Source organism: Megalopta genalis, unplaced genomic scaffold (assembly GCF_051020955.1).
Source record: "Megalopta genalis isolate 19385.01 unplaced genomic scaffold, iyMegGena1_principal scaffold0023, whole genome shotgun sequence".
Taxonomy (NCBI): domain Eukaryota; kingdom Metazoa; phylum Arthropoda; class Insecta; order Hymenoptera; family Halictidae; genus Megalopta; species Megalopta genalis.
Genome location: NW_027476093.1, coordinates 1,822,799 through 1,944,694, shown reverse-complemented (window position 1 = coordinate 1,944,694; position 121,896 = coordinate 1,822,799). Strand labels below are relative to the sequence as shown.

The window sequence follows — 121,896 nt, the reverse complement described above, 5'->3', positions numbered from 1 at the left end:
AGTCCAAACCATTTTGAAGGATGTTTTGTGTCTCAAACGCGTCAAGTCTCGATTGGTGCCATGTCATACTGCATTGGTTCTTCGCGACTTTTTTGCCAAAAACTCGACTCATATCGTTCCGCAACCACCGTATTCGCCTGATTTGGCTCCGTGCGACTTCTGGTTATTCAGCAAACTCAAAAAGACGATGCGGGGACGCCGTTTTGACACGATTGAGGAGATAAAAACCGAATCGAAGAAGGTCTTGAAGGCTATACCGGAAAAAGACTATTCCGACTGTTTCGAGGACTGGAAAAAGCGTCGGAAACAGTGCGTTTTATCGGACGGGGATTACTTTGAAGGGGATGAAATTGATTTGGAAGAATAAATAAAGAATTTACATTTTATAAACAAATTCACCTTACTTTTTGATCACAGTAGTATAATCTGGTATTACCAATTTTTCTTTAGGTGGAGGCGTCAAGGAAATATGAAGGTCAGTTCTGTTTTTTTAAATGGAACAGTAAGTTTTTTTACTTACATTCTGATAGAGTGTTTCGTGGCGAATACAATGAACTATTACGAAGGTCATTCAAGGTCACCCAAAGTGACACAGAAAAGCAAAGCTAAAATACAGTAAAATGGCAAATAATCACACAAATTTGTTTATAAATCTAATGAAAAAATAATGTCATCTATTTACTTGCGTGCAATTTTTATCGTCATAATGTAAAAGCTAAGATCAAGTCCAATGCAACGACCACAACACTATGACCATATGACATTTAGTACGAAAAGTCCAGAAATATTTACGACATTTCTAATCCTCCGCTGAAATGTATAAATCTCTGAATTTTTCTTTAAATTATTTTCTAAAACAGATAATTTAAAATTACCAATAATGTTTGAGGATACAGACAAGCGTACAATGTGATTGAATGTTTGTTTATCTTTTGTGACCCGTGTCACGTAATACACACACGTGATACACAAGTTAGTTTGGGTGACCTTGAATGACCTTCATAATAGTTCATTGTATTCGCCTCGAAACGCTCTATCAGAATGTAAATAAAGAAACTTACTGTTCCATTTTAAAAAACAGAATTGACCTTCATATCTCCTTGACGCCTCCAGGTACAGAAAAATTGGTAATACCAGATTATATATATATGAGCCCCTCGATACCAAGTAAGTTTGTTCTAATGCATTTTCTCCTATCTTCAAAAACAAGCGAGCTATTCAGGTGACCTGTTTAAAATGCCCCACCCTGTATATACTTTCTCGCCAACCCCCGAATAAAAAGGCTCGCGCAACATTGCGCGTCTTCGACGACTTCGAACCAGCCAGCTTTGATTTTCCCCGCTGAAGAAGGACGTCGTCGTTTCGAAAAGCGGAAGCAATCGACCTCGATGAATACGATCTGGAAGTGGACTGGTTAGGACGATCGGGAGACCGCGAGCGATCACGTCGATCACAATGACTGACGGCCGCCTATTAATTTATTTCCATAATCTTTGACCGTTCCAGATCGCTTGGCGGTTCGGTTAATCTGTATCGATCAGCTCGGAGTGGTTCCGGTGTTTAGAATCGGCCTAATGGGTTTCCTGAGACGTGCCATCTGCGGAGCTCATTACTATGGGATGCGACCGCAAACCAATCAACCCCCGATGCCTGTCCGACACGACGCGATGCCCACCCCTCGCCGGGTCTCGTGGCGGCCGTAAGACGTTGTCGCGTGCTCGGGTCATAGATTAGACGCTGGCAATCGGTCCGCAACGAGCGTCCACTATGTCATAGCGCGATAATAAGAACGAATTGTCGTGCGCTTTGTCGCGCGGCGCGTGCATCGGTAGCCGGCATCCGGAATAGGCAGCCGATGGAAGTTTGCACTTCGACCGGAACCGTCGAAATTTGCATACGACCGGAGCCTGTAATTTCGGTTTGCAGCAATCGACAGCGTTTCGTTCGCATTGTCATGCAATTTGCATTCTTTTGTTAAGGTTCTGATTTTGTTTTTCTTCGGCTTCGGGTCTGTAAAGGTGTTGTTTGTTTATCGGGAGTTTTACTGTTTGAAAGCTTGACGTAACCTTGACGTGAGAAAGTAAAAATGCGATCTTGAAATAGTTCCACTTCGTTTTGCTTCGCGTAAAAGTCGCGATATTTCGCGAAGGTTTAGAGCACGTTCTTTACGAGTCCCACACACAAAAAACAGCTGTTTTATATATTGGTTTATAAAAGTAACGATAAGACGTTTATTCTGATTTTTAACGGGCGTTATTGTAACATTTGTCGTAATTGAATAAATCAATAATAAATTGAATAAATAACTCATAAATTAAATAAATAAATAATAAATTGAATAAATAAATAATAAATTGAGTAAATAACTCATAAATTGAATAAATAAATAATAAATTGAATAAATAACTCATAAATTGAGTAAATAAATAATAAATTGAATAAATAACTCATAAATTGAATAAATAAATAATAAATTGAATAAATAACTCATAAATTGAATAAATAAATAATAAATTGAATAAATAACTCATAAATTGAATAAATAACTCATAAATTGAATAACTAAATAATAAATTCGATAAATAACTCATAAATTGAATAACTAAATAATAAATTGAATAAATAACTCATAAATCCATCTTTATGGTACGAATAATCGTAAACGAAAAGGTTAGAGACCCGCCATTTTGACGGTTTCCGGAAATCTATTGTTAACGAAGATTGCACAAATCCTTTTAATACTGATACTAATAGCCTTTTAATACTGATTGCATTGATTTAATTTACAAGGTAGAATATTGCACGATTCCAAATTAACTGCACAAGACTTACCTTTGCATTTTATGCGCGGTGATGTGCGATCCGTTTCCTGAATTCCGTCTTATCCGTCGGAGATTCGTTCTTAATCGTGTATACATATTTCATTTTAGCGTTCAATACGTTACGTTTCATTTAATTTTAACCGTTGTTACTCACCTCTGCATTTTTATCGAATGCGTTATGATGCACTCGCCCATCGGCTATCAAAGGTAAATGATCTATTCGATTTTTATTTCTTATCTCGCGAAGCAAGTTTCTTCGCACCGATATTGTTTTAGATGAGTATACCGATAACAATTCAATGCTATCTTTATCCAATTAGTAGACTTATCGCGGCGTAATAGATTGACTTGATTTACTGAATGTCTTCTTTTAAATATCGCAGTCTCGGTGTCCTTTCTTTTGCATTAAATTCACTGTAATTTATGTCTAAATCGTCGTCATGCGATTAATTAAATATTGTAAAGTAATAAGTAAATAATAATAATAATTCAATATTAACTTTTCTAAGACTGCTTTTGGGAAACTTGTGCAAACTGCGACTGCTGCGATCCATTTAAAAGATAATTAATTTTAATTTTAATTAATTTAAAGCTGCGATTCATTTAAAAAATACTACGGCGAGATGTAAACTTTAAGCGATAATGGGTCCAATGTGTTCAAACAGGTTTCATGGATTCCTCGTCTATAAATATGAGCCATTCGTTTGTTGGTTCACGAAATAAAAAATAGAGGAAAATTCCCTTTAAAATATGAAGTCAAATAAATATTATAGTAAGTAAATATATATACTATTTCACGAGCGCGATGACAGTCTAATGAAACGTGCTACGATATAGGCACGTGTATAATAATCAATTCTCTAATGTTCATGTATAATAATAATAAATTGTCTAATATATATATATATATTTATTATTATATTATTATGATATTACAATTTATTATTATACATGTATAATACGCAATTTATTATATATATATTATATTATATATATTATACACGTATATAATAATAAATTGCGTATTATACACGTATAATAATAAATTGTCCAATATACATGTATAATAATAATAAAACGTCTACTATACATGTACAACAACAAATTGTCTGCTATACACGTACACTAATAAATCGTCCATTATTACTTAAAAAGGTCTCCGTTACTCAATGTTTATTCAAACACAAAAGTCCAATCATAAATCGAATGCTCCGACATTAATATCTAAAGAAAACTCGGATTAAACGAATCATCGACGCGCGTTACGTTATATTACGTACGTAATCACGTACGTACTTAGGACGAATAGGGATCGTTGGAAAGGCGTGCAGGGGAAACAGAAGAATCGAAACTGCGCTCGAAGAATCACCCGAACGTTCATTATACTTTCGGCGTGTTCCACATTTATTCAATAAAAAAAATCAAGTACAATTATGGTACGGCGACACATAATGACACCGCCGCAATCGACGTTGCATAACGTTACGATATATCCGATAACTATATAAAAGTGAAAAAATCTGTACAATGAAAGACATGTGGGTAGCGAGAGATGCCCCCGTCCCTTTTACGAATTCCCGATGGTCGACGCGACGCCTCGCGCCAGAGCGTCGTCTTTGATCGCGAGCCCCAACGAAAGAACACAGAGAGAGAAATAGAGACACATATATATAGATACATACAGGTTGTCCCGAAAATGTCTCGCAATCCGGAAACGGGAGGTTGCTGAGTTGATTTGAAGCAACTTTTTCCTTCGCGAAAATTTTCTCCGAGGCTTCGTTTATGAGTTATCAACGAAAAACACTGGACCAATAAGAGGCGAGCTCGGCTGGCGCGCGGCGGCCGTCTCGCGCCGAACAATCTCGCCTCTGATTGGTCACTGTTTTTCGTCGATAACTCGTAAACGAAGCCGCGGATTGCATTTTCGCTACGGACAAAGTTGTTACAAATCACCTCAGGAATCTCCTACTTTCAGATCGCGAGACATTTTTGGGGCGCCCTGTGTATTCGTATACGAACAGTCTGCGAACGGAGGAGAGAGAAGAAAAAGGGGCGAGCGAGAGAAAAGAATAAAATGGCGATTGGGAAATGACGCGACGACGATCTCGAGGCGTCGCGTCGACCGGCGTTCGGGCAGCGGACGCGAGAACAATTCGTAAAAGTAGTCGACCATGGGGGAGTGATAATAATTACAGAACGTTAAGATTACATAATAATAATTAATAATAATAATAATAATAATCATTAATAACTAATAATAATGATAATATTAATAATTATAATCAGATAATAATTCAATTGTATAATAGATAATAGATAATAATACACGATCTCGTAGCACTTAGAATGATGCTCAAATAAAATTAATAACATAAAAAAAATGTCATAAACTAAAATCAAAAGGTAATCAATAACGTATGTTTTCTCGTAGTGACTTAAAGTAACACAGCATCGTATGATCGGTCACCACGCGTTTCGCGCGTCGCTCGTCGACCCCCGTTTTCGCCGATCTTCTGTCGCTGTGACGCGACGATCGTGTGGAAATCGATCGCGGGAAAAATCGATCGAGGGAGGAACAGATTCCCGTCGAACGGTGGAACAAGCGACACGCGGACCCGCAGCCGTGCGTTTCGTTCGGAAGTAAAGAACCTCGGCGGAAACTCGAAGGAAGGAAAGCGAAGGTGTCGGGGAGAGAAGCACGAAAGAAGAGGCGCGAATTGGCCGGAGAACGATATCGAAAGGATTTCCGTGTTTCCTGTTCGAGAGAGAGAGAGAGAGAGAGAGAAAGGTCTTCCTATTCTTTCTCCTCGAAACTGTTCGGATATCGGCGTCAAGATTGATCGAAACGGCGCCGAGAATTCGCGAATGAGAGCCGAAAGAAGAGGAAGATGCGGTTTCCTTGCGCTTCGAAGTGCGAAGAAACGGAGAAGCGGAACGAGAATGAGAACGAAATCGAAATGCAGGTGAACAGGGAAGAGAGAGAGATGAACGAAGTATAATACGAGAAAACAGAAAAAGAGAGAAAAACGAAAGGACTTCCTATTCTTTCTCCTCGAAACTGCTCGGATATCGGCGCCGAGATTAATCGAAACGGCGCCGAGAATTCGCGAATGAGAGCCGAAAGAAGAGGAAGATGCGGCTTCCTTGCACTTCGAAGTGCGAGGAAACAGAGAAGCGAATCGAGAATGAGAGCGAAATCGAAATGCAGGTGTACAGGGAAGAGAGAGATGAACGAAGTGTAATACGAAAAAAAAGGAAAAACATATACGTTGTACACGGGAAGAAGAGGAAACGAAAAGAGAGAGAAGAAAAACTGAAAGAAAAGAAGAAGAAGAAAAATAAATTAACGGTACCGCGTAATTCTCGCTTAAAATCTGATCCTAAGGAGGGGCTCTGTTACATAAAAAATACAGATATACGCTTGTGTAAATAACATATCACGTGACCGCCGTAAAATCTTCCGTCCAATCACACTCTCTCTCTCTCTCTCTCTCGCATCATCGGAACTGTCGTCGAAATAGCGAACAACGCGGCGAAATGAAAACAAAAAAAGAAAAACAAAAAAGGAAAGAGAGAAAGAAGACCTCGCTCGCGCGCGCGCGCACGCGCGTTACAAGTAGAAAAATCGTTTAAGCACCTCAAGCGTTGTGCAACGGCTCGCATATCTATCCCGTTCCCTCCACGTTTATTTGGTCGCTTCTTTGGATTGGTCGGCTGGACGAAATTCTCGTTTCAAAAAAAAATATATATATATGTATATATATAGATCCTATACACGCATTTGTTGCTCGTTCGATCCGCGCTGCTGGGCAACGCCTCTCCTCCAGGTTTTCTTTTCCTCTTTTTCTCTTTTTCATCTTTTTAAGCATAACACCGCGACAGGCTGTGCAACGTACATGTACATATTTCTCTCTGTGTCTTCTTTTCGTTCGCTGTTTTCTCCCTCTCTCTCTCTCTATTTTTCATCCGTGTTTCTTTCTGCGTCGCGTCGCCGATTCCGCGTTTTCGCTTTCGCTCGCCTCCCCTCTCTCTCTTTCTCTCTCTCTCTCTCTCTCTCTCTCCGAGCAGAAAAAAAAGCGGAAGGAAAAATAAGCGCGAACAAAGTTTACATTTCGTCTTTTCTCTTTTTCGTTTTCAACTTCTTCTTCGTCCTTCTTCTTCTTCTTCGTTTCTTCGTATTTCGCCACGAAAGTCCAGACTCTATCACAAGGTGGCTTTTGCGAGCTTTACAAACGGCTTGAGAGACATCGCATCTTCCCCCCCTCTTCCCCCTTTACTATGCTCTTTGTTCTGTTTTTCGTTCGTTTATCGTTCGGTTTGTTCTTCACTTTTCGCTATAATCGAATCGAACTGTTCTTTCCTCCCTTTGTTTCGTTTCGCGAGATTTCCACACTGTCTGCACACGCACACAATCTTTCTCTCTCTCTCTCTCTCTTTCTCTCGCTTTCTATCTATCCTAGCTATCTCTATTTCTCTCTTTCTCTCTCTCATTCTCTTTCTCTCTCTCTCTCTCTCGCATCAATTAATCGTTACGAACAGATCGCGGCGGTCTATATGGTCCACGGGACATTTGGCTACAGGTAACGTTACTTTTTTTTTTACTTTATATACGTTTTTTTCTTGCTTTTCCTCGTTTTCTTTTTTTTTGTTTCTTCAGCGGCTTAATATGCAAGTTTTTACGGACTACGAACATCGTGTCTTACTTTTGTTTAAGTGGAGCACATCAAAGACGGTTACACACAGTCAAATATTAACAGATTGATGCGGTCTCTCGTCGGTGACTCTCTCTCTCTCTCTCTCTCTCTCTCTCTCTCTCTCTCTCTCTCTCTCTCTTTCTCTCGTCGCGATCGCGTCGCGTATTCGTGAAAGAACTAGCAGGAAATACTGTTGAAAGAAATATGCGCGAGAAGCGCTGCGAGACGAACGCATTGAACGCCGATTTCCGAGAAAGGAAACGCGGTCCGAGAATTTCTATTTTTTTTGGTGTCTTTGAAAAATGTCGAATTCTGTATTCGTGTTAGTTTATTAACGTGAAAAATAGTGAAATTTAACCCTTCGCCCTCGAGAGTATTTTAACCGGGAAGATGAAGACATTCGTCTCAGATTACGGTATTTCCATTTGGTGTAATTGTTTTTTATTTGATACACAGAAAATTGAAAATTGAATTGTTTATATAGAAGACCTTTATTATTTGACAATTTATCGAATACAGATAAATTTAACTCTTTGCACTCGAAACGATTTTAATTGAAAAATTAAAATAATATTTCTGACTTATAGCATTTTCATTTTATAGGACAAAGTGCACTGTACGCACGTGAAATTGAATCCTGTGACTCGTGCAACGGTTACACTATTGACAATTTTTCAAATTTAAGCTTTCATGATATTAAAATTATTTTGGAACGTGATATAAGATTTTTTTAGCGGTGTCTCGGGGTCGCCACTCGAGTAGCAAAGGGTTAATAATGCGACAAATTCTTTTGAAAATAGTGCAGCAATTTCTAGCGTCGCCTCAGAGTCGCCACTCGAGTAGCAAAGAGTTAATTCGCGCGCGAGCTCTCGGCGTTCAACGAGTAGATGAAAATGCGTCGACGGTTTTATCATTCGTTTTCTCCGTTTTATTCTCGTTACATTTCGAACACAAGGTACACAATAAATAGTAAAATCGAAGGACGGCCGAAACAATATATAATATATAATATATAATATATATGTATATATAATATCGGAGCGACGACGGAGTCACGACGAGAGATCGAAAACGGAATGTCGAAGCGGAACGCGACGCGGTCCGCGAACGTCGGCTCGCGGCGCGACGCGGTCCGCTCGAACGAACGAGATTCTCGTGGCTTTTTGCAACCGGTTGGCACCTAGAATACAGTGGCTGGGGCGACGGACAAAAAACGTCGCTCTGTCTCTTATAAAAAAAATCGTTACTCTAGACGCACGACCAGCAGTACACATTCAGATTAAAAAAACGCGCGAAACACATTCGACAGAATTTTTCCTCCTTCGCATTCATTTCCTTCTCCCCCCCCCCCCTCTCTCTCTCTCTCTCTCTCGTTTCTTTTATTTCTCTATGGCAAAACTTAAGACAGTCTGAGCAAATAAAACCTCTCCCTATAATTTTTATTATTTTATATTTAGTCATTTATTCATTCATTTATTTAGTCATTTATTTATTTATTTATTCGTTTAATCCTTAATTTCCTTAGTTATTCCTCTGCCGGTAGATCATACGCATTGTTTATACGTCAATTATACGTCGACGTTAACATTCATGTGTCGTGTGATGCGTGTACAATGCGTGTACAATGTGTGTGTGTGTGTGTGTGTGTGTGTGTGTGTGTGTGTGTGTGTGTACGATGTGTCGAATAGGCCTGTGAATGTACGTGTATGTATGTGTATGTATGTGTCTGTGTGTGATGTGTTTCGCTTTCTATGCGATTACGTTTCGCTCCGTCCTTTCCATTTTCGTTCGTTAAATACACATACGTTTCTCTTCATATATATATACAGGGTGTCCCAAAAATATCTCGCAATCCGAAAGTGGCGGGTTCCTCGAGTCATTCGAAGCAACTTTTTCCTTTACAAAAATGTTCTCCGAGGCACCGTTGACGAGTTCTTAACGAAAAACAGTGACCAATGAGAGGCGAGCTCGGCTGGCGCGAGGCGACCGAGCCTATGAGCGGAACTGGGCTTCGCGCGCTGGTTGGCTGGGCCGCCTCGCGTCAGCCGTACTCGATTCTAATTGGTCACTGGAACCGAGGAACTCGCCATTTCCGGATTGCGAGACATATTTTGGGGCACCATGTATACTGTTATTTGAACCGGGGCCACAGTCGAGGTCAGACCCCCCGAAATCGGGGCCAGCCGCCCGGTTTAAATACTGTCGGAAAGATCGCGAAGATTCATCGTCTACGGTGTCTGGCTACATTTAAATTGATTCGGTAGAAAAAGTCTTACTGGGTGGGTAAAAAAACGTATAAAAAATAATGCAGTCGAGCCCGACGTCGCATCGCTCGTAGCCGCGGCACGTGTGTCATCTATGTACGATACTTCGCGGCCGGGAAAATCATCTTAACTACGCACTTTGCTTTTTTCTTCGTTTTTATTTTTTCTTTATTTCTTTCGTTCCTTCAAGAAGAACGCCGCGCGATTCCGGATTCTGGCACGCGGATGCCGGACGCGGAACGGTTCCGTCCGTTCGTCGCGAACGTGGAAAATGGAAATGAACGAATGGCATGGACGTATGCGACCTTGAAGAGCGTCGAATCAGTTCGATACAGCTGTATGGGGAAACGGAAGAGAAGAAGAATCCTCGAGAGAGATGAAACAACAGATGAAAGCGACGCGGTCGATGCCGGAAGAAAGCACGACAGCGAAACAAATGCGAGGGGGAGGGGGGCAAAAATGCATTTGCAAACAAATGCAATATAAAAAAAAATCTCAGTGGTTGCTCCGATAAAGACTAGTCGATCAACTCTTCAGGGTGGTGGGAGGGATGGGCTCGCGATTAACGACAACGAAATAATGATAATAATAAAAATAAAAATAAAAATAATCAAAATAATAATAGAATAATAATAATATTATTATTATTATTATTAATAATAAAACCTCTGACGCCGTGCTCAAGCGGATCGTTCCGTCGGGAACGCGGCTTCTTTACATCCGCTTCGAGCACCGAGCTTCGCTTTCCCTTTTCTTCGACGTTCGAATCACACTTTCCTCCTCGAGAAAGGGGACACAAAAATACCCAGAGAAAAAATAAAATAAAATAAAATAAAAAAGAAAACTAGAACGAAGAAAAATAAGATCGGGGGTGCGATCGCGCGCGAGCGAGCGAGCGCGCGCCAATGTCGTCTGTTTCTCGGGCTGAACGAGTTCAAGGGCGGCGGGAGCGAAAAAACGAGAAGGAGCAAGAGAAAGAAGAAGAAGAAGAGACGCTGGAGGAAGGCAGGAAGGTGGAATAGAAAAGAAAAAAGTGAGGAAGGAACGAGGAGAAGAGAGAAACAGAGGTCATTGATCGAGCAACTCTTGCCGAACGCGCGCACCTCTCCGGGAGATCATTCGAAAGTTTCGTTACAATGTACTTAAATGTATGATTACGAGCTAAATGGTTCGTTTTCTTGGGTCGGGGGGAGGGGTGGTGGGGCTGGAAAACAATGAGAAGTCCGGGAGGAAGGATTGGGCCTCGAAACGAGACGAGACGATACGAAAAACAATAATATCGAGAGATTCAGTACGCTCGATTCCGCGGTATTTCTCTCTCTCTCTCTCTCTCTCTCTCTCTCTCTCTCTCTCTCTCTCTCTCTCTTACTCTCTGGGTGGAAGGGTCGTCGGGGAAAGGGACAGTTTTTTTGGAAGGGATACTGGGGATACGTTACAATATCCAATACGATTATTCGTTACGATAATCAGATATTTCATTAATAATTACGAGATCACAGTGACGCTTTGACGCGCGGGGATCTCGGACGGGCGGGCTGCTTTCTGTTCGTTATCCGCGATCCTACGTTGGATCCCGCGATCCTTGGACATCTTATTAGGCCGTTGCAGAATCTCCGTCGAATCTGAGCACCCGGTACCCAGAAGTAATTAACGGGAGACGAGTGGCTGGGTGAAATTTACCACGGAATATAACCGAGAAAATTTGAGGAATCTGTGTTCGAGCTTTTAAAAGAGGCCTAATCAAAATGTTAAGGTATATTGTTAATATTGTTTCCATCTTAAAACACCGTACTTTAATATAGAAATAATATCGTTTGAGTAGAAAGTATTTGAAAGTCGTGGTTTTCAATATCTCGAACTTCGAATTTTCGTTGCAATGTCAATTCTATATTTAACTTTTCTATTTAATTTTTATTTAATTTTTCTTACTTCTGTCGCAAATACAGTGATGTCTCTCTAATTGACGCTCGGATTATTTATAAAAATGGACAATTTAGAAAGAGAAGATACGAATTGTAGTTACAAATTGTCAACAACTATAAAAACGAGCTGCAAGGCTCGACTAATCGTGTATCTCCTCTTCCGAAATTCTCCATTTCTGCGAGCGTCAGTTAGGGAGGCAATCCGAGCGTCAGTTAGGGAGACAACGTCAAATTTCGGAACAACGTCAAATTGCAAACACTGTCGACGAATAAATCGATCGATTTAAGTTCTGCTTAACTTGATTAAAAAATCAATCGGGTAAATCGATTTACTGTAAATCGAGATGACGACGACAAGAAATCGTGCAACGTCCTAATATTTTCCCGGCTCTCTCAACGAAGCAGCAGAATCGTTGCCGACACTTTCGACAGCTTCTGCCCCGAATCCTACGGTAGTTCGATACAAAATACGTTCTATCTTTTGCGTTTCGCGAATGTTCGTCTCGTTTGACTGTCTTTTTTAGTAGCCCTCGGTCTAACGGCGACGCGAGCCACTGGGCGCCTCGAACGGAATGAGAAATTACAAAAACAACAAAAAAGAAAAAAAACACGCGCACAGCCTGCCCCCCACGATCCGCATTGTCACAGTTACAGCTTTTTCTTTCACGTGTCAGCCTGTCACAGAGCTGCCGTACTCCGATCTTCGTCAAATCTCATCGATGGAAATAGTCAATCGTCTCCAAGAGAAACCTCCTCGAGAAACATTTATACGTCTGTTATACTAAAAAAACAAAAAAAACTCACTTTATATCCACAGGCTCGCCCTTTCGAGATAATCACGACTACCATCGTTAATAATTTCATATCTCGCGGTACACCTCGAAATAGCATTTCGATATATATATATATATATATCATATATAATATATCCAAATATACCACTTTAAAATATATATATATATATATATTTTTATATATATAAGTGTTTTCCATTATATATATATTTTTTATTCATGTTTATCTCATATAATTAATACGTTTTCAAATATGGCTGACTACTACGCTAAAAAATGCTCCTACCGATGCTTTTAACGTTCTCTAAAGCGTGGTAGAGAAGAAAAAATGAGAAAAAAATGGATAAACGGAGGGGACTGCGGACGTTAAAAATAATAAAAAAAAAGAAAATAATAAGAACACGAAAACAAAAAAGGGTCCGGCAGGGCGGAGGGCGGGGCGGGGGGGAATATAGAAACCGTAAAGATTATGGTACGGCTCCGCGAACAACAAGCGATTATGTACAATGCGTTTTTTCTCAAATGATCACGGTATTATTTTGTTGACCGTAAATTTATCGTCCGCGTTTTCCTTTCATTATTATTCCGCGGTGTCTTTGTCATATTTTTCATCGTAGCTTCCACCTTCGTTCGTTCCGCTTGTTTCGCATTTCCGTTCGAACTCGCTACACAGGACAATGTACACGGTTGGGGTGGGTGGGGGGGGGGGGCGAAAAAATTTGTTCGTGCTTTGTGTCGGTGCTCTATTTTTGTTCCGCGTGTGTATAGTATCTTCGTCCTTTTGTTGACTCGTTTGTATACTTTGTCTCGCGCGCACACACTGAGAGAGACGAGAACGAGAGAAAGAGAGAGAGATCGAGAATGTCGAGATCGAGAGATCAAGAATGATCTAGCCGCGTTTCGCGCGCCGCGGGGAAACAGGAAATATTTTTTCTCTCTCTCTATTTCTCTCTATCATTCTCTCTCTTCCTCACTCTTTCTCAACGGGAGAAAGAGAGAGATCGAGAATGTCAAGATCGAGAGATCGAGAATATCAAGATCGAGAGATCAAGAATGATCTAGCCGCGTTTCGCGCGCTGCGGGGAAACAGGATATATCTTTTCTCTCGCTCTATTTCTCTCTATCTTTCTTTCTCTCTCTCTCTCTCTCTCTCTCTCTCTCTCTCTCTATCTATCTATCTTTCTCTCGCTCACTCTCTCTCTCTCTCTCTCTCTCTCTCTCTCTCTCTCTCTCTCTCATCTAACAAACTTATCTCTCCTCGTTCCTTTGGTCGGAATGCTATTTTTAATAATATTTAACTTCCGCGCGGGTCAGCCCTAAGTCCGGCCGGCTCCGTGCCGCGCCGTTTAATGGCAATTACTATCTTATTACATCACAATTGTACGACGATCCTGCTCGCTCTCGTGCGTTACCCCCTCCAACGGGTAACCAGAGAGAAGAGAAGAAAACATGATCGAAACCATAGTAGAGATTCTACGAATGCGACGAATGTCGGAGACAAGTTGCTGCTGAACGAAGCCGCGCTGTAAGAAAATCTTCTGTCGAACGAGGAGCTGCCGGAGAACTCGACAGAACTCGGGGGGGGGGGGGGGACGCGCGAAACGACCGACAATTTCGACTTGAAAAGGAATTCTTTCGAATTTGGAAAATATCGGAAACAATTTTTCGCCGGGCTGAAATTGTCCGAAGTTTCCTCGGAACCTTGCGAAATATGTCTCCCTTACTGACGCTCAGATTGTCCACGAAAATGGACAATCTTGAAAGAGGAGCCTTGTTTTTATAATTATCGATCGTCGACGATTATGAAAACATGCTGCAAAGCCGGAATAATCGTATCTCCTGTTCCTAAATTGTCTATTTTTCTGCGCAATCTAAGCGTCAGTTAGGGAGACAATCTGAGCGTCAATTAGAGAGACATCGCTGTACGACCGAAATACGATCGAAATACGATCGAGATACGATTAAAATTTGCGATTCACGCTCTCTCCTTTTAGACTACCCTAATCTCGACTCCTTGAATTTCTTTTCTTTTTCTTCGGGGGCGGATCGTTGAATGGCTCGCGGAAATTTCGATCGCCGGAACGAATTTCATAGGAATAAATGGCTCGGCCGCAGAACTTGTGCTCCCCAGAAATACCGTATCTGATTTCTGAAAGGTATCTAGAAGAAAAGAACAAATAGCCTAACCGGTTACTATGATCGTTACGAGAGAACATCGAAGAATCTAGTCGGCATCGCACGGAATCGTGTTCGCGTGTCGTTCGAATCGACGAAACGATTCGTAATCTTTCCCCCCCTTTTTTCTGCATTCGCTTCGTTACGGCTGTCACCTGTGCAACAATGTCATCGAGAAACAATGTTCCTACACCCCGTTCGTCTTTTCTTTTTTTATTATTCTCCCTCGTGTTCGTCGGAGACTAAAAAAAACGGTACCCTAAGCACATCCTACGGGATTATCGTTCCTCGCGGACGAGGACGCGCACACAGCTACAGTGTTATTGACTTTCCGAAAACGAATCGGTGTTGCCTCTCTCTTCCGAGAGCTTTCTTCCTTTGCTTTCTTCCGAAAGCGATTCGAACAGAGCCTCGAGCGAGTTGCTCTCGCGCGGGGCGAATAGCTCTCGTGCGATTCGCGGCTCTATATAAAGAGACGAAATGGCAGGTAATGTATTCGCGTCGGAAGAAGACGCGTTTGTGTCTCGCTAGACGATAGACAAATATATATATCTATATATATATATGCGTTCCTCTCTCTCTTTACCTATAAATAAATACTATACTTTCTACATACTGGAATACTTCGTCAGAGTAGGTCGCGGGAAATCTTATCTTTAATGGTGGAAAGAGAATCGGACGAACAAACAAAAAGGTAGTAAAAAAGAAATAATAATAATAATAATAATAATAATAATAGTAGTAGTAGTAATAATAATAATAGCGATCGTAGTAAAAAAAAAGAAGAAGAAGAAGAGAGAAGTTACGAATAGATTAAAAAAGTAATAATAATGATGATAATAATAATAGTTGTAATAATAATAATAATAATAATAAAACACAAAGAAGTCTTTACTCGGGAGTACAGAGACAGATTAGAGTGACAAATAGACACGGTCCGCGGGAATAACACACTATCGCATCGACAGCCTTGTGATGATTTTGGTTTGATCCCGTCGAGCCCGCCGGTCGTGCCCCGACAGGGATGATATCGTTAACTATCCTTTATTTAATAAAAAAAAGAAAAAAAGAAAAAGAAATTCCTCTTCTTCGAGCACGCTCGCGGAACGAAGGAACGTCGCGCGCGTTCGGCGCGTCGAAAAGATTCGTCGGCGTCGAGAAAACAACGAGAGACCTAGAATACGCTAATTAACGCGCGCGCGTCCGGTTTATCGGACACGTTTATTAATTAGAGACCCGCAAGGATCGACGAATAACAAAAAAAAGAAAAAAGGAAGAAAAAACACAAAGAAACCGGGAAGAAAAGTAGATATGACGGTGGTGGTGGCGAACGTTGCTGACGGCGACGACCGATAATAATAATAATATCGGCGAACGATGGAGGAAAAGAAAGAAAAGAGAAGAAAGAAAGAAAGAAAGAAAAACACAACGAAAAGCGATTTTGTCAAACGGATCGAACGAAACAGACGGCGACGATCGAAGAAAAAATGAAGACCGATGGAAATGAAGATCGACGAAAGAAGCAGCGCCGGAGAAGAAACCGTGCGAAAAATTCGAGAAGAACAAACGTCGAGGTTAAATTGGTGGTCTCGGAGGAAGAAACGAAGGATAGAGAGCTCTCTTTAAATAGAGAGAGAGAGAGAGATTGGCACGCTGGAGAGAAAAGGGCTCTGGCGTAGGGCCCCGGGGTTCCGGCGTGCCGTAAAAAAAAAAAAGAAAAAAGGAAAAGAAAAAAGAAAAAGAAAAAAGGCGTCCGTCGTGGACGAGGGCGCCACTAAGAGCTAAGCTACCGGAGATCATTCGAAAACTGTCCACGGGAGTCGCAGCTAGCCAATTAAGATGCTGCGATCCTCGGTCTATCGATTATCTACTTTAATTATAAACGTCGACTTATCGCTGAATTTTATTATTTTAGTGTAAATCCTCTATACAAATTACAAATATGCTGCTCCCATCTCGCGTGATCGCGTCCCTCGCGTCCCAAAACCTGCTCGAAATATGTCTCGGAACAATCATCGGCGTCGTTTCAGCTTTTTGGAATACACCGAGGGAGGAGAGAGAGAGAGAGAGAGAGCGAGAGAGAGAGAGAGAATGATGATCGTCTCTCCTCCCTCCAGAGATACTTTCTATATATACAGACGACGTTCGACCGTCGCCACAAACGTCCAACACGATCCCGGATCGTCGAGCCGACGGACGTCGATCAAACGCTTGACGGACGGACGGATGGACGGACGGAATTGAAGCCGTCCCTCCGATCCGGAAAACGTCCGCGCGGAAAAAAGAAAAACGAATATACAAATACACACATACACACACGAATAATACATGTACCGGTTCTAAACCGGATTGAGAGAACAGAATGATTATCGAAAATCTTTTCGCGGTCCCGCGAAAGCTTTCTCGATCCTAAACAAAATTCGCCCGCCGCGTTTTGTCACGGCGACTGTTCCGTCGCCTAAAGAAAAGAGGCCCTCGCTCGACGACCGTCGAGTCCGTTCCAACGGACGACGTGGCGACGATTGTCAAATATCATATCCCAGATAGAGTTCTGTCCTGCCCGGCGTCGGCTGGGCAACCGCGTTTATCTACAAGCAACGTCGATATACTTCCTACCGACGGGAACGGGACGCGCGTGCTTCCGAAGGGGTGTTTTCCTCCTTTTTTTTCGTTCGCGAACAAGAAGAAAAAGAAAGTGATCGATCCAGCGGAAAGAGAGAGAGACGGAAACAAAGGAGAAGCGACGACACACACACACACACACAAAATAAACACCCCCGCGTCGAGTCCCGTTCCCGTAATCACACTACTACTTTATTTAATTCTCTTTATTTTATATCCGTAATGAGATCATCATTTGATTATTGGGTTAAGTCCTCTTTGGATCTCGTCCTTAGCTCCCCCCCGTCACCCCCTCCTCTAGAACCGCGTCGCGAATCGCTCGCCAACAGTCGCGAGTCTCTCGCGCGTTCTGTTCTTCGCGCCTGGCTCGGGCCCAAAAAGGCCTCGCCTCACCCCCCCCCCCTCTCTTACCTTGAACCGCGAGACTGGAAGGCGAACGATCGAGGCACGGTCGAACAAAACACACACACAGTCTTGCTCGATCCGCCGCGCGGCGATCGAGACTGCACCTGGAACGCTCGAAGCCGTTTGCGGATCCGTCCGCGACAACCTTGACGTAATCTTGACGACCGTGCGGGATCGTCGAATCGACGGATCTGGATGGAACTGTGGTAGATATATATATACCTGTCGGAGCGCGTCGGCGAGGATCGCGCGGCTCCTCGATCGCCGATCGAGCCAGAGCTGCGCGGACCGGCGCGATCGCTTTCGATCGTCGCACTGCTAAATATAGGAAACATCAAATGGTAATTCTGGCAACCCTGGCTCCGCGATCGAACGATGAAGTTCCCGTTCTCGCCGGCTTCGCTCGAATTCTGCGCGTTCTTCGGATCCTTCGTCTCTTTCTATCGAACGAAGAACGATCGAAGAGCCGGGAGAACGGTTTTCAAGTGCAATCTCGATCGCGACAAATTAATACACACATACATAGAAAATACGTAATCGTAATGCAGATCGTGTTGATCGTGTCGCGGGTAGGACGTCGTCCTACGGGGACCGTCCGGGCGGGGCCCACCGTTCCGGCCCCCGACTCGCTGGCAGACGTTCGCCGCAGCGCCGCTGGACGCTGCACGGACGCCCCCACGTTCCCTCTGCAATTCTTCTAGCCGTGGCATCTTGGATCTCGGAAGAACTTCCAGTAGCGTCGCAACCCTGAAGAGGGATCACCGACGGGCTGGAAGGACCAGATGCCGGTTCGCCGGCCGGCAGAGCGTACACGAGGCTCTCCCTGGTGCCGTTCCAAGCGTCGACGATCATCCTTCGAGTTCTGGCATCGCCCTCGTCGCCGGCGGCGACGACACGACGGGATCGTAACATCTATCGGAGACGGGAGACCAGCCTCCATCCGAGGTACAGGGCCACCGTCGTCCACAGGGTTTCCCGCAACGGCGCCGGGATCAGCAACGACAGAAGGCTGTCCGTCGAGCCGGCGTTGCTCGCCGCCGGGTTGCTGCCCACGAAACCGGGGCTCAGCGTCGGCAGTCTTGACTTCTCGATCTCGGCGGCCTGCAACATGGAACAGGGCAGATCGTTTGTTAGTATATGCTGGTTATTGTTATACTATACTATTATATATTGTACTATACTATATACTATGCTATACTATATTATATATTGTACTATATGTTATATTGGGTTGGCAACTAAGTAATTGCCGATTTCAGTTATAGATGTCTCTCACTCCCATTTTTATGATATCCGTGAATGTTATATTATAAAATTATTATTATTATTATTATTATTATCATTATGTTATTTTTTATTATACGCGAATGTTAGCAACTGGACAAATTGAATGCAGCGGTCGAGGAAAAGCGAGCAGAATTGGTCAATCGTAAAAGTGTCATTTTCCAGCAGGACAATGCTAGGCCGCACACGTCTTTGTCCACTCGGCAAAAATTGATGGGCATTGGTTGGGAATTGATGTTACACCCACCATATAGCTCTGATCTCGCGCCATCGGATTACCACTTGTTTCGATCCCTGGACAACTCCCTTCGTGGTAAAACTTTTAATGATGATGACGCTGTAAAATCTCACTTAACTCAGTTTTTGGCCGAAAAGGATCAGACTTTCTACGAGCGTGGAATTTTCAAGTTGTCAGAGAGATGGCAAAAGGTCATCGAACAAAATGGAAAATACATTCATTCCAAGTAAAAAAGAATTTTTTATTTCATTAAACAAATCGGCAGTTGTCAACCCAATACTATACAGTATGTCACAAAAATGCCTCGCAATCCGAAAGTGGCGGGTTCCTCGGGTCATTCGAAGCAACTTTTTCCTTTACAAAAATTTTCTCCGAGGCACCGTTAATGAGTTATTAACGAAAAACAGTGACCAATGAGAGGCGAGCTCGGCCGCCGCGCTAGGCAGTCTTGCGCCAGCCAAGCTCGCCTCCCATTGGTCGCTGTTGTTTCGTTAATAACTCGTAAACGAAGTCTTGTAGAACATTTTCGCAAAGGAAAAAGTTGCTTCGTATCAGCTCAGGAACCCGGAAGTACCTTAATTTCGGGACATCCTGTATAGCTTCGGGATCGATCTCGATTCAAGATCTCGGGCCGATTAATGTTTCAACGTGGCTTCGTTCAATCCTCCTCGAGGAATTAATAATTCCTCGGCGAAGCTGCTCGGACCGTCGAACAATCGTGCTCGTTGGCGGTATATCGATGGTCTTCGTCGAGCCGGTTTCGATCCTTAATGACTAATTGGATAATGAATCGCTCGGTGAAGCTGTAACGGAGACCTTTTGCAGGGGGGGGGGTGACCGGGGGAGACGGGGTCGATTTTACTCGAGAGCTCGCGAACCATGAGGATCCGTGGAATTCTTCAAAGTAGAAATTAATTGACAATTAACCGGTATTAATGCGTCGCCGTCGGATTTGTGTTTCGCGCTGGCGGAACGAGTCCCCGGAGACTAAAGGCGGCGTACTTTAATCGCGTCGTGTTCCAACCCTCGAGAGAGAGAGAGAGAGAGAGAGAGAGAGAAAAAGAGAGAGAGAGAGAGAGAGAGAGAGAGGGCGTATCGTCTGCTCGTGTAAACTCGAAGGGATAAGGGAACTCGATAAAAAAAGATCGTGATGCTTTCTCCGCGCCGGGCCCCGGAGGCTTAGCCGCAAGGAGTGTCGAATCGACGGTAATTCCGTCCAATTAGAACACTCCCAATTAGGAGCGAAGGCTTCTTCTTTCTACGTTCTCGGATCCCTCCCCGGGATCCTGAGGCTCTTCCCTCGCTGGCAGCACGACGATTTTGCCTTCGAGATATCGCGAACGAGATACGAAACACTTTAATTCACTCCGCTGAGAAGGCTCGCCTCTCATTGGTCAGTGTTTTTGGTTAATAACTCGTAAACGAAGCCTCGGAGAACATTTTTGTAAAGGAAAAAGTTGCTTCAAATCGCCTCAGGAATCCCTCATTTCTCGGAAATAGTGAATAAATAATTTTGGGACGCCCCGCTCTCGGTTAATATTTCTCGGCAGCGATCGTTCCGGTTTCCCTGGATTCGGGCAGCGAATGTTCTCTCTCTCTCTCTCTCTCTCTCTCTCTTTCTCGTTCGCCCGCTAGCAATCAGTGTCCGGAGAACCCCTCTCCGCTTTGTTTCCTCGATCACACCCCCGGGGTCACGGGGACCGCGCGACTTCCGATCCTCGTTTCGTCTTAATCCACTCGTGGTGGCCGGACGTGCAATAATAAACGGCCCCGAGAAACGGGGAAAGCTCAATCTCCGAGCGAGAAGCTTTTATGGGGCGGTCATAATATCTGGTCATCGCCGGGTTCGATCTGCTCCCCACACGCCGCTCGTATTTCCTCCTCCGGTCGTTCTCTCTGTGTACAGAGACGAGAAAAACACTCGGTGTCCGCCGGTGCCAACACGCGGGGGGGGGGGGGAGAGAAGAGATTACGCGGATATGCCCGAGGGTGAAAGCAAGAGGATCGCAAGAGGAAAGCGTCACATTAAGAAAGAATTATGGACTATGGACTCTCCTCGTGCCGGTACTCCTCGTCAATTAATAGCGCGCCCCTTCTTCTCTGTTCCCGGTCGTTTCTTGTTCGTTTCGCTCGTCGAATCGTTCTTTTGTTCTTACTTTCGCTGCTAACCACGATCGGTACGTTCGCCGATGCATCGTTCATTTGGATGTACGAATGTCTCTCTAATTGACGCTTAGGTTGCGCAGAAAAATTTGGGGAGAGGAGATACGATTGTTCCAAGCATTGAGCGTTGTTTTTATAGTTAGCGATTGTCAATAAGTATAAAAGCGAGCCTCGAGGCTCGCATGATCGCATCTCCTCTTCCCGAAACGTCCATTTTTGTGCAGAATGACAGCGTCAATTAGGGAGAGTTTACTGTACAGTAATGTCTCTCTTATTGACGCTTAGATCGCGCACAAATATGGACAATTTGGAGAGAGGCACAGATACGATTATTCCAGCCCGCGGTTTTGTTTTTATAGTTACGAATCGTCAACAACTATAAAAACGAGCCAAGAGGCTCGAATAATCGTGTCCCTTCTTCCCAAATTGTCCATTTTCGCATACAATCCGAGCGTCAATTAGGGAGACATTGTACAGTGCGTCGAATAAGTTTCGAGACTCGGACCATATCTCGGTAACTAATAGCGCTATCTATGTTTTTAGACCGGCGTTTGGAAGCTGCGATATTCCTCTTTCCGGCAGTATCAATTTTGGGTCCGATCGGTCGATAAATAGCAAAGTTATAACAATTCTCCCTAACATGGAACAAAGAGCGGTTATTAAATTTCGCGGAAAACTCGGTAAAAATGCATCGGAAACATTCCGGTTGATGCAGCAAGTGTACGGCACCGATTGTTCGAGTAGAACAAATGTTTTTCCGTGGCACAAACGTTTTCTGGAAGGCAGATAGAGAGGGTAGAAGATGATAATCGCGAAGGAAGGCCTACTACAATCTGAGCGTCGATTAGAGAGAGATTCACTGTACTCGTTTCAGTCAACTGTTGATCTAACTCTTAACTTGGCATTACTTCAATGCCTCGACCATAACGAAATATTGGAGTGGGAAAGGAGATACGATTATTCGAGCTTTGCAGCTCGTTCTTATAATTATTGAAAATCGGTAACTATAAAAACGAGTCGCGAGGCTCGAATAATCGTCTCTCTTCTCCCTAAATTGTCCATTTTCGTGCGCGATCCAAGCGTCAGTTAGGGAGACAATCTGGACGCCAATTAGGGAGACATTACTGTACATTATTGTGTACGAGCTGAGGGACAATTTGAGAGAATTTACTGTATCCTATACTTCTCCATTGTAATTCCGGCCGTCTATAGCTGTTCGCAATGCGTTTTTCGGCTTGGCCGTTCTCTCGACAAGATCTGGGCGTGATGCCTGTGAAGTCTGTTAAGGTGTCACGCGTGTCTGGAGCGTTTATCGAGCCACCTGCGACCGCGGCGTACTCGTTGCTCGTTCGCATACTTTCTCTCTGCCGACGCTAGGCGTATGAAAAGCTGGCGGTCGGGTTTTATTGCTCGGGGCCCGGAAGAGAACGCCCGCTTGGGCAACGGAGAAGGTTTCGCTCGCTCTTCGTCGACGGTAAATGTGAAATTTATTCGCGACCAGGTCGCCGGGATTACGTTGCCAGGCCGCGGCGCGGCGCGGCGCGAACGTTAATTATTCGCACCCGCCGCCGCGTCGGTTGCTCAAGAACAAGATTACGCGTTTTCTTGGTCCTCTTCTCGCTGGTCCTGCAACGCACGCGTCCTAGTTCGGTAACGCGTTATACGCCGCTGACTAATGGGAGGATTAGAGCCGCGCTGCGGCGGTTCATCGTTGCGCGTCGCCGGCAATCTTAATTCGCGCGGTTTAACCCGGATTTAACACGATGCGCGCGGAAGCTCGTAGGCGATTCATCGGAAAATATGACGCGGATTTCATTAAAAACACTCCCGCGGCTCTGTTAAACGTTCGTCTAGGCGCTTCGATGAAAGAAAGCTTGATCGTCGCGAGACTCGGCCAGAGGATGACGCCCGAGGATTCCTACTCGAAGCTGGTTTTCTGACAGCGAACTCTCGGAACGCTTGATTGCCGCTAAAATTGTTATATCACGTTTCAAGATAATTTTGATATCGACAAAGGTTAGATTTAAAAAATTGTTGAAAGTGTAACTGTTGTACGAGTCGCCGTAAAACTGAATTTCATGCGCGTAAAATGCACTTCGTCATATAAAATGGCAATACTGTAAGTCAGAAAAATTATTTTCGATTTACAGTTAAATGGCTTCGAGCGCAAAGGGTTTTAATTGCATTACTTCTTGCCCGAGATACAACAAACCAAAATTTCAGTCTCGAATCAGACATTTCGTATTTAACGTCCTAATATATAAATACAGTAATGTCTCCCTAACTGACGCTCAGATTGTCTCCCTAATTGACGCTCCGATCGCCCGCGAAAATTGACAATTTCGGAAAAGTAGACACGATTACTCGAGCCTTGCAACTCGATCTTATAGTTGTTGACAATCGGTAACTATAAAAACGAATCGACATTACCGTATAACGACGACTGCTGTATTTAAACACAACCGCAGCATTGTCGATTAAACAACTTGCAGCAGCTAAAATACTCTTGAAAACTACTTTCACGGATAAGAGGAAAACCGCGGCGAGGACAGCGCGGTTAAGAGGCAACGGACCAATCCGACGACCTATTCTTATCAGGAGTTACGGATCTCCGAGGGAAAAATCGCGGCAATTACGCGCACTCCTCGCGCGATAACCATTACACGGCCACAGCAGAGCAGCCCAGGTGTGCCGTACGGCTCCGGTGCAGCCACGCGGAGGATAAATAAATGGCTCTCTCGGTGTTCGCGTGGAAGCGAAGGCAGCAGCAGCAGCAGCAGCCTGGCCGGCGACTACCGGAGAACCCAGGAGGGATTATTGTGCAATGTAATTGCGCGCTACTCGCCGTGGAAATGGCCGATCGGCTCGGCGTTTCGTCCGAGCAACGTAAGAAAAAGCCATTGGAAAACGCGGGTCTGCGGTCGGGACGCGGAGCCCGGCCAGGTAGCAAGTGCGCAACGCACCGTGGAACCGCAGCCGACGATAAAATCCGCGGGGGTATGGATTCAGGGTGCGAGGAAATAAGACGTGAAACGGTGGAAAGAGGAAATCTGGATCGCGTGCTGTCGAACCGACGATCGGCTTTCTTACGGGGCAAGAACGAATGGAGAGCTTCTTCTCGCCGGCGGAGAGAGAGACATATCGGTTAGGCTACCGAGAGAGCCGAGAGGCCGAGAGAGGAGCTCTAATGTATCAATTTGCTCGTCGGCCCGATCGTTTAAATAACTGATAAATGTCGGCGGAACGTTTCATTACGCAGCGCGGCCGCGTAAATTGCTCCCGGTTCTCGGAAATCTGTTGCACCAGCTCGAACGAATATTTTATCCTGTCCGTGGCGTGAGCAATTTTCTTCTAACCTCCGCTCGCGAGTCTATCTGCGCAACGATTCTCGGAAAGAGCGTCGCCTATCGATGTGTAAAAGTACTTCTGCGAGTGTTCAATTTCATTGGAGATGCTTTAAACGAGAGATAGAGAGAGACGAGAGAAACTGATTCGGACAATCTCGTTCGGTATTTTACACTGTTTTCTCATTGTTCATTCTGCCTTTCAACAATTCCTACAATATTATTGGATTGTCCGGGAAGTTCGTGCTGATTTTGAAACGCGAAAGATTGAAATTTTAGTAGACATTTCATTCTATCGACTTGAAAATTCCGTCTTTTCGGGATCTCTCAGTTTCTTCAGCGAGAAACTGTCCTGCGTTAAACATCGAATGGACTTGAAAGCCAGTTCAATCCATTTCGTTATAGTCGAGGCATCGAAGTAATGCCAAGTTAAGAGTCAGGTCAACAGTTGACTAAAACGAGTACAGTAAATCTCTCTATAATCGACGCTCAGATTGTAGTAGGCCTTCCTTCGCGATTATCATCTTCTACTCTCTCTCTGCCTTCCAAAAAACGTTTGTGCCACGGAAAAACATTTGTTCTACTCGAACAATCGGTGCCGTACACTTGCTGCATCAACCGGAATGTTTCCGATGCATTTTTACCGAGTATTCCGTGAAATTTAATAACCGCTCTTTGTTCCGTGTTAGGGAGAACTGTTATAACTTTGCTATTTAACGACCGATCGGACCCAAAATTAATACTGCCGGAAAGAGGAATGTCGCAGCTTTCAAACGCCGGTCTAAAAACATAGATGGCGCTATTAGTTACCGAGATATGGTCCGAGTCTCGAAACTTATTCGTCGCACTGTGTAATGTCTCCCTAATTGACGCTCGGATTGTACGCGAAAATGGACAATTTGGGAAGAAGGGACACGATTATTATTCGAGCCTTTTGGCTCGTTTTTATAGTTGTTGACGATTCGTAGCTATAAAAACAAAGTCGCGAGGCTCGAATAATCGTATCTGTGCCTCTCCCCAAATTATCCATATTTGTGCGCGATCTAGGCGTCAATTAGAGAGACATTACTGCGATCCGAGCGTCAATTAGGGAGACATTACTGTATTTCGGATTCGGGCAGAGACTGCCGAGCCGATCGGAGGAACAACAGGCCGTCGCGCGAAAGTTACGACCGCGATCCCCGTCTTTCGCCATTCGTCATGGGAAGCCACCGCTTTACATATGCATGGAGAGTAAGCGAGCATGTAACGGCTAAGTGGTCACATCCCCTTACGTGAAAGTTAAATGGGCATGGCAGCACGAGCCGTGGCCACGGGCCGAGCGAATTATCTTCAATTATCTCGTGCAATCGCAGCCCTCTCCCCCTCTCCCCCTTTCGCCAGGCCTTTTTACTTCTCGCGGGCCGTTCCTCGTTGATCCTACACGCGCTGCGCACTGCCTTCCGCAATTCTTCGGACACCAAGTGCTTCATTGTCTACAGGAGAACCTCCGTTATCCGGTTCTCCGACGTTAAAGTTCTGTGCAATTGTTTTAAGTACGAAAAATCGGTTCGGCGTGATTTGATGGTTTTGTGATTTAGTCCGCGTCGAATTTTCTATGTTGTTCGAGATTTTTTACTGAATTCGGAGCAACTTCTGTTCGCAATTAATAAGGCAGTTTGCTTGTAGGCTCTCATTATTAGCCAGCTTTATCGTCTTCTCTATCTTCTCATTTATATTTTATTAATTATCGGGTCCTCCGGAAAATTCGTGCCGATTTTTGGCGCGCGAAGCTGCGGATTTATTGAAACAATAGCAAAATGATAAGATTAATTAACGTACTCTATATTTTATCAAAAGTTCGAACTGTTGAAATTTACCAACTACACGCAATGCATACAGAGAACTTTTTCTGGGACGCGTACCTTATTGCACCCACACTGGTTACGAGGACTCACTAGTAATTCCAGGTACGTTACTATTGTAATGTTACAAAGTTTGTTTCGTTTACTTATATTTTTCACGTTATATGGAATAATTAAAAATTGTAAATATCCGTCGATTTACAGATGAAGAAGCGTTTTGTAATACCGACTGGAACACAGAGACATTATCTTCGATATCTTTAACCTCGAAGTAACGTAACGTTGATATATTTAAAACGTGATAATTTGCAATCTGGTTCGTCTTGGTTTGTAACTTTTACAGAATTATGTAGAGGAAAGTATCCTGAAAATATACCGTTTGTCCGAAACCGTGATTCCTCGAGCGTCAAAATATATTCCTTGTCGAATGTAGAGAATTTCTACACTTCTTGTATTTTATTAAACATTATATTTTTCATATATAGGATACGATAATCTTAATTTAAACTACTGTTTCCTAACGAGAAATATTGCCTCCTAATGCTAAAAAAGAAAGCAAAGGGAAAAGTTAATTAGGTTCGTCGGGACATTGCGAGAAACAGGAGCATATTTTTGGCGTCAAATGTAGCCTTCAAAATGTTCAACTCTAAATTGTCGTATCTATTACAACTTATGATCATTTTTATTAATGTTTCCACTTTCGAAGGTAATGGACATTTAACAAGCAATCAAAATTGACTGGACATCGATATGAGAAAATTAGGTTTTTGTCAAAAAGTCACTAAAATCTTGGATCCGGCCGCGGCGGCGGTAACATCGAAGCGTGTACACGCGGAAAAAGCGCGCGCCAGTACGACTGTCAGTAAAACTGGCAGTAAAGGAGTGGCCGGTGATACCGTGTTCAGTTTCTATTCCGTATAAAGTGACTCTAAGACGAAGTTCCGGCTTTACGATCCTCCTCCCCGTGTTACGATCGGCTGCCGCGCGGCGCGCTCGCGCGCGCGATGCTCCCGAAGGCGCGCGTATCAAGCTCCGCAAATATAAAAGCGAATGGGGAAAAGGAGCCGGGCGATAAGGGACAAATCCGCGTCTACATCCGGAAAATCGCGGGGGGCGAAACAAGAATCCGTTCGACGATGCGCCGGCGGAACGCAGCTTCGTCGCCGGATTAATCCGACGCGTTCCCTGCCCCGCGACACGAAGGGTGGCTCGCAAACAGAGGGGGGAGATCCACCCGGGGAGAAACAATGCCGCGGAGAATTCGCCGCGATTCGTATCGTCGACGAGCCGATCCCCGGATTAACCGAATCGCGGAGCCGATCGGCGTCGGATATCTCCGAAGGCCGGCCGAGCGGCCGAGGCGGAGGCGCCGGGATTTCTTCAATTTCACGGGTCCGTTCGCACCCTTCAATTACCACCACTTAACCGGCAATAATTAGACGTTCCAGGATTGGGTATCAACGCCGAGGCGAGGATCTTTAAAGCGAATAAAGTCGAGAACGGGATGAAAGAGAGGAACACGCCCTGCCCGTCGTCGCTCGCAGAACGTTCCTCTCTCCCTTCTCTCGTTTCAGCCCCGCTTTCTCTCCCCCGTACGCTGCGAGACTCGTTCTCGTCATTCTTGCCCCGCGGCGCGGCTCGTTCGGCTTCTTTCTTTCAATCGGCCATCACGGCAAATCACGGGGAATCTCGTAAAACCGTGGAAGGGCTCTCCTCCGCGCTTTTGTCGTCGTCGACGCGCGGTGAAAAGAACGACCGACCGTAATAATCGTCTCCTCGGAGAAACTACGGTCCTTACCGCTGCGACCCGACCAGAGATACCGTTGCGACCGATCGAGGCGGGGATTAGTTCGGTTTCTCTGCTGGTTAAGTGTCTATTACCGGTGCGTTGAATCTTATGGCGAAGAGATCGTTAGCGCAACGCGTTTGTACTTGGACGCGTATCCGGCGATGTTATTGTTTCTTTTTTCTCGGGCTGTGCAATTGTTTCTTAAAAGGAATGGCTTGGAGAGAGAATATAATATTGGCTTTGGACAGGCATTTTTTTCGTGGTGATCATAGGTAATCGTTAATTAAGGGCAACCCGTCGCTAATTAAGAGAAACGCGCGAAGGGAGGCCGCGGCTTCGGCGCGAAAGTCAGCTATTCCACGTGGGATTGCGACTAGCTCGCCGAGTACAGTTTTGTCTCCCTAATTGACGCTTAGATTGTTTTTGAATCAAGTTAAGCGGAACTTCTTACGTCGGTCGATTTATTCGTCGATAGTGTTCGCAATTTGACGTTGTTCCGAAACTTTTTGCCACTCGTTATAGTATTACAGTAATGTCTCCCTAACTGACGCTCGGATTGTCTCCCTAACTGACGCTCGCAAAAATGGACAATTTGGAAAGTGGAGATACGATTATTCGAGCCTTGAAGTTCGTTTTTTATGGTGAAGAATTGGCAACGACTATAAGAAACGAGCTACAAGCCTCGGAATAATCGTATCTGCTCTTCCAATATTGTCCATTTTCGTGGACAATCTGAGCGTCAATTAGAGAGACATTACTGTATTTCCTCGGGCAGGATAAAACAGTTGGATGTTCGCGAATTTCTGGCAATTTTCGTGGACAATCTGAGCGTCAATTAGGGAGACATTACTGTATGTCTTTTGAAGAAAAAAATGTAATTTCCATGCATGACCGAGATCCTAAGCACACTGTTAAAAGTGTAAAAATATTGGCTCGTTACTGAACAAATTCTCTGTTCTGGATTGGCCCGGCGACGAGCCCGGACCTCGATCCCATAGAGAATGTATGGGGTTTACTAGAAAGACGACTTTTTTGGAATTTATATGATTCCCAAGCAACTTCAATCACAGATTTGCATAATACAATTCAAGAACAGTGGGAACAAATATCTGTGGGTTATTGCAGAAAATTAGTAGAAACTATGCCAGAACGAATTACTGTAATGTCTCTCTAATTGACGCTCAGAATGTCCATGAAAATGGACAATTTTGGGAGAGGAGACACGATTAATTTGAGTCTTGCGGTTCGTTTTTTATGGTTATCGATCGCCAACAACTATAAAAACGCGCTAAAAGGCGCGAATAATCGTATCTCCTCTTCCCAAATTGTCTCCATAATTGTCCTCAATTGTTTTGTGCACAATCTGAGCGCCAGTTAGGGAGACATTATTGTATTTTCCTTGTACAGTAATGTCTCCCTAATAGCGTCAATTAGGTAGACATTACTGTACAAAGAAAATACGGTAGTGTCTCCCTAACTGGCGCTCAGATTGTGCAGAAAGTGTACAGTTTGGGAAGAGGAGATACGATTGTTCGATCCTTACAATTCGTTACGATCCGATTCCTTACAATTCGTTTTTATAGTTACCGACTGTCAACAATTATAAGAACGAGCTGCAGGGCTCGAATAATCGTATCTCCTCTTCCTAAATTGTCCATTTTTGTGGACAATCTGAGCGTCAGTTAGGGAGACAATCTGAGAAAATTTACCGTACCGCTTTCGACGTGACTTATTTCGAAGTCAACGAAATCAGTTCTGATGCATAAACAGGTACAGTAATATCTCTCTAATTGACGCTTAGATTGTCCACGAAAGTGGACAATTTGGAAAAAGGAGATACCATTATTCGAACTTTGCACCTTATTTCTATAATCATTGTCAATCGATAACCATAAAAACAAAGCCCCAAGGCTCGAACAATCGTATCTCGTCTTCCCAAATCGTCAATTTTTCTACAGAATGTCAGCGTCAATTAGGGAGACAATCTGAGTGTTAGTTAGGGCTGAGGAACAATTTGAGAGAATTTACTGTACCGCTTTCGACGTGACTTATTTCGAAGGCAACGAAATCAGCTCTGATGCAGAAACATATCTCTCTAATTGACGCTTAGATTGTCCACAAAAGTGGACAATTTGGAAAAAGGAGATACCATTATTCCAACTTTGTAACCTTGTTTCTATAATCGTCGACAATCGATAACTATAAAAACAAAGCCCCAAGGCTCGAACAATCGCATCTCCTCTTCCCAAATTCTCCATTTTCGTGCACAATCTAAGCGTCAATTGGAGCGAATTTACCATATCCCGGGCGTTCCTTCCACGATAAATTAATCACACATACTTTCCGATCGCACCTGACATCGCCAACCTCCATTAAACGACCCTCTATCCTTCCATCTCTCCTCTGTCATCAACATTTTCGTAATCCATTTATGTATACCGACGCAACGGATCGCAGTCTCGTCGGCACGTAGATAGAATCCGCCCATAAAATCAAGCATTCCCTCTCCGTCGACGTTCCTATTCCTCGTCCCCCCTGCTCCAAACCCCGTCTCCAATCCACGGTTCCCGATGCATTCCGGCAACAACAACGGAGAACGCGCGCTCGCGTCGTAAAATCAGTAGCGCATCGTTTCGCCAGGCCGATCCATATTTGATCGCGAGCGCGTTCCTCGTGATCGCGAGCGGGTGGGGGGAAAGGGGGGCCAGCCAGCGTGATGAAGTGGCCGGCCAAGGGGCACGAAGGGGGCCGTGCACACAGTGGGAGCGATACTAGACGTCTTAACGGTGGCGAGCGGATATTTATTGCGCCCGTGGGACAACGACGCTGCCGCCGATATAACTAAATTCGCGTTTATGGCGCCGGCTGCTGACCCACTCCAGCCGCCAATTTCTCTCTTTCCGCGCCGATAGAGAGAGAGAGAGAGAGAGAGAGAGAGAGAGAGAGAGAGAGAGAAACATGGCTCCGCACACGGTGCCACGAAACGAGAGATACTGAATCATTCGTGAGACCATTAAATCGTCGGTATCGCAGCTCTAGGGGGCGGGGGGTGAACGGGGGTGGGCAGAGTCTTCCGGCGAGATCGATTTTCCGGAATTGGCTGCGAACAGATACGACGGAATTTTCGATCGGTCCGACGACTCCGCGTGAAATACGAGCCTCTCTCTCTCTCTGCCAAAGCAAATATCCCCGGAATGTTCCCCGAAAAAGCTGGCAAACTCCGGAATTCCGCGTTCGCCCGGTGCGAAATTAATTTAGAAATTAAAGGCGCGAAACGACGACTTCGCGCCGCGCGGGGCGAGCGGTTCGAGCATCTGCGTGTTTCGGCCGGGTTTTATAACAACCGCGGCGGCGCAAGGGCGGCTTTACGACGAATAAAAGGGGGGACGAGGCGGGGGGTGGACCGCCGGAATTGCGAAGCGAGCATGCTCCGCGCAATTATTTTTACGCCGCGCGCCTTACACCTGTGCACCTCCTCGCGTCGTAAACACTTTGCGAGACAAGCGAAGGCTCGAAAAAAACGCGGCCTGAAAAATGTAACGCCGCGCGATCCTCGTTCGCGGGGCGGTTTTACGGTGGAACTCGACGAAGGGTACGCGGAAACGAAGTCATTCTCTATTTACTGGATTTTACGCGGCCCCCACCGAAATGCGCGCGCGGTTCACCGGATTTTTAATACTGCTTTTCATGTCGCTGTAAATTGACGACACTTGTGTGCCCCGCGCGGTTATGGTAGTGAGCTCTGTTCGGTATTATAGTTGGTATGAGACTGTACATTGTGAAAAGTAGAATCGTTGTTCTAATTAAAAATATATTGGGTTGGCAACTAAGTAATTGCCGATTTGTTCAATGAAATAAAAAATTTTTTTTTACTTGGAATGAAGTATAATCAGTAATGTGTTTTCCATTTTGTTCGACGACCTTTTGCCATCTCTCTGACAACTTGAAAATTCCACGTTCGTAGAAAGTCTGATCCTTTTCGGCCAAAAACTGAGTTAAGTGAGATTTTACAGCGTCGTCATCATTAAAAGTTTTACCACGAAGGGAGTTGTCCAGGGATCGAAACAAGTGGTAATCCGATGGCGCGAGATCAGGGCTATATGGTGGGTGTAACATCAATTCCCAACCAATATCCATGAATTTTTGCCGAGTGGACAAAGACGTGTGCGGCCTAGCATTGTCCTGCTGGAAAATGACACCTTTACGATTGACTAATTCTGCTCGCTTTTCTTTGACCGCTGCATTCAATTTGTCCAGTTGCTAACATTCACGGATAATAAAAAATAACATAATAATAATAATAATAATAATTTTATAATATAACATTTACGGATATCATAAAAATGGGAGTGAGAGAGATCTATAACTGAAATCGGCAATTACTTAGTTGCCAACCCAATAGTTGTGTAAGTGTAGATTGCGAGCACGTTAAATGCGAACAGATTTCGGATTTCACTCGATTTTGTGGAACGAGGCGTTTTAATCTGGTTTCTTAATTACTGATTTTCTTACTTAATAATTAGTAATTTATTAGCTTGATGTCGAAAAGTTTGATCGAAGAAAATCGTTGAAATCCTCAGCTGTGTCACGCTGGTTCAAAATATTGCACATTTCTTTTTCGAAAAGGTGACATTGTCGCGACAAGAATGAAATTAATAATTAATTCGATATACTTGGAAGCGAGATATCGAGTTATAACAGGGGGAACGATGTTATAGAATGTTTAAATTGTGTAGTCGAATTTTTTGGTATCGATAGCATTGCTAATTTGTTGAATGTCAGTTGTTAGAAAATTGAAGTGACTCTGACATACGATGTACAGTGATTCTCGTTAATGTTCGGGCAACTTTTATAGCAGAATAACTTTTCTAAAAGTAGACGAAATGATATGTATTTTTTTAGATATTGTAGACACTAATTTGGTACAGTTACGAATTTTTATTTTATATTAAAATTTTTGGGATGAAAGAAAGAATAAAAAATTCCTGTTTTTTTTAATGAATTTCTAGTATGTATATAAGTTATCGAGATTTACGAAACGTATTGTTTAAATTTACGTTATAGACTGATGAAAATATTGAATAATGTGAGCTTTTTGTCGTTCTAATAGCAAAATTTTAAAAAAAGGTATTGTAAAAATAAAGATATTCTGTCATTATTCAATATTCAATATTCAATTTGAAAAATTCAATATTCGATATTCAATACGAGAAATCCAATATTCGATATTCAATTTGAATAATTCAATATTCAATTTGAAAAGTTCAATATTCAATTTGAAAAGTTCAATATTCAATTTGAAAAGTTCAATATTCAATATTCGATTTTAAACATTCAATATTCAATATTCAATTTGAAGCATTCAATATCCAATATTCAATTTGATAAATTCAATATTCAATGTTCAATTTGAAACATTCAATATTCAATATTCAATTTGAAATGTTCAATATTCAATATTCAACTTGAAAAAAGATATTATGTCTTTACAAAGCCTAAAAAACAGCTGTTTTACATCAGTTTATACAAATATCAATAAGCCCTTTATTCTGATTGCCATAAATAAAATATAAATCGAACAAACAACTCATAAATGTATCTTTACGACACGAATAATCGTAAATTAAAAACTGAGTGACCCGACAATTCATATATAAAAATAATACACATAAACAAAAATGTTAATATCTCAAAAACACCCTTCTCACCATTCGACCTACGTTTCCTAACTCTTTTTTACTCAGTACAATGCACCCTCTGTACCACACAAATATTGACCAATTATTTTCGAACACTCTCTACATCTAAATAACACGCCAACAAATCACTGCGCGCGTTACCTATTAGTACAGTTCCTACAAGTATACCAACAAACAAAGAGTAAAAATCCGTGTCGTCATTTTCAAAGAGCGCCGTTACGATAAATTCCACATTCGTTAAAAAATCGTGCACTGACCTTGGTCTTGGATGCGTGGAAGTCGTCGGCGATGTTCCTGAGGTTGGCACCCACGCTCGCCCACTGGCTCTCGTTGAAGGCCTGGCCGAAGTGGCCGCAGCAACTGTTGCAGATCGGCTCGCCGACGGGCCCCTTCTTCACGGCTCCGCTGCCCTCCGAGACGAGCCTGCGTCTTCGCGGCCGTGGCCTCGGGCTAGGCACCGGTGCCTCGTCGTTGCTGCACTCCGGAAACTGGAAGGCAGCGTCCCTCGTCGGGCTGCTCGGCGCGGACACAGTCACCTGGGGCGTCGCGGCCGGAAGCTGCTCGACCTGCTCGACCGCAGACAACACCAGGTCCGGCAGCGGGAGACGGGATAGGTCCGAGTCGACCAGGACCACCGGATGTTCTCGGGATCCGAAACCGTCGCCGGCTCGCCGCGGCAATCGATCTGTTCGACGGAACAAAGAATTTGTCGAGGTTATTGCGAACTCTCGGGATCGAAGAGATACTTTGTTAACGCGATCGAGGATCATGGGTCTTTGATGACATAAGATTGAAAAATGCCAGGGAGTGTAATTGCTATTAATTCGTTGTTTGGTGCTTTGATGAGCTTCTGTGCTTATGACTGAACTGATTAAAATTGTTCAAGTTGATTGTAAGAAGCATAAGAGCTTCTGTGCTTATGACTGAACTGGTTAAAATTGTTCAAGTTTATTGTAAGAAACATAAGAGCTTCTGTGCTTATGACTGAACTGATTAAAATTGTTCAAATTGATTGTGAGAAGCATAAGAGCTTCTGTGCTTATGACTGAACTGATTAAAATTGTCCAAGTTAATTGTAAGAAACATAGGTTTTCTGAGAATAGATTGTATCTTTCGATAATTGTAATAAGTTGAAGATAATGTAATGTAATTAATTTCAATGTAATGTATTACTTAATATAGTGATTTTAATGTAATGTATTAATATCCTTGTAACATCCTAACGTATTTTATTTAGTAACGTAATGTATTAATATCCTTACATTTTTCTGTTCCTTTCTGCAGTTTCATTTTTATCATTTTCGTCATTTTTTCGACCTATTCATTTTTGTCATGAACGCATCAAATCCGCAGTTTACTTGTCACAGCACAAAGCTTAGTTTAGCACAGCTTTGTTTATAGATGATTAGCGTAGCTTTACAGCAGCAGTTTTACTTTCGCCTTGTTTCGTTTCGTATACAAAGTTTCTCATATATTCCTGCGTCGAGTGAATCCAGAATAAAAATATCAAAGGATTACTCGAAATAATTAGCTATCTTTTACGAAAATCGTAAAATCGCATTTATCGATAAATTCGCAATTTCTTCACAAAATATTGGCTCGTTCGAGACCTTATTTCCTTCTTACACGAGAAAACGAGCGACGATTTTTTAACGATTAGAGTAAAAAGAAACTGTTCGACATTTTCCCAGCATTTTTCAAATCTTACGCTCGCAAAGGTTCCATTTATTATTAACAAAATACTAGAATCGTTAAATACTATTTAACGATTAATATTATTAATCATAATAATTAATAATTATATTAAACTTAAGACTTAATAATTATATTAAATTATATTAAATAATTATATTAAATTAATATTATTTAACGATAAGTTAAATACTATTTAACGATTCGAGTAAAAAGAAGCCGTTCAACATTTTCCTATCATTTTTCAAATCTTACGCCCGCAAAGGTTCCGTTTATTATTAACAAAATACTAGCTCAAGAGCTTTCTTGAAAAGCGATACAACTTTCCGAACGACCCAATACACAATTATCGTTAGCATTAAAATTTAATCGCATCTGATTTAATACAATCTGCAGGGGGACAAGGGGGGATTCAGCTATAAAAAATAGCGCAAAAGCGACCGTCGCGGCCACTCAAACCAATTTCTGCCCAGTTTTCGGTCTAAATTTCGCAGTTGTTGTTCCACGTGGTCGCAATAAAACGCGTTGCATTCGCAAGACGCGGCACCTCTCGCTTCTTATCGAATAAAAAAACGCCGCGACAGATAAAAGCGTCCGCTCCGTCGTTCCGCGGCGAGACAGACAGTCTGTCTCGGCTCGTCGACGCGTCAAAACGTTCGCCTTGTCCGCCTAGATACCGGACGCGGTTCAATCAGACCGTTGACACTCGTTATCATCGCGGAGGAACGCGCTCGATACGCCGCGTGATTCGCGAACAACTCGAACTGTCGCAAAAAATCGCCTCGAGTCGGGAAAGAAACGCGTGACTCGCCGCGTGCCGGGAGCACTCGCGTGTCGTTTCGCGTTCGATACGTGTCGCAACCGCGGGACGAAGTCTGTCCGGGGCCGGCCCGCGAATTTTCCCGACGATCATTAGCCAACAATGTCGCTCGTTGCCATTAACAGGGCGGCCGAGAGAGGCCGTTGTCTAATCCGGTGGCATTAAGCCTTATACGCGAGGCGGCGTGTGCGTAGATCATTGCGTTTCTATTGTGTGCGTTCGTGTGACGCAACGCGTCGAGCCGCGGCCTCTCCGCGGCGATTAATTATCGATGGCGAATCCAGATACGCTCGATGCGAATCGCGCGGACGCGGACACGTATTTCGTCGATCCGCGCGGCCCTCGAACGCGCCGTGCATTCGCGGCTGATTTTTTTACCCTCTTCTCTTGCCACGAAAGAGAGAGAGAGAGAGAGAGAGAGAGAGAGAGAGAGAGAGAGAGAGAGAAACGATCGCTCGGAGCGATCGCAAACGACGATGAATCGCGGCGAACTTGCTCTTTAGAGACGCTCGCGGTAATCTTTCGGGCGCGCACGTTCATCGCGCGGGGTATCGCGTGTCGCGGGATTTCGTCAGAGCACGCGTAAGAAATTACCAGGCGAAGAAAATCGGTAACATTTGTATTACACGTTAATAACATTTTCTCTGCGGGCCAAGGCGCTCGCAGAGTTTTCTGTACGGGTGAAAGTTTGCAATCATTCTTCGCGCACCGCACACTCGCGCGCGCGCCTACAGCGTTGCAGTTTTTCAAAGATATACTGCTCGCAGGAGAAAGACTTTGATTAGTGGAGATAAATCGAATATCGCGCGATCGGTGAAGGTGAACCTCTATTTTGCCGCGGTCGAACTCCTGTTGCTTCCATTTCGATCGAGCAGGTTGTTGCTTGCTTGCTAGCTTGCTTGCTCGCATTGCCGCCGCGCGTTTCTCTCCTCGAGCTATTGTTAAATCGAAGGAAAATCAGAAATTACGAGGAACTGCCAATTTCGTGAAATTGCTGTTCCACGGTGTTCTTGCTCGGTTTTTAACGATCGTTGAACTAAGAGTACGAGAGAATAGACGAATTTGTTGAGTGAACGGAAATGTTGCGCCTGAAACGCGGCATTGTGGAATAAAAATGTACGAATTCGCTGGCGCGGTACGGTATTGTATCCCTAATTGACGACCAGATTGATTTTTGAATCAAGTTAAGCAGAACTTCTTACGTCGATCGATTTATTCGTCGATGATGATAGTGTTCGCAATTTGACGTTGTTCTGAAACTTTTGGCCACTCGTTATGGTATTACAGTAATGTCTCCCTAACGGACGCTCACAAAACTGGACAATTTGGGAAGAGGAGATACGATTATTCGAGCCTTGCGGTTCGTTTTTATAGTTATAAATTGTCAATGATTATAAAAACAAGCTGCAAGACTCGAATAATCGTATCTCCTCTTCTCACTCCAATATTTTGTTATGGTCGAGGCATTGAAGTAATGCCAAGTTAAGAGTTAGATCAACAGATGACTGAAACGAGTACAGTGAATCTCTCTTTAATCGATGCTCAGATTGTAGTAGGCCTTCCTTCGCGATTATCATCTTCTACCCTCTCTATCTGCCTTCCAAAAAACGTTTGTGCCACGGAAAAACATTTGCTCTACTTGAACAATCGGTGCCGTACACTTGCTGCATCAACCGGAATGTTTCCGATGCATTTTTACCGAGTTTTCCGTGAAATTTAATAACCGCTCTTTGTTCCATGTTAGGGAGAACTGTTATAACTTTGCTATTTATCGACCGATCGGACCCAAAATTGATACTGCCGGAAAGAGAAATGTCGCAGCTTTCAAACGTCGGTCTAAAAACATAGATGACGCTATTAGTTACCGAGATATGGTCCGAGTTTCGAAACTTATTCGACGCACTGTGTAATGTCTCCCTAATTGACGCTCAGATTGTACGCGAAAATGGACAATTTGGGAAGAAGTGACACGATTGTTCGAGCTTTTTGGCTCGCTTTTATAGTTGTTGACGATTCGTAATTATAAAAACAAAGCCACGAGGCTGGAATAATCGTATCTGTGCCTCTCCCCAAATTGTCCATATTTGTGCGCGATCTAAGCGTCAATAAGAGAGACATTACTGTACAGTGAACTCTCCCTAATTGACGCATCAGACTCGTTTATATTTTAAAAAAGCTATTAAAATTGCATTGTACTTGCCAACAGGCTCAATTTCATACGCATAAATCGCAATAAATTGTACAAAATAGAAATACTGTAGATCAGAAATCATGTTTTCGATTTCGAATTCGAACAGCTCCGATTACAAAGAGTTTAATAACACCTTCAATCTCGCCTTCAGACATTTCCTTCGATTTCGATCGAGTCCGAGCGCAGCGCGTGCTCTTAAAAATCAATCGAAAACCATTCTCACCGAACGCGTTGTTTTCCTCAAAATTGACACATGGACGATTAAAATAGATTTCTATAAATAGTCAATACATAGTAGCATAACTCACGATGAACAGCGATAAGCGCGCGAAGAACTCATCCGCGAAGATAAGAAACCAACAAAAGCACTCCGGCGATAACGAAACGGCAGAGATTGATAAAATCGCGAGCGCTGCAAGTGTTGCATCCGCGATGCCAATTTAACTTTCGCGAAACTAATTTAACAGAAAAAGAAAATATTATTATCCCTTGGCGATCGCGGGACACAAAGGATGAACGCGGAGAGAAGAAGAAGAAGATATCCGCGCGAGCGTTTGCTCTCTCGTGGGCTGTCCGCGTCCGCGGCGATCGAAGCCGATCCGTGACAAAATAACAATTCCCGGTGCCTGGGGCCGTCATTGTCTCCGGTGGCTCGGCTCGCCGAGTGCACGCGGTTGCATCCTTGACATTTCGAGTAAACACGTCCCCGCGGAGGCGCACAAGCGGCGCTCCGAGGCCTCTTTCACTTGTGCAACTCGAGCGAGCGCGTGCGCATCGAGCCGCGCGCTTCGATCGGCGATGCACATGCATCGCGAAATCCGCGCGAGTAGAAGCGAGACGCCGCGCGCGGATCGTCGCCTACTCGCTTCGATCGGCGATGCGCGTGCATCGCGAAATCGCCGCGAGTAGAAGCGAGACGCCGCGCGGATAGCAGCAAGCAGCGGTCGCCGCTTTTCACCGCGCTTGCAAAACAGCCTGCCTCTGCTTATCCGAAGATATCGCGACGCCCCTCGACGCAACTCGCGCTTTCTACCGCCGCTTTTCCTCGCGAAATGTCACTTACCCGCGCGGAGCCGCGCGGAGCCGAGCCGAGTCGCGCCACGCCGCCCGCGTGAGAACAGACCTTCACCGAAAGAAATTTATACAATCATCGGCCAGACTAATTACCACCCTAATCAAGCTGCACACATGTGCGCGGCTCGCCTGCGCTGCGCGAGCCTAACTGCCGCGATAAACGGCGAGACTCTGGCGAGACTCTGTTTTATGCTGTGGACCGCCGGCATTTCAGCGTTTCGCAGATAACTCTTTAACCCTTTGCACTCGAAGGCGTTTCAACTGGAAATCTAGAATGATTTTTTAAGACACACGCTGTCTCTATTTTTATTTTTGTGACTTGTACAACAGTTTATGGTTTTAAAGATTTTTCAAATTTTAATTTTGTTTTGGTGTTGGAATTACGTTCGAGCCTTGTGGCTCGTTTTTTTACGGTTATCGATTGTCGACAACTATAAAAACGCGCTGCAAGGTTAAATTACTCGAATAAAACAAAAGCAAAGTAATTTTTAACATATTGTTTAAACAAGTAATTCTTTACAAGCCTTTGTCGCGTGTCCCGAATTCCCCATTCAAAAACACGCGATTTAAAAAGAGATTCAACTTCTTTTCGATACCTCGGTTTTCGAGTGTTCCTCAAAAATTGTGATTTTAACCCTTGACTTGTAATTAAAATCAAATATTATTAATATTATATAATATATTATATAATAATAATAATAATAATAATAATAATAATATATAATATATATATAATATTATTAATAATTGTGATTTTAACCCCTGACTTTCACCCCTCCAAAGTGGATTGTTGCCGACAAGAATAAAAATCACTATAATATAATTGATTATATATTTAGTTATAATTGAAATATAATAATAATTGAATTATATTTAGTTATAATTGAAATCAAATACATTTCGAAGGACTGTATATCGCACGAATCTCATCAAAATTAGCTTATGTAACTTCGATACGTTTCCTTGTCAGTATAACTTCAAGACAAATAGCTAGTATAACTATTAAAAATTAGTTTCAATGAAAAATCATGCTCTGCTCGTGCATAAATAAATTTCCTTGCATAGAATCTGAAACTATTATATTACTATTACTATTATTATAATACTATTACTATTATCATAATACTATTACTATTACTAATAACCACGATTTCAGCCGAATTCGCTATTGTGCAAATAATTGCCCCCCCCCTTTCCCCCCGTTTCACGCCATCATGCTCTATCCCCATGGAGCACTATTTCTTCCCTCCCTCCCCCGCCTGTTCCTTTCTTCGTCGTGCGTCTTCGCAGACTTTTTATCTCCTTTAAACGTTTCTCTTCTCCTTTTGTCTCTGGCCCTCTCCCTCTTCAACTCTTTCCACCGAGCTTCTCGTTCTTTGTATACTCGCCCCTCCCCCCTCCGCCACCCTAGAGCCGTACACTTGTTTTCGCCCTCGCACTCTTCCCGGTTCCTAAACCCGTAACTCTCCCCCCCTCTCTCTCTCTCTCCTCTCTACTCTGATACAGCTCGTTCCCGGTCTCGTCTTTCGACGGTGCCGAGCATAACTTCGCTCGGGTGCACGCAGCCGAAGTGCACCCACGGCACCGCGAACAGAACATGCGGGTGTTGGCCACGTGCGCGGCGCACTTTTTGCTCGGGAACGATGGCTTTTATAGGAACAGAGCGCGCGCGCCGCTCCGCGCGGCCTTTACCCTCCATTCGAAGCGGACCAAGTGGCTGCTGCTGCTGCTTCTGCTCTCCTTCCACATAGAGAACGATCGAGAGACGACAACAGGTGCCGCGAAACTGGCCCCTTTTCATTTTGACACTTCGTGTTAGTGATTTAACGAATAATAACATAAGAAGCATCCGGTTGGTTCATCGATATGTTTTCAGCTAAACTTCTCTTTCAGTAAGGATGTTGCGAGAAATTTTCTGCCGTCGTTCAAAATGCTACAGTAATGTCTCCCTTACTGACGCGCAGATTGTCCACTAAGATGGACACTTTGGGAAGAGGAGATGCAATTATTAGAGCTTTGAACCTTGCTTATTATAGTTAGGAAGTGTCAAGAATACTATCAAAACGAGCCGCAAGGCTCGAATAATCGGTCTCCTATTCTCTAACTGTCCATTTTCGTGCACAACCTCAGCGCCAATTAGAGAGAATTTACCCAAGAATTTAGAGAAAATTCTCCCTAACTGACGCTCACAGATTGTCCACTAAAATGGACACTTTGGGAAGAGGAGATGCAATTATTAGAGCCTTGAACCTTGCTTATTATAGTTACGAATTGTTAACAATGCTATCAAAACGAGCCGCAAGACTCGAATAATCGTATCTCCTCTTCCCTAACTGTTCAATTTTGCGTAGAATCTCAGCGCCAATTGGAGAGAGAGTTTATTGTAGATATGGATACACAGAAAATTCTCCCTAACTGACGCTCAGATTGCCCACTAAAATGGACACTTTGGGAAGAGGTGATGCAATTATTAGAGCTTTGTACCTCGCTTATTATAGTTACGAATTGTTAACAATACTATCAAAACGAGCCGCAAGGCTCGAATAATCGGATCTTCTCTTCTCTAACTGTCCATTTTTGCGCAAAATCTCAGCGCCAATTACAGAGAATTTACTGTAGATGCGGATACACAGAAAATTCTCCCTAACTGACGCTCAGATTGCCCACTAAAATGGACACTTTGGGTAGAGGAGATGCAATTATTAGAGCTTTGCACCTCGTTTATTATATTTACCGATTGTCGACTGCTATAAAAACGAGCCGCCGCAAGGCTCGAATAATCGGATCTCCTCTTCCCTAACTGTCTATTTTTGCGCAGAAGCTTTAGGGAGAAGTTACTGTACTCCCGAAGATTGCAATGGCACGTGTAAATTTACAATTGTACCGAAGTCAACGTGCTAATTATCTTCAATAATCGCATCTGACAAGTTTTGCTTTTTTAGTACGATATAATCTTTTATCTTGATCAATACGCAAACGATGCAAGATTATACTTAGAAAATTAGGTTATGTCAAGGTTATGACATAACCTCCCGCGAACCAAATGAACAAATGTGTCGCCATGAATTATATGGGGTTAATTAAACCCTGAACATTATCCATACGCAGGTGTTTCATCGTTTCTTTTTTTTGTGATAGGGACAGACCTCGATAAAACAAACATTTAATATTTTAAAATGTACACGATTTATTATGGCAACTTATATATTATTTATCAATACTTTCTTTCGTTTCTTACGAATCATTTGTGACTCGTCGAGAAATTCGATCCGTCAAATTTGCGACTTCCACGAATGCTCGAATAACATTGTATAAAATATCTCGACACTAAACACACACCGACACCGTGAAACGAACTTTATAAATTCGTTAGACGAAGCTCGCAGAAAAGCTCGCGAAAGCTTACTTTGGCTTCGTTCCCACACCTGAGAGCTTCCTAATCACGGTAAACATGATTCGCGCGTTCAGTCGTCGATCGCTCGATCGGAGAGAACGAATCTGGGACAGCCGATCTATCTTTCATCGGAACGACGGCGTAGTTCGGTTTAGCGCTGTCGCTTCTATTGTTCCAGAAAAAAATGGCAAAAGCGCGATAAAAACCGCGCTGCACTCGACTGCATCGGGGAGCGTAGCGTATTCGCGCTCGCGCTCGCGCTTTGCCCGTATCCGTGCAACACGCCGCGAGTATTTACGCGCGCACGTGCAGCGAGTTTCATGCACGTTTTGCGCTTGTGTGTTTGCGGCTTCGGCGGCCTTGAGAGGGGTTCTTTGTGCAGTTCAGCGTTCACTGCATCTCGCGAGACTGTCCCGGTGCACACGCACGAACACACACATATCGTTCTCGTCACACCGACGAACACATTCGAAAGACGGCATAGGAGAGCGCGCGGGAACAGGGTTGACGGTTACATATACTGTAACAAGTTGCGTTGCACTTACGTACAAAGGGCGCTCCACGTGACTCACATGCTTGCTACCAGCGCTCAATCTGCCTGCAACCCCCCCCCCTCCCCCGCCCTCCGCGATCACCAAGGTTTTCCGTCTTCGTTCCTTTCGCGTAGCACGCGCACTCGATGCTCATTGTCTTTCTCTGTTGCCAATCGGGCGAGCACCCTCGAATTTTCGATCTCGTTGCGTTTGGGCCGCGCGTTTCTCTCTCTCTCTCTCTCTCTCTCTCTCTCTCTCTCTCTGTCTCTCCGTCGCTATTACATCGACTCTCTTGTTCTTGCTTTTGCCTATACAGCGGCGAATTTGCCCGAAATCGCGAACAATGCGATTACGTTGGCGGGTATGAAATGTTGGATCTTTAACTGAATATATAAAATTGCGTATCTTTTTTCAAAAGCGAATTATTTAATCGAAATATGCTCTGTTTGTTTCGATGCATCTTTCCCAACGAGATTTTAATGCGTAGATGTCTGTTTTTCTAACGACACATTCTGGTCTTTAGAATCGATTCACTCTGATAGGGAATTTGTCCGACTGTTTTCTTCGTTTTCGTAGTGTTTAGAACGTAGAAATTGTTCTAAATGTTTAACAACGTGAACGTCGGTTGGCGAAAGATTTAGCGAATAAGCTGGGTGCGGAAGATTTCATGTTTTAAGTTATTTCATTTCGCAATTGTTTTGTACAGTAATGTCTCTCTAATTGACGCTTGGATTGTGCACGAAAGTGGACAGTTTGGGAAGAGGAGATACGATTATTCGAGCCTTGCGGCTCGTTTTTATAGCCGTCGAAAATCGGTAACTGTAATAAACGAGGTGCAAAGCTCTAAGAAATGCATCTTCTCTTTCAAAATTGTCCACGATCGAATCAATAATCGGATCTCCTATTCCCTAACTGCCTATTTTTGCGCAGATTGTTAGCGCCAATTAGGAAGAATTTACCGGAGATGTGGATACACAGAAAATTCTCCCTAACTGGCGCTAACAATCTGCGCAAAAATGGACAGTTAGGGAAGAGGAGATCCGATTATTCGTTCACTTTTGTGGACAATCTGAGCGTCAATTAGGGAGACATTACTGTAGCTGATGCAACGTTACCGAAAAAACAATTTTAGTATTATCATAAATATTTATATTTCGTTTTATCTGGCTATTGAAAAAATGCGCAATATTCACACATTATCGCTCGCACGAATAATTTATTTAGCATCGATGCTTACTAACACCTGCACTAATTCATCCCGAATTAATTAGTCGCCATCGCGTACGCAAATCGTACGAAAATGGACAATTTAGGAAGCGGAGACACGATTATTCGATAGCCTCGCGGTTCGTTTTTATAATTACGACGAATCGTCGACAACTATAAAAAAAGAAACGACCTACAAGGCTCTAATAATTATCATCTCCTCTTTCCAAATTGTCCATTCTTCTGCCCAATCTGAGCGTCACTTAGAGAGACATTACCGTACCACGAAGTCCGGCAACTCGGCATTTTATTCCGGAAGAAACGTTTCGCTTACGAATAGAAGCCGGTGAAACGTGTTCGTTTTTACGTGGCCGTGCCATCGACGATTGAAATATACAGACGATAAACAAGTCTCCTGAAGTAGAAAAAGAAATATAACCTCTGCAACATGCGCGTGTAACACTGCGCCGAGCACACTGTATACTTATAGGAAATATCGGCGGTGCCTATTCGATGGTGCCGCGGTCGTAAATACGCGTCGTGCTTTCACGAGAGTGCGAAGGATCGTTCGGAGGTAACATTGGACGAAAGCCGTGGATTTCCCGTCTCACTTTGCACGCTCGAAATCGGTCAGTTTTCTTCGCGGGCTTCGCAGAAATCTCGTAAAACGCGCGACGCCGCGCCGCCACGAAATCGTATGTCGCCACGAATAATCGGATCTCCTCTTCCCTAACTGTCCATTGCGCAGATTGTTAGCGCCAGTTAGAGAGAATTTTCCGTGTATCCACATCTACAGTAAATTTTTCCTAATTGACGCTAACAATTTGCGCAAGAATGGACAGTTAGGGAATAGGAGATCCGATTATTGATTCGATCGTGGACAATTTTGAAAGAGAAGATGCAATTCTTAGAGCTTTGCACCTCGTTTATTACAGTTACCGATTTTCGACCGCTATAAAAACGAGCCGCGAGGCTTGAATAATCGTGTCTCCTCTTCCCTAACTGTCGATTTTTGCGTGGAAACAGGGGACAGGATCGAGGCTCGCGCGCCATTTTGTTCTTTCCTCACCTGCGGGGCAACTCCGCTCGCAATTCCGACTCTCTCGGCTCCGCCGTCTCGCTGAAATCTCCTGGCGATTGTTCCGCGCGGGGTAATTGGTCCGCGTGGAAACGGATCTTGAGCGGATACGTTATCGCGATACCAGAGCGCAACGGGGGGGAAAATGGTAAAAATCGCGCGGAACAAGGTTGCGCCACGGCGCGCAGCCGGCCATCGATTCCTGCGACTATCTGATTACCCAATAAATTCTGTCCACCGAGTTTCCAGTCCGCGGCCACCGTTAAATCGGATTCTGCGGTGCAGATGTTTGTCTCGGGGAAACGTTGCGAGCCTCGCTCGCTCGACCGATTGATTACGCTACGCGACCACGTGTATCTACGTGATCCGCGATTCTCGCTCTGTTCGACGGAGATTTCGTCGTCGCCGGAACCGATCGACCGTGTTGCCGATCGTGACCCGAAACTGCAGAATCGAGAATCGAATGCCGGAACTTCTCTGTCCCGTGCTTTTATCGCGGCGGAACACGCGACGGACGCGACTCAATTCGACTGCGAATTGCGTGCGCTTACGGCAGAGATGCAGTTCGACGAAACAATATTTACAATATTTATTTGTTGATGTACGCGTTAACGAATAATTTCATGTATTATTTGTTATGTGTTATGTATCATTCATGTGTGCATTATTGTTAATGCATTGGCAGATGCGGTTCGACGAAACAGTATTTATAATATTTGTTTGTTAATGTACGTGTTAACGAATAATTTCATGTCTTATTGTTAATGTATCGAAGCTATTGAAAGGAGAAACACATTTTTATGCAAGCCCTGTTTCTTGCAATGTTCATTGCTAACGCGAAGCACTTTTCATTTTGCCAGAAGATTTCGCAGTCTAGTAATTAATAATATATATAATAACAAATATATAATATAAATAATTATAATAATATATATAATAACAAATTATATTATATATATTACATATATAATAATAATAATATATATTATAACAAATTATTCAATTTCGTTAATATCGGCTAAAAATTATACATTTTTATGACGTCAATTTTATGAATTTTATTCGTACGCATCGGAACTAATGCCTCGTTCTAGACTTAATGAAGCTGAACGATGGCAAGGATTGTTTTTTTATGGATCTCGTTATCAGTAATTCGATTACGTGCAACGAACACCAACGATCGTCAACAGCACTTTCACACGCATCAAGTGTGTGCAAGACACGTCGCTGTTATACCGTGGACGCGTATGCAATACGCGCCTAAGTTTATAACATGTGAAAAGAAATGAAATGAAAACTACGATCTTATCGAAATCACTTTCATCGTGAAAACACAAAACGCGTGGCTTTAACCAGTTACAGTAATGTCTTCTTACTCGACGCCGAGTTTCTGCGCAAAAATGAACAGTTAGGGAAGAGGAGATTGTTGAAAATCGGTAACTATAAAAGCGAGTCCACTTTTCTGCGCAATCTAAGCGTCTGTTAGGGAGACATTACTGTACATTGCTTTCTCGATTTTTAACTTAAATATGATCACGAGATTGCTCGATCTTTGAAGCAGAAGCATAACCGATACGAATGATCGTAGATTAAAAAAGTAGTTAAAAAATCAATAGACTCGTAGATCAAAATGGCGTGTTCCGTGAATCTAGCGTCAAGGACTCGTGACTTTAATTCGCGATTCCCAGAAATATTGCTGTAAAAAATGCAGCGTCGAAGACCGTGAAAGCAACCGAATAAGCGTCGGCTTCGTTACCATTCCGTGCAAAATGAATTCGCCATTATTTAATAAGCAAAAACTACGTGTAAATTGCCGACAGATATGTCGGCAAAACGAAAAAGTCAACGAGCAGCAACGCCTATGCGTCGAATATCGAGGGAACCCAGCGTCGAACCATCGATCCGCGGCAGCGCGATCCTGTCGAGGGCAGGCTCATCCGACGGCTCTATTTACATCGAGCGACAGGCCGATGCACGGCTTCCGTTGCCGGCATAATCGCGCAGAAACTACACTACATCGTTGATTACATCGTTAGCCGGCGGGCCGCTCGTTACACGTTTTACAAGGCACGGCGCAGCTCCGCGCAAGTCGGTCACGTCTCGCCACCGTTATTCGACGATTATAATTACGAGCACGTTGCGTGCCTCTCTCTCTCTCTCTCTCTCTCTCTCTCTTCTTCTCTCGCCGCGGGATCACGGTTTAATAATCGTGGAGAACGTCGGCCGGAAATCGATTCCTCGAAGCTGACCGAGGCTCTCGAGCTCGATTCGAATCCGACGATAGAGAGACACGCCGGCGCGTATCACTGGAAAACCGCGTATCCGCGGCCGACACCAAAACGAGAACATGACCGATAAAAAGATGCGCCCGATGCGCCACGCCGTTTTTACCGCGACCAGTTTTTACAATCGGGCGAACCGACTGATTTGTCGGGCCGCTATCTTTCTATCCGGTCCTTCTGCCGCGTCCGCGAGACGTTATCGAACGCGTTCCGTGCGATCGGCCGTCCAGAACTCGCGGAATCGGAGAACTGGTTTTCGCGGAGTCTCTCTAATGTTTGCGTCGGCCACGGCCGCATATTGTGTCGACGAAACAGCGTCGTAAACAGCATTCTCATTATCGTTCGATCGAGTCGACGCGGGGCCAGAGATCGACGATCGAGTCGCGGAAAATCGAACGATCGAGGAACGCACGGAGCGTTCCGAGGTAAGATTGAAGTACGTTCATTATGGAACGCTTTTCGGAGGGTATTAAGACTGCTATCGGTGCTATTACAGTTTAAAAGTATTATGAGAATGTACAGGGTGTCCCGAAGTTATGGTACTTGAGAAATGAGGGGGAAATGAGGGGTGTTTTATAGATATTGAGTAAATTTTCCAAAGTTCATTGCGTTATTCAGAAACATTAATCTATCAAATAGTAATATATATGCAAAGTGTCCCGAAATTATGATTTCTCCGGGAAATTAGGGGTTCCTGAGGTCATTTGAAGCAACTTTTTCCTCAGCGAAAATGTTCTACGAGGTTTCGTTTACGAGATATTGACGAAAAACGATGGCCAATGAGAGGCGAACTCGAGACGGCGCGAGAGGGCCGAGCCAATCAACGGAACCGGGCACTATGCGCTCGTTGGCTCGGCCGCCGCGCTAGGCAGTCTTGTGCCAGCCGAGCTCGCCTCTCATTGGTCAAGCGTCTTTCGTTAATAACTCGTGAACGAAGCGACGAATAGCATTTTCGCTGAGGAAAAAGTTGCTTCAAATAATCTCAGAAACCTCTCGCTTCCTGAAAATACCATAATTTTAGTACACCCCTAGTTTGCTAGATCGATGTATTTAAATAGCGTAACGAACTTCCAAAAATAATTATTTAATATCCATAAAGCATAATACGAGTAAAATAATGAAGCACGAGAGCATGAACCTATTAAGGAACATGCCGTATTCAACGCTCCCATTTTGGAACAGGCTTTTCAAACGCCTTCGAACTACTACAATTACTGTTCCATAAAACGGGACAATGAACGAATTGAAGTACACAATATGGAACAGTACGTTCTCGCTTCGAAATTGTGCTCGCATTCGAACGAGAGCATGTACCTATTACGAAACATTCTGTATTCAACGTTCCCATTTTGGAACAGGCGTTTCAAACTCTTTCGAACTGCTACAATTACTGTTCCATAAAACGGGACAATGAACGAATTGAAGTACACAATATGAAACAGTACGTTCTCGCTTCGAAATTGCACTCGCATTCGAGCATTCAATTAGTTTTACAGCAATTAATTGTTACACGACGGTGTCCGGCGCGAACGAATTTATAAAGAACAATGTTCGAAAATACGGTTCGAATTTTTACACACGCTCTCGTAAACTCTATCCATATTTTTACTCTCTTGTATTATTTGTGTTATTGTTTCAAGCAAGGGGTCACGATTCAGCGGCGTTTCATAACAGGTAGTTTCGCGTTATCCGCGTGCACCGGGAATAGAATAAACGGAACAGTCGAACGTGTCACGCTCGATAAAATCGCGACGGCGAGGTTCGATAAAACAGCCGCGATGGGACCACCCCGTGGAAGGAAAGGGTGACGACGCGGATAAGATCTCGCCGAATTTCGTTGCGTAGTCGCGTGTCCGGGAGCCCGGCCACTGGAGACGCGAGAGCATGGGACCGTAAAAACGCGTGAAACAGGACGAACGCGCTCGTTCTGATGGATATTAATGACCTTATGCAAATGCGCGTTTCTCTCAGCTAATTAAAAGGGTGCGAAATTAATCCTACGGCGCGCAGACTGACGGATGACAAGTTTTATCTGTGTTTTTATTAACGACGGGGCTTCCTTCGTTTCAGCGCCGAAGAAGTTTCTCGTGGAACAGAAACAAGACAGACAAAAAGAGCGATAATTGTATTAACAAATTAATGCTTTTAGCGAATCGAAAATGCAGTTATATTTATATTATATGCAGAATATGTTCGTTGAAAAGCCTGCAAATGAAGAAGCGACTTAGAAATAGATACTTAAATGTATATTAATGCTTTCCTGCCGTCGAAGAATATATGAATAAATAGATACACAATAAAATAAGCAGAGTTTGCGCTAAATTTTGAGAGCTATTATTCGGAGCTATTATTATTCGGAGCTTCGAGAAGAGATTGCGCGAGCAACATTGACATCGAAATGCAAATCGCTGCATTTAATTGAACAATTCTTATACATAATTATCAGAATATCAACTCGCCTAGTTTCATAATCTTCAAAAGCAAAGATCATAAAATATACAGAATATGTTCGTCGAAAAGCCTGCAAGGTATAACGAAGAAGCGACTTAGAATACGTAAATGTATACTAATGCTTTCCTGCCGTCGAAGAATATATGAATAAATAGATAAACAATAAAATAAGCAGAGTTTGTGCTAAATTTTGAGAGCTATTATTCAGAGCTACGAGAAGAGATTGCGCGAGCAACATTGACATCGAAACGCAAATCGCTGCATTTAATTGAACAATTCTTATATTACATAATTATCAGAACATCATCAGAAAATATTGCTAAATATTCAACAATTCTTCAATAAACTGCCTAATTTCACGATCTTGCGACCCGAATTCGTCTTTGACGACCAGTTCCGGATAACCGCGTCGCGCCGTCGCGGTTCTAATTTAAAAGAATAAAAATCGTCTCGCCGGGAAAACGCTAATTGGCCGGAACCCGTCGACAACGAGAGCTCGTCGCGAACAACTCCCGCCATGGCTGTTATGGTGGTCGTAGGATCGCGCTGCTCGCGCGAGAAATCATGGATGCGTCGTTCTCGATTGCCATATTATCAATTATTATTGTTACTGTCGCGCGAATCGCGAAGTTTCGCGACATAAAAATTCCGTGAAAAACGGAGAAGAAGCTGACGATGATACGCTATCTCTGCTGGGACAGTTTGATCGTTCTACATCTTTGTATCATGAAAACGACAGTGACTAACGGCGGCCGAACGTATAGAGCGGCGACCAGGAACGCCGGGCGAAGACGGAAACACAATTTCCGATGAATATTTCAAGAATCCTTCTATTGTCACTCGTCCGCAGACAGAGCGGGTCCGTCCGGCTCGGCCATCGGGAACTGGACAATCAGCAATGACGAATTTCTTTCAATATTTCATCAGTTCTATGGACGGCGCGCCGCGTTGCCTCTAGTTCCGAATCGACCCGGATCGATCGCCTTCCTGTATTCCGGCAGGAGGAGCAGCTCGGAATTCGGAATCGAAAGATCCCGTCGATCATTAACGAGCGGAATTTCAGGAATTTCAAACGGAATTTCAAACAGTCGGAAGAGACTTTCGGCTATGGAGCTGCGGCGATTTTATGCCGCGTGCGAGATACGTTTACACCGAGAAATAGTTTTCCACGCATTATTGCTGTAAATTAATTGTGCTATAAATTAATTTTTGACATCGTGAATTTATAAATATGTATTATGCTGCGGATTTTATGCTTTAACGAGGATAATAGGCGAGTAAAACGGAGAACAGCGAAGACATCGGGAGGAGATTAGAATCCCGTTGCATTATATTCAAGCCTTATTTAACCCTTATTTTATATATATTCTATATACAGGATTTCCCAAAATTATGGTATTTCTGGGAACTGACGGGTTCCTGAGATCATTTGAAGCAACTTTCTCTTTTACGAAAATGTTCTCCGAGGCATCGTTAACGAGTTATTAACGAAAAACACTGACCAATGAGAAGCGAGCCCGACTAGCGCAAGGCGGAGCGAGCCAACGAGCGCACGGAGTCCAGTTCCGTTCATTGGCTCGGCTGGCCACGCGCCAGCTGATCCCGCCTCTCATTGGTCAGCGTTTTTCGTTAATAACTCGTGAACGAAGCCTCGTACAACATTTTCGCAAAGGAAAAAGTTGTTTCAAATGATCTCATGAACATCTCAGTTCCCCTAAATACAATAATTCTGGGACACACTGTATATTTATACCATGCAGATAAGCCAAAACGAATGTACCAAGAATTAGAAAGAAACCGCGACACGAGTTTCACTCGGAAATCCGGCGCGTCGCGAAGTCGGATAGCGCGCGACAGAGTAACCTAAAGTGGCCTAAGTTCAGCGACGAGGGATTATCGTTTCGCGAACGACACGCGATCTTTCTCTTACCGAGAAACTAAACAGATTCGATGAGAGTACCGATCGGGACCGCGTCGAACGCGCTAATCGACCCGTAGCCGCGAGGAAAAATTGCGGCGTACAGTAATGTCTCTCTAATTGACATTGAGATTGTGCAGAATTTGGGGACCATTTGGGGAGAGGAGATATGATTATTCGATTCTTGCAGCTTTGTTTTTATATTTACGAGTCGTCAACATCTATAAAAACGAGCCAAGAGGCTCGAATAATCGTGTCTCTTCTTCCCAAATTGTCCATTTTCGCGTACAATCTGAGCGTCAATTAGGGAGACATTGCACAGTGCGTCGAATAAGTTTCGAGACTCGGACCATATCTCGGTAACTAATAGCGCTATCCATGTTTTTAGACCGGCGTTTGGAAGCTGCGATATTCCTCTTTCCGGCAGTATCAATTTTGGGTCCGATCGGTCGATAAATAGCAAAGTTATAACAATTCTCCCTAACATGGAACAAAGAGCGGTTATTAAATTTCACGGAAAACTCGGTGAAAATGCATCGGAAACATTCCGGTTGATGCAGCAAGTGTACGGCACCGATTGTTCGAGTAGAGCAAATGTTTTTCCGTGGCACAAACGTTTTTTGGAAGGCATAGAGAGAGGGTAGAAGATGATAATCGCGAAGGAAGGCCTACTACAATCTGAGCGTCGATTAGAGAGAGATTCACTGTACTCGTTTCAGTCAACTGTTGATCTAACTCTTAACTTGGCATTACTTCAATGCCTCGACCATAACGAAATATTGGAGTGGGAAAGGAGATACGATTATTCGAGCTTTGCAGCTCGTTCTTATAATTATTAAAAATCGGTAACTATAAAAACGAGTCGCGAAGCTCGAATAATCGTCTCTCTTCTCCCTAAATTGTCCATTTTCGTGCGCGATCCAAGCGTCAGTTAGGGAAACAATCTGGACGTCAATTAGGGAGACATTATCGCACATCGCGCAGCGAAAAGAAGAAGCTCCGAGAAATTAAAATCTCTTCGTCGTCGAACGACCTGCTCCCAGCGCGGGCACAAAGCGATAGATAGATAGAGAGAGAGAGAGAAAAAAAAGGAAGCCGCGCGTGTTATCGGATAGCGTAACTGTTATTACCGTGGCCGGGTTTACGCGAGCGCGATGACGAGGGGGAGGTTTTCTGCAAATGTCACGGGAGAGGTCTCGAAACGTGGGCTGGCCACAGCTGTTTCTATAAATAACCACCCCCGATTCGATGCAACACCGCCTGCCAGATTCTGCATCTTCTCTCGAAACCGCGCGCGGCGAGGCGAGGCGCGGCTCGCCCGCTCGCTGCAACCGCGACTATGGTTATTGACCCTCAGCCACGCGCGCCAACTATTTCCGTTCGGGAAATAATGAACCGCGGATCTCGGAGCATAATTTAACCACGTAATGAGGATCCACCCGAATCTCCCCGTCCGTCCTGCTCGTTTGATTTACGACCGTTGGAACTCGAAACGTTTTATTGCGTCGTCGTCGTCGTCGTCGTCGACGACGATCCCCTCGCTGCCTTCGAACGGGACATCTCGTCATTTTGACAGGACTTTCGACGTACAGATCGCTCTCAGATAGAGCCGGATAAAGAGCCGAGTGCTCGGCGAGAAGGTTGCGTCACCGAGAAACGACGGTATCACGACGGTGCGCGACGACGACGACGACGACGACGACGACCGGATGCAATTTGTGGTTTCGTTCGGGACACTTCCACGCGGCACGCCGTGCCGCGGCGAGATCAGAGAGGCTGGTTTAGCTGGCTTCCGTCGTAAAACTGCGATGAAATGGATTCGCAACGATATCTAAGACCGTTTGCTTTCAATTGAGAATGGCGCGGGAATGCTCGCGGCGAGCCGCGTTTTCGCCGATTCGGCTGCAACGCCGAACATTTTATTAATCTCTGATTGACACTCAGATTGTCCAGAAAAATAGACAATTTTTGGAAGAGGAGATACGATTATTCGTGTGTTGCGGTTCGTTTTTATATAGTCAAGGTTATGTCAAAGTTGTGTCGAGGTTAAGCAAGGCTCGAATAATCGTATCTTCTCTTCCCAAATTGTCCATTTTCGTGGACAATCTGTGCATCAATTAGGGAGATATTAATTACTGGCTACGATTTGCCGTAAAAATAATCGAGACGAATTAACCCGTTGACATAGCATCTTCTTCGCGGTTATTGCGACTCGACATTTTTCGATCGCCGATTCGATACCTTTGCTTAACCCCAAAAGGGTTAAATACCCGTGGCTCGACGTAAAAGTAATACAGATGAAAATAATATAGTTGAAAATATATATAGTGATAGTTATAATAGTTATAATAATAACTATTACAATATAATAACTATTAACTATGATATAATAACTATTATAACTATATAACTAACTAAAATATATATATATATATATATATATATAGTAGTAATTATAATAGTTATAGTAATAACTATTATAATTATATAACCAACTAAAATATATGTATATAGTAATAGTTATACTAGTTATAGTAGTAACTATTATAACTATTACTATGTATATATATTTTAGTTAGTTATAATAGTTATAGTAATATATAACTAATATAATAACGATAATAGTAATAATATTACTATAATAGTTATATTATTATATAGTAATAGTTATAGTAGTTATAGTAATAATACTAGTATAATAGTTATTATATTAGTTATATATTACTATAACTACCATAACTATTACTATATAATAATATAACTATTATAGTAATATTATTACTATAATAGTTATCACTATAGCTATTATAACTATATAACTTACTAAAATATATACAGTAATAGTTATAATAATTATAATAATAACTATTAACTAACTAGTATAATAGTAACTATTATAACTATACAACTAACTAAAATATACATAGTAATATTTATAATAGTTATAGTAATAACTATTATAACTGTACAACTAACTGAAATACACATAGTAATAGTTATAATATACAGTAATAGTTGAAAACATATATTCCAAATCCACGACCTTTAATATTTCGAGTATTTTTGACGCGGTAGCAACCCTATTCGCCCCTGAGTTACAATGCGGCGAGTCGCGGCCTTCTCGCCTAAATAAAAATGTCTACGAGTTTCCGCCTTGGAATCGTTCGGACGAGGGTTCTCGTCGAACGTGAAACGAGTCGTACCGTCTTTACTGACTTTCGCGGTTGATACCGGCGATCTCTAGTGGACGGGAACCGGACAGGATCGACATCCGAGATTCGGGGAACGCGAGCCGTTGCATCGCATTTTATGGCGCGTTTTACTCCGTTGTGTGTGTGCCTGACCATCGGTCTTCTCTCCTCTCTTTTCCTCGCCGATTCCTCTCTCCATCCCGGGCTCTCCTCCTCTCTCCTTCTCCGATTCTCGGCGTTGATCCGCCGTCTCTTTCGCCGTAAAGCAGCCTCGGAACAGCGGTGCAGGGTCATGGCCGGACAACGTCTGCCATACTCTCTGCTCGACGCCCACGCTACATATGTTATACTCTCGCCCCCCTTTGCGCTCGCTGCACCCTCGTAAAGCCGCGCTTCATTATGCGCCGAATATAAGTTACCACAATTTACACCTTTTCGCCCTTCCCGCTTTATCCACCCCTTCTCCCCCCTCTACCGCCGCGATATCATTTACGTTTTACACCCTTCGATGGAGCGTCATCCAACGGAGCAGCAGGTGGCGAGTTTTATTATTACATCGCGAGTCGATCTGCTAATTGAATCTGACGGTAATATCGCGAATTCGTGAGATGCGTTTCGTATTTGTACAGGGTGTCCCAAAAATGTCTCGCAATCCGAAAGTGGCGGGTTCCTCGGGTCTTTCGAAGCAACTTTTTCCTTTACAAAAATTTTCTCCGAGGCACCGTTAACGAGTTATTAACGAAAAACAGTGACCAATGAGAGGCGAGCTCGGCTGGCGCGAGGCGACCGAGCCAATGAGCGGAACTGGGCTTCGCGCGCTGGTTGGCCGGGCCGCCTCGCGTCAGCACGAACAAGATACCGCGTGTAGAAAATACTAACGTACTTAAAGAAATGTCGCCCAATCAGCGTCGTTCGAGAGTTAAAACACTTCTTATTTCTACTATTTTGCCAAAAATTTGTGATATTGATCATATATACGAAAAAGAAAGTGTTTGTAAAAAATAGTTAGGTGCTTGAAGAAAGCTCCTTCGATCAGCATCGTTGACATATTAACCCTTTGCACTCGAAGCTATTTCATAACAGAAAATATAAAATCATTTTTCTAACTCACAGTATTCCTATTTTATATGAGAAAATGCATTTTATGCATGAAAATTGACTCTTGGGACTCGCGCAACAGTTACACTCTTAACAATTTTCCAAATGTAAACATTGTTAATATCAAAATTATCCTAGAAGGTGGTATAACAAATATTAGCGGTGTCTCAGAGTCGCCACTCGAGGGTGGTTAAACTTGCAAAGGGTTAAAAGTCGTTTTCTGACGACTACTATTTTATCAATAAAGGATGACAGCGTCGAGAAAGGTATCGACGACGGAACAAACTAAATAAATTACTCTTTAAAAAAAGTGCTCACGTGGATCACGTCTTTGCACTCGAGCGGTGACACCGTGGCATCGCTGAAATTGTTGCACCGCGTTCCAAGATCATTTTTACATTAAGAAAGTTCCGATTGAACAAATTGTCGCGAGCATAACTATTGCACGAGTCGCAAGAAGACTATAAATTTCATTCGCGTAAAATGCACTTTGTCGCATAAAATGGAGATACTTTGAGTCCGAAATATTATTTTAGATTTACAGTTAAATTGGCTTCGAGTGCAAATACAGCAAGAGCGAACTAATTACGCTGTCGAAGCGACGTAAAGATTTGTCGCGTTGATAAAGCGAAGAATAGTGGGAGAGTAAAAGCGCGTATATAAAATTTCGAGTCGAAGATCGCGATTAATTGGTCGTTCGAGAAAAATAGCATGATCAAGCAGATCTTGGTGACTCGCGTGCTCGACGTGATGACGTTCTTTAGCCGCGTTCGAGATGACGCAAACTCGCGAAAGGTGTCGGACCCGCGTCGCGAGATCGGCTGGACCGAAATTTTTCGATGATGATTCACGGGACAACGACCGTCGCCGTTTCAAGTGTGCCGAAATATTCGCGAAATCGCGCAACCGATCGCGACGAGTCGTCGACGTAAGTTGCAAGGCAGCCTTCTCTTCGATTCTTTATCTTAACGCTAGATTCGCGGAGCGGAAAAAAAACAGCTGTCTTATATCAGTTTACAAAAGTAACGATGAGACATTTATTCCGATTTTTAGCAAGCGTTAAAAATGCAACATTTGCCGTAAGAAATGTATAAATTAACGACACGAATAATAATAGTAAATTGAAAAATCAGCGACCCGTCATTCCGACGAGTTTTCTATGAACTTAGTATTAACCCTCTGCAATCGGAGACGTTTCAACTGCAAATGCAAAACGGTTTTTCCGAACTACAATATTTACATTTTCTCTGTGACTTATAATTAGTATATTTTACGCAAATAAAATTTAATCTCGCGATGCAAGCAACACTTTTAATATAGGTTCTTAAATATAAACTATTTTGACGATTTGAAGATTAGTTTGCAACGTGGCGAAACAATTTTTAGCGGTGCTTCGGAGTCACCTCTCGAGTGCAAAGGGTTGCAATTTAACCTTGCCGTCGAATTTTCTTCGTAGCTACAACTATTAGAAGCTTCTTTTATTGCAACAATTTCTAAGAAGAAAGAAAATTTGCGTGCATTTATCGCGTGTCTACGTTTGCTCGGATATTTCAATATCGACGACAAGAAATCACAATTTCTTCATACCTCACATATATTATTGCCAGAAATCTCCGTCCCGCGTCGTCGACGTCAAACCGTCGGTTAACTCCGTCACGTCGAAAACTATACTTCGAAATTTTCTCGGCACTTCACTTATTCTTTCCGACGCGAACTCCGTTTCAAAATCGACGTCTCCGTCGCAGCAGAATGAAAGCGCGTAATCTACACGGCACGAATCACTTGAAACAACGAGATTTTCGCACTTGATCGCGACTTTTCGAAAATTCCGACTTTCGATTTTCGGACGGAATTTCCATCGAATTCCGCGCTGCATCGAAACTTACGATTTTCCTAAACGCGCTCGAACTCCGTTTCAAAATCGACGTCTCCGTCGCAGCAGAATGAAAACGCGTAATCTACATGGCACGAATCACTTGAAACAACGAGATTCCGACACTTGGTCGCGACTTTTCGAAAATGCCGACTTTCGATTTTCGGACGGAATTTGACATCGAATTCCTCGTCTGCATCGAAACTTACGATTTTCCTAAACGCGCTCGAACTCCGTGGACGGACGTTCCGCGTGCTGTTCCGCGTGAATTCGCGCGAAGAATTCGCGAGGCGCGCTAAAAGCGGACCGCGCGTTTGTTGCGCGCGACAACCACGTGTTGCACCCCTAGCCGATACGGCACGTCGCGGTGCGCCAGCAAACTGGAGCACGCGATTCCCGAGCGGGAAAAGTAGGAAGCGGTGGCAGTTGTGCGAAAGAGAAAGAAAGAAAGAAAGAGAGAAAAAAAGAATTTTCAACATATCCAGTGTTTATTCAGTCTGTCGACGGTTCTTATTACAGAGTGCAGTAAACAGAGGCGTAAAAAACAGCAGGAGAAAAAACAGACTCCTCGGAAACGTGTAAAAGAAATAAATATACGAATAAATAAATAAATACGTAAACTATAAATGACTCGGTTAAAAAAGATATATATATGGTTAGTTGAAATGAATAGTTTTGTAAAATATAAATAACTCGGTTTTCAAGAAAATATGTAGTTAGTTTAAATGAATAGTTTTGTGACATATAAATGACTCGGTTTTCAAAAAAATATATAATTAGTTTAAATTAACAGTTTTGTAACATATAAATGACTCGGTTTAAAGAAAATATATTGTTACTTTAAATTAACCGTTTTGTCAAACATAAATGACTCGGTTCAAAGAAAAATATATAACTACTTTAAATTAACAGTTTTGTCAAACATAAATGACTCGGTTCAAAGAAAAATATATAACTACTTTAAATTAATAGTTTCGTCAAACATAAATGACTCGGTTTTCAAGAAAATATATAATTACTTTAAATTAACAGTTTTGTAACATATAAATGACTCGGTTTAAAGAAAATATATTGTTACTTTAAATTAACAGTTTCGTAAAACATAAATGACTCGGTTCAAAGAAAAATATATAATTACTTTAAATTAACAGTTTCGTAAAACATAAATGACTCGGTTCAAAGAAAAATATATAACAACTTTAAATTAACACTTTCGTAAAACACAAATGACTCGTTTTTCAAAGAAACAAAGGCCTATGACCTATCATCCCCGAGATTATTTTTCATCGTATCGCACCTCCGACACGTACAATCGTCTCGAAAATAATTTTCGAGCGAAACAAAGATTCGAGAAGTGGCGCGCGAGGACAGGGCCGCCGTTTCTACGGCGCATAGTATCAATTAATTGTGCGACTACGATTCTGCGACTACGTAATCACCAGGATCGGTGCCCGCTACCAGGTCCTCGCGGATGTTAAATTTTTGGTGTGTCTGTTCGTGTCGACGTCGAGTTTTCATGCAACGCGCGGGGCTCTCTACCTTCGGTGCCTCCTTTTCACGCGTCTTCCTGCAAATTTGTTCGAACGAAAAAGAACCGTTCAACTCTAACCAACAATCAGAACACGTCGGACGACGACGACACAGGAGAGACACAGGGAGCAGCGTGTGAAAAGCGTGCAGAAGAAGGTACCGACGCGACTACCGAGCGCGAGCGCGTCCAATTCCGCCAGGTTCGTTTTGCGAACGAACGAATGACTTATTCTCCTGGCAATGAAACCGAAGCTGGCGCGCGGACGCGTATCGGTCAAGTGGTCGGCGGATGGATCGAGTGGTGTTGCGCAAGGACACGTAGGAAAGCGCCGAGGCAGGTGTGTACGTATCTTAAAAAATCGTAGAACTCACGGTTGCGCGACGGATGTTGGGCCGTCCTGCTTCGGAGGACCTGTTGCAGCGCGGCGTACAGATCCAGCATCAGTTGCTCCAGCTGCTGGCCCTGGGCCTCTGCGTCGTCGTCGGATGGCAGAGAGAACGGGATCGCCATAATTACTCTCGGCGGTGTAAGCAGCTGGTAAGTTAGGGATTTTCTTCGGCTCTCTCTCCTCTTCCGTCTCGCTTCGAGCGGAAACCCACTGGAATCGAAGCAACGTATGTCCGTGGATCAAACACTAACCACTTTTACAATATATATATTCTTTTTCTTTCTCTCTCTCTCTCTCGCTCGCACACACAAACGGAGAGCGACCGTTTTTTCTTTCTCTCGAATAGTCAAAGAGATCTGGCTAAGACGCGCGGTCTGCCTCTCCTATTCTCGTTCCGGCGGCACACACGTGACTTTCGGCTACGACGGCGCACGCTCCGGTGTTCCGTCGCCGCGGCTACCAGCTCTAGCCGCCACGGATTGTCCGTATAATACGCACGTGGCCCGCGAATTTCCGCGGCGGTTCGAACGGGAAACTAGGGCGCGGCGATTCCGAGAATATATATATCTCTATCTCTCGCTCTCTTTCGATTTATTTCGTTCAATCGCGTCGTCTGCAGCGCCTGTACGGTGGATCCTCGTATGGATCAATTTCCATAGGTGCTGTATGCGAGATGAAGACTCTCGAACTCGGAGAAAACTCTCCCTCTCTCTCTCTCTCTCTCTCTCTGTAGACGGGGCGAGACAGGGACTCGTGTCGTCGAGAGGCGATTATCGGATCGTCGACGACGACGACGACTGTCCTTCGACCGGAAGCTACGGATAACAGTTCGGATTTGTGACACAGAGTTCAATGTCCTCGGTGTATGCACGGCACACGTTGCACTCGGGAGAGTCCGCTCGCGAGAGCGCCGATCTCCGATCTAGCCACTAGCGGAGCAGTTCACACAGAACGTATAACTTCGACTCGCGAATGGAAGCAGCGAATATGATATATATATATATTATATATATGTGTATATATACATATATATATATATATCTCGTTCGCTCCCGTCTCCGCGGAGTCGGTTCCCGGTTGCTCTTGTAATCACGCACACGGTCGGTCAGGGTCGACGGAACAGGCACACGGTAGAGAGAGGTTCGCGTCTCGACTGTTCTCCCCTTGTGATTTTTCACGGGACTTGACACACGCGTGCAAAGTGCAACGTAGAAAGTATAAAAGCGACGCGAGAACACTCGACTGAGCTGTGGTAACGAGAAACACGTCTGTACCCCTCGAGGTCTGGCGTGGTAATGATTCTGTAGGTTCGGCTCCGAGCACACGGCGCGCACGTTCGTAGCGGCAACAGACTCTTCCCCCACCGCCGAGGCATCGCGCGGCCGGTTGGCCGGGCCGGTGGGGGCAACGGTGCGCGCGCACCCACCGCCAGCGCTCGTACGACGCCGAAGAAAGGGAGGAAAGAAAGAGAGGCGGTGGTGGGGGTCCCGCGCGGTGAACGTGCGTGTGCGACCAAAAGAGCCTGTGTGTTTCCCCTGGCGTGCTCGCGCGTGGTGTTGCAGCAGCGCTGTAAATTTACCGGTTTGGGGTCAAGTGGGGTAAAAAGATGTAATGAAAATCGAAACTTTCGTGAACGCCGCGGCGCGTTTCACGCTCCGCGCTTTTCTAGCCCGTGTTCGAATCGAATCTGATGATTTCGTACGCCCACTCTCGACGGTGTTTTCCTTTTTTTTTCTTTTTTCTTTTCATTTTATTCGAAATAATTAACGTATTTTGCTGCAATCGCGTAAAAGGATCGTGACGCGGGGGAACGTCGCTTCGAGACCCCGAAAGGGGGTCACGAATTTATTTTGCGAGCGTTACGCATTTGGAGTTGTTTATTTTGCGGGAGATTTTCTGTTCTTTCGATGCGTCCGCGTTAATCGAATTCAAGGTGGTGGAAGAAGAAATCGCTTGGAAAATGTTCTTCGAGAGTGATTAATGTAAACCGCGAGCGGTTGAATCGTGTAGCATGTAGCAATGAGATCTCGACAGAAGGGAGAGAGAGAGAGAGAGAGAGAGTGAGAGGGAACCCACACAAATGAACACCGTGCTTGCATGCAGTTCGAGGCGCTTCGTAGAGGCGCGTACGACACGACGGAACGACACCCGAGCGTAACTGCGTAGTTTCTACGAGCAACTCCACGGGGGTAGTTACAGTTTCGCCGATACTCCGGTTTTTAGGAACCGGAATTATCATCCGCGAGGAACGTCCTCGAGCCGCGGTTAACTCTCGTGTCAACGACCGCAGCACCGCGACGAAAATTTTTGCATCGCCGGAATCACGAAACGTTCTTCGAAAATGCTGCACTTGAAAATGTCAAACGCGGTTTATTCGGAACTGTTGATCCGATAAACAACGAATTGGAATTGTTTTATGAGACACGTACAGTAGCCCACAAAAGTGTTCGTACACCTTTTAAAACGTATTAACTGTTTTTACAACCAGACTTGAATTTTTTTAGATGATAGAGGGACTAGCATACCAAACAATGACCAAAATGTTTTTTTTTAATTTTGCTATTATTTGGGTCGATAAAATAAAGATAGAAAAACTCTCGTTTTTTAACTTTCTTATCTGAGCCTATAATGGGAATTTGAAAAATATCTCTCGTAGATCTCGTTAACTTATACGCATGCTGCAAATTTTTGCATTTATTTAATATGCGTTTAATATTCATTTAATATACATTTTTTAAATTTTCGTTAAAAAAGTTAAAAAAACTCTCGTTTTTTATTCCTATTTTCTTAGTCCCTCTATAACCCCCCTCCCCCAAGAAATTGAACTCAGCCCAGTTTCAAAAAACTTACACAAATAATAAATTGAGTAATTAATAAATACCGATAATTTTTCTGTTCGAATCGCGAACGCTCCTTTTTTTTAAAGTGTTAAACAATAGGAAAGATCGCATTGATTCTTTTTCGGGGCAAAACCCCGGAGGATTTCGCAACGGCGAAACACGCAATAAGGACTCGCGTTAATTTGCTCGCCGCGAACTCGCTACGAAAATATCCGCGCGAGCGAGTGAGCGAGCGCGCGCTGCCAACATGTTTGAACAGAGGCGGAACACGTGAGGACGTTTAATTTCGCGGTAATTCTCTGGGACGGGAACGGTGTTCATGGGCTCGCAATACTTGGCTAAGTGACAATTTTTTATGCGGCCAATGAATGGGTAAACAGGCAGAGAAACAAGAATACAATGTGCGCCTACTGCGAGCGCTGATTCACAATGCATACGATGCACCGGCAGCGGTTGCTTCTGGCCGTACAATGCAATCACATAAATAAATATTGGGTGTTATTACTCCCGTTCGGGCACAATGGGATTTCGAAAATATGGACGAAGGAAGATCGAAAAGCCATACGATGGAATATTTTATAACGCCGCCGCGGCCGTTATTTATTTCGATCTTATCGTTTCCGTAGCGTTGTAAAACGTATAAGCGAGCCGATGCCCGATTTTTCGTCGCGTTCCGATTTATCCTTCGATTTTCCAACAATTTCTTGAATTTTAATAAATTCACCGATCGTCGACAAATTTGATAATATTAATTTTCTTTATATTATAATTTTTTAATGTTTAATCATCTATATGATTAATGTGGAAAAATGATGCAGCAATTTTTACTGACGCCTCGGAGTCGACATTCCCCAGTGCAAAAAGTCGATGCATTGTTTATGTTCATACAACGACGACGATATTTAATTTTTTGCCGTGCTTCGACGTGCTAAAGATTTTTAACAATAACTTGTTAAATATGAATATATATTATGATATATATATATATATATATATATATATATATATATATATATATATATATATATATATAATATATGTATAATATATTATTAAATGAATATTTAACGTAAATGTAGACACATCGTACATATAAATTTGCTTTTGTTTTTTTTTCTTCTACAAAATTGTTGCAATTCAAAAAGATCCGATCATTGTAATCGCGAAGTGAATTAACAAAAAAATAATTAGAACACTTTTCATTTCGAATAGGAAACAATATTTTTCGAAATCCATATGTAATTAACAGACCGCGGATTTTTGCTTAATAATAAATAATAATAAATAAAAATTGCGTCAATTGCAAGGGATAGAAACCAAGCAGCAACTTCATTCTTCCTTTGATCGTCGCGATAGATTAAAAATAATAAACCGTCGTTTTAAAATGCTTTTAATTTTTACAGTGTTTGAAATTGTAACCAATTTTGCCATAAATGCATAAAATCCGCAGGATTGTAAGAGATACAAGTCAAACGATCGTAAAAAACATCCAATGTTGCATCGACAGTGATGCTCATCATTTCGAACACCTATTATAAAGGGTTAAGTAAATTAGTAAAGTCTCATTTACTACCGAAACCATAACCTTTCTCTACTTCCTACGACATCCAATGACCTTATGCAATAGGTCGTTGAACTCGTTTTAAGATGCTCTATCATGATACGGTAGCAAAAACAGAACGATCCATTTAAAAAAATACAGGTGACCTTCAAATGTCCGAAGTACCTCCACCTGCAAAAAAACTATTAACGCCATCGAACGGCTCCCTTTGTACTGTGCAATTTTATTTCAGCAAATATTTCTGTGAAACTTATAGTTTCGAAGATATCTGGAATGCTAATAATTATTGCCCACCCTGTAGATTCGTCGCAGACGATTTCAGATTTCTCCTGAAACCTATTAACCCTTTGCACTCGAATGGCGACCCTCGGGCGCCGCTAAAAATTGTTACAGCATTTCTGAAAATAATTGTAACAGCATCAGATCTGTTTATACTTGAAAAAAACTGTTAAAATTGCAATTATTGTACTTATTCGCCAACAGATCGCGTTGGCGCACATTTTGCATGCATGGATCGCGATAAATCGTATAAAATGAAAATTTAGCTAAATATCTCAATATCTAAATATCTCAATATCTAAATATCTAAATATCTATATAAATATCTAAATATCTCTAAATATCTAAATATCTAAACATCTAAATATCTAAATATCTAAATATCTAAATATCTAAATATCTAAATATCTAAATATCTAAATATCTAAATATCTAAATATCTAAATATCTAAATATCTAAATATCTAAATATCTAAATATCTAAATATCTAAATATCTAATATCTAAATATCTAAATGTCCAAATGTCTAAATCTCTAAATGTCTAAACGTCTAAATGTGTGTCCAAATGTCCAAATGTCCAAATATCCAAATATCGAAGTATCCAAGTATCCAAGTATCCAAATATCCAAGAATCCAAGTATCCAAACATCTAAATATTCAAATATCCAAGTATCTAAATATCCAAATGTCCAAGTACCCAAGTATCCAAGTAGCCAAATATCCAAATATCCAAATATCCAAGTACCCAAGTACCCAAGTGTCCAAGCATCCAAGTATTCAATTATCCAAGTATCTAAGTATCCAAACATCTAAATATTCAAATATCCAAGTATTCAAATATCCAAATATCCAAATATCCAAGTATCCAAGTATTCAAGTATCCAAGTATCCAAATATCCAAGTATCCAAATATCCAAGTATCCAAATATCCACATATCCAAGTATCTAAGTATCCAAGTATCCAAGTACTCAAGTATCCAAGTATGCAAACATCCAAGTATCCAAATATTCATATATCCAAATATCGAACTATCCAAATATTCAAATATCCAAATATCCAAATAAACATCTAAATATCCAAATATCCAGTTAAAAATCGTACAAACTCGATCGGAAATCACGTTCCATAGATCACGACTTAAAACATCTCCGTCCACGAACGTTTAAGCACCGCGCGAACAATTTCAGCTCGGTACCATAATTCGCCATCATTTTTCGCACAGTGCCGGTGTACATCGTTCATATGCCGACGTTAAGTATGATCCGGTGAAATCGAACAATGCTCCCCCCGAGCATCGGCCGCCCTTACTATTTATACTTGCAGATCGGCGTCGAACTCAGCCGCGAGGACGTGTGAAATACATAAACTCGGTATCTCCGAGCGTCGACGCGTTCGATTCAACGATGCTGGCCGCGCGAGTCGCTCCTCGAATGATTGAGGACTATCTGCATTCACCGGGAGGGAGGGGGGGGGGAGAGGAGGGAGGCAGGCCGACGACGACGACAAAGCGAGAGGAGAATAGATTAATGCCGTGAACGCGGCGGAGAGACATTGTCATCGGATATCTGATGAGAGAGTTAAAGGCCAGGCGCAGTCGAATCCTTGACGGTTCTGTCGGGGATGACGTTACAGGGTGATGACATTACCGGCGATAGAAACTGGAGTCGATCGGGGTCTATCCCGGCGGAGACTGGCACATCGATATCGACAGATCCGATGCTTAATGCGCGATCGCAGGCGGCCGGACAGAGCGCGATCGTTCGCGGCAATTTCGCGCGCGCGCGCGAGCAACGCAGCCGCAGACGGAGACGGGCTCTCGACGCCGTTACGCGAATCCGCAAAAATTATTAATCGACCAGATTCGTGCCTCCGCTCCCCGCGAGCTACTTTTTCGTCCCGCATGCCGTGCGTAAATGATTTACGACTCGGGCACCGATCGGATCGGCCAGCGAACTTCGCCTTCTTTCCTTCGATTCTTCGTCTCCTTTTTCTTGAATCCGAAGCGGGAGAAAGAGCAGCAGTTAACAATAAAAAAGAAGAAAATACAAATGAATAGTGCAACCTCTGAATATCTTTCTCACGCAGGAGCTCCCTCGATCAGCCGCGCTGTATTATCTACAAGCGCACGTGACAATGATTCCTTCTTCTTCTTCTTTTTTTTCAGCGAGCTGAACGCCGTGCTTCAACGCGCGCCGGTTGCATTGTGTAACACACACATATATGTATATTGTTTATACAGCTATAACTTACGTGCAACGATACGGTATCTCCCGCTATCCTTCTATCCAAATAAGTCCGACTGTCTTATTGAGCTACTACTCCTCGAACGATTGCAAGTCCCCGTTATCGGCTTTCCGCTTATAAAGGCGCCCACAGGCTTATCTTATCGCCGAGAAAACGCTAACAGTCCAATTTATCGAACGTCCCGGTCCGAGAAATGCAAAGATTAGTTTTGAAAAAGTGTTACCTCATCGGCGCGATATGATTGACCGCCGATGGTCAAAACAGAAGGCACCGGAGATCGCACAGGTTACACTTATCGACGACAGTTTGCAGCAGGGGTGTCAAACTCGCGGCCCGAGATGAACATTTTTGATGTCAAGTATCAGGACGTAAACAATAATTTAACTTTATATATGTTTATTACAATGTATTAGTCAAAATAAAAATATTTGTTTCTACGAACATTGATTTTTTTTTGCGGTCCACCTAAAGTTAAGCATTGTTTATTTATTATTATGGCCCAAGTTAGCTTTTGAGTTTGACACCCCTGGTTTGCAGCAACGTTCGAAGGACGTTCGATATTTCGTTTCATCGGAATGCAAAGAAAGAATTGTAATTTTTTGAAAAACAGGCTACGATCTATTTAAAAGAATGGAGATGGCGACGAGAAATGTCCGAAGTACCTGCAGCTGTAAAAATATTATTAACGCCATCGGACGTTAATAATATTCGGCCCCCATCGTGCTGTGCAATTTTATTTCAAATATTTCTGTAAAAACTTGTAGTTTCGAAGATATCCGAGGTGCTAGTAATTATTGCCCCACCCTCTGTGCAGGTTGTTCTAAAATTATGGTATTTCTGGGAAATAAGAGGTTCTTGAGATCATTTGAAGCAACTTTTTCCTTTGCGAAAATGTTCTACGAGGCTTCGTTTACGAGTTATTAAAGAAAAACGCTGGCCAATGAGAGGCGAGCTCGGCTAGCGCGAGGCGGAGCGATCCAACGAACGGACGAAGCCTAGCGCCAGCTGATCTCGCTCTCCCATTGGTCACTGTTTTTCGTTAATAACTCGTAAACGAAGCCGCGGATTGCATTTTCGCTAAGGAAAAAGTTGCTTCAAATGACCCCATAAACCTCTCAGTACCTAGAAATATAATAATTTTTGGACATCCTGTATATTCGCAGACGATCTCAAAATTCCCCTGAAACGTCTTAACCCTTTGCACTAAAATTGCGACCCTTGGGCGCCGCTAAAAATTGTTACAGCATTTCTGAAGATAATTGTAACAGTATCAAATCCTTTTATACTTAAAAAAACTGTTAAATTTGCAATTATCGGGTCGCGATAAATCGTATAAAACGGAAATCTAGCTAAATTTCTAAATATCTAGCTAAAAATCGTATAAGCGACGACAATAGCAATTTTATGCAATTTTATGCAATTTTATCTCAGCAGATATTTCCGTGAAACTTATAATTCCCCTAACCTCTACGAACATCCATCGCAGACGATCACAAAATTCCTCTGAAACCTATTAACCCTTTGCCCTCGAATGGCAATGAGCCTCGTGCTAAAAATTGTTATCAAGCATTTCTGAAAATAATTGTAACAATCTCGCTGGAATCGCGATAAACATCGAGGCCGAGGACGCGACGGTCAACCACCCCTTTGCTTGCCCCTTCCCGCGGGACAGAGAAGCAGCTCCTTTTATTTCGGCGGAAAGTATTGAATCGTTTCCTGGACGGTAGCGGCGAGATTTAAAACCGGTAGCACCGTATGCGCGAACCGGATTGAATATTTTTAGAACGAGCAGTGTCCTGCTCGCGTGGGCGGACACGCTGATCACCGGGCCCAGGTACCTGCGCGCCACAGTTTCGTTTCCAGTGCTCTCGCACGACGGTCCCCGCGATCCGACTCTATCGACAGATAACGCGAGACAATGAATGCCCGGTGACCCAAATGCTTAGAGTGCTCTCTTCGGGGATAAAGTACGCTTTCTCGAGAGGAATGGTTCCCTGAAATGCTCGAGAATTATATAGAGTCTCGGCTCGGGACTCTACAGGGTGTCCCGAAAATGTCTCGCGATCCGGAAATGGGAGGTTCCCGAGGTGATTTGAAGCAACTTTTCCCTTCGCGAAAATCTTCTCCGAGGCTTCGTTTACGAGTTATCAATGAAAAACACTGACCAATAAGAGGCGAGCTCGGCTGGCGCGCGGCGGCCCAGCCAACGAGTGCGCGGAGCCCAGTTCCGCTCATTGGCTCGGCCGTCTCGCGCCGAACGATCTCGCCTCTGATTGGTCACGGTTTTTCGTTAATAACTCGCAAACGAAGCCGCGGATTGCGTTTTCGCTGAGGAAAAAGTTGCTTCGAATCGCCTCAGGAATCCCCTACTTTCGGATCGCGAGACGTTTTTTGGGACACCCTGTAGATCGTCGTACGAGCAGCAGCTCGTCGTCGTGATCCGCGTGTCCTCGTTCTGACCTCTGTTAAAACCTGTCAAAAGAGGATATTCTACGGTGGCGCGTCGCATTCGGGAGACCGATGAATAGGCCCCGGGGCGGCGAGTCTCTATTGTCGACGTGAAATCGAGAGAGAAATTTCGTTCGGGGGAGGAACCTGCTGCTGCTTGCTGCTGTTGCTCGTGATTCTCGCGTCGTTTCGTCCCCGGCAAATGTGTCAAGAAAGAGGAACTCTTGTATACGATATTATTCCCGAGTGTGTTTTAGAGCTGCGCGCGGGACGATCGGAAATTACGGGCGAGCCTTTTGTCAGGCTCGAATGAAAGGAAAATATTTTTCTTCTCTATCAACGATCTCCTTCATTTCGGTGCGGCGAAACTCATTCGAGCGGAATAACCGGCCAATCGCCGAGAAAGAGAGAGAGAGAGGGAGAGAGAGAGAGAGAGAGAGAGAGACGTTATCTGGAGTGTCGTGGGGGATGGAAATAATATTGGAATCGTTTTTTAAATGCATCAAATGCAGCTGCTTTGTTAGCGTTCCTTTTTCAAGTTATTTATTGATATTGTTTTTTAACTGCTGAACGCTGACGTTTCGTCTTCGTTTGAATTCGAATTTTACGTCTCTTTATTCGCATTTAATGGTATAGTGGCTATATGTACTTATTCCGTGACTCTTCTTTTTCGAGCTATACATAAATGCAACGTAGAAAAAAATGTTATCTGCGCAGCAAGAATATTTCGTATACATATATGTATGTATTAGTAGACTGTGGATCTATCTGCTAAATAAATATGATCTCTTTGTCTTTTGCGATGGACACAAGTCTAATGGAAAATTTCTTTCATTCCTTTATTATTGTTTATATTCATTATTTATATTTATTCTTTATATTTATTCTTTATATTTAATCTTTATATTTATTATTTATATTTATTATTTATATTTGTTCTTCATATTTGTTCTTTATATTTATTATTTATATTTATTCTTTATATTTATTATATATATTTAATCTTTATATTTATTATTTATATTTGTTCTTTATATTTATTATTTATATTTATTATTTATATTTAATCTTTATATTTGTTCTTCATATTTATTCTTTATATGTATTATTTATATTTATTCTTTATATTTAATCTTTATATTTGTTATTTATATTTATTATTTATATTTATTATTTATATTTGTTCTTTACATTTATTCTTCATATTTATTCTTTACATTTATTCTTTATATTTATTATTTATATATATATTATTAATTACTCATTATTTCTTCCATTCTTTCACTCATTTCTTTCATCTGCGTCGGTCGCCTAATTTTTTACCAATTTTCAAAACTTATTTTCCTCATAATATATTCGACCGAACTGAATTTGATTAGGATGTTGTCATCCCCTATGATAACTATTCACTTTCTAGTTTCGATTTAATTAATCAAAATTATTTTAACATTCCCAGAATTTTAGCGGTCGATTGCTGGCGCTGAACGTGTTAATAACAGTTAATAACTAAAAAATAATACAAAAAATATATAGTATATAATAATAGCATAATATAGTAATATAAATATATAGTATATATATTATATATTATATAGTAATATAAGTATATACTATAAGTATATATAGTATATAAAAAATAGTACATAGATTCAATCCACTGTCTCAACTTTAACCAGCACAATTTTCTCATTTATGAGAAATATATATATATATACAAAAACAAATACAAAAATATTGTATATTACATGAAATGCGACACTGCATCCAGCATCCTATGGCCATTAATTCCGATAGAAAGTGAACCAAGCCTCGAATTCACGTCTTTCAATCAATCACGGTAGCAATCGATACACAGATTGATCTACGACGACGCACACGCGTGTGCGCGCATTGTCAAGGTTTTTAACCCCGTTATTCAATTCCGCGAGTGCGTCCGAAGAGGAAGAGAGGCTCGCTCGAGGTTTTAAGGTCTTCCCCGATCGACGAAGCGCCTTAATTATCTGGGCAATTATCGCGGCGGGAAGGAGCGTTATCGCTCGTGTTAGACGCGCGACACGCGTCGACCGTGAACATGTCCGAACGAGTTTCACGTCCCTTGCTGCATTTACGGATGCACTGTTGCCGTCGTTCGCGAACAATTGGCCGTCCACGATGCAAGGTTGCGAATAAAAGCTGCGGGCGAAGAAGCCGCGACGGGGAGCGGAGAAGCGGAAAAACCGTTCTTCGGCGACGTGCGCCGAGCTTTTTCAATGCGCGTCGTTCGACGTTCTTAACGATTTACGCGGCATTCATCGATTCTATTTGCAATTGTTTTATCGACGATAATATAAATATAGATATAAATATGAATTAAAATATAATATAAATATAAAAAATATAAATAAATAAATATATAAATAAATAAATATATAAATATAAATATAATTAAAATATAATAAAGATATAAATTTTTCGGGCTAGTGCGGTTGGAGCAATGTTCTGTACAGTAATGTCTCCCTAATTGACGCTCAGATTGTCTACAAAAATGGACAATTCGGGAAGAGGAGATACGATTAATTTGAGCCTTGAAGCTCGCTTTTATAGTTGCTGAGAATCGGTAATTACAAAAACGAGGCGCAAGACTCAAATTAATCGTATCTCCTCTTCCCGAATTGTCGATTCTTGTAGACAATCTGAGCGTCAATTAGAAAAACATTACTGTACCTCGAAATTATGCACGGTGTAGAGAACATTAGTGTAACTATATGTACATACTTTTTATGTACTATCGTTCTTTTTTGTGCTATTTTTATAAAATTATTATTATTAGTTATATATTATATATTATATATTATAATTAATATTTATAATAATTATAATTAGAATTATTTATATTTATATTATATATATATATATATATATATATATATATATATTATAATTATAATTATATATTATTCTATATTATAAAAATTATTATTATAATTATTTTTATAAATATTATTATTATTATATTGTCTCTGACAATTTATTGAAATTTTTATATACTTTATTAATGTCTATAGAAAGATTAACGTGTCTACTATCGTTCTTTTTTGTGCTATTTTTAACTCTCGGACCAGGAACATAAATATTATTATTATTATATTGTCTCCGACAATTTATTAAAACTTAAAAAAATATTATTAATGTCTGTAAAAAAATTGACATGTCTACGAAGAGTATCTTGAAAAATATGTCGAAGAAAGTTGAAAAATAAATGAATACGCGATACTAAAAAGTGATTAAAAACATACTCGATTCTATTCTTGTCATTAAGCAGCCATCTGTATCCTTACGTTAAAAGCAATAACCATTTTAATTCGTCGTCGGAATCCTTTTAATCGGCCATCAGGAGGAAAATATCTTTTATTGAACATTTGAAGCGTGTAAAAATACGTATGTCGCGGATCACGTCGAAATATTTAATATCCGATTAAGCAAGCGTAATTGAAATATGACGGTATCAAATGTACCCCCCCCCCCCCCGCGCGCTTTATCGATTCGATCAATTGCGTCTGACAGGGGATTAAACTTAAACTCGTAAGACCAAAAGCGCCGTGAAAATCGTCTTCTTTGCGTCGCAAACAAATAGGGTAAGTGCAGGTATTACTGCGGCTTTTCCAATGATAGCGAACTACGAAAATGAGACCTTTTAAGCCGATAAATAGACGACTTCAGTTGTACAGTGAATTCTCCCTAATTGACGTTCAGATAGTGCACAAAAATTGTACACAAATTGTGTAATTAATTGTACACAAATCATTTGGGAACAGGAGATATAATTATTGATATATAATTGAGATATATTATAGCTTCGAGGCTCGTTTTTATAGTCATTGATCGTCGACAATTATAAAAACGAGTCGCAAGTATTCGGATAATCGTATCTCTTGTTCCCTAATTTTCCATTTTTGTGCAGAATCTCAGCGTCAATTAGGGAGAATTTACTGTACTTATTATTGCTTAAATTGAATATTTACTTGACTCAAAATATTGAATCTCTGAAAGCAGGAATTTCATTAAAAGAATTTCCATTAAAAGTGATGAAACTATACGTGTGCATGTATTACTGCGAGCCAAATACTGTGGACCTTATTTCTAGATAAAGTAATCATTACTATGATTAAAAAAAGCGACACACACTGTCACTATCATCTATCCTCAAATATTATTATATTATTATATTATTATTATATATATTATACTAATATTAATATATAATATAAATAATAATATAATATAATATAACATAAATAATAATATAAATTCTCATTGTTCTTATTATTCGAACCTTGCGGCTCGTTTTAATAGCGACCAATTGTCACCAACTGTAAAAATGCCCAAAAAAGTGCACAATCTGTGCACTTAATTAGGGAGAATTTACCGTATTTGGCGCATAGTTTTTCTTTTCTGTGCGTGTACATTACTGCGACGGTGCTTTACTGAACCGCGAACCTTAACCTAACCTAGCTTTTCAATGAAATTCGTGCTTTCAGAGATTCAATATTTCGATTTCGATTTTTTGACTGAATATTTTAAACCTATTAATTTATTAATAATTAACCAAAATATAAATGCCTTTCGAATCGGCGTTCGCAGCTGGCGTTGCGAGTATTTCACAGGTTTCTCGACGTTTAGGTTATTAATATTAATACTTCCCGTTTTAAATTCAGTCAGTTGACGACCGAATGGATGATTAATGAAAAATTAAAAATGATTGCTTAACTTTATTAAGATTTGCACGAAGTACGAATGCTGAAGAAGCGATCGATGCCATATAAGTTTGCTTCATAATTTTTGTTTAATCGAATGAAATATTTATTTTAATTTTATGAAAATTTTTGAGGTTTCTAGCGCGATCGTAGATGTGTTAAAATCAATCATCATCATCAAAAATTATTCTATTCAATTTTAAAAGATTACGCGCTACAAAACGTTAGATTTGATTAACGTTCATAAAACACCGCAGCATTTAGGACATCCGCGGTAACACCGACACTTGCCCCGCGCAAACGCGCATTAGAAATGATTCATACATTATTGTATCAGGACATTAATGTTCCGCAAGAGCGTCATTCCCCGATGCGGGCGTCCACGCTCCCGATTTCAATTCCTCAACGGAATATTTAATCGAACATCGCACAAGTTTACGTTAATATAATCGAGCAACCCGCGTTAAGCGCGCTGCGAATCGCGCGAAGAAAAACACACGCGGTAACGGTTGCGAATCGCAGCCGAAAGGTGACTCACTTATCGCGTTCGCGTTACGAATTACATTTCTTATCGTTTTTTATCGGCCTAGCGGTGTATTCACCCTATCCGCCGGTTCATCGAACCAAATTTATTGGCCGCGCCGTGCGAATTCCCAGCGCGCGAACGGCGCCTCGGGGTTAAATTATTAAAACAGTGCGAACGCGTGCAATTGTTGACTCTGCGCGGCGCGCGAGAACGAGCAAAATAGAGCGCGAATAACAATAACCGGAAAACCGTATGCATTTTTCATCACGGAGGCAAGTGGAACCCGAGGTCTCTCGAACCGCGCGTTCCTCGTCGCAATTTAACCCTTTCGCTCCGATGGGCGTATATATACGCCCTTGAAGAATGACCATTCGTATACGAAGAGCGTATATATAGGGTGTCCCAAAAATGTCTCGCAATCCGGAAATGGGAGGTTCCCGAGGTCATTTGAAGCAACTTTTTCCTTCGCGAAAATGATCTCCGAGGCTACGTTTACGAGTTATTAACGAAAAACACTGACCAATAAGAGGCGAGCTCGGCTGGCACGCGGCGGCCCAGCCAACGAGTGCGCGGAGCCCGGTTCCGCTCATTGGCTCGGCCGTCTCGCGTCGAATGATCTCGCCTCTGATTGGTCACTGTTTTTCGTTAATAACTCGTAAACGAAGCCGCGGATCGCATTTTCGCTAAGGAAAAAGTTGCTTCAAATGACCTCAAGAATCCCCTACTTTCGGATTGCGAGACATTTTTGGGACACTCTGTATACGCTCTGGAAAAGTGGGCGCGCGGGTACGAAGAGCGTATATATACGTTCATACCATATACATATTTCATACTTTACACGAGATACTTTTGTTAATCGAGTATCTGGCAACGCTGCATGCCTTAAAAAATTGACTATCATGAAATATAACACTATCGACAAGACGATATTGTGTTTTATTCTAACGATACACAGTTTCGGTCTTCTTTAGAACATCGCCAGCGACGGATATATACCAGCAATTTATAATAGCGGCGATTAAAAGGTTCACACGAATTTATAATTCTAGAATAATTTTGTTGGCTTAATTTTAATAATTCACGGGTAAATACTCAATTTCTGCCTTCGTGATAATACGTTGAGTTTCAAAGTATTTAATTCTTTTAGACCCATTATCAAATCATGGGGAAAAGAAAATTTAGGAGAATATTTTTCACGAGTGACGGCGAAAATACTGAAAGTGAAAATACCGATAGTGAAAGCGTTTGCCATGCAAGACAAACGGTAACGTGCTCGAGATCACAAAAATCTGAATATATTTGGACTACGAAAAACTTGGAACCAGAAATACATTCCGTACTTCGGTGCCAACTGCTCAATAATACGCTCCGTTCGCAGCGATCACATTTTCACGCAAGCGCTCCGTAGCGAAAGGGTTGACGGGCCGCGCGTTCTTGTCGCGATCGTCGCAACGATCTCGACGGATCCGCGAAACGATCTTCGAGCCGGAAACGATCGATCTCTCAGCCTGTATCTTGAGCAAACGGCAATAAAAAAGAAACGGCCGTTGATTTTTCGCGTTGTCGAATCGCGAAGTCAGTCCTCTCCGCCGCCGCCGCCGTCGTGCAGGAACAAATCGGCGAAGTGTAATTATCATTATCGAGCCGCGCGCCGCGGCTTATCGGAGATCCAGATCGAAGAAAGCAAAGTCAGAGGTTTGCGAACACGTAATCACTATCTGTGCCCGAACTCTAATTACATATTCCGTTCCTTTTTCTCCTCCCCGAGCCTCCTTTTCTCCGGCGCGCGAGTACACTTAGATTGCACCACTGTCTGCAAACAAATACGCTCCCCCTTATCGCTGATAACCGCAACGGGTTTAGAGAGACAGGGAGGGAGAGAGAGTGAGAGAGAGAGAGAGAGAGAGTAAGAGAGAGAGGGGGGCGAAGGGGAGAGGGGCGCAGAAAAAGGAGAAAGCGATAACGATACGAGCGAGCGTCTCGGAACGCGTCAGATCCGCTCGGGGCCCGCGGCGATTTATAGGTAGGTCGCGCGCGAGTCCCAGGAAATACAACTAATATCGCGGCCATTTTGTAGTCCCGAAACCGACGGCCAACCGCGTACTAAGTGGTCGCCGCGAGAGAAACCATCGCGTCGCGTCGCGTCGCGTCGTTCCGAGAAGTGCAACGAGTTAGTCACGAAGCCCTAGAGAGACACGTGTGCGTACAATGCACACGCAGCGAGATGGGATTTCTCGATAAGTGGAGCCACGAAGTGGAAAGTCGTCCACGATTTTAAGGGATGACCAATGTTCCTTTCGTCGCGCTCTTAGATTCGTTGGCTTCGCTGAGAAGCTCGAGGTTTTTGGGTCATCGAGTTTCTTGGAACATTCGTACGTCTTTAGTACATTCTTTATTATTGAGGGGGAGGGGGCACCAGTTGCTTAGAATTTTGGGTCATCGAGTTTCTTGGAACATTCGTACGTCTATGGATTCTTTATTATTAAGGGGAGGTGGGGGGGTGGAGTACCAGTTGCTTAGAATTTTGGGCTATCGAGTTTCTTGGAACATTCGTACGTCAGTGGATTCTTTATTATTGGTGGGGGGAGGGGAGGGGAGCACTAATTGCTTAAAATTTCGATAATGAATCTTCGGTCATAATTATCTAAAATGAACTGTCGAGTGTCTGTCCCTGTGACGATATACACGTAGACGTAAACAAGAGAAAGAGAGCTATCGATTTAAACAAGAGAAAAAGAGCTTTAAGGTTTTCCTTGTAATTAATAATCTGTAATTTATAATTCTGTTGCGTTAAAGTCGTGGAATCTGCTTGACGTCGAAAGTCTTGAAGTTCGAAGAAATGCGGGTCTTATTGATAGCGTAATCACATTTCCCCCTTTGATAGCACGGAATTATGTGAATAAATTACAGCAGCCGAAATCATTTGCTTTGGTGGTCGAATTAATTTTTTGTTTAGATTATATTAATTTTTAACTAGGTTTTGAAATTCAGGTTTTTTTTGTTATTACTTATTATTATGTACTATATGTGTTATTATTATGTACTATGTGTGTACTATATGTTACTATATTATTATGTACTGTAGTAGAGCTTCATTGATATGAACTTGATATTGATACTGTTTTATTTAACTGATATCGTGGGGACTTTTTGGAGTTGACATCGAATAACGCGTTAATTACTTCCATGCGCTATTATCTTAATTGCACCTTTCAACTTGTTTCTACTTACTTGGAATGTTTCTTAGTTCCGTCCTCTTTGCAACGATCAGCGTTAATCACTTGCTATACTTTCAGTATAGTACATAACTCGCGTTCTATGCAATTTAGCAAAAAAAAAATGTTTATTTCGCATAAAGATCCTTTAATTATAAGATTCGAATTTACAAGAAGAATTTTAAGGAAGAATTTAGGGATATAATAATAAAGACATTTTCTAATTTTTAATCTAATTTTTTGCATAAAGATCCATGTTCTAAACGACGAATTTATCAGAAGAATTTTAAGGAAGAATTTAAGAATATAATAATAAAGAAATTCAAGGAATTTAAGAATATTCCTACATTCTCTCTAATTCATCAAAAATTATTAAAAGAAGAAATACATTTTTTTATGTAACACGCGTCCCTTGCAATTTAGCAAAAAAATGTGTATTTTGCATAAAGATTCGCTAATTATAAGATTCGAATTTACAAGAAGAATTTTAAGGAAGAATTGAAGAATATAACAATAGAGACATTCAAGGAATTTAAGAATACAGTAATGTCTCCCCAATTGACGCTCAGATTCTGCACAAAAATGGACAATTTGGGAAGAGGAGACACAATTATTCGAGCCTCGTGGCTCGCTTTTATAGCTATCGACAATCAATATAACTATAATAAACGAAGTGCAAAGCTCTAAAAATTGCATCTTCTCTTTCCAAATTCTCCAGTTTTGTGGACAATCTGAGCGTCAATTAGAGAGACATTAACGTATTCCTATATTCTCTTTAATTCATCACAAATTATCAAAAGAAGAAATACATTTTTTTTTACCTAACTCCCGTCCCTTGCAATTTAGCAAAAAAAAATGTTTGTTTTGCATAAAGGTCCACAGTCTAAACGACGAATTTACAAGAAGAATTCACAAAAGAAAAAACTACAATTTAACATCTTCGTTGCCAAATGTTGCCGCCGGCATCCGCAAAGCCGATCGAGTTCCTTATGCTCCGTATCCGCGCGAATTCGCTATTATTTCTCGCGCGGCAGCTTATCGGTGATCCCCAGTCGGTTCCGATATCAATTTCCCGGTGGATGCGCGACGGCGAGCGTCGTCTCGTCACGGTCAAACGCGCCATAAAGCTCGCGCGAAACGATCCGAGTCGGAGACACGGTTGCGTAAGAGCGTTCGCTTTGGAAGCCGGATCGCTCTCTTTCCGGCGAAACAATTATATCAATCGCGGTCGCGAAGGACACGCGCGGCTCGCGGCGTTTACTCCGCGTGAACGCGCGGGTCCGTCGATCGAAAACCGGAAACGAAGTGCTCGCGAGGGTGTTTGCGGATGCGATAGCGAGGTTCGCCGCAGCTTAGACGCGGCGACCGCAAATCGTTGCTCGTCTGTCGGTCTTCCGTGTGACTTTTACGAGCCACGTCACGTCGCGGCGCGGCGAAACGACGACGACGCTCATCATCGGTCGCCCAACAATAGAACCTACGCGCAAAATCTATTTTAATCGACTAGCGACCCGTCAGAGTTATCAGCTTTTTCCGCTCTAAGTCGCAGAAAAAACTCTAAAGACTATGTATGTATATATGTATGTACATGTGTTTGTGTGTGTGTGTGTGTGCATGCATATGAATACACGTGGAAGCGTGACGGCTGTTTAGAGTAATGTCTCTCCAATTGACGCTCAGATTGTCCACGAAAAATGAAGAATTTGGGAAGAGGAGATACGATTGTTCGAGGCTTGCGATTTGCTCTTATAGTTTCGAATTGTCAACAATTATAAAAACGAGTCACGAGGCTCGAATAATCGTATCAACTCACGTTCTGTAAATAAATGTATAAGTTGAGTATTGACTCGATACGTCAACTCACGTTCAATAAATAAACGTATAAGTTGAGTTTTAACTCAATAAGTCAACTCACGTTCCATAAATGAATATAGAAGTTGAGTATTGACTCAACAAGTCAACTCACGTTCAATAAATACGTACATAGATTGAGTATTGACTCAATAAGTCAACTCATGTTCAATAAGTAAATGTATAAGTCGAGTATTGACTCAACAAGTCAACTCACGTTCAATAAGTAAATGTATAAGTTGAGTATTGACTCAATAAGTCAACTCACGGTCAATAAATAAACGTATAAGTTCAGTTTTAACTCAACAAGTCAACTCACGTTCAATAAGTAAATGTATAAGTTGAGTATTGACTCAATAAGTCAACTCACGGTCAATAAGTAAACATATAAGTTGAGTATTGACTCAATAAGTCAACTCATGTTCAATAAGTAAATGTATAAGTTGAGTATTTTCTCAACAAGTCGACTCACGTTCAATAAATAAATGTATAAGTTGAGTATTTACTCAACAAGTCAACTCACGTTCAATAAGTAAATGTATAAGTTGAGTATTGACTCAATAAGTCAACTCACGGTCAATAAATAAACGTATAAGTTGAGTTTTAACTCAATAAGTCAACTCACGTTCAATAAGTAAATATATAAGTTGTGTATTGACTCAATAACTCAACTCACGTTCAATAAGTAAATACATAAGTTGAGTTTTGACTCAATAAGTCAACTCACGTTCAATAAATAAACGTATAAATTGAGTATATTGACTCAGTAACTCAACTCTCGTTCAATAAATGAATCTATCAGTCTCGTATGGACTCAATAACTCAACTCTCGTTCAATAAATAAATACAATATCGTCCAAATCAATAAACACTGACTCTGTCACTATAACCAATCAGCTGTTCCATTATCCGAACACTCATATCGCTCCGTCAAGAATTCAAAATTCGTCGATCGGAATCCAGGTCGCTGTTGTTTGCTGTTTGCCACCACCTCAAACCACAATAGCATGCTCCAAGGCCGTAGTTTTTACGCACGTCTTCGGATATAGCGTATCCTGTGTCCCAGTGTTCTGTCAAGGTCCGTTCGCGGCGATAGCGAAACGAACCGGGAGCAGGAAGGAGAGGGTTGAGGTGCAGCAAAAACTGAAAACGACTGTCGAAATAGAAGAAAACACCGCAACCGTGGATTCTCAGCTAAAACTCGCTTCTTAGAGAAGTAAGAGAGAGAGAGAGAGAGAGAGAGAGAGAGAGAGAGAGAGAGAGAGAGAGAGAGAGAGAGAGAGAGCAGAGTGCTGGAACGAGTGCTCGCGTTGCGAGTAAGCTAAGCGCTCGCTCGCAGGTGCATGGACATGCATTCCCAGCTGCGAGGGCGTAATATGCAGGTAGACGCGCGGAAATCGCAGATAACCGGCCGACGTAAGGTATCATCAAGGTCCGATAGATAGGAATACTGGGTTCGTTTAGGTGAAACAAAAAGAATATGATCAGCGGGCTAATCGTGGGACACGCCGGCCTCTAACGATAACCTCGGAAACCGGGAACCTGCCCTTGCAAACTAATAAATGGTTTATCGCTCTCAGATAAAGTTCGGTGCGGTGCGATGCGGTGCGCTGCGCCGTGTGTGTGTGTGCTTACTCGCATAATCTACAGAATATTACAACGCCTGGCCGGCGCACTTTTTCCTGGAAGACGGTCGTCGCTCGCGTCACCGAAACGTAAAATGAGATATCTCACCAATGACCCACCAAAGGGTGAAACCGATAGATAGTCGTCGCGTAACGGAGTGGTGTCGGAGTTTCGACGGGCATGTTCGTCAGAATTTCGATTCGAATCGAACGTTTGAACGTAGTTAGCTTAGTAGAGTAGAGCTACTACTTGTTCGGACGCGTTGCGAATTATGTGAAGAAATTATGTTCATGCGGATCGTACGCTTTCGGGCGAAAGAAGAAACGAGAACAAATCTTTTTTTTAACACTAGATCTACGGAACCTGTAGCAAAATGACAAATAAATTATAAAAATTACAAAAGAAGATTATAAATGACGTAAATTTTTTCGTTTACTGTTAATCGTGTCGTAAAGATACATTTATACGTTATTTATTCAGTTGATTGAATATACATATGTATGTATTTATATATCTATATTTATTTATATATTTATATATATTTATATATATATATATATATTTATAGATATATTTATATTTATATATTTTATATATATTTATTTAATTATATATTATAGTATATATTATGATATTACATATTATATTGTATATTTTGATATTCAAATTATATGTTATGATATTATATATTATATTATATAATTTGATATTAAATATTATATTATATAACTTGATATTAAATATTATATTATATAATTTGATATTAAATATTATATTATATTATTTGATATTAAATATTATATTAAATAATTTGATATTATATATTATATTATATATTTATTCAATTATAATGATATATATTAATTCAATATATTGAATACATTTTTTGAATATATTACCTATTATTCAATTTACCAACGGAAAATTTTACAATAACACACTTGTTGAAAAGTCAGAATAAACGTCTCATTCGTTACATTTATAAACTTCTACAAAACAGCTGTTCTTTTTTCGTGCTTCGTAAATTTAGCGTCACCTATCACTGCTTCTTTAACCCACAAGCGATCACTATCGCTTCTCCAAAATGATCCCACTAAATCTGTTCGCAGCAATAAACTCAATCGATAAGTTTCACCACGGTTAATCTTACTCGCGAACATCCCAAAGTTGATGAACACTTGTACGCGTACATTTTCTCGAGAACACTTAACCCTTTGCACTCGAAGCGATTTTAACTGTAAATCTAAAATAATTTTTCTGACTTATAAGTCAGAAATACTATAAAAATACTATACTCTATATAGTATAGTATTTTTATTATGGTATTATAGTATTATAGTATTATTGTATTATAGTATTATATAATACTATTATAGTATTACAGTATTATAGTATATACTGTGTAGTATTATACAGTATTATATATATACTATAATATTATATACTATAATAATATATATATATTAATAATATAATATAATATATATAACAAATACTATATATAGTATTTCCATTTTGTACGACGAAGTGCATTCTACGTATATGAAATTGAGTATTGCGGTGTCTCGTAACAACAATTACACTTTCAACAATTTTCTCAAATCTAAGCTTTGCTAATATAAAAATAATCTTGGAACGTGATACAACAATTTTAGTGGTGCTTCACTTCGAATGCAAAGGGTTAATCGCCCGCACTTCGATACGGATACGTGTCTCCGAATCGGCCGTGACAATCTCGATACATTATCGCGACGCGTCGATAACAGGAGGAGAAAATGTTCTCGGAACACTTACCGAAATGTTTTCGTTTCCGGAAATCAAAGTCGCACGACTCCAAGCACACTCGGACGATTAAACTCGGCGCAGCGGCTCGATTAGATCAACGTCGATTTGATCTCGTTGGGGAACTATGATATATTAAGGCGCAAGCAGGCGTGCACAGACTAATTGTTAATGCGATCCGTTGGTGGTTTAATGCAGAAAATATTTATCGGCTCGCGGGGGGGGGGAGGGGGAACACTCGAGCGGGGCACGCGCCTTCTGTTGTCAGTCGCCAATCGGCGAACGAGGCCAGACGTCTCGCCGTCTTCCTCGGCCAATCACGACGATTCATTGTAACCTGCCTTCGCCGCGATTGGCAGATACCAGACCGATGAGTCACGTCGCATCCAACCGATGATCATCGCGGTACACATATTCTCTTCCTACTTTGGGCCTTCTCAGCTGGCTACTCCGCTTCCGATGAATCGGGAATCTCGGCGCATCAGAGACGCGAGCTTTCGGCAAGGGTGGGGAGGAATTCACAATCGCGAAGGGTGATGGCATCGTTCAGGAATTTACTGATACGGTTACTTGTCTTTTTTTCTGTCTCTCTCTCTCTCTCTCTCTCTCTCTCTCTCTCTCTCGTTGTGTTTGCTTTACGCATTCTAATCAAAGTACGTGCTCTTGTTGACTTGCTCCGTCAGATTTAGGGGGAGCCGGGGGATTCACTTTGGGAGCAATTATGTTCTTCTGGTTGCCGTGAGTAATGTGTAGTAGTAATAAGTAATATACAATTACTATAATACAAACTGTAAATATATATAATATGCAATATAATATATTAACGTATAGTATAATAATTATAATTAATATATAATGTAATATATTAATATATAATATAATAATTGTAATCAATATATAATGTAATATATTAATATATAATATAATAATTATAATTAATATATAATGTAAGAATTGTAATCAATATATAATGTAATATATTAATATATAATATAAGAATTGTAATCAATATATAATGTAATATATTAGTATATAATATAAGAATTATAATCAATATAACAAAACAAGTAATAAGTAATAGGTAATATAATATAATATTATTTATATAATAAGTAATAGGTAATATTATATAATATTACTTATATAATAAGTAATAAGTAATATATAGATCTTTTCAATGTACTTATTTGTCTGAAATTAATCTTACAATCGTCGCAGAAAAAGTTGTAAACTCGACCGAGGCAAAATAATTAAACTTACAGAGTAACTTTAAATTGAAATTTCAACCCTTTGCGCTCGAACGCCGGCTTTCAGGCGCCGCAAAAAATTGTTGCACCGTTTTTGGAAATAATTGCGACAGTATTAAAAGGTCTATAAAAAATTGCAATTAACATACTTAATACCCTAGATCGAAAGAAAAACTTTCGGAATTCTAGTTAAAATAGCTTCAACAGCAAAGGGTTAACAGTGAACTTCCGAATCCTTCGACGAAAATGCAATCGAATTGAAAATTTAAAAAATTGTCTGTTCACCCCTTCGGTAAAAATAGCGTTAAATGACCGATAATTGCAAGCTAAATTCAGTCCTCGAATTTCGTCCGTCGTCGCATGAAAATCTCGAACGTTATCGAAGAATCGAATATATCAGACTTTTATGCGATCGCAAACAAATCGACGAACACGTGTGTACAAAACCACGACGATCGTTTCACGCGTGGAAGGATCCGCAGATGGAAATGGGGTTCAATAAATACTTCTGAAATGAAAGATTCTACAATTTCTTGAGCCTGTATTCTTATCCGCGCGCGCTGTGTCAACAGGAGTATGTGTGTCCAGACGATACGATATCACGATGTGTTTACCACTCTGGCTCCTCACTTGTTCGGCTTCCATTATCAACCCGTTCATGGGAACAAAGTAAATCATTGTTTCGAGCCGCATGGCTGCGTTATCTACGTCGACTACGCACATTGGTCACGCTATATAACAATAAGGAAACCGCGCGAAAGGTGCTCCGAATTAACCCTTTGCACTCGAGCGGCGACTCCGAAGCGTCGCTAAAAATTGCTATACCATTTTTCTAGATAATTGCGACGGTATCAGATTCGTTTATATTTTTAAAAATGGTTAAAATTGCACTGTGCTTGCTAGTAGGTTCAATTTTATATAAATAAATCGTACTGAATCGTATAAAATGGAAAATATTGTGGATCGGAAAACATGCTTTGGGTTTCGAATTAAATTAGCTTCGACTGCAAAGGGTTAATGCTGTTATTCGACGATATCGTTGCATCGAGGCATCATTAGCTTACAAAATTATTCGAGCTTGATTGGATAGCGATGTCGCATCCTGCATATCCTGATTTTCGCTATTCTCTTTGTCACACCGAAGGCTCTTCTTAGACGATCAATTTAACCCTTTGCACTCGAGCGGCGACTCCAAGGCGTCGCTAACAATCGCTATACTATTTTTCTAGATAATTGCGACGGTATCAGATTCGTTTATATCTTTAAAAAATTGTTAAAATTGCACTGTACAGTAATGTCTCCCTTACTGACGCTCAGAGTACAGTAATGTCTCCCTTACTGACGCTCAGATTGCGCACAAAAATGGACAATTTGGGAAGAGAAGATACGTTATTGACAATTCGAGACAATAAAAACGAACCGCAAGGCTCAAATAATCGTATTCTGCTCTTCCCAAATCGTCCATTTTTGTGGACAATGTGAGAGTCAGTTAGAGAGACAATCTGAGCGTCAATTAGAGAGACATTACTGTACTTGCTAGTAGGCTCAATTTCATACGAATAAATCGTACTAAATCGTATAAAATAGAAAATACTGTGGATCGGTAAATATGCTTTGAATCTCGAATTAAAATAGCTTCGACTGCAAAGGGTTAACGCTGTTATTAGACGATATCGTTGCATCGAGGCATCATTAGCTTACAAAATTATTGGAGCTTAATTTGAAAGCGACGTCGCATCCCGCATATCCTGACATGCATATCAACGGGTTAAATCACAATCACGAGACTCCTTATAGGACCCATAGCATCGACGGGACCTCGACACCACCATAATATCGTCGAAAGCGCGAAGAATGAGCGAGTTGGCGCATCGCGAAGGTCGACGCACGAATGCAATTTTCGTGGAGGATCGCGTGACCGGTATCCGCGCGCGGTCAGAGCGCGACGGTAACGAGGTTACGCGATGCGCATAAGTATGGTAAGAGTTCGTCGTGTTCGCATACGCTTATTCGTTTTCTCGGTGTGTCGGTGAGTCATCGGGTTCATTTCCTGCGCCGTTGTCCGCCAGTCATCATAGTTCGTTCGAGATAACTCGTTCGCCGAGTCGGGGCCCGGCCCGAGCCGCGAAGGAGAGCGAAACGGGCGCGCGCGCGCTCGCTCGCGCGGTCCCTCGGGTGAGGACCGCGTTCCCGGAGCCTTAAAAAACGGACCCCGGATTGGACGGTTGCCGGGCACGAACCTGTTCTTTCGACAAATCACGTGATTCATCTCGCTTCTGACTAACTCGCTTGATATTTCGCTGAATCCCTTCGATGCCTTTCGCCTTGATGAGTCAATGGTCCCAGATCGTACCCGGTCGTACACATAAACAATGAGACCCGGGTTTTGGACCTGCGGCAGAGGGATCCACGTCGTGCTTCTTAAACGTGTCGCACAGGTATTTGAACCTTGACACCGACACGATGAACGATTTCGTGCGTTGCGGACGCAAAATTCAAATGTGTTTCTTTCGATTAAGAATACAGTAATGTCTCCCTAACTGACGCTTAGATTGTCATAACAACGAAATATAATTATACGAGCCATGCCTTATTTGTGCCTCGTTTTTTTATAGTTATTGACAATTCGTGAACTGTAAAAATGAACCTCAAGGCTCGAACAATCGTGTCTCCTCTTCCTAAATTGTCAATTATTATTGTCATCAATTATTATCATCAATGTTATCAATTATTATATCAATATGTCAATCACAATTATTATAATAAAACCTTTACCTTTTTTAGCCAGCACAGTAAACACTATTCGATTATAAACTAACGTTATCTGCTACCATAAGCTACAAACAATATCTCTGTTAATACTTACCAATATATTTAAATTTAATATCATTATAATTATTACAATAATAATATGAAAATAATATAATAATAAATGAAATGAAGAAAGAAAGAAATTAAATTAATATTATAATAATTAACTCTTTGCACTCGAATGGTGACTCTGAGGCACCATTAAAAAAAAAAAAAAACTTACATCACGTTTCAAGATAATTTTTATATTATAAAAGTTTCGATGTAAAAAATTGTTAGAAGTCTACTTGTTGTTTGAGTCACAAGACTAAATTTCATATGCATAAAATGCACTTTGTCATATAAAATGGAAATACCGTAAGTCGGAAGATTTAATTTAGATTTACAGTTAAAATGGCTTCGAGTGCAAAGGGTTAATTATGTTGAGTTAGATTCGATGAGGTATTTTCATTTATGAAAATATATAAATTTCATTTACATAAATTTCATATGCATGAAATGCACTTTGTCATATAAAATGGAAATACCATAAGTCAGAAAAATTGATTTAGATTTACGATTAAAATGACTTCGAGTGCAAAGGGTTAATATTATAATTAATATTGAAATTTATTGAATCATCTACCCTTAAGTATCTCTCAATAACAAAAAACTTGCTACTTGCCCCACTATCAAAATAAACGGCTAATTTCGAACCGCTCATTTCTACCTCCTTGCCCTCAACAGCCTAAAAAAAAAATTCCGCAACGTTATAACACAGCCAACCGCGTACATCTTCTCGCGGAAATGGCCGTCCGTTTCGCCGTCGGCCGGCCGAGAAAATCTTTTCGGATGAAAAGGAGGGCTTCGACCCTGGCGGGCCGGTTTTTGTTCGCCGTTTAACAAGGATGCCCGCGGGGTGGCGGGGCGGATCGCGGCCGGAAGTCGGCCGGCGAATAATTTCGCAATAAGGCGTTTCTAATCGCGGCGGATCTGCGGCACCGGTCGCGCCTCTGCGTTTTCGTGTACGAGGGCCGTAAAAATCTCATTAATCCGGCCCGGAGGGGGCTTCCGCGAGACGGTCCCCCGCGGAGGCGGGGGGGGGGGCAGGGCAGGGAGGAAGCGGGGCAGGAAACGAGAAGACAATTTTTCACGGTGGACGCGCGGTCGCATCGGCCACGATAAAACCGATAACGCGGGCCGCTTCTGCCGTCGGTAATAAATGCTGCTCGATAAATTTTCCCGGGGCCGGGCATCTTTTTTTCCGAGAAACGAGGAATAAAGAGAGTCGAAAAGTGCTGGCCGAACGACACGCACGGCTCAAACGTGAACCACTGAATTCCCTCGTTTGTCAAGCGTTTGCGATGCCCGCGCGATCTATTGTCCAGCGCCGTGAGAATTGTCTCGATGCTACGCCACTGCGTGCCGGATCATTTCAATCGAAATCCAGCGCGGTTGAAATCGTACAGCGTCCTCGAGAATCGAAGCGAACGGTAAATTGGGAATTGCAAATTGTCGGTATTGTCGATTGTCTACTTTAATTCTCGTTCGCATAATCTTGGAATCCAATTGGTGTCCCAAAAATGTCTCGCAATCCGGAAATGGCGGGTTCCTCAGATCATTCGAAGCAACTTCTTCCTTTACAAAAATGTTCTCCGAGGCACCGTTAACGAGTTATTAACGAGAAAACAGTGACCAATAAGAATCGAGTACGGCTGACGCGAGGCGACCCAGCCAACCAGCGCGCGAAGCCCAGTTCCGCTCGTTGGCTCGGTCGCCTCGCGTCAGCCGAGCTCGCCTCTCATTGGTCACTGCTTTTCGTTAATAACTCGTTAACGGTGCCTCGGAGAACATTTTTGTAAAGGAAGAAGTTGCTTCGAATGACCCGAGGAACCCGCCACTTTAGGATTGCGAGTCATTTTTAGGACATCCTGTATATTGCTCGTTGTTTCTCGTGTCTGTATTAAGCTAAATATCAGCGAGTGTTCCGTGTCGTTTGCACACCGCGGAATAAGAAAGAATTCGATTCCCGATTTTTCGATTGTTCCAAACAGGGAACAACGTGCTGCCGCCAGGAACGAAGGAGACGCCGGTCTCCTCTAACCGTTTGTCTGGTGTCTGTCTGCCTGGCGACTGTCTGGCTGTGTGCCCCACCGTGTCCCTCGTCGAGCGGCTCACGGATCCACATTCTACTCTTTCAGCGCGATACAAGGATCCTTGATCGCTGAACAAAAAAATGCTTCCTAGAATCTGACAATATACTATAATATACTGCGACCAAACTTGGAAACGCGATTTTCGCGTTGAATGTGTACGGTGACACACTACTTGACCAAATATAATAGGTATCATAATAGAAATCTTATTCGTTAAATCTCATACAGTAATGTCTCCCTAATTGACGTTCAGATTGTCCACGAAAATGAACAATTTTGGGAAGAGCAGATACGATTATTCGAAATCTGTGAATTGTATAATTGTATAGTATAATTATTGGATTATATTGTTATATATATTATATTATATTATATTATATTATATTATATTATATTATATTATATTATATTATATTATATTATATTATATTATATTACATAACATGAATTATATAATAATATTAAATCAACTTTCGACGCTATACAATCGTTTTTATAGTTACGAATTATCAACAACTACACAAAAACGAGGCGCAAGGTTCGAACAATCGTGTCTCCTCTTCCGTAATTGTCCATTTTTGCGTAGAATCTCGGCGACGATTAGGGAGAATTTACTGTACACGGGGATACACAGAAAATTCTCCCCAATTGACGCACAGATTGTCCACAAAAATGGATAATTTGGAAATAGAAGATACAATTATTCGAGCCTTGCATAACCTCGACACAACTTGACTATAAAAACGAATCGCAACACTCGAATAATCGCGTCTCCCAAATTGGCCATTTTTATGCATAATCCGAGCGCGAATTAGGGAGATAATCCGAGCGTCAATTAAGGAGACATTACTGTACCGGTCGATAAACGTCTTCAGAACGCCGCACGAAGAGCTCCTTTCTTCGATCCGGCTCCGTAAATCTCGCGGCCGGTAAATTTACACTGTTATCTCGAGATTAACTTTATCTGGCCGACCTTCCTACGCTACCGTGTCCACCGACAATATGGCGCGCGCGGGTGCGCGCCAGACTGCGAGTCGCCTCCGCCTCGTTTCTATGAAAACGCGCGCCTTTCGCGCGCGATGATTAAAGTTCTCTCTCTCTCTCTCTCTCTCTCTGCCATACGAGGATTTCCCCGCGTGAGTCAAGCCGCCGACGGAAACGAGAGATTTATTCTTGTTTATCGAACGTCCGAGATTAGGAAATCGGATTACAAACGCCCGAGCGGATAACGCGACTGATTAGTAATGTCGCGGATAACGTACACTCGAATCTCTTGCGTGATTATGGTTCGATATTGCGATCACAGGGGGGAAGTGTAAAGTACAAGTAGCAAGTTAACAAGTAGCAAGTTAACACCTTTCGCACTCGATGCTGTTTCAACTGTAAATCTAAATGAACTTTTCGGTCCGTTCGACGGGATAATGTGCATTTCGCGCGTACGAAATTGAGTCTCGCGACTCTCGTACAACGGTTAGACTTTCAACAACTTTTCGTATCTAAGCTTCGATAGCTTAGAAATGATCTTGGAACGCTATGTAACGATTTCAACGGTATCTCAGAGTCGCCACTCGAGCGCAAAGGGTTAAAATTTTCAGAAATACCTGTCGAATAAATGGGATGCGGTTGCGGTCAGATTTGTCGCGCGATCTCACTGGAACATTTGGAACCCTTTTATTCAAAAGATTTCGATGAATTTAAAAAAAAACCGGCATGTTATAATTTAACAGAGATGTTGTAGAACGATACTTTTTTCACAGTACAAACTATTGGATTCGCAACTAAGTAATTGCCGATTTGTTCAATGAAATAAAAAATTTTTTTATTTGGAATGAAGTTTAATCTGTAATATATTTTCCACTTTGTTCGATGACCTTTTGCCATCTCTCTGACAACTTGAAAATTCCACGCTCGTAGAAAGTCTGATCCTTTTCGGCCAAAAACTGAGTTAAGTGAGATTTTACAGCGTCATCATCATTAAAAGTTTTACCACGAAGGGAGTTATCCAGGGATCGAAATAAGTGGTAATCCGATGGCGCGAGATCAGGGCTATATGATGGGTGTAACATCAATTCCCAACCAATACCCATCAATTTTTGCCGAGTGGACAAAGACGTGTGCTGCCTAGCATTGTCCTGCTGGAAAATGACACCTTTACGATTGACCAATTCTGCTCGCTTTTCGTCGACCGCTGCATTCATTTTGTCCAGTTGCTAACATTCACGGATAATAAAAAATAACATAATAATAATAATAATAATAATAATAATAATTTTATAATATAACATTTACGGATGTCATAAAAATGGGAGCGAGAGATATCTATAACTGAAATCGGCAATTACTTAGTTGCCAACCCAATATCTTCGAACTCTGAGCTCGTAATTACGGCAGAGACAGACGTTTCGATGCGTCAACGTGCTCGCATACGAACGGAAACGCTGTATCGTACACTGATTTTCGAAACGCGACGGATTCCATGAAAACGGACCGTCGAACCGGTAGACAGGTAGAAGAGGCCGGCGGGGGGGGGGAGCCGCATCCAAGCCGCACGGACCTGTTCGGACCTGTTCCGGCTCGCAGGTGCATTCGTCTGATCTCGACCCGGGCTAGTGGAAGAAAATAATGCCCGAACGACCGAGAAAAAGGACAAAGGAAGGCGGAGGCGAAACTTGCGCGTTGTTCGGAGTCGCTGGCTAGGGCCGGGACACTGGGTCTTGTCGCGTTGATTGCGGATCCGAGAGCGTCGACTAGCGGTTTCGATCTCGATGGGAGGAGAGAGATGCCTTATCGGCGACGATCGAGAACGCGAACTGAATGCTAAATAAATCGAGAAGCGAGGCGAAATTTCGCAGCCTGAATTATTCGGTTCGGAAGAAAGTAATTTCGGTTTGTGCAAATACAATAATGTTTCTCTAATTGACGCTCGGATTGTGAGGAAAAATGGACGATTTGGGAAGAGGAGATACGATTATTCGAGTCTTGCGGCTCGTTTTAATAGTTGTCGACAATTCGTGACTATAAAAATGAACCGCAAGGATCGAACAATCGTATCTCCTCTTCCCTAACTGTCCATTTTGTGCGCAGTCTGAGCGTCAATTAGAGAGACAACGATTCCATTGTGTCAAGTGAATTCCGTTCAATCGACACGGAATCTAAACATCGAACTTCTTAACCCTTTGACGTATTATTTTCTTCATAGTTACAACGATTAGAAGATTTCCGATTTCAACAATTTCTTAGAAAAAAAAAGAATATTTATATTTATCGCGTGTCTACATTTTCGTAAATGTTTAAATACCGATGACAAAAGATCAGAATTTTATTCAGACCAAAGAGAACGAAATAGCGTTCATATTTAACACGTTATTGCTAGAAATCTCGATCACGCGTCAGACTCGTCAAAGTATGGCAAGGGGTTAACAAGTCCAAGACATCTTACGCGATGTTCCATTATTGTCTACGATGCGTTTAACCGTTTTGCAATCTCTCGTACAGTTATGCGGCGATTCGATTCAATTATCCCTCTTCGATTTTGTCATCGTCGACTTCGAAAGGTCGACCAGAACGTTGCTCGTCTTTTAAGTAAAAATATCTTCGGAACAAAATTACTTTCACGCCGATCCAATATACGGTAAATTCTCCCCAATTGTCCTACGAGTTGTAAACGAAAATGTACAATTTGGGAAAAAGAGATTCGATTATTCGAGCAGCCTCGCGCCTCGTATTTACAGTTGTTAACGATCGCCGACTGTAAAAACGCGAGCCACGAAGCTCGAATAATAGCATCTCCTCTTCCCAAATCCTCCATTTTTGTTTACAAGCTGAAGAGGACAGTTGGAAAGAATTTACCGTATTTCCCGACAAAGATTGAGCACGAACGGGCGAAATGTATTTCATAAATGAAAATACCTCATCGAATCTAACTCAACATAATTAACCCTTTGCACTCGAAGCCATTTTAACTGTAAATCTAAATCAATTTTTCCGACTTACGGTATTTCCATTTTATATGACAAAGTGCATTTCATGCATATGAAATTTATATAAATGAAATTTATATATTTTCATAAATGAAAATACCTCATCGAATCTAACTCAACATAATTAACCCTTTGCACTCGAAGCCATTTTAACTGTAAATCTAAATCAATTCTTCCGACTTACGGTATTTCCATTTTATATGACAAAGTGCATTTTATGCATATGAAATTTAGTCTTGTAACTCATGCAACAATTAGACTTTTAACAACTTTTTACATCTAAACTTTTATAATATAAAAATTATCTTGAAACGTGATGTAACAATTTTAATGGTGCCTCAAAGTCACCGCTCGAGTGCAAAGAGTTAATAATATACTATTACACTATTACATAAGTAATACACACAACGATACATTAACACCCGAAGAAAACGTCTCCTAAGAATCTTTCAAGAACCTTATAAAATTCATTAATCATAAAAGACGAGTAGCCAAGTGGCCGGCGCTTCTAACAAAAGGATCGAATGAACCGCGAGACGTCCGCTAAAATGAAACACACCTAGCGTGTTTCCCTCGGACTCTATTGAAAAAAGGCGAAAGAAAAAAAAATAACGACAGATGCGTAGAAGACGAAACGCATCGAACGCAACATCGATATACCGCAGACGTTTTCTTTTTCAAGCGATACACACGCTCTTTCTCTCCGATCCTCTCCTCCTCCTTCCTCTCCCTGCCTCCGGTGATTCGTGGTAAGGGGCCCGAAACTCTCAGAAAACCTCGACGAATTCCAGGAACCCGGGTCCCCTCTGGCGGATGGTGGATGGGGGACCCTTTTTGTCCACCTTCACGACGAGATCCCATAAAGATAGGGCCAGCAGAGGCAACAGCAGCGGCGGCGGCGGGAGTGGAGGGACCAGTTTTCGGGGCCCCATGCCATTTATTACGTGACGTGACCAGGATCTTTTCACGGCGTAGATCCTACGAAAACGAACGAGAGAAAAGGCAAGGCCAGATGCGAAGCCACCAGCTCATCGTAGTCCTAAGATCCTTCCACTGGTGGTACCTTAGCTGCGTCTCAGAGACTCCGGGTGACTGTCCTTCTCCCCCACTGCAAGAGGACACTGGTTATAATCTCCCGTTTCACTTCTGGTCACTCTTCTCCCGAGCTCTCCTTCTCCGTCTACGACGGTCACGTTTACACAAGTGTTCTCCGCCACGCTAACCGCACGCAGTAGGGTGAAAAGAAATTAGAACTGCGAGGCACAGCACGGTCGAAAGAGGATGATGTTTCGTTTAGGCTGGCCGTCCCGTTTGCTAACGAATCCCCCCGGACATTTGTCCTCGTCCACCAGACGTCCACCAGCACAGGCCAGATTTTTAGATAGGTCACGATCCGGGCCGGATCGACTTTCATCGTTCGCTACAACGGATTACGGTAATGTCTCCCTAACTGGCGCTCGGATTGTCCACAAAGATGGACAATTTGGGAAGAGAAGACGCAATTTTTACAGTTTTGCATCTCGTTTGTTACAGTAACCGATTGTCAACGAGCTGTAAAAACGAGCCGCACGGCTCGAATAATCGGATCTACTCTTCCCTAACTGTCCACTTTTGCGCAGAATCTCGGCGTCGATTCGGGAGAATTTACTGTACACGTGGATGTACACAGAAAATTCTCGCTAATTGGCGCTCTGATTGTCCAAAAAAATGGACAATTTGCATATAAAATGCACTTTGTCATATAAAATGGAAATACCGTAAGGCGGAAAAATTAATTTAGGTTTACAGTTAAAATGGCTTCAAGTGCAAAGGGTTAATTATGTCGAGTTAGATTCGATGAGGTATTCGCTCGAGCGACGACTCTGGTGCGCTACTAAAAATTGGTGTACGGTAATGTGTCCCTAACTGGCGCTCAAATTATGCCCAAAAATTTTGTATTCAGTAAATACAGCAAATACAAAATATTCAGTAAATACAAAATACAGTAAAATACAGTAAATACAAAATATTCAGTAAATACAGTAAATACAAAATATTCAGTAAATACAGTAAATACAATATACAGTAAAATATAGTAAATTCAAAATACAGTAAAATACAGTAAATACAAAATACAGTAAAATACAGTAAATACCAAATATTCAGTAAATATAAAATTCAGTAAAATACAGGAAATACAAAATACAGTATCCAATAAATACAAAATATCCAGCAAATACAAAATATAATATCCAATAAATACAAAATATCCAGCAAATACAAAATACAATATCCAATAAAAGCAAACATCACAATAACATTAATTAACGATTCAACAAAGTTCTTCAACATAACTACCATAATTCCGGAAGTCTCCAGACATTTATGCCCCTAATCACACATACCAACAGAGACTATTTTAACTTCGATTCGCATTAGCAAGCCGTAAAACGTGATATCGCGAGCGGTGAAAAAACGCGGGGACAATTTCAACAAAATACAGCGAAACGGTTTACGGCGCGGTCGGCAAGGGCCGTTCTCGGGCACCAGGAATCCAGAAATCGGATACTAATCTTCGAATGGGCCCCGTCTGGCTGTGGTAGTCGGGCTCGCAGGTATCGTCTAGCAAAAAACGAATCGGAGAAAACGCGCACGAAGAAGGTGGAAACCGGAGAACCGACGCAACGCGGCGCGGGATCGCGAACCCGTAATTTCGGGTGGTGCACCCACTCTCGTGAACGACGGGGGAGTTTAGGGTTGAGCGGGGACCAGAGAGGAGGAGGGGGAGGGGGCGGATGGGATAACCGGTAAACGATTTCTCGGTGTGCATTTATATATACCTGGTTCTCTCTCTCTCTCTCTCTCTGGCCGTTGCATTCCGGGGTCAAAGAACGTCTCCCATTGGCCCGTGACCGGCCGACGGAAAGGTTCCGTCGGGGCGGGAGGGGGGGTGCTCGTGCACGGCGAGTTAGAATAATTCATCAGTACTTTTTGGCTTCTCGTAATAATTTCGTGCAACGCCCACCGATTATGCGCGCGTTGACCATGACCGCGGGCGATTTCCCATACGGCAACACCATGGGGCTCCGTATTCTCCCCCGCCACAGCCCTCCCTTCCATCAGTCGTTTTTTCTTTGTCCATCTTCGTGTCCCCCTCCCCGCCCGCCCTCCGTCGATCCCTCGATCCTCGAGCACTTTTCTTGCTCTCCGGTCTCGCGGTTTATTAAAATGCACCGCGGCGGCGGTGGCGGCGGAGGAGCGGTTCTCTATGGGGCCCCGTTCGTCGGTGGCTCCCATAACGAAATTACTGTGATTAGCCGCTCACCCTCCCACGCTAACCACCGTTCTAACTTGCCCTAATTCTACCCCACCGCGTGCTCCTCCGCCGCCGCCGCGCCCGCTGTTTTTCCTTCGGCCGGCCGAGGACGACCAAGGTTACCAGAACCCCGTGAACACGCCACGACAAAGCCGCGTGTCGCTGCCCCATCGATCCTCTGTCTTAATGCGGCCGAATTTTCGTTCCAGCGAGAACCGTAAACATTCTACCGTTCCCGGAATTTATGTTTCTGCCGCCGCCGTCGCCGCGGATCGAACGATCCTCGAAACACGCCCCGAGGCGGGTCGTTTCTCTTGGACGACGAATTGGTTCGGGACGATGTTTCCGATACCATCGAGAGAACGAGAACTGCTCGGAGAGATTTGTCCCGATGCAACGTTTAATTCGCGTTTTTCTACGGTCCCCGTGGTCCACGTGCGTGACGAAATCTCGTCACGGTATGGGGACGTTGTATAATATGTATGATTGCCGGCTTCGTCTCGTGTGTAATAATCGCAGGATTTATTTCTAAGCGACGATCATATCTGGGGTATATATCGGTCGTTAGGATTGTTTTTTTTTCTTCCGCGTGAAATCGTAAGGTCCACCGTGGAATAATCGTTCTCTCGTTTCTGTTTTCTATTGGGTTGGCAACTAAGTAATTGTCGATTTCAGTTATAGATGTCTCTCACTCCCATTTTTCGATATCCGTGAATGTTATATTATAAAATTATTATTATTATTATGTTATTTTTTATTATCCGCGAATGTTAGCAACTGGACAAATTGAATGCAGCGGTCGAGGAAAAGCGAGCAGAATTGGTCAATCGTAAAGGTGTCATTTTCCAGCAGGACAATGCTAGGCAGCACAAGTCTTTGTCCACTCGGCAAAAATTGATGGGTATTGGTTGGGAATTGATGTTACACCCACCATATAGCCCTGATCTCGCGCCATCGGATTACCACTTGTTTCGATCCCTGGACAACTCCCTTCGTGGTAAAACTTTTAATGATGATGACGCTGTAAAATCTCACTTAACACAGTTTTTGGCCGAAAAGGATCAGACTTTCTACGAGCGTGGAATTTTCAAGTTGTCAGGGAGATGGCAAAAGGTCATCGAACAAAGTGGAAAATATATTACAGATTAAACTTCATTCCAAATAAAAAAAATTTCTATTTCATTGAACAAATCGGCAATTACTTAGTTGCCAACCCAATACTTTCTGGCGGGAAAGTAATTTCGGTGTTGCAAACGCGAGAGGAAAGTCGATCTTTTTTCTGTATACGAGAAGCGAATTTTAACCCTTAAAGGCATGATTTTTTGTTTTGAATTTTAAAAAATCGTTTTTTATAGGAATGTAGTCATAGGTTACGTAAAGAATAAATAAAAAAATCTAGGTAATAATGTTGAGGTCTTTATTTTGAAAAAAAGTTGTATGTAGACTTTTGGCAACAATATGCGTTTATTACTAAAATTATTGTCGACATAAACAAACGGTCATGTATTTATATTATCTGTTAGTATAGGAATTTTCACATTATTTATAAATGAAATGCAGCAAAGCAATTGCGATTCTTGTTGTGGCACAAAGCAATTTTTAAAATCGAAGAAAGAAAATATCTCTCCAAATAACACATTCAAGGTTACCACCCACCGCATTCAAATGTCAAAAAACATTAAGTGAAACTGGAATGTAGACAATTAGCAACAATATGCATTTAAGGGTTAAGTCTTCGCGCTGCTGCAACGACTCTGAGGCGCCACTGAAATTTGTTATATCGTGATACAAGGTCTAAGATAAGTTTTACATTAACAAAGTTTAGATTTCCAAGAATTGTTGAGAGAGCGACCGTTGTGTAAGTCGCGAGACTCGATTTCGCACCGTAAAATACGCTTTGTCATATAAAATGAGATCACTACAAATCAGAAAAATTGTTTTAGATTTACAGTTAAAGTAGCTTCGAGTGCAAAGGATTAATCCTTATAGAGCTCGCCTCTCATTGGCCAGCGTTTTTCGTTAATATCTCGTAAACGAAGCCTCGTAGAACATTTTCGTAAAGGAAACAGTTGCTTAAATTACCCCAGGAACACCTCCCAGTTCCCTGGAATACCATAATTTAGGTATATTATTATAATACCGATAGTACTATAGTACTATAATAATACCTTCGTATTATTATACAGGGTGTCCCAAAAATGTCTCGCAATGGGGAAATGGCGGGTTCCTCGGATCATTTGAAGCAGCTTCTTCCTTTACAAAAATGTTCTCCGATGCACCGTTAACGAGTTATTAACGAAAAATAGTGACCAATAAGAATCGTGTACGGCCAACGCGAGGCGGCCCAGCCAACCAGCGCGCGAAGCCCAATTCCGCTCATTGGCTCGGTCGTCTCGCGCCAGCCGAGCTCTCCTCTCATTGGTCACTGTTTTTCGTTAATAACTCGCTAACGGTGCCTCGAAGAAAATTTTTGCAAAGGAAAAAGTTGCTTCGAACGACCCGAGGAACCCGCCACTTTCGGATTGCGAGACATTTTTGGGACAACCTGTAGTATCGATAGCTTTTCCGACCGAATGTTCGTCACTCCGTAACACCAAAAACGCCGAAGAAAACTCGTAACAGAAAATAGGCTGGCCAGCATAGTCGACGCGCATTCGTCGCCGGCGATACAAATCTTCCGAGTCATCGACCGAAGAAAATTGATAATCCCGTTCGGCGTCCGGGCAGCACGGAGCAACGTGTTTCGGCGCGGAAAAAGAGTACAGAGGCAAATAAAGTCCTCGTTAATCCAGACCGATGCGAGAGCTCGGCGAATCCTCTTTGGATGAAAGTATTAGCGCGCGGCGGCGGAGGGAACCAGCGCGAGCTCGGCTGTTTCGTTTCTGTTTTTTTCTCCAGTTGGGGGCACGATGATGAATAATTAGAGAGAGAGAGAGAGAGAGAGAGAGAGAGAGAGAGAGAGAGAGAGAGAGAGAGAGAGAGAGAGAGCCGGGTCGGAGCTCGTTCTTTTTTTTTCCCTCTTTCGCTGCCGAATCCGCGGGATACGGCCGCGCGGATCCGAGGCAGCCGCACGCAGTCTGCCGCGCGCACTCGTTATCTCGTTGTTTCGGGGGCCTGTTCTCGGTCGGGAAAAAAATGTGTCCGTAGAACCTCTTGAAGGCGGAGGGGGGCAAGGCGGGGGACACGGGGATGGCGGCTGGTACAAGACGCGCGGGAAACCTTATCGCGGGCAAACAAGCTCGGCAAGGACGTTATTTTCACGAAAGTCCCCCCTCCTTCTTCCCCACCTCCTCCTTCACGATTTCTTTTCTTTCTGCCTCGCGTTCGCGTACCTTTTCGAGAAACGTATTAACCTTTTCGCTACGGAGCGCTTGCGTGAAAATGTGATCGCTGTGAACGGAGCGTATTATTGAGTAGTTGGCACCGAAGTACGGAATGTATTTCTGGTTCCAAGTTTTCCGTAGTCCAAATATATTCAGATTTTTGTGATCTCGAGCACGTTACCGTTTGTCTTGCATGGCAAACGCTTTCACTATCGGTATTTTCACTTTCAGTATTTTCGCTGTCACTCGTGAAAAATATTCTCCTAAATTTTCTTTTCCCCATGATTTGATAATGGGTCTAAAAGAATTAAATACTTTGAAACTCAACGTATTATCACGAAGGCAGAAATTGAGTATTTACCCGTGAATTATTAAAATTAAGCCAACAAATTTAGTCTAGAATTATAAATTCGTGTGAACCTTTTAATCGCCGCTATTATAAATTGCTGGTATATATCCGTCGCTGGCGATGTTCTAAAGAAGACCGAAACTGTGTATCGTTAGAATAAAACACAATATCGTCTTGTCGATAGTGTTATATTTCATGATAGTCAATTTTTTAAGTCATGCAGCGTTGCCAGATACTCGATTAACAAAAGTATCTCGTGTAAAGTATGAAATAAAAGTATATATGGTATGAACGTATATACATATACGCTCTTCGTACCCGCGCGCCCACTTTACCAGAGCGTATACAGAGTGTCCCAAAAATGTCTCGCAATCCGAAAGTAGGGGATTCTTGAGGTCATTTGAAGCAACTTTTTCCTTAACGAAAATGCAATCCGCGGCTTCGTTTACGAGTTATTAACGAAAAACAGTGACCAATCAGAAGTGAGATCATTTGACGCGAGACGGCCGAGCCAATGAGTGGAACCGGGCTCCGTGCACTCGTTGGCTGGGCCGCCGCGCGCCAGCCGAGCTCGTCTCTCATTGGTCACTGTTTTTCGTCGATAACTCGTGAACGAAGCCTCGGAGAATATTTTCGCTAAGGAAAAAGTTGCTTCAAATGATCTCGGGAAATACCATAATTTTGGAACAGAACTCGCGCCGAAGCGGACACAGCTATCAGCGTCGCTCACACTCCGCTCGAAAAATTCCCGAGAAATTCCGCGAGGATTACGGTTTCCAGACGCCGCGCGAGGAGTCGCGGGTGTCCGCCCGATAACCTCGATAATCGAGGTTAATAAATATTTAACAACGCTGGTCCTCCCGTTTATAACGCACCTATACTCGATTTGTATAACCGACGGCCGTGTCAACGGCTGATAACGCCGCTTTGTACATACATACATATATGATACACGTAGTATATAAATAGCCGTGTAAATATTGTGATGCTGTGCGCCGCGGTCGCGGGAAAAAGCGCCGCGACGCGACCTACATTAAACGACGCGCCGCAGCGAAGCGGCGATGCTTTTTATCGGACGTCACATTGATAGAGGATGCGCGCGAATCGGCGCGTCGTTGGTTCGCCGCCTGGTAACGTCGCATCTTCGGGATATTGACACAACAATGATAATAAAATAAATATAATAATGAGTAAATAATAAATAATAAACATAAACGTAATAATAAATTAATATAATAATATAAAATAGGAGTAATAAAATATAAATTTATAAATAATGTAGCTATATATATAATAATATAGCTATATATATATATATATATATATATATATATATATATATATATATATAATAATATTGTTGCATATAGCTATTATATATAGCTATATAACTATATAATAATATAAAATATAAATAATATAGGCATATTATAGCTATATATAATAATATAGTTATATATAGCTATATATATATATAATAATATAGCTATATAATAGTATAAAATATAAATATAATAATAAATAAATAATAAATAACGAATAAATATAATAATAAAATAATAATAAAATCCGTTCGCGCGGTTGCGTTCGACACTAGATTTACAGAGCACAAAAAACAGCTGTTTTATATTATAAAAGTGACATTTAGGCAATAGACGTTTATTCTGATTTTTCACAGGTGTTATTCTAAATTGAACAAACAACTCATAAAAATGTATCTTTGCGATATGAACGATCGTAAATCGAGAAATTCTCGAGTGACTCGTTATTTCGACGGGTTCCGTAAATCTAGCCGTTAATTGTTGCGGGAACGACGCGGCCGCGAATCACGCGGTCAAAGGGCGCCCGGAGCAGCGACGCGACGCTTCTCGCTCCCTATTCTTTTCAGATAACCGTCGAGATGTCGTGTCACCTGCGAGATCCTGGCCGCGGCGGTCGGCGGCCGACTCGTGTGCGTCACGATTCGGTTCCGTCATCCCGTCGTGAGGGAGGCCAACGTCTGATTGTGCAACGGTCCCTATTTTATTAAGAGGCTCCGGAGGAGTGTGCTTTCGCCAAACGCACGCTCGGGTGGCGCAAGTCCCTCTCTCCCGTGTGTGTGTGTGTGCAGAGAGAACGCCGGCGAGGTAAGAGCGGAGGCAAGCGGAAGGATTGGATAGTGAATCATACCTTGTTCACCCGACGTCGGAGGACACTGTAGAAAGCTCTCTCGCGCGCGCCGGTAATTCGACCCCGTGATTTCGTAATTTCGGGAGACGCCTCCGGTGACTGTAGCGGAATAGGACTGATTTTTCAGGCCGACCAGAGACGCGTCTAGAGCTCCGACGAGAGGAGTAAAAGAGGAAAGAGTAGGAATAAAAGATACGTCGGCTTCCCCGTGAAAAGCCTTTCTCTCGTTTCTTTTATGAGCCGAATGACCGATGCGATCGGGGATCTTCGTTTTTCAATTGGAAATTCGAGTCGCTTGATTGAGCACCGACGGAACGAATTCGCTTCTTTCTAATTGTTTTCGTTACTTGAGATTAATAAGATATTAATTGAGAAGAATGTTTATATTAACGAAGAGGAGATACGATTATTCCAGCCTTGCAGCTCATTTTTATTAATTGCGGACAATTGGTCCATTTTTGTGTACAATCGGCGCGTCAGTTAGGGAGACAATCCGAGCGTCAATTAGGGAGACATTACTGTATTCTCTAAGAAATATATATATATATATATATATATATATATATATATAGGTTGTTTATTATTATTATATAATTTAATTATAAATTTTTTGATGAACTTCTCTTTGTTCGAGCATACGATGCATTAGAAATGTATACCAAATTTGAGAAAATCGAATCCTGTCGTTATTAAAAAAATGATCGACTGGGACGCTGAATTCTTAGACAGCTCTGTTAGTACTTTAGAGTACTACATCGAATTTGATCATGATTGCGTCAGTTTCGTGAACGCCTATTATGTCATTAGTCTGAGATAAGGTGCTCGAAAATTGCTGATAAAGTTGTAGGGACAAAGGTGTAGCAATAAACGTCGATTACCTCGACGATGCGATAAAGAATAATCAGATCGATATTACGAAATTGTTGCCCGATATGTTCCAATAACGACCGAAGCCGCGAAAGAATTCGAATCTGGTAAAGGCGTTCCATAATTTCACATATTTTTTATCGTTCCATATTTCACATGTTTTCACATGCATTTTATATAGCTATAATATAGCTATATAATATATAGCTATAATATAGCTATATAATATATAGCTATATCATTATATATATATCTATAGGTATATATATATATATATATATAGCTATATTATATAATATTATTATAGCTATATATATATATATATATATATATATATATATATATATATATATATATTATATTATTATATTAAAGCTATATTATTTATATTATATATTATTATATAGCTATATAGCTATATATAACTATATTATTATATGTATAACTATATTAAAATATTATATGTATAGCTATATGTAGCTATTTTATTATTTCTATTTTATACTATCATATAGCTATATAGCTATATGTATATACATAGCTATAAGGCGATGATGGCCAGGCCGGTGAATCACAGCGCGCTCTTGTCACGAAAAGATATTAATTTTGGCTCCGTTCTCTCGGTTACCGGAGAGCGACCGACTTCGCGGAAAGGTACTTTCGGTTAGTTTACTACTGGCTTCGGAACACTCTTGCTATCGGGCAAAAAAATGTTATCCACGCCACCGGCTTTGGGTTTCCGCGGTGCCCGCGCCAGCCGATGAACACGATTAACCAATTAGCGGCACCGTTCTCCTTGTTCTACGCGTGGCAACTTTATCGTGCCAGCGATATTTTACGACGCGTTATTTGGGCGAACTGCCTCTCGGAATTTCAGCCGGCGAGCCGACCCACCTTTTTTGCTACCGTGCGCCTCCGCGGGACGAAACGGTCGCTTTCCTCGCGATTTTTCGTCTTACGTAAACCGGCGCTTTTTTTTATTTCATCCGCGCCGATCTTTGCAGTCGTTTACGGTCGATGCGTCGCTCACAAGATCTGCCGATTTGCTTCGAAATTGGAAATATTTCTCTGCCGGTTCATCGTTTTGTTTTTGTGGTCGTTTGGCGAGGTTAAATAAATTGTTATTTAGATTTACGTTTTAACGAAGCAATGACTGAGAAATAAAAAGATAAGGAAAAGATTTATGTTGCGACAAATAATTTTGAAACGAGAAGCTTTCGCGGGTCAATCTATTTTCCTAATTTTATTTTAGGATCTTGCAATGTACGATTTACAGGGTGTCCTAAAATTATGGTGTTTTGGGAACTGAGGGGTTCCTGAGGTGATTTGAAGCAACTTTTTCCTTAGCGAAAATGTTCTACGAGGCTTCGTTTACGAGATATTAACGAGAAACACTGACCAATGAGAGGCGAGCTCGGGCGACGCGACGCGGCCCTGCGCAACGAGCGCGCGAAGCTCAATTCCACTCATTGGCTCGGTCGCCACGCGCCAGCCGAGCTCGCCGCTCATTGGTCAGTATTTTTTCGTTAATCACTCGTGAACGAAGCCTCCGAGAAAATTTTTGTAAAGGAAAAAGTTGTTTCAAATGACCTGAGGAACCTCTCATTTTCTGGAAATGCCATAATTTTGGGACCTTCTTTATAACTAGGCTATAATCATAGTAATGTAAGTAAAGCAATCGCAGTAGTAATCATAGTAAAGAAAGTAAAGTAAAGTAATCATGGTTGTAATTATAGTACATAGTTCCCGAAAGAACCGTAATTTTGGAACACCCTGTATAATTCAATCATATTTAAGCTCTACTGATTCACAGTGGGCCACAAAAGTGTTCGCACACCATCTAAAAAATTATATATAACTTTTTAAAAACTGGACCAAGTAACTTGAATTTTTAAAAAAATGTTAACAGGATTAATTTACCAGACGATGCCTAAAAAATAAAATTTTCAGCGTTCATATAAGTCATCGAGATCTACGTAGAAGCATTTCTCAAATTATCGTTATAGGCTCAGATAAAGAAAGAAGTTCAAAAAACGAATTTTTCCTATCTTCTTCTGTCATCTCAACTAATAGTACAATTAAAGTTTAATTAATTAATTAATTAATAGTACAAAGAAAGCTTCTCAGCCATCGTCCAGTGAACTAGTCCCCCTATAACCTAAAAGAACATTCAATGGATTAATGCTAACTACAGTAATGTCTCCCTAATTGACTTGCTGAGATTGTACAAGAAAAATGGACAATTTGGGAAGTCGGAGGTACGATTATTCGAGCCTTGCAGTTCGTTTTTATAACTGTTGAGAATCGGTGACTATAAAAACGAGTCGCGAGGCTCGAACTCGCAAGGCTTCTCTTCCCGAATCGTCCATTTTTGTGGACAATCCGAGCGTCAATTAGGGAGACAATCTGAGCGTCAGTTAGGGAGATATTACTATAAAAGAGCTGAGGGACAATTTGAGAGAATTTACTGTACTGCTTTCGACGTGACATATTTCGTCCACAAAAATGGACAATCTGAGCGTCAATTAGGGAGACAATCTGAGCGTCAGTTAGGGAGACATTACTATAAAAGAGTTGAGGGACAATTTGAGAGATTTTACTGTACTGCTTTCGACGTGACCTATTTCGTTCACAAAAATGGACAATCTGAGCGTTAATTAGGGAGACATTACTGTACTGCCGGAACACGATTATGGCTACGATCATCTAAAACAGTCGTTATCGAGAAGTCAATTTTAACCGCGCGTCGAGATAACAAGCTTGCGTAATGTTGTGCAAGGTTAAATTGGTGGACGAACGACGCGGACGAGACGAAAAGACGAAAAAAATCAGAAAATCAACGAGCTGCGGCCCAAAAAACCGCGAATAATCTCGAAATCGCCTCGGCGATCGGTGCACCGGGCGCATCTTTGTACGCGTTTCTCTCGCGAAACGCGACCGCCGCGAAAGAGAAAAGCGACGCCTCCGGCCAAACGCGAAACAAGAATACATTTCGGCATCGGCCGAAAAGTCCGTGGACGCTCGATTAATCCGCATTCCTCCATAATCCTTTGAACCCGTCGCGGTGTCCCGGGTGCGTCGAGTGCGTCGGCTGGGCGACGCGATGACTCACGCGATCGGTAGCAAATTCGCGCGCGGTACGTTGACCTAGACACCGGTTTCTCTACTAGTCCGACTATTTAACACGTGTGTCGATCAGGTGGAACAGACAACGGCGACGTGGCGAAGGGGGACGAGGGGGTTCTTCGCGTGGCCTGGCGGGTGGCGCGGGGCGGCGCGGGGAGCGGAGCAATTGGAAAGGAAGAAAGAACGAAAGGCGGAGAGAAGAGAGGAGAGAAAAAAGAACGCGATGACTAAGAGACGTGCACGTGGAGGAGCGCGATGCACCGTTAACGGGGTGGTTCTGGAAGGGGCTCGTAACCACCACCATCATCATCGTCCTCGTAGCCACCAGCAAGGGCCCGATGAGTCATCCGACCGTTGGTCTCCCCGCAGAAAAAACCGAAAGATCCGACAGGGGCGCCTCCTTCGCCGTAGGGCCCCCCAGACTAGCTAACCTTGTTAGACCCGGCATACACCTTGCACACAGTTGCTAATCAGTCCGTGTGTACAAGATACAAGCCGTGGTGTCCCGGATGGCTGGCCGCGCCAAAATTGCAATAAACAACGCGTTCGGGCGGACGAGACGGAGTACTCTCAGTCCAATGCGCGGATGGTTCCTGCGAATCGACGATTTCATCTTCTAGAGAGCCGAGGATGAAACGTGTATTTGTTTTACGACTGGTTACGTTTACGTTGAAGATGCTGTTTGAGGAGTTTTGTTGATTTGTGACGATGATAATGATGATTTTATTCGGATGTGAGCTTGAGATTTTGGTTGGAAGGTGTGGCGAGTTAAAGGCGGAATTGTATGAGAGAATTGTAAATATAGAATTGGACGATTGTGCAATTGTACAACTGTAAAATTGTCAAATTGTAGAATTGTAGAACTTTAGAATTGTAAAATTGTACAATTGTAAAATTGTAAAATTGTAGAATTGTATAATTATAGAATTGTAGAATTGTAAAATTGTAAAATTGCAGAATTGTAGCGTTGTAGAATTGTAAAATTGTACAATTGTACGATTGTATAATTGTATAATTGTATAATTGTAGAACTGTAGAACTGTAGAACTGTAGAACTGTAGAATTGTATAATTTATAATTGTATAATTGTATAATTGTATAATTGTATAATTGTATAATTGTATAATTGTATAATTGTATAATTGTAGAATTGTAGAATTGTAAAATTGTAAAATTGTACAATCGAACGATTGTATAATTGTAAAATTGTAAAATTGTACAATTGAACGATTGTAGAATTGTAGAATTGTAAAATTGTAGAATTGTAGAATTGTAGAATTGTAGAATTGTACGATTGTAATAAAATTGTAACAAAAGTATAACAAAATTGTAACAAAATTGTAACAAAATTGTAACAAAATTGCAATAAAATTGCAATCAAATTACAATAAAATTGTAATAAAATTGTAATAAAATTGTAATAAAATTGTAATAAAATTGTAATAAAATTGTAATAAAATTATAATAAAATTATAATAAAATTGTAATAAAATTATAATAAAATTATAGTAAAATTGTAATAAAATCGTAATAAAATTGTAATAAAATTGTAAAATAGTACAATTATAAAATTGTAATAAAATTGTAATCAAATTGTAATCAAATTGTAACCAAATTGTAACAAAATTGTAACAAAATTGTAATCAAATTGTAATCAAATTGTAATCAAATTGTAATAACATTGTAATAAAATTGTAAAATTGTTCAACTGTAAAATTGTACAATTGAAACACTCGCTAACGAAATCTATTCTTTCGGAATTGAAACACTCGCTAACTAAATTTATTCTTTCCATCTCGAGCCACGTTTCCCCACGTTTTCCCACGTTTTAGTTCTCCAACAAATTTCACTATGAGCCACCCTCTTGGCCCGATCACTTAACATCGCCTTCAACGAAAGATCAACGAAAAAGAACAAACGGGACTTCGAGACGGTAAAATCCGACGATATCGTTGTTCAGCGAAGCCCGACGTCCGCGCACGTTGAAATAATGGATGACAAAAGCCAGCCGGGTACTTGCAACAGATGAGATAAGGTGGGCCAAGATGCGATCTAATGAACTTAGAAAGTAAATATGTACCTGGACCAGCCCCGATGACCCGATGATAGGCCACCGGCGTCGCCGGAGCGGCCGCCATTTTTGTCCGGGCGCCCGGGAGACATTTTGTCGCACAACGAGCATTTTGTCCGCTGCTCGGTGCATACTAATCGGGGGCGCGAAACATGACTCACCGTGTTTACCGTGTCTATTATCAGGTAATGGATTGCAGATCTATCACTTTCTATTTGAACGTCGATGCGTATCTGAAGCCGGTACACGCGGCTCGCGTTACACGACTTCGGTTTACCGTAACGTTCCGTTACGGAACAAGCCGATATCGACGGATTTAATGTTCGCGAGCAACCAGAGAGAAAGAGAGAGAGAGAGAGAGAGAGAGAGAGCTACTCCACCGGCAACAATAAAATCATCGGAGTAAAATATAAGACGGGAAATAAAGAACAGAGAGTCTCCGGCGCGCGAGATTCTATCGCATTGTCCAACACGCGTATCTACCGATGTTACTTTTCTCTCGTCATCGTTACACAACGCTTTTCTTCCAATCTGTACACGTTCTATTCCTGTGTATATAGGGTGTCCAGAAGTTGCTTGATGATATATTGAAGAATTATTTTGTAGCGAAATGTAATGTTATTGTCGCGTTGTTGGACAATAGGCTGTCTATAAGAGACACAGAAAATCAGGAAGCTTGTTTAACCTATCATCCGCTGCTATAATAATATAATAATATATATAGTATAACAATATAATATAATATAATATATATATATATAGTATAATAATATATAATATATATAGTACAATAATATAATATAATAATATAATAATAATATATTATTAATTTCATCCTGAAGTTTAGAATGATTTCGAACAATATAGCGGGAATTTTTAATAACTTTCATGGAGCACGTGTTATGTTCTCACTGTTTGAATGCCTGTATTTCATTTAGAAGTTGCAATTTGTGAAAGAAAAACATTTAGAAAAGGGTACGAAAAATGGAACATGCTAAATAAAAAGCATCTCCATCGATTGCAACAAACGCGAATCCAATAGAAACTTCTTTCGTTAAAAATTTCAATGAATCGAAAGTCTCTCTAATTGACGCTCAGATTGTCTCTCTAACTGACTCTCACTATAATCAATATAACCTTGACATAACTTCTGTAGATATCAGACTGTGGATCTTTATGCTAAATAAAAAGCATCTTCATCGATTGCAACAAACGCGAATCCAATAGAAACTTCTTTCGTTAAGAATTTCAATGAATCGAAAGTCTCTCTAATTGACGCTCAGATTGTCTCTCTAACTGACTCTCACATTGTCCACAAAAATGAACGATTTGGACAGAACAGAATACGATTATTTGAGCCTTGCGGTTCGTTTTTATAGTCTCGAATTGTCAATAACGTATCTCCTCTTCCCAAATTCTTCATTTTTCTGCGCGATCCTGAGCGTCAGTTAGGGAGACAATCGGAGCGTCAATTCGAGAGACATCACTGTACAGTAAATTCTCCGTAATTGCCGGCCATTACTGTACACTTATCGGACGCGATCGAACACCCTATAGATCGGAAGCCGGCGAATTCATAGCCGTCGATGTCTCAATTCTACTCGGCGACGAAGGGGAGGCGAACCATTGCGTAAAAAGACGGCGGCGGCGGCGGTGGCGGCGGAGGACGCGGTCCTCGCTGTTGGAAAAACCGAGGAAAAAGGAGGCCGTAGTCATTCAACAATGTCACCCCACGCCGCCCTGTCCCCCCGCCCCCCACCTCCCTCGTCCAGGTCGGCCGGGAAAATAAATGAAATGCATTTCCATCGAGTGCATACTTCGGTACTCGCGGACTATTAATATCGCTATGACAGCTTGACTAATGATCCTCGATATCGAAGCACGGCTTTGACATTACGAGATTAAAATCCTGCGGATCAAGGAAAAAATGATCGCGGAGAGGGCATGACAGATGCGAGGAGCCTTTAGCAACTTAATACGATTACGTCCATCGACTTCGCTCCTGTTACATCGAGAGCCATGTTTCACCGGAGCGAACCAATTTTTTTATTTTCTTCATCTCGCCGTTTTTTAACATCGCATTTCAATTTCAACCGAGATATCGTTAAACAAGACTCGGCGCGCTGTTGCCGACGCTGTGTTGCCGATCCTGGAGAACGGAACGAATCGGGTGGATGCAGGATACAGTGATGTCTCCCTAATTGACGCTCAGATTGTCCACGAAAGATGGACAATTTTGGAAGAGGAGATAGGATTTTTGTTCGAGCCTTGTGGCTCGTATTTTTATGGTTATCGATTGTCAATAACTATAAAAGTGAGCTGCAAGGCTATCTCCTCTTCCCAAATTGTCCATTTTCGTACACAAACTGAGCGTCAATTAGGGAGACATTACTGTTTATCGGAGAACTTGTTCTGCAACGTTAGATATCTCTGCTTTTTATTTATATTTATATTAAATAAAATTATGTATTATATATGTTAAATAAAATTATATATTCTATATATATTAGATAAAATTGATTTTAGAATTGATTGAATGTCTCCTAGATCAATTCCTTGCACGCGAAGAATTTTCAATATTTATATGTATGAACAAACAATAAATAAATTGTGTATATATATATATATATATATATATATATATTGTTATATAATTGTATATAATATAATTGTGTATAATTGTATATTGTATACAATATAATTGTATATAATTATATTATTGTACATAATATAATTGTATATAATTGTATGTTGTATGTAATGTAATTGTATATAATTGTATACTGTATATAATATAATTGTATATAATTACATATTGTATATGTATAATATAATTGTATGTTGTATGTAATATAATTGTATATAATTGTATATTGTATATAATTATATATGGTATAACTCTATATAATTGTACATATATTATTTGTATATATGAACTAACAATAAATAAATTGTATATATAATAAACATGTATAATTAATCTGTATATATAATAAATCAAATAAATAATAACTAAATATATACATAAAATAATAAGTAATAAATAAATATACATAATAAAATCCTTAAGTTATATACATACATAAATATGTAAAGGACCGTGGGCCCGTTAAACAAATCATCAAATAAAACCTCGAATCTCCCATAAAAAAATACGCAATCGCCGAAGGAAAAAACTGCCCCGACAATGTTCATCTCGCATAAACACCGAATACAATCTAACCTATTCGATCGACTTTCCCATCGAATCTAACGGGAATCGGGCGGCGAAATGACAGATGAAAAACGAACGAAATTACCCCACGAGTTGTGATCACAGTCGGCCAATAAGGGGCGGGGGAGGGGGGGGGATAGTTTACCTCGGGAGCGTCGAATTCACGGGTGATGTTCGAGGCGGTCAGGGTGGCGCGGCACGGGCGCGGGCGGTGGCGGAATAACAATCTCGCAGAGTGTTTCCGGATATCAGCCTTAATGCAGCTTGTCTGGTCAACCAGATGCCCTGATAGGCCAATCGAAATTTTTTATTCATGAGCGCCGTTCTGATGGGATTTTCATCGGCCGGCTCACCTGTCTGCCGCTGCCGATCAGCCGCTGCTGATGCAATTGAACACGAAGAGAGAGAGAGAGAGAGAGAGAGAGAGAGAGAGAGAGAGAGAGAGAGAGAGAGAGAGAGAGAGAACATCGCCGACTCCCGCCCCGACGACACCCTAAATCTGCCGCGTTTATTTATGTAAAACGCGAACCCGGCCCGCGCTTGTTTCGGCGCGTGTCCCGCCGAAAAATCGACGCCGGGGAACGTAACAATCGACGATCCGCGCCACCGACGCACGACCGGCCATTTCGACGACCGGCGACTATATAGTACGTACACCGCGGTTTGTCACGAGCAAAATGGTTGATTTTACCGGCGCGGTACGTTCGACTAGAGTTTCATGAACGAGCAGCGTCAACAATCGACCCTGTATACGTTATCCGGATTAAAATGTGCACTCTATTATTTACGCAGCGATGTTTTTGTTTTCTCGGTAACCGCGAATCGAACGCCGTCGGGTTCGGTGTTCTTCGTTTGAATTGAAAATACAGTAATGTCTTTCTAATTGACGCTTAGATTGCGCAGGAAAATGGACAGTTTGGGAAGAGGAGACACGATTATTCGCTGTATTATTTACGGAGCGATGTTTGCTTTCTCGGTAACCGCGAATCGAACGCCGTCGGTTTCGGTGTTATTCGTTTGAATTGTAAATACAGTAATGTCTCTCTAATTGACGCTTAGATTGTGCAGAAAAATGGACACTTTGGGAAGAGGATATACGATTGTTCGAGCCTTGCAGCTCGTATTTATAATTGCTCAAAATCGGTAACTATAAAAACGAGACGCAAAGCTCTAAAAATTGCATCTCCTCTTCCCAAATTGTCCATTTTTGTGGACAATCCGAGCGTCAATTAGGGAGACATTACTGTACTCCTAACTTGTCAAGCTTAAAAATCGTTAAAAATATTTTGCAGTATTTACATTGAGAATTGATCATCTTTTACACTTTTACGCTATCAGGCCGGTCAATTTCACATTTTTCATTTCGAGATTATTGTTATCATAAAGTCTCTCTTCTGCAGGAAATACGGTGAAATGTCGAAATAAATTCAGACTTGTCATTCTTATACAGGGCGTCCATAAAATGTCTCGCGGCAGATTTGATTTGGTAGCCTTCAAAATAGGTCACGTCGAAGGTAGTACAGTAAATTCTCTCAAATTGTTCTTCAGCTCGTACACAATAATGTGCAGTAATGTCTCCCTAACTGACGCTTAGATTGCGCACAAAAATTGACAATTTCGGAAAAGAAGATGCGATTACTCGAGCCTTGCGGCTCGTTTTTATAGTTCTTGACAATTCGTAACTGTGAAAACGATCCGCAAGGCTTGAATAATCGTATCTCCTCTTCCTAAATTGTCCATTTTTGTAGACAATCTGGGCGTCAATAAGGGAGACATTACTGTACTCTGAGCGTCAGTTTATATATATAGGGAGACATTTAACTTTAAAGCATATATTATTTGCTAGTTATACATATATGTATATTATATTATACAGGGTATAATATAATATGCTATAGTGTATATATATATAGTACAGTTATAGTATATATTATATTATACAGGGTGTCTTGTTTAAGCGAGTACTGCAGTAAATCTTATAGTATATATATATAGTATATATACTATATATATCTTATATATATACTATACTATATACACTATAATATATACCATATTATATATTATATTAGGCTGGGGAAAAAGAAATCCATTATTTTTTCGGTAGATGGCTATAGTGATCGATATCTCGTAATGTATCGATCAAACAATTTTAGATTTATGCTCGTTGAAAAGGTGACATTTCGCACTAAAAAAATCCTTTTGCAGTTTTTTGTTTGGTCCATTCAGTTGTGAGTTACAGGGTGTTAAATATGGAAGTCAACAAAGAGAAAATTCGGTACATTTTATAGTTTTTCTTTGATAAAGGCGAAAATGCAAGCCAGGCCGCTGAAATTGTGAATGGTGTTTATGGTGCCGATACTGTAACAGCTAATCACGTGCCATTTTGGTTTCGTCGATTCCGTTCAGGCATTTTTGATTTTAAAGATGCCCCTCGCACAGGCGGGCCCGTCGTCGAAAATGTCGATAAAATCACAGAAATAATTGAAGTTGACCGTCATGTTAGTAGTCGTAGCATCGCCCAGGAGCTAAAGATCGACTATAAAACAGTTTTAAACCATTTGCGCAAAGCTGGATACAAAAAGAAGCTCGATGTTTGGGTGCCACACCAATTAACACCAAAAAACATGATGGATCGAATTTCCATCTGCGTAGCCTTGGCCAAACAGAATGAAATCGACCCATTTCTTAAACAGATGGTGACTGGGGATGAGAAATGGGTCACATACGACAATATTGTGCGAAAACGATCATAGTCAAAGTGTGGTGAACCGGCTCAAACGGTGGCCAAACCAGGACTAACGGCCAGGGAGGTTCTACTGTGTATTTGGTGGGACTTGAAAGGAATCATTTATTATGAGTTGCTTCCGTATGGCCAAACACTAAATTCAGATCTCTACTGTCAACAACTGGACCGTTTGAAGCTAGCGATTGACCAGAAACGGTCAAAATTGGCCACCAGAAGAGGTGTTGTGTTCCATCAGGATAACGCAAGGCCACACACGTCTGTGGTGACTCGCCAGAAACTCCGGGAGCTTGGTTGGGAAATTTTAATGCATCCACCATATAGTCCGGACCTGGCACCAAGCGATTACCACCTTTTTCTCGCATTGCAAAACTTCCTGAGTGATAAGAAATTGGGATCAAGAGAAGATTGTGAAAATCGATTACTAGAGTTTTTCGCCAATAAGGACCAAGACTTCTATGAGAGAGGCATTATGAAGCTACCTTTAAAATGGTAACAAATTATACAACGAAACGGTGCATATTTGACCCAAATCGGACAATCTGAAACATCTTAAATAAAGTCTTGAATTTCACGCAAAAATAATGGATTTCTTTTTCCCCAACCTAATATTATACGGAGTGTCTTGTTTAAGCGAGTACTGCAATAAATCTCGGAAGGAGTTACAGTTTTTAAAAAAATGTTCCTACAAAAGTTCTTCAGTAAGATAAGCCACATCATGTAATATTAATTATTTTCTTGCGAGTGGAATATTAATTGTTTTCTTGTGAATAGACTAGCACAGGAGATCCGAAGGTCGATCTAATTTTCTTAAATGCAAGGCTATATTTTGATATTATGCAATTATGACATCATAAATTAAACATATACTGCGATTATGACATTATAAACGAGGATTAATGGTAATTGCCAATGTTATAAATTATCGATTGTAATTTACGCTTACTAATTGAATAATTTTGCATCCTCCCACGTGTCCAAAGTGTGTCCAAGTGAAACAACACATTTGCGATCGTTTCAAACATCGCGTCCCGAAACACTTTTTAACATTTCGTCCGCGATCGAGCTGTGCGCGATCGTAATTCTTGTTCTCAAATTGTTTAAAAAACGTTTTTCACTGAGCTCTGTAAGACTACTTGACTCTGCGAGACCCGATAGTGAACACTAATTATTGTAAATATCTTTAGCTTTCGCTTATTGCGTCTCCGACACGCCGCGAAACGAAATAATTAACCGCGTCGCGAGGAACTATTATTATTAATTATTTCGAAACAGCCAGCGAATGGGAAACCTCGCGATTTCTACCACAGATTAGCGAAACCCGGTTAACCGGGGAGGCTGTTGAAAATATTCGAAACAGCGTCGTTGCCGCGAGAGAGCGCCGCGTTAAAAAGCGGCGAAGCAAAAATGCGCGTGACGCGCTCAATTAGCGAGCGAATTTCCGGAAATGAGCGCCGATTAACCGGAGATGGGAGGGCGGGGGGACGGGGTGAGCGTCGCTCGGGGATGAAAAAACTCGGCAGCTATTTCGACGCGGAAAAAAAATCCTCGCGACCGCGCGTTTCGAAAAAAATATTTTCGCAGAGCGCAGCGGCGTAGGCGCCGGGGCGTCGGTTGTTATCTGAATCAGCCGGCGGTCGTGCCGTTAAAAAAATGGCGGACTTTAACGCGTTACGGCCGCGCCATTAGACGCGGCGCATTACATTTTGTTTCCCGTTTAATTTTGGCAGTTCTCGCCGCTCGCTAACAAGCGTCGCGGCATCGCGCTCGCTCGCGCGCGCGCGTAATTAACAGCGCTAATTTTAATTGCTGCGCAACAAAGAGTGGGCGGACTCCGCCTGGCGTCCCGTGGGACCGCTGCGAGCACTCCGTTGATGAACGATAATTTCGTCAGATTCCTTTTTCGTCCTTTTCGCCCGCCGCCGCCGACGCCGCGCGATTCGGCTCCCCTCGTCCTCCCTCCCTCCACCCCTCCGAACGGCGGAACCGCATCGCAGCAAGGCCAGCCACCCCTGCGAGATCCTCCGCTCGGCGATCACCAGATTCGATTCCTCGCGAGCCGCTGCAATCCTTCCTTAACCGGCGCGATTTAATTTCCACGGGGCCCGAAGCGGAGGCAGGAAACGCGGCTTCCTGGCGAGAGGATGCCGTGTTTCTCGCGTGAGGAAGCACGAGCGTGATTCATCGAAACACGTTTGATGTCGCGGCAGATTTCTTTCCGTCGCGGCTACGATAATCGTGAGACTTTTCTAGAACCCTTTCTGCTTGATAGACCGAGCAAAATTACCGTGATGAAACATGCTCGAGTATCGGCGACTTCGAGGAATTCGAGTTTCTCGAGCATATTGAGAGAAAAAAAGAACGTAGAATTTTTTCAGGGTTAGATTCGAACGAATTTCTCTTAGTTTTATTTTGTTTCTTTTTTTTTTGTATTCTTTTGTAGGTAATTATAATCGGCATATTTATTGTGCGGGGTGGAAGTTCGTTGTTTTTATTAAGTTGTTTAAGTTGCAAGGGCGACTCTCCGAGGCGCCATTAAAAATTGTTACGTCTTAAAATAATTTTCTTGATCAAATTTGTTTATATTGGAAGAGCTGTTGGAAGAGTAACTGTTGCATGTGTTACAATATTCAATTTTATTGTTATTATATTATATATTATATATATTATTAATGTATAGTAATATATTACTAATATCATTATAGTAATATATTAATATATATTATTATAGCAATATATATTATATTACTATAACTATATTATACAATAATATATTGTATATGCAATATTACAAAATTTCTATTGCATACACAATATATTACACAATATTATTTTATTTACTTATATATAATATTCTTATATTTATATTATATAATAATATTATATAGTATAATTATTAATATTATATAATATATTTTATAGTATATTACTAATATATATTATATTACTATAACTATATTATACAATAATATATTGTATATGCAATATTACAAAATTTCTATTGCATACACAATATATTACACAATATTATTTTATTTACTTATATATAATATTCTTATATTTATATTATATAATAATATTGTATAGTATAATTATTAATATTATATAATATATTTTATAGTATATTACTAATATATATTATATTACTAAAACTATATTATACAATAATATATTGTATATACAATATATTATACAATATTATTTTATTTACTTATATATAATATTATTATATTTATATTATATATAATATTATATTAATATAATATTAATATTATTACATTTATATTATATAATAATATTATATGGTATAATTATTAATATTATATAATATATATTATAGTATATTACTAATATATGCTATAATATATTTTATATTACTATAACTATATTATACAATAACATATTGTACATACAATATTACGAAATTACTATTGCATACACAATATATTACACAGTATTATTTTATTTACTTCGAATACACAAAACACTGTTCTATTTAATGAATTTAAAAATGATCATAAAGTTTACGTGACATAGCATTTCTCTCAAAATCATATAAAATATATTTGAAGCTCTGTCAATAAATTCAACGCGCACTAAAGAAAATCCGTATCAATGGAACAACATGCTAAAGGATGAAAAAGGATGGAGATGAATGTAAAAGGATGAAAGATGTCTGGGGTAGTAGCGCACGAAATTTTCCAGAATCGACATAATCGCGTTAGCAACCGAACGGAAGAGGTTCGGAAGATAAATCGCAGAGAGCGGCTCGCGGATTAAAATGGGTCAGCGTGTCCGTGGCAGGCAGGGAGACGGGATTGAGAGTGTTCGATCCATGAGTAGAAAAGAACATTGTTCTCGCGGGGGGGGGGGGGGGAATGGATTCTCCACGCGGCCGACACAAATTCGTCCTGGCCGTTTTACTTTCCGGCGTGGCTTGTAAAAGCTGCGGCTGAAGAACAAGAGGGAAATAACGGATCGACGTCCATACGAATTGGGTTTAAGCATCGAGAGTGGCGCCGCGACTCGTTTTCTGTTCCTCCTAGACATTGTTATATCCGCGCGCGGATTTCCCCATTGTGATCTACGAATGTGCATCGTCGCTGCATCGCGACTGGGACGACGTCTCTAGGCGAAGACGGCAGATATCTTGCTAGCTTTTTTAAGAACCACGGAGGATTTGAAGCTTAGCGAAAAAATAGGGATCATTGTGGACTACTTTTATAGTTCGAATTTTGGACGAATTTTATGAACGCGTTGGTCGAAGACGTTTCGCATTTAAATAGAGTGATCTAAGAGGATCTAGAAAAGATTAGTAATAAAATAGTAAAAATAGTAATATAGTAAAATAGTCAAATAGTCAAATAGTCAAATAGTCAAATAGTCAAATAGTCAAATAGTAAAATAGTAAAATAGTAAAATAGTAAAATAGTAAAATAGTAAAATAGTAAAATAGTAAAATAGTAAAATAGTAAAATAGTAATGAAAGACTAGTAAAATAGTAAAATAGTAATGAAAAACTAGTAAAATAGTAAAATAGTAATGAAAGACTAGTAAAACAAAAAAAAATAAGAAAAAGACATCTCTTATTTGTAATCTAGATTGATTCGAACAACCGAAGTCCTACTATACTCATAAAGCTGAGTAATTATGCAGTCTGAGATTTTAGTCGGCTCTCCTTAAACCATAATTTTTTTTTATCGTCGCTCAACTATTTTATTTTATATAGATCGTTTTCTGAGATTTTTGGTTGCACAAGTAAATTGACTAGAACTTAGTTACACGATCTAATATTAGTATAAATCATTCATGCTAAAATACTGTGAAGTATTTTATATTATATTATGTAATTCTTTTATATATATATATATATATATATATATATATATATATATATATATATATATATATATAGTATAATATATATTATATATATGGTATAATAGTATAATAATAATATTATACTATATAATATATTATTTATAGTATATGATATTACTATATATATGTATAGTAATATATAATATAGTATAATATAGAAATAATATAGAAATTCTTTATACTAGTAGTTTTCTTTTGTACTCGCAAGCTAACCACGAATTATATATATTATATTATAATATTACAAATTATAATATAATAGAATTATATAGAATTAGATATATTATAATAAATATTAATAGAATTAATAGAATTATATATATTATATATAAAGAAGTGGCAGTCCTTTTCATCGAAAAAGTGCGACAGACATTTTGCAACGACCCAATCATTTCTCTCTTCGCAAAGTAGAACATTCTTACGTGTTACGAACAAAAACTGCGTAACTCAAGAAGTCTAGATTAAGCCTCTTGCAGAGGCGCCGATAAATTCGAACGTTTCGGAACTCGTTGCTTCCTGCGCGCAGCAATTACGCGTCGCCTTATTAGGCGATTATTTCAGTCTTATTAGACTGAAAGTTGCGACTAAGACTGAAAATATTTCTTCGGAGATCGTCGCGGGATATCTAAGCGGCGTCGTGTTTGCCGAAATTCGGTTTGTTTGCAGGGTCGATCCGTCGAACGCGACCGAAGAGAACGAAACGGAACGCACGCCCCCCGTATTTGTTAAACAGTTGTGTAAGTACCCGCAAACTGCGCGGTGATTGCGGTCACGTGGCGGCTCGCATCGCTCAAATGGAAAGTAAAACAGAGACTGTACACGCCCCGGAGGGTGGTTTCTCTGAATGGCTGTTGATTGTAATCATCGGGTGTAAGTAATGCCCGAGCGACGCGACGCCGCGCTGCACAATCGTGAAAACCAGCGTGGCTGAAATATTATTCGGGAACACGGTCATGGCCCGTGCGAGCGTCACGAGAGACGATCACGGAAATTTGCGTGGCACGCTTTCGAAATCTATTCGCATCGCGAGCAAGGACGATTTTATCGCGTTTCTATCGCTGCGATCTTCGTTGCGAACGTCTTGTCGACGCTAGATTCGCGGAGCGGAAAAAAAACAGCTGTTTTATATATCAGTTTATAAAAGTGACAATAAGTCATTTACTCTGATTTTGAACGAGCGTTATCGTAACATTTGCCGCGAGTAACGTATAAATTGAACGAACAACTCGTAAATGTATCTTTATCCGACTCGCGAACGAATAATCGTAAATGAACAAATTAGTGAGCCGTCGTTTCGACGGGTTCCGTGAATCCAGCGTTAACGATGAATACATTTCGGGTAACCGAGATCGCGACTTCTATAATAATCGATAAAAATCGTGCCGTTCGTTCGTCGAGCACGGACATTTCTCAAACGCGGTCTCAACGAGTTCCAAGATCGACGCGCGCTAACTTCGTAATTAGACTACGGATTTGACGCGCTCGCGTCTAAAACGAACAGCTGAAACATGAAATTGTAAAGGCATAAAAACAATCTAATAACATCGTTGCACCGTTCGCAACTTATTCGCATTATCGGAGGAAACAATTTATTCTCGCTCAATTTCCGTTTCTTGTAATCGTCTTCGGACATTTTTATTTCGCGCAAAGATTCGCGGTCTATCTGGAAGAGCAACGGTCGCTTCTAGACAACGGATCTTCGCGCGAAATAAAATTTGTCCACCTCGATCGCAACGGACCACGATCGAACGAGAACGTTCTCGTCCTGCCAAGATATCCAACAAGTTGGAAATAT

General features: G+C 41.7%; 1 protein-coding gene across 1 annotated transcript; it reads right to left on the bottom strand.

The window, feature by feature from the left end:
- Positions 1 to 4,174: 4,174 nt before the first annotated feature.
- Positions 4,175 to 62,098, bottom strand: LOC117217809 (uncharacterized). Its single transcript, XM_033465650.2, has 3 exons — positions 60,763 to 62,098; positions 34,317 to 34,744; positions 4,175 to 18,799 (listed from the first exon to the last, which is right to left on the bottom strand). Exons 1-3 carry the CDS (start codon positions 60,899 to 60,901, stop codon positions 18,611 to 18,613), a joined length of 756 nt encoding a protein of 251 aa, XP_033321541.2. The 5' UTR covers positions 60,902 to 62,098; the 3' UTR covers positions 4,175 to 18,610.
- Positions 62,099 to 121,896: the final 59,798 nt, after the last annotated feature.

Bases quoted from the DNA above. Each gene is read 5' to 3' on its own strand.
- LOC117217809 (XM_033465650.2), bottom strand. From the start codon at position 60,901: ATGGCGATCCCGTTCTCTCTGCCATCCGACGACGACGCAGAGGCCCAG. The intron at 34,745-60,762 runs GTGAGTTCTACG...TCCGTCGAACAG, and splicing joins CCAACATCCGTCGCGCAACC to ATCGATTGCCGCGGCGAGCC. The intron at 18,800-34,316 runs GTCAGTGCACGA...TCCATGTTGCAG, and splicing joins TCCACGCATCCAAGACCAAG to GCCGCCGAGATCGAGAAGTC.